Genomic DNA, 107033 nt, shown 5'->3' on the forward strand with positions numbered 1-107033 from the left:
CTGCTAATTTTTTTTTTCCTTTTCATGGCACATGTATACCTAGCCCTGCTAATTTTTAAATTATTTTTGTAGAGATGGGGTCTCACTATGTTGCCCAGGCTGGTCACAAGTGATCCTCCCGCCTCTGCCTCCCAAAGTGCTGGAATTACAGATGTGAGCCACCATGCGAGCATATATGTATTTTTTTATCTTAATATTTAGAGAAATAATAGATTGCCCTTGAGTAGATGAGTTAAAGTTTCCCGGGGGAAAAGACATTCCAGAGAAGCCCTGAAATGTGGGTGCTAGGATTTGGACGTTTGAAATCAGAACCTGGAGAGGCCCTCCACTCGAAAAACCTGGCACTGTGCCCTCAGAACTGTGCTGGCTACCTATTACGGGAGGAAGTAATTATGCAGAATCTTGGACCTCACCTTCCATCTTTGGAGGAAGGAAAGACCCCTGGGCCTTTGCACTCTCTGTTCCCATTGCCAGCAATGCTCTTCTCTCACCTCTTCTCATGACCATACTGTATACAGGCCTTTCTCAAATATCATCTTAGAAAGGACTACGCCATTAAAATAGTCTCACCCACACTTATTCCATGCCCTACTTTATGCTTTATTTTCCTTCAGAACATTTACCATTGCCTGACTTTATATTGATTATTTGTTTGTTCATTTAATGTCTTTCTCTTTTTTTTTTTTTTTTTTTTTGAGACGGAGTTTCACTCTTGTTACCCAGGCTGGAGTGCAATGGCGCGATCTGGGCTCACCGCAACCTCCGCCTCCTGGGTTCAAGCAATTCTCCTGCCTCAGCCTCCTGAGTAGCTGGGATTACAGGCACGCGCCACCATGCCCAGCTAATTTTTTGTATTTTTAGTAGAGACGGGGTTTCACCATGTTGACCAGGATGGTCTCGATCTCTTGACCTCGTGATCCACCCGCCTTGGCCTCCCAAAGTGCTGGGATTACAGGCGTGAGCCACCGCGCCCGGCCCTCTTTTTTTTTTTTTTTTTTTAGTTGGAGTCTCGCTTTGTTGCCCAGGCTGGAGTACAATGGTGCAATCTTGGCTCACTGGAACCTCTACCTCCTGGGTTCAAGTGATTCTCCTGCCTCAGTCCCCTGAGTAGCTGGGATACAGGCGCCTGCCACCATGCCCAGCTAATTTTTGTATTTTTAGTAGAAATGGGGTTTCACCATGTTGGCCAGGCTAATGTCAAACTCATGACCTCAGGTGATCTGCCCGCCTCGGCCTCCCTAAGTGCTGGGATTACAGGCATAAACCACCACTCCTGGCCTTGTTTTATGTCTCTTATTCTGGACAATGTAAGCTCTGTGAAGGCAGAGATGTATGTCTATCTTGTTCTTTGAGGTGCTGGGTTCTGTGCCAACCCAGCACCTCAAACTGTGCTTGGCCTCATTATAGGTCTCCAGTAAGTGTTTTCTGAATGAATGAAGACTAGATAACGCTGCCAAATATCCAAAACAGTAGATGATTGGCTGGTAACGCAGATGTGATCGCCTGGAAATTCTCTTTTCCCACGATTTGCAAATTTTTGGTTTTGCATATTTTTCTAAGAAAGGATATATAGGGGATGAGTGCAGTGGCTCATGCCTGTAATCCCAGCACTTTTGGAGGCTGAGGTGGGTGGATCACGAGGTCAGGAGTTTGAGACCAGCCTGACTGACAAGGTGAAACCCCATCTCTAAAAAAGAAATACAAAAATTAGCTGGATCCAGTGGTGCGCACCTGTAGTCCCAGCTACTTGGGAGGCTGAGGCAGGAGAATCACTTGAACTCGGGAATCGGAGGTTGAAGTGAGCCAAGATCGCACCACTGCACTCCAGCCTGGGTGACAGAGTGAGACTCTGTCTCAAAAAAAAAAAAAAAAAAATGGATCTGTAACTTTTATTATGTATTCCAGGGAGTTGATAAACCTCTCAATAAGTTAAGAACCATATTCCTCAAGTGGAATATGGTTGAAAGTATTGAAAGTAAGTGAACACAGATCACATAGTAAAGAAAACTGAATATGGGTTGTGTAGTGTGTCTCCTCATTTCCCACGGAATATCAGGAAGCTAATCCTTGCTTTTGTAGAAGCCCACAGAGGGCCCATCTGTGTCCTTTCCAATCGTGTCCATCCTCCGAAGCCACCAACGATGTCTTTCTGGATTATGCAATAGGAAGGGACAAAGAGGAGAAACAGACTGGAATGAGCAGTCAACTGGACTGGCTGAACATTCCCTGTGTAAAGTGGAAGAAGAATGGATCCAAGATGATTCCAGATGTCAAGTCTTGATGGCTGTGAGCAGAGTGGGACCAGTCCCCAACAGTGAGACTCACTTAGTGGGACCAGGGAAGGTCTCACAAAGCTGAGACCAGAAAAGAAACCAACATTTTGGGTGGAATAGAGGGGAGAGACAGGTTTAGGTTGAGCGAACAACTTACACAAAAGCTTTTTTTTTTTTTTGAGACGGAGTCTCGCTCTATCATCCAGGCTGGAGTGCAATGGCGCAATCTCGGCTGCTCACTGACCTCCGCCTTCCAAGTTCAAATGATTCTCCTGCCTAAGCCTCCTGAGTAGCTGAGATTACAAGTGCATGTCACCACGCCTGGCCAATTTTTGTATTTTTAGTAGAGATGGTGTTTTGCCATGTTGGTCAGGCTGGTCTCGAATTCCTGACCTTGTGATCCACCCGCCTTGGCCTCTCAAAGTCCTGGGATTACAGGCGTCAGCCACCACAGCCAGCTACAAAAACTTTAACGTGGTGGAAATCACTTACCATATACTGGAGTAGGGCGGATAGTATGGAGGAGAGCGGCAGGAGATGAGGAGAGTCAGAGCCAGGTCATGATGGGCTTCGTAAGCCTTGGAGGTGATAACATGGAGTTAAGACACAGGACATATGTGGAGATTAAATATAGTAGGTGGTGCTGTGTGCCTGTAGTCCTAGCTACCCTGGGAGAAGGAGGCTGAAGTGGGAGGATTCCTTGGGCCCAGGAGGTCAAGGTGGCCATGAGCTATAATCGTGCTGTGCACTCCAGCCTGGGTGACAGAATGGACTCCTTGTCTCTTGAGATTTTTACACAAAGTGACATAATTTGATTTATATTTTGAAAAGGTTACTCTGGCTGCCCTGGGTGGAGTGGTTTAGAGAGTGGCAAAACTGCAGGCAAGTCTAGCGAGGAAGCTATTGCAGTATTGCAGTCAAGAAATCACGTGATAGAGGGTGGTGGCAGTGGAGATGGAGAGACAGAAAGAGTCCAGATGTATTTTGAAATTGGAAATGATGACTGAACTTGCTGATGGATTGATTGAGAGAGAGGAAGACACTTCAGGTGATGTTTTGATGACTAGCTTGACAGTGGTGCCATTTCATAAGACAGGGAAGACTGAAAGAGGAGCAGGTTTGGGGAGTCTGATGAGGGTGGAAATGAATACTTCCGACTGGGAGTTGTTGAATTTGAGATGGCTCTGAGACACTCCAGTGGAGCTACAAAATGAGGCAGCAGCCTGGGCAACATAACATAGTGAGTGAGGCCTTGTCTCTACAAAAAGTAAATAAAATTAGTTAGGCTGGTGATGAGCACCTGTGATCCCAATTACTAAGGAGGCTGAGATAGGAGGATCATTTGAGCCCTGGAGGCTGAGGCTGCAGCGAGCTGTGATTGTGCCATTGCACTCCAGCCTGAGTATCAGAGTGAGACTCCATCTCCAAAAAAAAAAAAAAAAAAAAACCAAAAAGCAAAAGGCAGGTACTTGGAGAGGTGTGTTTGGAGAGTAGAGGGTGGGTTAGGTATAGAAAAAAAGAGAAAGGACCTAGAAGCTGGTCCCAGGGAATTCCAACACTTAGAGATCAGATGGAGGAGGATAACCTTCAGCAAGGGCCTCCCAGGAGTGGCAGTGAGAAAGGTAGAAGGAAAACATACGATGAAGTAAGAGAGGCCATGTCACGAGGTGTTCATAACTTAAGAGTTCAGTGCTAGCAAGTTAAAAACTATCATTTCCAAAAATACAAACTTGAAATACCAGCAAATAACTTACATTGGCCTACATAAAAGTGCTTTTTAATTTTATTTATTTATTTATTTTTAAGACGGATTCTCGCTTAGTTACCTAGGCTGGAGTGCAGTGGTGCAATCTTGGCTCACTGTAACCTCCACCTCCCAGGTTCAAGTGAATCTCCTGCCTCAGCCTCCCGAATAATTGGGATTACAGGTACCCAAAACAATGCCCAGCTAATTTTTATATTTTTAGTAGAGATGGAGTCTGGCCATGTTGGCCAGACTGGTCTGAAACTCCTGACCTCAAGTGATCCACCCACCTCAGCTTCCACAAAGTACTGGGCTTACAGGCATGAGCCACTGTGCCTGGCTACAAGGGCTTTAAATTCATGCTAGTAAAATGACAAAACAGACAAAATTCTAGAACTTTGGAATTGGCATCAAATGGCTTCAGTTTAAAAGGTGATTGCCTTTTCTTCTGTAACTGCCCAGAAAAAAAATTCGTTCTTCATATCAATCAAAGAGCAAAGACTCCAGAGCAATCTCATGACCAAACCATTAGGGACATCTTCCTAAACACTTAAACAATTATTGTGACTATCATTTTACAAACAGAAGTAACCGAGGCACAGAGAGGTTAAGTAACTTGTTCCAAGTCACGCAAGTTACTGTGCTTTGAACCCAGGAACTACTATTGCTAGTGCTCGTGAACTTAACCACTGTCCTGGCTGAGCCGTGCGTCTTTCAAAATAGAAAATATAGATTAGACTAGGTGCTGTGGAGTGCACCCGGAATCCCAGCTACTCAAGAGACTGACCAGGAAGGACTAACTGAGCCCATGAGTTCAAAACCAGCCTGAGCAACAGAGCAAGATCCAATATCAACAACAAATAAAACAGATCTTTTAAAAATGAATGCAGATTTAAAAAACAAAACCCAAGAGATAATCACTGCTAACATTTTGATGTATAACCTTTCAATTTACATTTCTTCTCTTTTTTTTTCTTTGAGACAGGGTCTTGCTATAGTGCCCAGGTTGGTCTCCAACTGCTGGCCTCAAGCAGTCCTTCTGTCTCATCCTCCTAAGTAACTGGGATTACAGGCTTGAGCCGCAGTACCCAGCTCTCTTCTTATAGCTGTATTATGATAATAGCTAACCTTTATTGAGCACATTATGTGTACTATTCTAAAGTTCTGTGGCAAATAAATGGTGGAGCTGAGATATGAACCAGATAGCCTGATTCTCCTTCAAGCTCCCCTCCTTTCACACAAACACATTACGTTTTCTCCTATGATTGTTAATATGCATATATAAATAAACATATACATGTATGCACCTATTTTTTCCTATGAACACCCTAAATATTGCCAGAGTAGAACCACAAGCCTCCTAGAGATCATCAGGACTTAAAGGGTTATTTCAATTATTGAAGATCTTTACACTGGGTATGGTAGCTCATGACTGTAATCCAGCACTATCAGAGGCCAAGGCAGGAAGATCTCTTGAGCCCAGGAGTTTGAGACCAGCCTGGGCCACACAGTGAGACCCCAACAGTATAAAAAATTTTAAATTATGTATTTTAAAAATGAAGTCTGGGCATGGTGGCTCACACCTGTAATCCCAGCACTTTGGGAGGCCAAGACAGGAGAATTACTTGAGCCCAGGAGTTCGAGACCAGCCTAGGTGACATAGTGAGGCCCCAGTTTCTACAAAAAATATAAACAATAGCCACATGTGGTGGCATATGCTTCTAGTCCCACCTACTCAGGAGACTGAGGTGGGAGGATCACTTGAGCCCAGAAGGTTGAGGCTGCAGTGAGCCATGATTGCACCACTGCACTCCACTCCAGCTTGGGCAACATAGTGAAACCCTGTCTCTGAAAAAAGAAAAGGAGAGAGAAATCCTTACAATATAGCTTTCATCTTTTTTTTTTTTTTTGAAATGGGATCTTGTTGTTTTGCCTAGGTTGGATTCAAACTCCTGGGCTCAAGCGATTCTCTTTCCTCAGCCTCCCAAGATGATTGTTTTCATTTTAAAGTTAATTCATTATTAGGTGCTTTCCTGAAACTCCTAGATTTTTAATTTATTCTAATTCATTTACTTTTCTAATAAATATTTATTGAGGACCTATTATATGTACCAGACATCAGAGCAGCAGTTGTCTTCACAGATTATATAGTCAGGGTGACAGATATTAAATATATAATAATGGGATTATTTTATGACAATAATGTTGAGTGTGTTAGAGGAAAGGGATGGCATGGAGCACATACCAGGAACATCTGACTAGTGTACTCATGACAGGAAAGGCTTTCCAGAGGAAGTGAATTTAAGCAGAAATGTGAAGGAAGAGGAGAAGATGCAGATGAAGAGGGCCTGAGGTAGCAGCCCATGTGAAGGCGCTAACATAGGAAATAGTATGATTCTTCCAAGAAACAAAAGAGCTGGTGTGGTGACTCAGCTTAGAATCCCAGCAACTGGTGGTAGGGGTGGGGGCATGGTGAGGCAAGAGGATTGCTTGAAGTCAGGAGTTTGAGACAAGCCTGGGCAGCATAGCTAGGCTCACAGGAAGGGGAGAGGAAGGGAGGGGAGGGGGGAGGGGAGAGAAGGGCTGTGTGACTAAATAAATAAATAAATAAGGCCTGTGTGACTAGAATAAGCAACGAGGCTGATGGCAAAGGCAGATTTATGTTATGTTATTCCTGACAGCTAACACTTAAAAACCAGCTGATTCAAGTGCGGTGGTATTTACAAATCATTGATCACAACCAGTTACAGATTTCTTTGTTCCTTCTCCACTCCTGCTGCTTCACCTGACTGGCCTAAAAAAAAATTAATAAATAAAGCTTTCTAGGACACTACATCATTTCAAACTTAATCAAAAATCAAGACCCTGTTTTTCTAGTAAGTATTGTGTTCTCTTTAAGAAGTGCTTGGTTTGCCTTGTTAAGATAAATGATATACCTTAAATCATAGGGGTAAATGTTCCCACCAGAAACTGAGAAATCTACAGCAGAAACTACAAGCTATCCCTAACAGATGTTCCTCCCCTTCCTCTGTATTAACAGAACCCCTAATTCAGGGGTATATGGTTACCCACAATTACAAAATTCACACTTTATTTCATTTTTTATTTTTTACAAAAAATTAGCCTGGCATGGTGGCACACACCTGTAATCCCAGCTACTCAAGAGGCTGAAGCATGAGAACCGCTTGAACCTGTGAGGCAGAGGTAGCAGTGAGCCGAGATCATGCCACTGCACTCCAGCCCAGGTGACAGACCGAGACTCTGCCTCAAATAAATAAATAAATAAATTTACATTTTTCAGCTTCCCTTGCAACCCAAAGTGTGGTCATGTGACTTCCTTAAAGACAACCGGTATGCACCCTTTGCTCCCTATTTCATCCCTCCTCTTGGAGTATGGATTTAATGGTCATTATCTTAGAATCCTAGGATGACCCTGACCTTGGAATGATGGAGCAGTCAGCTGGAAAGCGTCTGGATTTTTGACAACTTTTTTTGTGGGCAAGGTTCCTGAGACTTCCTTCACAGATTTTTACAAAAGAGAGAAGTAAACTTTTATTTTGTTTAAGCTGCTGTTACGGTAATTGCAGTTTTTGCCATTAACAGTAATGGCAAAAGTTAGTGCAAAAGTAATTGCACCAACTTTTGCCAGACACCAGAACAGCAGCTTGTTTTCACAGATTATATAGTCAGAGGGTGACAGATATTAAATACATAATGATGGGATTAATTATTTTATGACAATTATGTTGAGTGTCTCAGAGGAAAGGGATGTCATGGAGCATGTACCAGGAACATCTGACTAGTGTACTCACAACAGGAAAGGCTTTCCTGAGGAAGTGAATTTAATTTGCCAAATAATCTATGAAGACAAACTGCTGCTCTGTTGGTAAAAGACAAAGTATTAGGTTGCTGCAAAATTGCACCAACCTAATACTTTGTCTTTTACTAACAGAGGAAACTAATCCTAACTGAAATGACAGAATCAAAATAATTCAAATCAGAAATGATTCAAGAAAATATCTATAAAGGATTAGCATTGATGAAAATGCAACTGTACTGTATACTACTGAGTACAATACAGATCACAAGTTAGAAACTACTTTTCCTTCAAATGTTTTCTTATGAACACTCCAAACGAGTTTTACACTTAATGTCTTCTTTATCCTTAAGATCTTAAAGGGTTTCCCATGTATGGGACCATCTTCTTTCTTTCTTTTTAAATATAAATTTATTTCTTTTTCTTTTTATTATTATTATTTTTAACATTTTCAAGACAGGGTCCTGGGTCCTGTGCTGTCACCCAGTCTGGAATGCATTGGTGCGATCTCAGCTCATTGCAACCTCTGCTTCCCAGGTTCAAGCAATCCTCCCACCTCAGCCTCCCTAGTGGCTGGGACTACAGGCACAAGCCATCATGCCCGGCTAATTTTTTGTGTTTTTTTGTAAAGACTGGGTTTCATCATGTTGCCCAGGCTGGTCTCGAACTCCTGACCTCAAGTGATCCACCCACCTTCAGCCTCTCAAAGTGCTTGGATTATAGGTGTGAGCCGCTGTGCCCAGTCAAAACCATCTTAATTCTTATCTTTGTAGCTCTTGGAGGCCCAGCATAATGTTAGGTAGGCAGTAGAGTATAGAGGTTAAGAAATGGAGTCTAGCGGGGTGCGATGGCACATGCCTGTAGTCCCAGCTACTCAGGAGGCTGAGGTGGGAGGATTGCATGAGCCCAGGAGTTCTGGGCTGTAGTGCCCTATGCTGATTCGGTGTCCACACTAATTTTGGCATCAATATGGTGACCTCCTGGGAGCGGGGACCACCAGGTTGCCTAATGAGGGGTGAACCGGCCCAGGTCGGAAATGGAGTAGGTCAAAACTCCCGTGCTGATCAGTAGTGGGATCGCACCTGTGAATAGCCACTGCACTCCAGCCTGGCAACATAGTGAGACCCCGTCTCTAAAAAAATTAAACAAATTAAAAAAATTAAAAAAAAAAAAAAAAAGCCGGGCGCGGTGACTCAAGCCTGTAATCCCAGCACTTTGGGAGGCCGAGGTGGGTGGATCACGAGGTCAAGACATCGAGACCATCCTGGTCAACATGGTGAAACCCCATCTCTACTAAAAATACAAAAAGTTAGCTGGGCATGGTGGCGCGTGCCTGTAATCCCAGTTACTCAGGAGGCTGAGGCAGGAGACTTGCCTGAACCCAGGAGGCGGAGGTTGCGGTGAGCCGAGATCGCGCCATTGCACTCCAGCCTGGGTAACAAGAACGAAACTCCGTCTCAAAAAAAAAAAAAAAAAAAAAAAAGAAATGGAGTCTGAGAATCTAGCTGCCTAAATTTGAATCTCCCCTTCCTTCTTAACTATGTTATTGGGGTAATTTAATTATTTAATATTTTTGAGTCTCAGTTTATCCTTTATAAAAGTAAGATAATAATAATGTTTTCTGGCTGGGCGTGGTGGCTCACATGTGTAATCCACTTTATAGAATTGTTGGGTGGAATAACAGAAAGTGAGCAAAAAGCTTAGCAAAGTACCTAGCAGGTAGTAAGCACTCGATCAATGCTAACCATGATCATACCTTATAGATGCTTAACAAAATCTCGACTAATAAACTTTTGTGAAAATCTATCCTAAGGAGATGACTTGTTTCTTAAGCATTAAAATAAAAGCCTTCCCTTTTGACTACCAGGAGGCTGAGGCAGGAGAATCACTTGAATCCAGGAGTTGGAGGTTGCAGTGAGCTGAGGTCGTGCTACTACATTCCAGCCTGGGCAGCAGAGGAGACTCTGTCTTAAAAAAAAATGTTGGAAAGGTTGGTATATCTGTTGGAGTCCCAGAAGAAAACAGATGACTTACTCAAATCGGGATGATTTCAGGAGGGTTTGTAGTAGTGGTGGTAGTAGCAGCAGCAGCAGTAGTACTAGTAGTAATAGAAGAAGAATTTGGGCTTAGTAAAACTGGCTGTTGCTTCGTGTCCCTCCAGGCCTGAAGGCACAAAGTTGGGGAGCAGTTATCAGAGCCCAGAAGAAGAGAGTTCTGCAGCGGCTACCTTGAGAGGAGCAGTAACCTTCAATTGAAGGGCATAGCCAGCCTGAGGTGACCTTAAAGGAGTAACTCAGAGTAAAAATTACCCTGACCTCTCCATCTTCCCATCTCCCATGGGTTAAGGGCCCAGTCTCAAAAGACACAAGACTGCCCCCCCACCCTACTGCAGATGCCAATCTGTGATATAGACATTCGTGTGAGTGTGTGCATGTATACTGGAAAATAGCACTGTAGGTGGATCTGATTTATTTCATTAACAGATATATACGTGTGTATCTATGTCTGTGTGTGTATATGTATACACATCACATATAATATATGGTGTGTACATATATACATACCATATATTATTATATGTATGATTTCTGTGTATGTATTCTATGTGTAAGTCCTTAGGATGTATTAGATTCACTTTGTGGCCTATTAGGTTTCTTTGTAATTCTAACTTTTCTTTTACATGGGGTCTCTCACTCTGTCACCCAGGCTGGAGGGCAGTGGTACTATCATGGCTCACTGCAGCCTTGACATCCGGACTCAAGTGATCCTCCCATCTCAGCTTCCCAAGTAGCTGGAACCACAGGTGTGCCACCATGCCCAGCTAATTTTTTTTTTTAATGTAGAGATAGGGTCTCACCATATTGCTCAGGCTTGCCTCAAACTCCTGGGCTTAAGCTATCCCCCCACCTTATTCTCCCCAAATGCTGAGAGAACAGGTGTGAGCCACTATGCCTGGCCTATTATTCTAATTTTTAAAGACTTCTTATTACAGAAAATTTCAAACATACACAAAATTAGAAATAATAGTATAATAAACTACCGGATACCTCCCATTCAGCTTCAACAATGATAACTCATGGCCAATTTTATTTAATCTGTACTTCCACCTTGTGCCTTCTCCTACATTATTTTGAAGCGAATCACACGTAGCCTGTAATTTCATCTATAACTATCTCACTAAGAATCACTAATAGGTAAGAACTCCTTTCTTCTAACTTAACCATCTGTCATTATACAATTTTTAAAAATTGACAAGGATTATTTAACATTCTCAAACATCTGGTGAATATACAACTTTTTACAAATGGTTCATAAATGTCATCTTTTAAATTTGCTTTGCTTGTTTGAATCAGGATCCAAATTAGATCCATTCATTTTAACTGTTTAATATCACTTTTAAGTTTCTTTAATTTACAAGTTTCTCCTCGATTCCTCTCTCTTTTTTTTTCCTGTATTTATTTGTCAAATAAACCAGGTTGTTTGCCCTGAAGAGGTTCCCACAGTCCAGAGGTTCTGGACTTTGCTGAGTGCATCCTTGGGACAAAATTTAACATGTTCCCAGGTCCTTCATATCTTCTGTAATTTGTGATCCCAATTTTTGTAAAAAATGATTTCCTTAGAAATCATTACATTAAAAAAGACAATTGCACTCATATGTTTATCACAGCACTAGTTACAATAGCAAAGTCATAAAACCAACCTAAGTGCCCATCAGCAGTTGACTGGATAAAGAAAATGTGATATAGATAGATAAATAGATAGATAGATAGATATCTCATGGGACACTCTGCAGCCATAAAAAAGAATGAAATCATGTCCTTTGCAGTAACATGGATGGGGCTGGAGGCCATTATTCTAAGTGAACTAACTCAGAAACAGGAAATCAAATACCACATATTCTTACTTATATGTGGTAGCTTGACAATGGGCATACATGGACATAAAGATGTAAATAATTGCCACCCAAAGGGAGGAAGTTTGCAGGGGGACTGGGGTTGAAAAATTACCTATCAGGTACAATGTTCACTATTTGGGTAAAGATACCCTAGAACCCCAATCCATTCCCACCAGTATGAAATACACTCTTGTAGCAGACACACACATGCACTCCTTGAATCTAAAACTAAATTAAATTTTAAATAAATTTTAAAAACTGTCTTTAGGTAGCTCATTTAGACTTATAAGTCAATGTTGGAAGGTGTAAAAAAAGTTTATTAAGTTTGGAAGCATTATCAGAATATTTAATAGGAGAGTTGCCATATTTAGATTGCTTTTTTAATTTATAAGAATTATTTCAGTACTTGAGAATATTTATCAGTCAGAAAAATGAAGGGCTGGAAAATAAAATTGTATATGCCAAATTTATGAATGCAACTTTAAATATTTAAATGGCCAGGCATGGTGACTCATGCCTGTAATACCAGCACTTTGGGAGGCTGACACAGGAGGATCGCTTGAGCCCAGGAGTTCACGACCAGCCTGGGCAACATGGTGAGACCCTGTTTAAAAAAAAAGAAACAAAATATTTAATCTTTAAATGTATTGAACTTACTCAAGTATTATTTTAGTTGCTAGTCTATAAATAGAATAGTAAGAACTATTGTAGTCATAAAAAAAAGAATGAGTTCATGTCCTTTGAAGGGAAACGGATGAAGCTGGAAGCTATCATTCTCAGCAAACTAACACAGGAACAGAAAACTAAACACCTCATGTTCTCACTTGTAAGTGGCAGCTGAACAATGAGAACACATGGACAGAGAGGGGAACATCACACACCGGGGCCTGTTGAGAGCCAGGGGGAAAGGGGAGGGAGAGCATTAGGACAAATACCTAATGCATGCAGAGTTTAAAACCTAGATGCTGGGTTGATAGGTGCAGCAAACCACCATGGCACATGTAGACCTATGTAACAAACCTGCACATTCTGCACATGTACCACAGAACTTAAAGTTAAAAAAAAAGAAGAAGAAGAAGAACTATAAATCAAACTTGAAAGCTTGAGGAAAAACTATACTTTACTGGCTGGGCGTGGTGGCTCACGCCTGTAATCCCAACACTTTGGGAGGCCGAGGTGGGTGGATCACGAGGTCAAGAGATCGAGATCATCCTGGCCAACATGGTGAAACCCCATCTCCACTAAAAATACAAAAAAATTAGCTGGGTGTGATGGCACGCACCTGTGGTCCCAGCTATTCGGGAGGCTGAGGCGGAAGAATCGCTTGAACCCAGGAGGCGGAGGTTGCAGTGAGCCGAGATTGCGCCACTGCACTCCAGCCTGGCGACACAGCAAGACTCCGTCTCAAAAAAAATAAAAAAATAAAAAACTACACTTTACTGTTACTTCAATCGATTTAATGTTATTTTTTAAAAAATCTGTGAATGGCCAGGCACGGTGGTTCATGCCTGTAATCCCAGCAGTTTGGAAGGCCAAGGCAGGTGGATTATTTGAGGTCAAGAGTTCCAGACCAGCCTGGCTAACACGGTGAAACCCCACCGCTACTAAAAAGTAGAGAAATTAGCTGGGCATGGTGAGAAAGTAGCTGGGTCTGTAATCCCACCTACTCAGGAGGCTGAGGCAGGAGAATCGCTTGAACCTGGGAGGCAGAGGTTGCAGTGAGCCAAGACTGTGCCACTGCACTCCCTACAGAGCAATACTCCATCTCAAAAGAAAAAACAATCTGAATAATCTTGTGTAGGAAAGCTGCCTCAAAGACAACAAAATGCATCAACTTAAAGATGTTTTTGCCTTCATCTCTCAAAAATCACACCCAAACAACAATGAGAACAAAAATGGAAGCCAACAGAAATAGGAATCGTACCTGACTTGGTAGAGCAAAGTCAAGCATGCAAGTTACACCAAGGCTGAGGAATTGGTGACATCAAGTATTTAGGAAGGCAGGAGGGATGAGGGAGCTGAAAAGTGAATGAATATTTGAAAATCGGCATAAAGCACAATTAGACCTCAGACTCCCATACCTAACAGCCTACCTCATTTGGAAATGGAAATACAAATCCCAAAGGCTCTGGATGTGGGAATGTTATACCTAGAAGAGGGCAGAGGAGAAGAGTCCAGTGGAAAACTGGGGAGGTTGCTAGGATAGTTGTTCATGCCTGTAATACCAGCACTTTGGGAGGCCAAGCGGAAAAACTGCTTAAGGCCAGGAGTTCAAGACCAGCCTGGGTAACATAGCGAGATGCCATCTGTACAAAAAAGAAAAATTAGCTGGCTGTGGTGGTGCATCTGTAGTCCCAGCTACTCAGGAGGCTGAGGCTGAGGTTGCAGGATTGCTTGAACCAGGAGTTTGAGGTGCAGTAAGCTATGATCTTACCATTGCACTCCAGCCTGGGTGACAGAGCAAGATCCTGTCTCCAGAAAAAGGAAAACTTGGGAGGAGAAATGCCAGGTCTGTTTTTTGAGCCTGGTCTGTAGCCTTTCCTGTGATCATGTGAACCACCCGATGTCCTCCCAGTTAATTCCTTTTCTGTTTAAGTCAGCCTGAGTCAGTTTCTATGCCTATAACCAAGAACCCTAACATGATATTTTTCACTTACTTTGTGATAATTCTATTAATGTTATGTCCCCATCCCCCATAAGCCCATAAGGGTAGTTCTTTTCTTTTGAGACAGAGTTTCACTTTGTCACCCAGGCTAGAGTGCAGTGGCACGATGTTAGCTCTCTGAAACCTCTGCCTCCCAGGTTCAAGCAATTCTCATGCCTCAACCTCCTGAGTAGCTGGGAATACAGGCACACACCCAGCTTGTTTTTTGTATTTTTAGTAGAGATGGGGTTTCATCGTGTTAGCCAGGCTGGTCTTGAACTCCTGACTTCAAGTAATCCACCTGTCTTGGCATCCCAAAGTGCTGGGATTACAGGCATGAGCCACTGTGCCTGGATCCATAAGGGTAGTTCTATGTCTGATTTTGCCCATAATTTTACTTGCAGAATCTAGTATAGTGCCTGGCACTTAGTGGACACTAAGGAAATAAATGTTTTTTGGTTTTTATTTTTTTTTGAGATGGAGTTTCACTCTTGTTACCCAGGCTGGAGCGCAAGGGCGCGATCTCGGCTCACCACAACCTCCGCCTCCTGGGTTCAGGCAATTCTCCTGCCTCAGCCTCCTGTCTAGCTGGGATTACAGGCACGCACCACCATGCCCAGCTAATTTTTTGTATTTTTAGTAGAGACGGGGTTTCACCATGTTGACCGGGATGGTCTCGATCTCTTGACCTCGTGATCCACCCGTCTCGGCCTCCCAAAGTGTTGGGATTACAGGCGTGAGCCACCGTGCCCTGCCTGTTTTTTGGTTTTTTTTTGAGATGGAGTCTCGCTCTGTTGCTCAAGCTAGAGTGCAATGGCATGATCTTGGCTTGCTGCAGCCTCCGCCTCCTGAAGTCAAGCAATTCTCTTGCCTCAGCTTCACAAGTAGCTGGGATTACAGGCATCCACCATTATGCCCTCCTAATTTTTGTATTTTTAGTAGAGACAGGGTTTCATTATGTTGGTCAGGCTGGTCTTGAACTCCTGACCTCAGGTGATCCCCCTGCCTCAGCCTCCCAAAGTGCTGGGATTACAGGTGTAAGCCACTGAGCCCAGCATAAATGTTTATTGAATAATTGAATGGATGAAGAAGCCTTCTCTGTGTCTTGTATATATTCATCATTGCGTCTTCTATATCTCAGTTTAACAACTTGTCACATCAAACTGTATTAGTTTTTAATGTCTGTTTCTTCTATTAGAATGTAAGTTCAAGCCAGGCATGGTGGCTCACACCTGTAATCCCAGCACTTTGGGAGGCTGAGGCTGGTAGATGACCTGGGGTCAGGCATTTGAGACCAGCCTGACCAACATGGTGCAAACTCATGTCTACTAAAAACACAAAATTAGCTGGGCGTGGTGGCAGGCGCCTATAATCCCAGCTACTTGGGAAGCTGAAGCAGGAGAACTGCTTGACCCCAGGAGGCAGGTTACAGTGAGCCAAGATCACGCCATTGCACTCCAGCTTGGGCAGCAAGAGTGAAACTCCATCTCAAAAAAAAAAACAAAAACAAAAATGTAAATTCAAGATCAGAGATCCTACCTTGTTCATCAAAAAAAAAAAAAAAAAAAATACTTCCTAGGCCAGGCACGGTGGCTCATGCCTGTAATCCCAGCACTTTGGGAGGCCAAGGCAGGACGATCCCTTGAGCTTAGAAATTCGAGACCAGCCTGGGCAACACAGCAAGACCTCATCTCTATCTTAAAAAAAAAAAACTTAAAATTAGTTCCTTAACCAGGTGTTGTGGCTGGTGGCTCAAAAAAATACAAAAATTAGCCAGTCATGTTGGTATGTGCCTACGGTTTCAATGGTTTCAGCCACTCAAGAGGCTGAGGTGAGAGGATAGCTTGAACCCAGGAGGTCGGGGTTGCAGTGAACCATGATGGCACTACTGCACTCCAGCCTAGGCAGCAGAGTGAGACCCTATCTCAAAAAAAAAAAAAAAAAATTCCTATAGGTGGTCTAGTATAATACATCTTAGGCACAGAATGAATGAAGGCAAGAAGGAGGGAATATATGCAGCCATTATGTTACTGCTGAACACATAATAAAGAAGAATATGGTGCTCCCTGCCTTAAAGGGGTGCACAGTGTGGTGAGAAATACAGGTAAACGGATTATTACAAGTGACCATCGTTAGAACATGATCAACAAGGTGTTTTGGAGAGCATGGAGAAAACTTCATGGAGGAGGACAAGAAACCATCAGGCAGATGGGGTGGAGAAGCACTTGTGAAAAGGCAACCAGATGTGAAAATTACAGTGTTAGAGGGAGTGCAAGTATGATCCATTATAGGACATTCAAAGCAACGATGAGATTGTCCAGATTGTGATCTAGGGTTGCTTTCAGGGGCCTGGCATGGTGGCTCATGTCTGTAATTCCAGCCTTTGGGTGGCTGAGGCAGGAGGATCACTTAAGGTCAGGAGTTCAAGCCCATGTTAATAGAGAACAAGTTGCCTAGCCTGGTCTTGAACACATAACATCTTTCTTACGCTTCTGCTTACTTTTTGTGTTGTTGTTAACAGAGATGTTACAACAGCATCTCTGTTAACAACAACAAAAAGTAAGCAGAAGCGTAAGAAAAAGTCAAGTGGTTTCGTGATTAGAAGAGGAATAAGTGTTCTGACTGGTGAATTTAAAACTAATGAGCTGAGTCTGCTCAGCTTTTTATCTTTCCCGCTTCCCCTTTTTTTAATCTTATTTATTTATTTATTTATTTATTTATTTATTTATTTATTTATTATTTCTGTGCCTCCCTCTGGCCTCATGCATTCCCATTTGCTGTCTTGGGTTAAGGAGCTTGCAGTTGACCAGCTGTGCTAAGTGACTATGTAGCTATAATTGCAACTATGGGGCTGGGGCTGGTGGGGGAACATTAGTAAGCCCAACTACTGCTGATTGAGAGCTATATTTTTCAATCAGATTTATTAATAATGAAACCAATATTTTAATTTTCATCCGTTGTGTTTTTCAACTGGTTATAATCTCAGGAGTGGAAGGCCAGGTGCTGTGGTCACGCTTGTAATCCCGGCACTTTGGGAGGCCGAGGCAGGCAGATCATGAGATCAGGAGATCAAGTCCATCCTGGCCAACATGGTGAAATCTGAAAATACAAAAATTATCTGGGTGTGGCGGTGGACACCCATAGTATCAGCTACTCTGGAGGCTGAGGCAGGAGAATTACTTGAACCGGGGAGGCAGAGGCTGTAGTGAGCCAAGATCGTGCCACTGCACTCCAGCCTGGGCGACAGAGTGAGACTCCGTCTCAAAAAAAAAAAAAAAAAAAATTCAAGAGTGGAAAGAAGTGAACAAAACTTAACACTCAAAATCCAACAATCTGGAATACTGAACACCTGGCGGTCAACTTAAACTCCAACAGTCTGAAATATCTCACACTTGGACCAAAGGAATTTGAATAGGCAGGAGTAAAGATACAGGTTTTGGGTCAGAAGAATTTAGAAAAACAGGAGTAAGTAAATTATAAGTCAAGGTTCCTGTTGCAACTGTTTTGCTTTTCTTGAAAAGATCAGATAATATGATTGACTCTCAAGCTTTAGACCCTTCAGTGGTCCCTAGGGAGCTTGTTAAAAACACAGATACATGGGGACTGTGTCTTGAACACAGAAGACCTTGGGTGGAGTCCCTGCACCGGTATGTTCAACTAGCCTCTCAGGTGAGCAAGCAGTCCAAAGTTTCAAAACATCTGTTTCAGGGTATATCTGATCCCAAATCACTGTACTGAGAAGAAAAACAGATTTCAAAAACATTTCTAATCATACTAGAACCAGGTGAGCAGTTTTTTGCAGACAGCAAGTGACATAATCGAGAAACATAGGAGAAACCAATCAGACTTGAGACAGACAGGTGATGGTGAGGGAGGAAGAAAGGTGATGGGAGTGAACTGGAAAGAAACTTGTATGGGGCACCCCAGGTGGGAGGAAATGGGAGAACAGTTTAGGCTGGGTAGGGGCTGAGTAGGCAGTCACTGGCAGAGTTAAGAAGCAACTGAAGCCCAAGGATGTGGAAAGCAAACAGTTCTCCTGGGAACCTGAAAGGGTGGCTGGCACACAGGTGGAGGAGTCAGCTCTACTTTGCAGAGTTCTTGTTCCAGCCAGGCTTCTGGCCAAATGTCTTGAGTCACTAACCTCTGGAATCCTGTTTCCACTAAGAACTGGCCCAGAGAAAGGAGACAAATATATGTGTGGGACACCCCCTCCATCTACTTTCATTTTATTTATTTATCTATTATTATTATTTTTTGAGGCAGAGTCTTGGATCTGTCACCTAGGCTGGAGTGCAGTTGTGCAATCTCGACTCACTGTAACCTCCACCTCCTGGGTTTGAGGGATTCTCCTGCCTCCCAGGTTCAAGCGGTTCTCATGCCTCAGCCTCCTGAGTAGCTGGGATTACAGGTGTATGTCACCATGCTGAGCTAATTTTCTTTGTATTTTTAGTAGAGATGGGAGTTTCATCATGTTGGCCAAGCTGGTCTCAAACCCGTGACCTCAAGTGATCTGCCTACCTTGGCCTCCCAAAGTGCTGGGGTTACAGGCTTGAGCCACCATGCCTGGCTCCATCTACTTTTAGAGAAACGTTGCAGAATCAATGATGGGTCCTGTAGAATTGTTGTAGTGGTAGATGCACTTAAAGGTACTTAAAGGCTGTCCCTGGGTGAGATAACATTCAGAAACACTTTTTTTTTTTTTTTGGAGACAGAGTCTTACTCTGTCACCAGGCTGGAGTGCAGTGGTGCAATTCACTGCAACCTCTGCCTCACGGGTTCAAGGGATTCTCCTGCCTCAGCCTCCCGAGTAGCAGGGACCACAGGTGCATGCCACCACACCCAGCTAATTTTTGTATTTTTAGTAGAGACGGGGTTTCACCATGTTGGCCAGGATGGTCTCGATCTCTTGACCTAGTCATCCGCCTGCCTCGGAGTCCCAAAGTGCTGGGATTACAGGCATGAGCCATCGCGCCTGGCCCAGAAACGCTTTGTAAAGCATAAAACACGAAACAAAGCTAAACTGTATTACTCTGATTCTCCTGGGTCTCACGTTTCCCAGGGTCTTCCACATGAGAAAACACTTCTTAGGGACTGCCTACAATCCTGGAAGATCCCACACAGGTCCTTCTTACAGGCTGGTATTCTATTGGTGAACAGTTTGTAAGTGCTCAATGACTTATGTTGAAGGCATGAATATAAGCTACCAGGCAATTTTTCTTTCTTTTTAAAAATCAGTGTGCAGTCTTTTCTTCCCACACCCGCACCCACCCACTGCCTGTTTCAGTCAGTGTTCATGAACCCTCTCCTCTCACAGATTTCTTCTGTCTTGATCGCCCACGAAACAGTTTCCCTAGGCTGCAAGAAACAATAAGGGAACTTACAAATACTTCTGCCTGATGACAATTGCATATAAATTGAAATAGGACCTCTATTAAAGGTGACTAAGACACCGTTTTCCAAACTGAACTACTCTATTCTTTTTCTGAAAAGCATTAGATAGTTTGTAGAAAAGCTCTGTTGCCCTCCAGGAAGTCAAGTTGAAAGGTTTAGAGATAAACATAAACATCCTGTGCTTTCTGCAGGTGTTCACTTAAGGATCATGAATCTATGGCAACCATTCTCAAACAGGTGTTTATATTCAGCCTGCATTGATTGATTTATTCCCTTGTCAAGTATTTTTTGAGAGTGTGCAGGTAGCAGTCCCTGCACTTGGGCCCAGGATACAGTGGTGACCAAGATAGAGAAGATTGCTGACTCTCAGAAGATCAGGCATATATGTCCTAAGTTATTGCCTATAGGGTAAATAGTACTTAGGCCTCTGCCATTACAGGACCAAAGTAGAAAACCCGGAATATTTGGAGGTGGGTAATGAGGAAGCAGCAAGGGGCAGTAAAATATTGTTTAGGGGAGTAAGAGTTTCTCATAGAATAGGATTCCTCTAATGCCTCCAACATAGCATTCATTCTTGCTTGCTTGTGCTCTATAAGATAATGCAAAGGCACTGGCACTTTGAGTCCCAGAAGGAGCAGAGGCTAGAAAGAAACAAGGAGGAGAGTGTGGCCTAACAAAGAACCAAAAAAAAAAAAAAAGACTAATTAGCTAAGAGTTATGGGCTGGGCATGATGGCTCACGCGTGTAACTCCAGCACTTTGGGAGGCCGAGGACAGATTACTTGAGGTCATGAGTTTGAGACCAGCCTGACCAACATGGATAAACTCCATGTCTACTAAAAAATACAAAACTTAGCTGGGCATGGTGGTATATGCCTATAGTCCCAGCTACTTGGGAGGCTGAGGCAGGAGAATTGCTTGAACCCGGGAGGCAGACGTTGCTGTGAGCCGAGCACTCCAGCCTGGGTGACAGAGCGAGACTGTCTCAAAAAAAAAAAAAAAAGAGTTCTGGGCCAGAAGTGGTGGCTCACACCTGTTAAGTCCAACATTTTGGGAGGAAGAGGCAGGAGAATTTCTTGAGACCAGGAGCTTGAGACCAGCCTGCACAACATAGCCAGACCCAGTTTCTACAAAAATTAGAGTCTCTACAAAAACTGCACAGGCATGGTGGAGGCTTAGTGGGGAGGAGCTGGAGACTACAGTGACTATGATTGAGCCACTGCACTCCAGCCTGGGGCAGCAGAGCAAGACCCTGTCTCTTAAAAAAATAAAAAATAAGAGTTCTGTTCCAATGCAAGACACTCAAAAAAAAAAAAAAAAAGAGTTCTGGCTAGCACTGTTCAGCTTAGTGAAGCTATCTGGCCACTGTTATCATTTATTCAGTCCCATGGACCTGGAACAGCATCTTTTTGCTGAGTTTTGAGTGTATTATATAATTCCTGATCAGCACTGTAAGAGCTTTGAATACCTCTTGAGCAGTCTATTGAAATTAGTGAACTGAATACGTATTTCACATTTTGAATAGGTAAAACATTCACATGTTCATAATTCAAAAGGTATGAGAGTACAGAGTAAAAAGCTTCCCTTTTACCTTTGTTCTCTAACTGTTCAACATCCTACCTCTGAAGAAATTCAAGTAGTTTTTTAAAAAAAATGTTTTGTAGGCCGGGCGCGGTGGCTCATGCCTATAATCCCAGCACTTTGGGAGGCCAAGGCGGGTGGATCACGAGGTCAAGAGATCGAGACCATCCTGGTCAACATGGTGAAACCCTGTCTCTACTAAAAATACAAAAATTAGCTGGACATGGTGGCACGTGCCTGTAGTCCCAGCTAGTTGGGAGGCTAAGGCAGGAGAATTGTTTGAACCCAGGAGGCGGAGGTTGCGGTGAGCCGAGATCGTGCCGTTGCATTCCAGTCTGGGTAACAACAGCAAAACTCCATCTCAAAAAAAAAAAAAAAAAATGTTTTGTGGGTATATAGTAGGTATATATGAGGTACATGATCAATTAGTTTTTTAGATATCCTATTTTATCCATATTTTATGAGTATAGTAAACAGGATTTTTAAAAATAAGTTTTGTCCAGGAAAGGTGGCTCACAGCACTTTAGGAGGCTGAGGCAGGAGGGGTTGCTTAAGCCCAGGAGTTCAAGACCATCTTAGGCAACATGGTGAACCCGTTTCTAAAAAAATTTAAAAATTAGCCAGGCATGGTGGTGGTGTGTACCTGTAGTCCCAGCTTCTCAGGAGGCTGAGGCTCACTTGAGCCCAGGTGGTGGAGGCTGAGGCTGCAGTCAGCCATGTTTATACCACTGTACTCCAGCCTGGGCAACAAGTGAGATGACTCTGTCTCTTTTTTTTTTTTTTTTTGAGACAGAGTTTAGCTCTTGTTGTCCAGGCTGGAGTGCAATGGTGTCATCTTGGCTCACTGTAAACTCCGCCTCCTGGGTTCAAGCGATTTTCCTGTCTCAGTCTCCCAAGTAGCTGGGATTACAGGCATGCGCCACCTGGCTAATTTTGTACTTTTTGTAGAGACCTCGAGTGATCCACCCGCCTCAGCCTTCCAAAGTGCTGGGGTCATAGGGGTGAGCCACTGTGCCTGGCCCCCAAAAATTATTGTGTATATTGAAGGTCTACAACATGATGGTATGGAATACATTGTGTATCAGTAGTAAATAGGTTACTATTTGGAAGCAAATTAACATATCCATCATCTCACACAGTTACCTATTTTTTTGTTTTTGTGACAAGAGTACTTATTTAGCATGAATCTCACATATAGTGTAAACTTACTACCTATAGCTTTCATGTACATTAGCTCTCTAGACTTGTTCATCCTAAGTGTCTGCTACTTCGTATCCTCTTAACTACATCTCTGATTCTCCATCACTCCATCCCACAACCTACTCGGGTAGCCACTGTTTTGTGGTCTATCTCTGTATTAGATATAGTAAATAGGATTCTTAACTAGCCTTCTAATTCGAGAAACTTATCTCAGCTCTGTGCAACCTGTTCTTCCAGAAAATATCCTGTTCCACAGGATTTATATGAATCAGAAGTTCAGATTTTAGTTTCCAGATGAGTGTAGTCTGAGCTGTCCTCAAGAGGTAAAGAACAGAAAAAACAATTTGGAGAGACAGGGAAAATGTATATTTTAAATAATACTCTCAGAGAATTTCATGCCATCAAACCAATCTCTATCAAACAAGGTTATACTATTAAGTTTTAAAAATCTGGTTTCCTAAAGAAAACTATACATGGTTCTATCAAATTATAAAAAATAATAGTGATTGCCAAGTGCTGCATATTGTTGTAAATGCCTTATACAAATTATATCATTTAAACTTCATGACAACCACCTATATTCACTATTAAATATAGGTGAAGAAAATGAAGGACAGAGAAACTAAGCAAAGTATGTTTTCAAACCCAGGCTGGGGGCTCCAGAACTCTCACTCTTAACCTGAATGATACTTATGGTCTGTTCTGATAGAAAATAGTCAAAAGGAGGCTTGGCGTAGTGGCTCAGTCTGTAATCCCAGAACTTTGGGAGGCTGAGGCAGGTGGATCACTTGAGGCCAGGAGTTCGAGATCAGCCTGGCCAACATGGTGAAACTCCATCTCTACTAAAAATACAAAAATTAGCCAGGGGTGGTGATGCATGCCTGTAATCTCAGCTACTCTGGAGGCTGAGGCAGGAGAACTGCTTGAATCCTGAAAGCAGAGGTTGCAGTAAGCCGAGATCATACTACTGCTCTTCAGTTTGGGCGACAGAGTGAGTCTCCGTCTCAGAAAAAAAGAAAGAAAAGCACTTGGCACCTTTTTTTGTTTTGCTTATCATTTTTTTTGTTCTCATTTGTTCAGAATTTTTTTGTCTTTAAATGTTAGTATCCATCAAAATTACCCCGATGTATAAATGCAGATTCCCAGGTCTCAGCACTGACCTAGAGAATTAGAATCCCTGGGAGAAGGGCTCTAGCGCCAGGATTTTTTTTTTAAACCAGCACCCCAGGTGATTCCAAGGCAGGTGGCTGGTAAGCATACTCTGATGGGAAGTTTGTTTTCCAAAGTTGGCCACAACCATACTTTCCATCACATATATTCTGCTAGTTTCCAGAGTCTTGCAGCTCCCTGTTCAAGAGGTTATATCCGGATGGGCGCGGTGGCTCACACCTTTACAGCACTTTGGGAGGCTGAGGTGGGCAGATCACGAGGTCAGGAGATCAAGACCATCCTGGCTAACATGGTGAAACCCCATCTCTACTAAAAAACAAACAAAGAAAAACAAAAAAGAGGTGGTGTCCATGTCCCCTGCCCCTGAGACAGGGTGGGTTTTGTGGCTGGTTGACTGCTGGATTATGGTTATTGTGATGCCATCTGACTTCCATGAGGCCATGTAATTTGCATGGCTAGGTCAAAAAAGGCTATTTAGCATCCATTTTAGCTTGCTGCAACACTTACTCTTGGAGCCCAGCCACCATGCAGTGGGGAAGCCCAAGATGCCCCAGGAAGAGGCTCACTTGGAGTGAAACTAACAGCCAGTACCAACTTGCCCACCTTGTGAACCATCACGGAAGTCAATCTTCTGTCTGCGCAGGCTGATGCAACACAAGGAGAGTGTGCTTTGCTGCCAAGCCCTGTCCAGACGGCAGACCTATGCACTTCCAACACAATAGTGCTCTGCTATTCTGCCTACCAGCATGAATTATCCTGGGTCCTTTAAAAAATATTCTGAAAAGTACCTTTGTCCAGTCTCATTTACATTTACAGATTCTTCTAGTCACAGAACCACCTATTTCAGACTTCTGGTTATTTGAAATTCTCATTATTACCCTCTGAGCCTTGGCTTCTCATCTAATACGTTCTATCAATAATAGAGCCTACCTCATCTGCCTTATAATTAAATGATATACTATTCTATGTAATCATTTAGCATCGTGCCAGCACAAAGTATTTCTCATTGTTCTTAGCAGGTTTCTTGCATTCAGAGTTCCAGTTTCTTTAGTGCACTATTTTGTCTCTCTCATAATGTCATTTCATGGGCCATTTCCTATGCTTGGCATCCTCTTCCCTACCATGTCTGATAGGTTCTTATTCATCATTTAGTACTCCACTTCTTCAAGAAGGCTTCCCTGAGTTCTCAAGCAGGTAATGCCTCTCTGCTAAAATAGCACCTTGGAGGAACCTCTATTACAGCATTTAACGCATTGGATTGTAACTAATCGTTTACTTGTCTTTCTTTTTTTTTTTTTTTTAGACAGAGTTTCGCTCTTGTTACCCAGGCTGGAGTGCAATGGCGCGATCTCGGCTCACCGCAACCTCCGCCTCCTGGGTTCAGGCAATTCTCCTGCCTCAGCCTCCTGAGTAGCTGGGATTACAGGCACGCGCCACCATGTCCAGCTAATTTTTTGTATTTTTAGTAGAGACGGGGTTTCACCATGTTGACCAGGATGGTCTCGATCTCTTGACCTCGTGATCCACCCGCCTTGGCCTCCCAAAGTGCTGGGATTACAGGCGTGAGCCACCGCTCCTGGCCCCTTACTTGTCTTTCTACTCCATTGGAATCTAAGTTCTCGGAGGGCATGGTCAGCCCTGTCTACATTTATTCACCATCTACTGTCTGTTACCGTGCTAGGAAGCACTGTGGTTAAGTAGCTAAGGGCCAGGTCTTGGCAGACCTGCCTGGGGACAAAACAGCTCCACTTTCTCCTCCCACAACCTCGGAAAAAGTTAACTCTCTAAGCCTCATTTGTAAAATGGAAATAACACCTCCTCCTTACGACTGCTGTGAAGATGAAGTAAAATGCTTGCAAAACAGTCCATCACACAGCAAGCCATCCAGCATCAAGACAAAATGCTTCCCCAGCAATTCAATTTTCGGGCACCCCCACTCTAATTCTCTCATAAGACCTCGCACTCCATGGGTAATCTCTCGTTTACGGATTACTCTGGGTTCTTTAAACCTTTCCTTGGTCATTCGTCCTGTTAGCAATTCTGTCTTGGCCGCTAGGTCCAGGCGTTCACAACCGTTTTTCCCGCCTCCGACTCGCTCCAAATCCTTTTCCTTCAGACTACCTGAGGCCCAAGGGGCGTGTAAGAGGTCCGATTTATACAATTTAAACATCAAAATTCCCTCAACAGGGTGTGGGTAACTGAAAAGACCCCCAGTCAGAGCTTTGCCACCGAGTTTCGGTCTTACCCTCCCTTTGAGCTTTGAGGAAAGACTAAGCGGATCAGCCCCACCGCAGTCGTTCACTGCAGTGCCAGCCGAGAACGCGCGCAATGCAGGCAGAGCTGAATGAACGAACGCGCGAAAGAATGAATGGCCTATGTAGGAGGCCGGGCCTATGTTCCTCTGTTACGTCGCCCACCGGCGCGGGCGTGGCTACGGTTAAGAGGCTTGCGCGCGCACCCGCGCGCCGCGCATTACCACCGTCGTGGGCAGGCTCGGCCACGAGCGCCATAGCTCCGCGCCGCCTCTCTTAAGTCCCTGCCTCGCCGCGGCGCGTCACTTCCGCCACCCCCGGCCGAGGTTGGGGCGGGGCTCGCGGGGGAGGGGGCCAGGTCGGAGGGAAGCCCGCCCGTGCCCAAGCCCGCGCCCGAGCAGGGACTACATTTCCCGAGGGGCCTCGGCGGCGGCTTCGGCGACGGGCGCGGTAACGTCCCCCGGAAGTGGAGCTCGGGACTTCCACTCGTGCGTGAGGCGAGCGGAGCCGGAGACGAGACCAGAGGCCAAACTCGGGTTCTGACAAGATGGCCGGGCTGCCCCGCAGGATCATCAAGGTAACCGCCCAGGCCGGCCTCCAGCCCTCCGCTCTGCTCTTGTCGGCTCGGCTGGGCGGGCAGCACGGCCTCTCGCCTCCTTCGGCTCGCGGCCCGCGCTGGGAGGCCTGAGCCGGCGCTGAGAGGGTCTGGACGCGGCGGAGAGGGAAGTCGGGTGCTGGGGAGGGGGCGCCGGGGAGACTTCCGGCCGCGGCGGGGCAGCCGGGCAGCGGGGACCGGGGGCTTCCAGGCGGCCGCCCGTCGCGCTAGGGAGTCCTGGCCCGAGCCCCGGCGGAGGGTGGAGCAGCAAGGCTGCGGGGCTCTGGGCTTGGGTGCGGGCCTCCGTAGTTTCTCAGACCACCCCACGGCGGAGGCCTTGGGCGCGCGGGAATCGCGGTGGGGGCTCGGACTCCGGGCGGGGGTTGTGGCCCGACAGGGTCCCTCGGCCACCGGGCCCCTCTTCTCGGCCCCGACAGGGGCGCGGAGGTGCGGCAGCCGCGGGTGCAGAATGAATGAACCGGGAGGGTCAAGCCGGGCGGGGCCCTGCGCCCCGGGAGGTGGCTCTGGAGGCCCGCGCTTCTTGCCGCGATCAGCACATGCTCGCCCCTGGCTGCCGCTGCTATCTGGGTCCGGGAACGTGGGGGCTCCGCGTCCCGCTCCCCTTGCTTCCGCGTTCTCCTCTAAATACGTTTCCGCTCGTTTATCTCTGCGAAGTGATTTTACTCTGGTTGGCAAACTCTTTCAGAGCTGTTCGGAGGAAATAGTTTTAACAGCAAGGCTGGGGGAGGGCCGCAGTTATGGGGGATTCTCTCCCTCTCCTCTCTTCTCTCTCTCTCTTCTCTCTCTTCTCTCTCTCTCTCTCTCTCTCTCTCTCTCTTCTCCGCGCTCTCTTTTTTGTAGAGATGGGGCCTCGCTATAGTGCCCAGGCTGATCTCAAAACTCCTGACCTCAGAGATCTTCCTGCCTTGGCCTCTGTGGGGGATCTCGTGAAATCTTTTGCCCCTCGATTTGGTGCGCTTTAATTATTAATTGGCTGTTTATTAATACTGTGCTTTGACAGATACATGTGGATCCATAACATTTTCTATTCTTTGATTTTGTAAAGTCTTCACCAAATATTAACAAGTCTTCAGATGTGAGATACTTCTTGCCATCCACAACAACTAAATCTTAAATTTTTGTGTCAGTTTTTATGAGGGAAATTAGTTGAACATTTGTGTGGCTAAATGCGTCAGTTAAGGTGACTAAATTGCAGCATCATTTTGCTTGATATAACCTGGCAAACGTGTATGTTAATCTTGTTCATTCTTGTAAAATCTATAGGGAGATGCATATACTGTATAGTGCTTCATGCAATTTCATTTAAATGTATCTGAGATGAGGGAGGTGTCCTTGACCTAAGGATGCTTGATGTAGAAAAATAAGACGTTTTTCTATGGTAGAAATTCTTAGAAATAAGAGAAGTAGAACAGATTGTCAGTGAGCACCAGAGTGTAATAACGTGAACCTTCATAGTGCGAAATCTGTTGTGTGTGGATTTATCTAGGACTCTATCCAAGGAGTTTTAATTGTCATATGTATTGGCAGGTCCTTACAATGTGATTTTAGTTATAATGCAGTCACATGGTCCCCAAAGATCATGTTTATTGAGGCCCCAGTTGAAAAATGAATAGGAAGTGATATATAGCCATACACCAGATATCCTTGAGTTTTTGTTACTTAGGTTATTGACTAAGTACATAATGCAAGTTGACATTCATGATAATTCTCTAAAATACATAGTGAACTAAACATTTAACAAGCATTTTTTCCATTTTTGATTATGAAGATATGCACAGCAATAAGAAAGCCTTGTATGAAAAAATAAATTCTGTGGAACCTTGTTTATAAATTTACAGAAATGGTTTAAGGCAATAAGTTGAAGTCCTCATGATTTAATTCATTTGGTATATAGTAATTTAATTTACACTGGGCATTACATTTTGCCGTTTAAACTAAGACAATAGGAACATACTGTAATATATAATCTTAATTTTACGGTATCTTGTTGAGAACATCTATCTAATGAATGGTACCTTGATTTAGGTTTTATCTTATTTAATGTCATTTATAGCTTAAAAGGATGGTTTTCTCCGATCCTTACAGAGGATTAAAATATTAGATTTTTTTAAGTGCCCGTGTTTGTGTTATGTAGGTTGTTCCATAATCAGTGAAAATGCTTTAAAAAAAAAAAATCAGAATTTATTTAAAAAATTTGCCTCTTTTCTGTCAACTACTATACAAAGTTCTGTGTGGTAGTTGGGGGTAGTGGTATTGTCCTGAGGCAAAAGGGACATACCTTTGTTGCTTGGACTGTTAATTTGTTTTATTTCTGGGTGATGTTCGCCTTTTTTTTTTTTCTTTCTTTTTTTGAGACAGTCTCACTGCCTCCCAGGCTGGAGTGCAGTGACAGGATCATGGCTCACCACAGTCTCCATCTCCTGGTCTTAGACGATCCTCCCACCTCAGCCTCCTGAGTAGCTGGAACTGCAAGGTGCATGTCATGACACCCAGCTAATTTTTGCCCTGTTGAGACAGGCTGGTTTCAAACTCTTGACCTCAAACAGTCCACCTACCTCAACCTCCCAAAGTGCTGGGATTACAGGCACGAACCACTGTGCCCTGCCTGACCTTTGACTTTCAAAGGATGAAATTTAGTGTAGATTATAACATCAGTGTTACCATTCTAATCTAATGAAAATAATAAAATTAAGTGGCTTGATATGCATGACTGTTAATATTATGCTTTCTAATGTATAATGTTAATTTACATTTGTAGATTTCATTCTTTTTTCTTTCCTTTCTTTTTCCTTTCCTTCTCCTGTCTCCTTCCTTCCTTCCTCTTTCTTTCTCTTTTTCTTTCTTTCTTTCTCTCTCTTTCTCTCCTCTCTTTCTTCTTTCAACGGAGTATCCCTCTGTCGCCCAGGCTGGAGTTCAGTAGCACAATCTTGGCCTACTGCAACCTCTGCCTCCCAGGTTCAGGCGATTCTCCTGCCTCAGCCTCTTGAATAGCTGGGATTACAGGCATATGCCACCACACTTGGCTAATTTTGTATTTTTAGTAGAGATGGGGTTTCACCATATTAGCCAGGCTGCTCTCGAACTCCTAACCTTGTGATTCTCCCCACCTTGGCCTCCCAAAGAGCTGGGATTACAGGTGTGAGCCACTGCACAGGCCTTAAAGAACTAGCTGTAGATTTCTTAACCATTTGATTCTTAGAGGCATTTTTGTGAACCAGACAATATGTTTTGCAGTCTGGAAACTAATTTAGATGACTTTCCTAAGGTAAAGCTGTCAAGAGGCGGAATTTGGATCTTGATTAGTGTAACCTTTCCCTGTTGTTACTGTAAAATGACTAACTATATAAATATAAGATAATTTTCTGGACTACTGTTCACCTAGTTGCTATCTCATTTAGATGCTTGTATCTAATCCAGTAGCAAATTCTGTAGGTTCCGCTTTGAATATATATATACTCAATCAGACACTTTCCCTCTGTTTCTTTCAAACCTCTGTTCACTTCCATCACTTACTCCCTGGCCTGCGTATTAGCCTACTTTGGAGCAGCAGCTAGTGTTATCTTCTTAAAATATAGAACATGTTACTCCCCTGCTAAAAACTCTGTAGAGGTTCTCCATCACACTTAAATTAGAATCTTGCCTTTTCCCCCCACTAGCTATAAGGCCCTACATTCATCTGGGATCTGCCTACCTCTGAGCTCATCTGCACTTCTCTCCTTGAGTCACTCCACTGTAGCCACACTGTTGTTTTGCCGTACCCTGAACAATAAGTGGTTGAGCTGATTCCAGTCACCAGGCTTTCCTCCTGTTTATTGCATTGCTTGTTTTGTCCAGTTGTTCCGTTCGTAGCTCATATGTTGTATCCTCTACCTAACCTGTACCATATAAACCAGTTTCCCTTTTTCCTCTCCTGCAATTTGATCCTCCTATCTCCCTTTCTTCTGTGTAGTGCTTATTACTTTTCAAAGTTATGTTATTTACTGTTCATGTCTCTCTATTCCCCATTAAACCTTCATGAAATTAGGGACTCTTGGGTGTTCTGGGCATTGCTCATTCATGCCTGGACCAATCCTTGGTGCATAGTAGATACTGAAATATTAATTGACTAACTGAATAGATGAGCCTTAATCTCTTTGGAAGAAAGTTTTAGGAGAGTTGTTATTCTATATCATAATTTGAAATTGTTACTGTTTACTGTATTCTGTCTGAACCAATGTCTGAGCTAAGTTAAAATTAGTCTCAGTTTCCACTCATAAGCTCATTTAAAAACAAGACATATAAATCTTTTACATTATTTTTGTGTGTGTGTGTGCCTATTCTGTTATGTATCTTTTATGTTATTAACTAGGAAAGCACACATAGAGCACATTTGAAAGGCTCTGAAGGATACATAGAGAATCCCTCATCTGTCCTTCAGCATTCCAGTTCCCCTGCTTAGACAACCACTATTTGTGTTTGTTTTTTGAGATGTAGTCTCCCTCTGTCTTCCAGGCTGGAGTACAGTGGTATGATCTTGGGTCATTGCAGTCTCCATCTCCCAAGTTCAAGCAATTCTGCCTCAGTCTCCCAGGTAGCTGGGACTACAGGCATGCACCACCATGCCCAGCTAATTTTTGTATATTTAGGAGAGATGGGGATTCACCATGTTGGCCATGCTGGTCTCAAATTCCTCAAGTGATCCACCCGCCTTAGCCTCCCAAAGTGTTAGGATTACAGGTATGAGCAACTGTGCCTGGCTTCAACCACTATTTTTATTGTGTATCCTTACAGAAAGACTAGAGCAACTTTGTGCTATAAGTTAGGCGTCTTCTCCTTCTCCTGCAAATACCCTGATACTCTTCTCGCCTCCTCTAACCACCTATGTAGCTTCAAGTTGACTTTTTTTTTTTTAAAGAGACAGACTGCCACTTTTGCCCAGCTTAGAGTGCAGTTACTTTTCACTTTTCACAGGCGTGTTCATAGTACACCATATACTACCTCAAACTCCTTTTATCAGGTGATCCTCTACCTTCAGCCTCCAGTAGCTGGGATTACAGGCATGCACCATAGTGGCCAGCTTTGGCTCATTTTTTCAGAGGGCTGTTTAATGAAATCTTGTGGTTAGACTTTATTTTATTTTTTTAATCTTGGAAATTTTAATACTTTTTCAATAGAGATGGGGTCTTGTCATGTTGCCTAGGCTGTTCTTGAGCTCCTAGGCTCAAATGATTCTTCCACCTTGGCCTCCCAAAGTGCTAGAGTTACAGGCATGAGCCACTGTGCCTGGCCTAGACTTTGCTGTAACTAATTGCTTATTCATAACTTTTAGATCATTTCCTAAATTGTGTTATATAAACGATGCTGTAATGAAGTTTTTTATGTATGGTATTTTGCACAGGTGTGAGTCTTGGTAGTTGTGTTTTTAGCTAGAACGTTAAGTTTTGTTTTTCTGCCTTATTTCCTGAAACAAAGCTCTTTTAGCCAATAAAAGTGACTGAAGCTGGGCTCAGTGGCTCACACCTATAATAACAGCTCTTTGGGAGACTGAAGCCCAAGGATTGCTTGAAGCCAGGAGTTTGGGACCAGCCTGAGGAACATAGCAAGACCTCTGTCTCCACCAAAAAAAAGTGAACAGTTAAAGCTTAAAGTCATAAAGGTTAAGAGGTACCTAAAATATCCCTCAAATGAGAAGTTTTCCATAATTCTGTCATAAAGAAGAATCACTTTCAGGAACCGATAAATGAGAGGTATAGTTATGTCCTTGGTCAAAACCAAATCTGTTTCAGCTTTACATGTTATATTGGTATAGTGATGGACATTCCTTTAATCGTCTTTTCAAAATAAATCATGAGGGCTGGGTGCTGTGGCTCATGCCTATAATCTCAGTAGTTTAGGAGGCTGAGGCAGGAGGATCCCTTGAGCCCAAGAATTTGAGACTGGCTTGCACAACATAGTGAGACCTTGTCTCTACAAAAAATAAAACAAAAATTAGCCAGGTTGTGACACACATCTTTAGTCCTAGCTACTCAGGAGACTGAGGTGGGAGGATCAGTTTGGTCCACAAAGTTGAGCCTGCAGTGAGCCTAGATCGCGCCACTGCACTCCAGCCTGGGTGACAGAGCGAGACCTTGTCTCAAAATAATAATAATAATAATGAAAATGATAAAATATTGCCTTGGGGAAAAGTAGTTACCTTACCTTAGGGGTTGACTTATTTGATTAAAACCTAGTGAGCCAGCCTGCTGAAATTAGAATTGTACCAGTCATTCCCAAAATTTACTTTTCGTCTTCCTCTCCCACTGGCCCCTTTTCTATGGTGCTGAAAAATTTACTTAAAACAAATACGGCCGGACGAGGTGACTCACGCCTGTAATCTCAGCACTTTGGGAGGCTGAGGTGGGTGGATCATGAGGCCAGGAGTTCGAGACCAGCCTGGCCAGCATGATGAAACCCCATCTCTACTAAAAAATTAGCTGAGCGTGGTGGCACACGCCCGTAATCCCAGCTACTCGGGAGGCTGAGGCAGGAGAATCACTTGAACCTGGGAAGTGGAGGTTGCAGTGAGCTGAGATTGTGCCATTGCACTCCAGCCTGGGCAACAAGAGCAAGACTCTGTCTCAAAAAAAAAAAAAACAACAACAAAAACCATGTAATTGTAATCCCAGCACTTTGGGAGGCTGAGGCAGGCAGATTACAAGATTAGGAGTTTGAGACCAGCCTGGCCGACATTGTGAAACCCCGTCTCTACTAAAAAAAAAATTTGCTGGGCATGGTGGCAGGTGCCTGTAATCGCGGTTACTCAGAAAGCTGAGGCAGGAGAATCGTTTGAACTCAGGTGGCGGAGGTTGCAGTGAGCCGAGATTGTGCCATTGTACTCCAGCCTGGGCAACAGGATGAGACTCTGTTTTAAAACAAAAAAAAAACCTTTAATTAATTAATTTTTTGAGACAAGGTCTCTGTCACCCAGGCTGAACTGCACTGGAAAAACGGACTTTTCTATTTGGTGTGATTTAGCTTCAGATTCTTAAAAATTGGATACAGTCTGATTTTACGTTGAGACTTGAGTTTACTTTTTTAATAGGATTTTAAAAAGTACATGCATTATTTTTTCCTATTACTATTTAAAAGCCACTCATTTAATAGATATTCTAGTGCATAAGTTATTATTATTATTATTATTGAGTAAGAAAAGTGATTTAGAAAACTCACCTGTTGTTTTTAAGTCCTGAAAATCCTTGGCTGATAGTAGTTTTTTCCAACTAAAAGCATGAAAAACTTACCATGATGTTTTAAAAATTATCTACCTCTGGGTGGGGGGAGGGGAAGTTAGCCAGGCATGGTGGTTCATGCTGTAATCCTAACAGGAGACCGAGGCAAGAGGTTCACTTGAAGCCAGAAGGCTGAGGCTGCAGTGAACTATGCACCACTGCACCCCAGCCTGGGTAATAGAGGCAAGACCCTGTCTCTAAAAAATAAATAAATAAAAAATCTTACTATGATGAAGATGGATTTGTTATTAATTGTAATTAAGATCACCTTTGGAATTAAAAAAAAAACAAACCAGAAAACTTGTAAAAATTTGGCCAGAAACAGTGTGGTTCTTTAGTTCTTTCAGTTGACTCACTTAAGAATTTTCTGACCTCTTCCTAGGAAAAGAATCTATTTTTTTAACTTATGACTCTGGGGATTCAGATGCTTGCCAAGTTTATTTGTAGATTCCCTAGGTCTCCATGTGTTCCACGTTAAGAATCCCTGGACTGCCTTTGGTAGTGATTAAACTTTCAGGCTCTAAAGATACTGTTTTAATATACTATCTAATGTTTTGATTATGAAATGTGAACATAACTGAAAGTAAGTTAAAAATAGCATTGAGTTCAGTATTATTTTTCAAGTTCCTCTGTGTCAAGCAGTTCCTTTAGTCCAGATTGATCAACTCATGCACAGTTGAAGTTGAGTTTTGCCAAATTATCAAACACTTTAGTATTCACTGTGCTAAAGACTATGACCAGAAATGTTATGCATTTGCTTTGCTGAAGTTTGGAGTTTTTTCCACACATGTTAATGACCATTCTTAAAACCAGAGTTTTACATATTAGAGAACATCTGTTCTGTCCTTTTCTTTCTCTGGTGAGGAATTTGTAGGCCAAAGAAGTTGGATGACCAGATTCCTGATGTGCAGTTCAGTACTTCTTTTTTCCCTATACCTTATAGGATAGTTTACCTTTGTATAAATGGATTTAAGAAGAAAATATGCTACAGATTCAAGTTGTATGGATTCTGAACACATATTTTCTGTTATAATGAATTATGGATGCCTATGTGCTATAGAAAAATACTAGAAACAAGGAAATGAGGACAGAAGCATTCAGCAGAGGCTTTTGACATTACAATTGTAGTTATCATTGTTCTGATGTAGGTGCCTTATTTGTATCTTATACAGTGTTACTATTTTTTGTTTTTGAGACAGAGTCTTCACTTTGTTGCCTGGGCTGGAGTGTGGTGGCGCGATCTTGGCTCACTGCAACCTTTGCCTCCCAGGTTCAAGCAATTCTCCTGTCTCAGCCTCCCTGAGTAGCTGGACCACAGGCATTGTGCTACCACACCCGGCAAATTTTTGTATTTTTTGTAGAGACAGGGTTTCACCGTGTTAGGATGGTCTCAGTCTCCTGACCGCCTGCCTTGGCCTCCCAATGTACTGGGATTACAGGTGTAAGTCACCACGCCCAGCTCACAGTATTACTTTCTAAAAACAAAATAAATCTGAGAGGCATAGTGTATGTAGTAATGCTATATCAAGAAAAAATTCTTATGTGTGTATGTGAAAAATGAGTTGGACTGTTGTTTCATTATAAAGTTGAAAATTTCTTTGCAAATGTAGTATATGAAGGAATTACCGTGGATATACCATTTATCAAATAATAGGGAATCTTATAACTTCAGCTAAAATCTTAGCAGCTTTTAAAATTTCTTCCCAAGTTAAGTGATTGGTGGCCCCAGGGTCTTTGGTGGCAGAAACATGACTGTATGGTTAGAGGAACTGGATAATTGGTTAAGAGCCCTCAGAATCAGCAGAAATAATTATTATTCATTCTTTCAAGGGCTACATGACACCATTGGGGGCATTTTATATTCTTTAAAAATCCTGAATGAAGCTATTCTGAAATTTCTTGAGTACAGTTCTGAATTGACCAGTAACTGAGATGCTTCTGAATAATTAGGATTTTACTGTAATTTAAAGTAATTTTAGACACTGGTTTCAGAATCTAAGGCTGACATATTTTGCATTACAAAAAATTGGCGGCTCGGCCTGTAATCCCAGCACTTTGGGAGGCCAAGGCAGGCAGATCGCCTAAGATCAGGAGTTCGAGACCAGTCTGGCCAACATGGTGAAACCCCATCTCTACTAAAAATACAAAAAAATTAGCTGGGTGTGGTGGCGTGTGCCTGTAATCACAGCTACTCGGGAGGCTGAGGCAGGAGAATCACTTAACTCGGGAGGGAGAAGTTGCAGTGAGCAATTGAGCCACTGCACTCCAGCCTGGGTGACAGTGAGACTCCCTCTCAAAAAAAAAAAAAAAAAAAGACTATGTTTTTAGATTTTCAGTTTTTTTTTAGTTTTCAATACCTTCACATTATGTCTCTGTCAGTTTGGTTAGTTTGGGCAAATAAATTTGTATTTTCAAAGTCTTTACAGTTCTAGGGATTGAAGGCATTGTAGTTAAGGAAACACTAGAAAGAAATTTAAGAAATTTATGTCATGAGACCATTGGTGATTTTTTTGTTGCTCTACAACTTTCTTCAGATTCCTTTATAATTTATACTCAGGAAAATGTTAGTAAGTAGTTGGTTTTTTTGTGACTCTTAAAGACAACTGGATTACCATGTTACTATGTATGAGGCAGGGACAAAGTGGTTTTAGTAACCTAGGGAGAGCCCATTGCCAAATTTCAGTTTTCTGTAACCTTGTGATTTGTCATTCATAAGATGTGTTTTAGTTCAATTACTTGGACATTCACTGAATGCATAATATGTGTTTAGCAGTAATCCAAGTGAACAAGAAAGGCATCCCTGTGTAATCGAAGACATAGTCCTGAAACAAGAAATTACGGTAAGATGTGTTATAAAAGAGGAATGCAAAGGATTTACCATAGTCTAAGGATGAAGGAAAAGTATCTGTTGAGAAAGTGTTTTTAAACTCAAAGAATAAGAGTTGGCCTGACCAAGAGAAGGAGGGAGTGTGAGTGAGTTTTGGGCACATGGGGCAGCAGATATGGAAGCTGGAAGGAGAGACAGAAAGCATGGCATAGTCTAGAATTATAGTATGTGTTGGATAATACAATCAGTCTTGTCAAGCAGAATTATAACTGTTTAATGACTGTGTTCAAAGAGATCGCATCAAAAACTGTTAGGCAAACAAAGTATTTCTAATTGTGAAATTCATATTTAGTCTGTGAATTATTCACCAGCATGCACTGTGGGAACTGTTCCTGAAGTGAGGTTGGTCATATAGTTTTTATTATGTAAAAATAGACATCTTCTATTCTAAGCACTGTTCTAAGCATGTCACATGCATTAATTTACTTAATTCTAATAGCAGTTTTATGATGTATGGATAGTAGTATTATCTCTATTTTACAGCTATGGAAACCTGCACAGAGGGATTTAGTAGTTTGTAGATCTGTGCTTTAAACCCAGGTGGTCTAGTTCTGTAAACTGGGTACTTAGGATAGAATACGCCAGAACATATCTGTCCCTAGATAATAACTGGCAATGCATGTATTTTTATTTTGACACATGAAGTGGAAACATGTTTAAGAACAGGATCTAAGTGCTTAGCTTTCTTGTTTTGGAGTTGTGGTTTTTTTTGTTGTTGTTGTTTGTTTGTTTGTTTGTTTGTTTTAAGACAGGGTCTCAGTGTGTTGCCTAGGCTGGAAGTGCAGTGGCATGATCATGGCTCACTGCAGCCTCACCTTCCCATCTCAGCCTACCAAGTAGCTCGGACCACAGGCATGCACTACCATACTTAAGTAATATTAAAAGTATATGCATAATGTAGAGACAGGGTCTCCCTGTGTTGCCCAGGCTGGTTTTGAACTCCTGGGCTCAAGTGATCCTCAGCCTCCCAAAGTGCTGGGATTATAGGTGTGAACCGCTGAGCCTGCCACTTTCTTGTTTTTTTTTAATCAGAAGTTTACTGTAATTTAATTAGAGGCTTTCTTACAAACATGAGACCCTGTTTAATAATACAGTTCACCTTAAGATAGAATGCATCTGGTCTGGATAGCATATTCTTTTCCTCTGCCTCCCCACCCACCCAGTCCTGGATTTGAGGAAGTTTGTGGTTCTGGTGAGGAGGGACTCTTTACTACTCTTTCTTACCAGTAAAATATACAGTCTTGAATCACTGAATGATGGAGATACTTGCAGAGAAATGTGCCATAGGCAATTTCATTATTGTGCAAACATCATAGAGTGTATTTATGCAAACCTAGATATTGTAGCCTACTACACACTTAGGCTGTATGGTATAGTCAGTTGATCCTAGGCTACGAACCTATATAGCATGTTATTGTACTGAATACTTTAGGCATTTGTAATACAGTGGTATTGGTGTATCACAATAGGAAAGGTACAGTAAAAATATGATATAAAAGATAAAAAATGGGCCAGGCGTGGTGGCTCACACCTGCAGTCCCAGCACTTTGGGAGGCTGAGGTGGGCGGATCACGAGGTCAAGAGATCGAGACCACCCTAGCCAACATTGTGAAACCCCATCTCTACTAAAAACACAAAACTTGGCTGGGTGTGGTGATGTGTGCCTATAGTCTCAGCTACTTGGAGTCTGAGGCAAGAAAATCTCTTGGAGGCGGAGGTTGCATTGAGCGAGATCGCCACTGCATTCTAGCTTGGCAACAGGGTGGGACTGCGTCTCCAAAAAAAAAAAAAAGATAAAAAATGGTATACCTGTATAGGGCACTTACCATGAAGGGAGCTTGCAGAACTGGAGGTCAGTGAGTGAGTGGATTTGAAGGCCTGTGACATTACTGTACACTACGATAGACTATGTAAGCATTGTACACTTAGGCTACACCAAAACATTAATTTTTTTAAATGTTTCTTCAGTAGTAAACTTTGGCTTACTGTAACTGTCACTTTTTTATTTTATAAATTTTAATGTTTTTAACTTTTGTATTAACATTTAGCTTAAAACACACATTATACAGCTGTGCAAAAATATTTTTTCTTTATATCCTGTAAGCTTTTTTTCCCTATTATAATCTTTTTTTAAATAACTTTTTTGTGAAAAACTAAGAGACAGACACACACACACTAGGCTTATTCAGGATCATCAGTATTACTGTCTTCCAACTCCTCTTGTCCCACTTGAAGGTCTTCAGGTGGCAGTAAACATACATGGATCTATCATCTCCTATGACAACAATACCTTCTGGAATACCCCCTGAAGGACCTGCCTGAACCTGCTTTACAGTTAACCTTTTTTTTTTTTAAATAAGCAGAAGGAGTATACTCTAAAATATAATGATTAAAGGTATAATATAGTAAATACTAGGCAATAGGAATATTTCAGCTCCATTATATCTTGCATTCATTTATATATCAAGTCAAGTTTTGTGTTTTCAATTGAAGGAGGAGATTTGTATCTGACTGAGTAAGGAATAATACAGCACATAAAATTCTTGCTTTTAACCCTAATAAAAAAAATCATTTCTTTTCACAGTTGGAGGCACAGAGATTTACAGCTATAAATCTTGATGTTTCTTACCTTTAGCTGTAAAAGCTACTCATACTAACACTTTTTCTTTTCTTCTTTTTTTTCCCGAGATGAAGTCTCGCTCTGTCACCCAGGCTGGAGTGCAGTGTTAGGATCTCAACTCACTGCAACCTCTACTTCCCAGGTTCAAGCAATTCTCCTCCCTCAGCCTCCCGAGTAGCTGGGATTACGGGTGCCCACCACCACACCCAGCTAATTTTTGCTATTTTTAGTAGAGACAGGGTTTCATCATGTTGGCCAGGCTGGTCTCGAACTTCTAACCTTGTAATCCTCCTGCTTCGGCCTCACAAAGTACTGGGATTGTAGGCATGAGCCACGGTTCCCAGGCTACACTTGCTAATAAAGCACCTTGTTTTTATTGTTGTGGTTTGGGTTAAACTACAGGTGCTGCAAGCTCTATTCAGGGGCCTGCACTGACTGTGATTAGAGAAGTACTTGGCCAAACCTTGCCTATTTCTTCTCCCAGTTTAATTGGCAGGGCTGCTGATGTATTGACAACAATGCCAAGACAAGAATCTACAGGATATTTTCTCTGAACACTTGTTTCTAGTCTGAGTACTTAGTTCATGGTTATGCATTGGAATTATCTGGGAATAGTTGTAAATTTAACTTTGCCAGCCCAACATATTTTTGTTGTTTTAAGAGCTCCAGATGATTTTAGTGTACACTTTGCAGAGACACTGGTCATGTGTGTGCTTGGCTTCAATGCAAAGAAAGATAGGTAGAATGGGTGACAAAAGTAAAATGATACAACTAGCGCAGCTTTGTATATGGAATACAAAGGCATCACTGGGAACACCAAAGAAGTGACAGCCTGGCCTGGAAAACCCTCAAGATTGGTTTAGGGAAAGGTTTTTAGAGGGTGATATTTAAGCTGAATATTGACGCATAAGTAGAAAAGTAGGGTAGGGGAGTAGAATGTCATCTAGGTTAGACATACCAAACCCAGGGAGATATTTGAGTAGTGCTAAGACTGTGTAACGTGAGTCAGCATGTCTGTGCTTGGATCGCAGATACTTAGCTTCAAAAGCAATCTTTTAATTTGAAGTTTCCTTTCTTTAGAAGTGTAGTTCATGAATATATATTCATTACTAAAATTCTGCTGGTTGGGTGTGGTGGCTCATGCCTGTGATCCCAGCACTTTGGGAGGCTGAGTCACATAGGTTGCTTGAGTCCAGGGGTTCGAGAACAGCCTGGGCAGCATGGAAAAACCCCATCTCTACAAAAAAAAATACAAAATTAGCCAGGCGTAGTGGCACATATCTGTAGTCCCAGCTACTGGTTGGGAGGCTGAAATGGGAGGATCACTTGAGCCTGGGAGGTTGAGGCTGCAGTGAGCCAAGATTGTGCCACTGTACTCCAGCCTGTGCAATACAGCAACACCCTGTCTCAAAAAACTAAATAAAACTTTGTTAACATGCTGAATATGTTGTATACTAAATAGTTAAATAATAGATAGTACTAAATTATTTCCCCTTCACTTTTACTATTCTGATCTCTAATTCATAGGTAAGATGCCAAAATCTCTTTGAAAATAGAAGGAAAACTCAAATGCTTTTTTTTTGAGGTGTAATTCTCATACCATAAAATTCACCCAAAGTGTACAGTTTAGTGATTTTTTAAAAATATATTCACGAAGTAGTGCAAGCAACATCATCACTTGCTAATTCCAGAAGATTTTTGTCACCCCAAAAAGAAAGACTCTGTACCCATTAGCACTCTACCCTCACTTCCCTAGCCCCTGGTAACCATTTATCTGCTCTCTGATTCTATGGATTTTCCTATTCTACACACTTCATGTAAATGGAATCATACTGTCTGTGGCCTTTTCTGTCTGGCTTCTTTCATTTAGCATGTTTTCCAGGTTCACGTATATCGTAGCATATATTAGTACTTCATTCCTTTGTAAATATTTTAGCTGAAGCATTTTCTAAATAAAATCTCTTATTAAGTGACAGTGCTGAAGGGAAGCAAGGTAGAATTTTTAGGAGATAGGTAATCTGTATTGACTCTCATAAAACTAGTCACATTTGAAGCCTGCATTGCTTTAGAACAGGGTTTCCAACCTTTTGGCTTCCCTTGGCCACATTGGAATAAGAATTGTCTTGTGGCTGGACACAGTGGCTAATGCCTGTAATTCCAGCCCTTTGGGAGGCCAAGGCAGGCCGATCTCTTGAGGTCAGGAGTTAGAGACCAGCCTGGCCTATGTGGTGAAACCTTGTCTCTACTAAAAATACAAAAAATTAGCCAGGTGTGGTGGCACACACTTGTAATCCCAGCTACTTGGGAGGCTGAGGTGGGAGAATTGCTTCCACCCTGGGATTACAGGAGTGAGCCACCGCGCCCGGCGATAATCTGTGAAATAGTAAAGTCTCTAACCAAGCTGTTTCAGATTCTTCCCAAAACCTTGAGGTAGGTGGAAGAATCTTTTAATGTGTCAACTTGTAAGTATTGAGGGAATGATCATTTTTTAAATTGAGGAAAGTGCTTATTAGATTTTTTTTTTAAGGGGAAGGGGAAGGACCTTATTAGATTGTTGAAGCTGCCTAGAGGGGCAAAAGAAAGATAAGGCTTGTATCTCTGGTGCTTCATATTTGGTTCATTTAAGTGTCTGATCTGTAGGGATAGTGTCAAAGCTAAGGCTTTTGGACAGAAGTGTGAAATAGTTTGTAAAGATTGGGTTTGGAGACTTACAAGTTTTTTTTCTGCATACTCCTGCCCTTTACAGCCACTACCTGGTTAGGCTTATCATTTTTGGAAGTTCATGAATTTCCTTTTTACCCAGTCAGTAATTTTCTTTCCTCTGTGGGGTTGGTCTCAGTTGTTCTGCAGTTGATCTGTTCTTTAACCGGTAAGGAATGTGAGACACACTGTGGTGTCCAGCATTGGGGCTGCAAACATTAGACCCAGGCCTTGACCTCTAGGAACTGGTTTAGTTAGAGAGACAGTAAGGTAACAAAGTATGTAAGGGATGGCTTACAGAAGGTTCACTCCTACTCTAGTCTGTTGCTGACCTCTTAACTGACAGTTGACTTTCAAGATGGTAGAAATACTGCTTTTTATGACTAAAATAATGTTTTATGGCTCAGCCAGCCTTACTTCGTAATTCTCTAGAGCACAACACTGATTTAGGGAATATGAAATGTGTGGTTATATATGGCAGGAACTAAGAATATGAAGCCAGGCTGCGCACGGTGGCTCACACCTATAACCTCGGCACAGTTATTTAGTCCAGCTGGATCTCTTAAGACTGGAGCCCGGGCAGATCACAAGGTCAGGAGTTCAAGACCAGCCTGGCCAACATGGTGAAACCCTGTCTTTACTAAAGATACAAAAAATTAGCTGGGTATGGTAGAGTGCACCTGTAATCTCAGCTACTCGGGAGGCTGAGGGAGGAGACTCGCTTGGACCTGGGAGGCAATGGTGAGCTGAGATCATGCCATTGCACTCCAACCTGGGTGACAGGGCGAGACTCCATCTCAAAAAAAAAAAAAAAAAAAAAAAAAGAAGCAAGAATCTGAGACCAGACTCTGAGTCTCTGAGTTTGATTTCTAGCTCTGCCAAATAGTAGCTTGGGCAACCTCATTTGACCTCTCTGCTTCTTTATCTGCTTAATATACTAATCTAGCCCTATGGTAATTGGAAGGATGAGAGTGTAAAGAACAGACCCTAACATAATACTGAGCCTTATATAGCATTAGTTATTACTGTTTTCTGACTTTGCAAAGATGCTACTTCGCCATAAACATAAAAAGATTGAATGACTTCCCTAGTATGTGGGAAAATGGTTTGTTCATTTATGTATTTGTTTCACAAAATAGATAACATTAAATATAGCTCTCTGAAGTGAGGCATAGATTTTGCTATCCATCAACAGTGGATAGCAAAATGGGATGTTTTTGGTAAATGACATTCTGATTTTATTAGAATTATATATGTAATCCATTTTCGATGGGTTAGGTAATAATAAAGTTGATTTTTGCAACTGCTAAATTGAAGGTTTATTCTTTACTCCAAAGTATTTAGGCCCTTTCACTGTGTAACTTCAAGGGGCGCCATTTATGCAGACTATCATGAATGGTCCTCTCCTGAAGCTTTGGGGTATGGTTAGCCCTGCCAGAGGATGCTTACTGAGAGGGAGACGACCATCTAATATCAGCAGGCTTCCATGCTTCCTAATTTATCTCAGAGTTAGTATGCAGAGTGTGAAGGACTATTTTAATTTTTCTTTCCTGATGGTTTGGATTTTGTACAAAATTGTGTTAGTAGCACAGTTGGATTGAAAATGCAAATCTGAGTGAAATGTAACTTGTTTACTTCACTGAGAAGTTCAACTGCTCTGCTTTCATCTGTTCTTGTCTTGCCTTACCTATTATGGAGTCCTCAGGCATTAAATTTTGTTGTGATTGCTGCATTTGAAACCAGAAGTAACCTGAAGTAGAAGAGTTGAATAAGTAGTACATGTTAGCTATACTAGTATAGTCACTAGCTCGTAGGTCAGGAAAAGTATCTGTTTATGCCATATGGTTTTTAAAGAATATTCATTTGTCTGTAAATCAACCAGCCTTGAAGAAAGCAGGCTACAGTGACACATGAGTGAAGAAATGTAAACATATTAAACCGTTTTTAAGGGCTTTGTCTTTATCAGAACAAAAAAATAAACATTCTAGAATGTTAACTGGATTTTGGTTATTAGGAGAAGGGCTAATTTTATTTAATGTTTTTCTTTAACCAGTAAGTGAAAAAAAAGAACTTGAGAAAAAAGCAGGTGCCTTTAGCAACAAATTTCTTCTTTATTTAGATATTGAACGTTGGCATAAATACCAGTGTTACAGTTCATGATATCCTTCTTCAGCAAGGAACACTAGAACAGTAATTACAGGCCTAAAGAATATTGTTACAAAAGGGGACCTTCCAGTAGAAAGAAGCATATAGCAATTAGATTTAGCTCATTCTGATAATGATAAAGTGTTCAATATTAGTGCTAGAAAGAAACTTTAAATGTTCAAGGGACATTTTAGAAGGCTGGAGAGGTAAATGATCTGTGTATGGTCGCTTATCAAATTGATGCAATGAAAATTGGAATTAAATTCAGATGTGCTAACTCTTGAGCTTCTTCCTCCCACCCCTGCTCCAGGTACACCAGGCTGCTTAGTTGAATTTAACTTTCTAGTGTGAAATTAGCTTCTCCTTGAAAAGCTTTTAAGTAGAAGTTCTTTGATAAAGAGATTAGTTGACTTGTACCCTCTCCTCTTTTGACCTCATTTAATCCCAAAGAGATACTTAGCTTCTTAACTTCTTTACCAGCCCTTAACTCCCTCCTGCCCTGGTCTGTTAACGCTTACCTTTTCTTCACTTCCTTTCCTATTGAGTTTAGACTTTATTTTTAGCAACCAACAGAAGCCAACTTCGGCTAGTTAAGCAGAAATCATATTAAGAATTATTAGGTACCTCATACATTCTTCAGGAGGGCCAAAGAAAAGAGGAGCCAGGAACAAACTTCAGAATCACATCACGGTGATTTCACTGCTCACACTGTGTGCAACACACTCTATATAGTGTGTGCGGTGTGACTGTTGATGTCAAGCACAGAATGCTACCACTAGAACTTTGTTGCTATCTTATTGGTAACTACTGCATTTCTCTCCAGACTGGATTATTTCTTAGCTTATGATGCACAGGGAGTGCTGCACGCATACTACAAATCTCATTTTGTTCTAAATGCTTTCAGGCAGTCCTTTTGTGTGACTACAGGTAAGTTTTTCTATTTTCTACAAGTTATTTAAAATTTTTACAATTTTTTTAAGCTCCCAGCTCCAACATTATACTAAGGAGTGGGAGCTAAAGGAACGTACGAGTAGAGGATTTACCATTGTTTAATAGTCAAAAATAGACAGATGTCTAAAATTACACATAAGGACCTGAAATGAATTACCAATATGAAAAACCAAGTAAAATTTTATAAAAGAAAAAACCCCACAATCTACATCATTTTTGACATAAAAGCTGGATTAAAGAAAAAACCAAGTTCACTAGTTTTTGCTAATAAATCTCATGATTTAGAAACAGGCTTTTAAAAAATTTCCCTAATTTTCATTCAAGACGAATACAGAAGAACATTTCCTACCTCACCTACTAAGTTACATACCCACTCCCAGAATCTTAAAATGTGCAGTGGGTTTGTTAATAGTGCCTTTAGAACCATGGCACACAGCAATCCCAGTGAACTGTGTTACTGAGCTCTAGGTCCTTCCTTTTCATTCAGCGTTCTGAGACATCACTGTCAAACCATTCCTCAGATGCAGAGTTCATTAAGACAGAAAGACAGCTACATTATTTAAATCACAAAAGTCTTATTTTTATTTTTTGAGCTGGTGCTAAAAAAATTTCAGGCAATGAAGTGTTATGTCATTCATCAAATCAGGAACCATAGAAAACGAAGAAGCTTAGCTGCCATGGGTCTACTAATTACAGTGTTGGATATTCAAAGGACATTTTTACCACCAAGAACTTCATTAGTGTTTTATGAAGGAATAGTTGACACCATCTTTAATTGTGATGCCAATATTTGGAAATCTTTCAAAAAACAGAGGAAAAAAGATGGAGATGAGGTTTTTAATCTTTCCAGAAAACTTAAAAAATGTCTTTAGAAATAAACACAACATAATAGCCCTGTAATCTGGTTCTGCTCTTCATATAATAATAGTATCCTAACTCATACCTCCTGTACCCTCTAAGACCTTGACTACTCACCATGAAATAAACTGTTGGAAGCCAGGAAGTTTTACTCTTCCGTCTAGTTAGTTAATACCACAGTGCTGGCCGGGCGCGGTGGCTCAAGCCTGTAATCCCAGCACTTTGGGAGGCCGAGGTGGGTGGATCATGAGGTCAAGAGATCGAGACCATCCTGGTCAACATAGTGAAACCCCATCTCTACTAAAAATACAAAAAAAAAAAAAAAAAAATTAGCTGGGCATAGTGGCGTGTGCCTGTAATCCCAGCTACTCAGGAGGCTGAGGCAGAATTGCCTGAACCCAGGAGGCGGAGGTTGCGGTGAGCTGAGATCGCGCCATTGCACTCCAGCCTGGGTACAAGAGTGAAACTCCGTCTCAGAAAAAAAAAAAAAATACCACAATGCCATGAACAAAATAAGCAATGAACAAACATTTGTAAGTAAATTCATATTTCAGTCACGAAACATTTTAATGCATATTGATTTCATGCAATATCGAAGACAGGCAACATGGTTTACCATCTAATAGATAATTCCAGGTCAAAATAGTATATGACAATTTTTCAATCAAATAAAGCAGTTTTTTTTTTCTATTTCATCTTTAATAAGACCATACTTTTCTATTTGCCAGTCCAAAAACAAGAAAATTCATGACATTATGGCTTAAATTTACGTTTTTCATGAAACACCATTTCATGATTATAAAGAGTTGAAAATAGCCTTTTTAACTCCTGTGCTGTTTACTGTCCCTGCCAAACATTTGACATTTACTGCTTATATAGTTAATTATCTCTAGTGTATACCATCAACATTAAGAAACAGACTCTGAAGCCAGACTGAGTAGAGCCCAATAGCTTGGATTTGAATCTTGTCTCTGTCATTTGCTAGCTTTGATTGATTACTTTTTGTTCCTCATTTGTAAAATGAGTATGAGGATTAAATGAGTTAATACATGTATAGCATTTAAGTCAGTATTTGGCATAGTTTGTTTTTAATTGTTACCCAAGGTTTTCTTTTATTAATTCTCTGCATATCTGGGAGCAGTGCTTGATAATTACATGTAGTCCCTGCTTTTATGGAGCTTACAGACTGGTGAGGAAAATATACACAAACTACAGTACAACCTGATGTGTTTAGTGGGGCAAAAGAATTGGGGAGGGAGGTAGTAGCTAAGAAAGGAATTCAGCTTAACAGTTTTTCTTCTTGGCGGGACAATTTGTTAGTACATTATTCTGATTTTTGTCCGTTGTCAGTGATTGAAATAATCTTAAATGCTATTCCTGAGATGGCATTTACCAAGTAACACAGCAGTTACAGTAATCCTCATCAGCTGTGTGTGACATCTAAGCATTGTAGACATTTGTTCACTGAACAAGCATTTATTTAGAATTTACCACCATTTACTAGCTGGGGATCCCCTCTTCAAATAATTTAGGGTCTGAGAAATAAACCGGCAGTTATTGTGCATAGTTACAGTAAATGGAGAGGTGGTAATGAACAGGAAACTGAAAGTTCACGGGAGAAACTTCCAGACTAATTCAGACCTGAGATACAACCTGATCATATATACTTTACTTTGTTTTTCCGAAGTTCTGGCTCCCAAGTCTCCATTCCCTTTTCAGTGAACTTCACAGAAATATTGATCTGGTCTTGGGTTGAGGGAAAAAATTAGAATGTAGAGATTTCTAGCCCAAGTCACCTGGCCCCATCTCTTTGTTACTACTTCAAGTGGAATAGAGAGTACTTTCCTACCTGTTACCTGTCAACCCATAAATAAAGCTTTTCCCCAAAAAAGGAATACCCTGGTCTAAAGTACTCTGAGATTTAATCTTTGATACCCAGAGTCTTAGAAATAGCTTCTTCCATTTTTCCTTCTCTGAATCTGCCACCTAAGAAATTGTGAGATTTAAGTATGTGGGAGTAGAGGGGAAAAGAAAACAAGGGAAGGGCATGTCTTCAGATTCATTATTCTCCATTTGACTTTAGGTTAGGCATTTTCAGGAAGTTCTCATGGTCCCAGTTAGCCTATCTGGGGGACTCTAAATGGTTAGGAACAAGATAGGCACAAGAGGTGAAAGCTGAAAGGAAATACAAAATCATCATAATTTTGCGTGATTCGCCTTTATTAGTTTTCTTAAGCTATTTTGTTTTATTTGCTTTTGGAATAACTATAGGTCTTTTTCAGGGACATGTTTTGGTGGATGCTAACCTTGCTTTGGTTTTGCAGGAGTGATCATATAATAAAAGTTTAAAAACTTTAGCAAACTTGGGTACAATCACTTTTAGGAGCATCAGTTTTTTCATTTACAAAAGAAAGGTGGTGAAGTAAGTAGATGATGTCTTTCATCCACTAGGGGGTAGTGTGTACTGTAAAAATTAAAATAGTTCCTCAGTGGTGAACTTTTTGTCATGCACTTAGCTTGTTTGAATTAATTTTTGTTCATTTAATGTTTTTTGAAATTGCCACAAATTTTTTTCAAACACAATCTTGTGACTGTAACAAACAGTAACTCTTGTTACATGCATTCCTGTTATTAGTGATGTGAAACGTTCTGACGTTACTTTTTGTATAGAATTTTTTGAAGGGAAAATAGTGATGCTTTAGTTTCTGTACAAAATTTTTTACCCATTATATAAAATAAGTTAAATCATTCTCAGCGACCAGGCAGTAACATTATAACATTATTGTCTTGTGTTTCACTGTCCAGACTGCTATGGGAGTTACTAATCCCATGTGGCTTTTGAGTAGTTGAAATATGACTAGTTCAAATTAATATGTGCTACAAATCACACAGTGGGCGTTGAAGGTCGTGAAAAAAGATAAAATACATCATTAATAATTTTCATACTGATTTCATGTTGAAATAATATTTTGAATACATTTGGTTAGATAAAATATATTAAAATTAATTTTACCTTTTTCTTTTTAATTTTTTTATGTGGCTACTAGAAAATTTTAAAATACTTATGTGGTTTGCATCATATTTCTGTTGGACAGCAGTGCTGTAGAGAAAAGAACTCATCAGCCATTTTGATGTTAGTGTATCTCTAGGAGGCCTTACGATTTGTAAGGAAGGTAGTGTAATGGAGAGATAGAGCAAAACTTTGGTTCTGTTTCTAATCCCAGCTAGAAAATAGGCAGTCAGTTTTACTATGATGAGACATTATATGTTCCTAAGAATGTTATATGTTACATAAAATCATGTAGCAAAATACACAGGGCTTGCAGATAAAATGAAGCAAGGCATATGCACTCGAAAATGTCTATTGATGGTAATTAACTTTTTTAAGAGACAAGGTCTCAGTGTCACCCAGTCTGAGGTGCAGTGGTATGATCACAGCTAACTGTAACCTCGAACTCCTGGGCTCAGGCAATTCTCCCACATCAACCTCCCACGTATGCTAGGACAACAGGTGTATGCCAACAGGCCCAGCTAATTTTTTGTTTTTTGGAGAGACAGGGTCTTGCTATGTTGCCAAGGCTGGTGGTAACAGTTTTTAAATGCTCATTTATGGGCCAAGTGTGGTGGCTCACACCTGTCATCCCATTGCTTTGGGAGGCTGAGACAGGAAGATTGCTTGAGGCCAGGAGTTTGAGACCAACCTGGGCAACCCATCTCTACAAAAAAAGTAATAAAAATATCCACTTACATATAGAGGGTGAACTTGCAGCTTTTTGTAAGTAATTTACAATTGTGTAGATGATGAAGAATTGACTTGCTTTATTAGTGATCCCCAAAAAGGAGACCCTGTTTATTTTATAAATTTTTAGTATATTTTTTCTTTATTTAATTTTTTTTGTGCATAACATGCAACTTTCCTGAGAAACCTGTATGTTAATATTTTAGAATCACTTAAGTATGTAGTGACAGCTTGGAGTATACAGAGTAGGTATCAATGATGATATCCTCCTGCTAAATATCCCAGGAGGCAGAGGTTGCAGTGAGCTGAGATTGTGCCACTGCACTATAGCCTGGGCAACGGAGCGAGACTTGTCTCAAAAAAAAAAAAAAAAGATAAACAGTAGGAATTTTAGCCCTTTACTTCTCAATTTTTAACACGTATTTTTCAATAATGAACTTGGCAGTTACTGAGTTATCAGACAGCTCTTGTTTAAGATGAGCTAAAAAATATCTACAGTTGATATTACTGGTCATACATTGCAGTTTTGTCTCAGAGAATATTCTAAATGGCGAAACCTAATCACTGTAGACAGGATGCACTGGTATATAGATAGTTACTAACTGGACCAACTTTTCTCACACACAAATTAACACTCTTTTAAATAATACTATTTAATTTATTACCCCATAATTTTACTGTATATAATTTAATCATTGCTTTACAGAAAACATCTAAGACCTGACATTGCTTTATACTAAGCACAAATTATTTTTAAACTCAAAAAAAATAGAGTCCTGGTTAATAGAGATTGGTTGACAGAGTGTCAGTTGTTACAATTTTGGGGTTTGTTCTTCAAGTCCTAGTAGATCTATTGATAATACTAGGTATTTTATTACCTAATATTTTATTCCTTTTAAAAATATCTGTATCATTGACTATTGTATGCATTCTATAAGATGAGATAACCTTCCTTTAGTCTTAATCTTGTCACCGTTTAAATCCATACCCTACTCCTTTACCATCTTGTCTATTTTAGTAACTAATTTGCTGAACATGACTACAGTACTTTCTGTTATGCATGGCCCTAAACTCCTCAGTTGTATTTGGGATTCAATCCTTGGACTGCTTTTAAACATAATAGGATCACAAAATGCGTCTAAAAGTTACTCTGTTTTTTGTAAACAACTATGGCCTTCCTATGTGATGTCATTTGTCAACTCCTTTTTTTTTTCTCAGAGATGGGGTCTCACTATGCTTGCCCAGGCTGGTCTTGAACTCCTGGCGTCAAGTGATTCCCCTGTCTGCCTCAGCCTCCCAAAGTGCAGATATTAACAGGCATGAACCACGGCGTCGTGTGCAGAAAGACAAATAAGGCTGGATGTAGTGACTCATGCTTGTAATCCCAGCACTTTGAGAAGCCGAGGCGGGTGGATCACTTGAGGTCAGGAGTTCGAGACCAGCCTGGCCAACATGGGGAAACCCCGTCTCTACTAAAAATGCAAAATTAGCTGGATGTACTTGCTTCAACCCAGGAGGCAGAGGTTGCAGTGAGCAGAGATCATGCCACTGCACTGCAGCCTGGGCAACGAAGTGAGACTTGTTTCAAAAAAAAAAAAAGATAAATGAAACAGTAGGAATTTTAGCCCTTTACTTCTTCACTTAAATAAATCATACTGTACTTCTCTTTCTACCAAAGAGTAGTGTAAAACCAGAAGGTATTTTAGTTAGTCATGCGTTGAATAGTAGCTGGAAAGATTTTATTTCCTAGCCAGTTTTTGCCTTTTTAGGAAAAAAAGTTGACATCAGTTTCTGTGGTTAAGACTTTTTCAGATGCTGCCATTTGAGGCTTGTTTCATTTAGGTTGGATTTTATTCCTTTTTTCCCTCCCACAATTTATGTTGTGGGTTTGTTGGGGAAACCAACACAATTTAGTGAAATAATTATGAATGTTTTTGAGAGCATACATTATAAGAACTATTTCATAATGTTTCCTACACCCAAAAGCTTATTTTAGAATGTGTTCCGATTAAATCTAGGCTTGATCTGGTCACATGATGTGCTTAATATGTACGTTCTTTACAAAGAATAATTTCTGATTTTGACGGTGAACCGAAGATGAGAAAGTAAATGCCATATCTATCTCTGCCACTGTGTACTGTGAGTGATTTTGAAGCTATTTTGGGATATGCTCTTGGAGGCCCTTCTGTAGCTTTTTATAGTATATATAGAGCTGCTACTACTTTGTGTAACTGGGGAGTGGTGGGTTAGGACTCTTGAGCCCTGGCTCTCTCTTTTTTTTCAATCTCCCAATTTATGGCTTTCTAAAAACATGAAGACCTGGGGTAAAATTAAAGGATGGAGGTGAGTAGAGGCCAGAATTCAAGGCATTTTACCATCTAGTTATTTTCTCATTCTTCTACTCTTGTGATTCATCCCTAATATCTTAACTTTTTTCCTAGAAAAGGAAGACCAACCTCTTTTGTTCTGGTCACATGTTAACGGACTTCCCAAAGTGGGAGGCCTCATTATTTATTTATTTATTTTTTTGAGACGGAGTTTCGCTCTTGTTACCCAGGCTGGAGTGCAATGGCTCGATCTTGGCTCACCGCAACCTCCGCCTCCTGGGTTCAGGCAATTCTCCTGCCTCAGCCTCCTGAGTAGCTGGGATTACAGGCACACTCCACCATGCCCAGCTAATTTTTTGTATTTTTAGTAGAGACGGGGTTTCACTATGTTGACCAGGATGGTCTCGATCTCTTGACCTCGTGATCCACCCACCTCGGCCTCCCAAAGTGTTGGGATTACAGGCGTGAGCCACCATGCCCCGCAGGAGACTTCATTATTGCCTCTTGAGCTTTTTAATGCTCTAAAAATGTTTTACTTTGAACCTAAAGAACGTGTCAGTTTCTTACTTGCTCTTACATCGCCATGATCAAAACAAAACAAAAAACTGGTCTTAAATTAAAATACTAGAGACATTACCTAAAATGGTCATGGGTTTAACACATTTTGGGGAAGGATTTGATTGTATTTACATCTTATGACTATTTCAGCATAATCCTGTGCTGAGAGTGAAGTTGTTGTTTTTAACATATGCCCTGTAGCTTGTGGAATGAAACAGTTTAAGATATATTATTTTTCTTAGGTGAAGGCAGTCTAAATAAAATATTCTCATTTATTATTTTTTATACCTAAAAGCTTATTTAAATACGAACATTTTTCTGGTTAAAAATAAATATAAGTAGAAGTTAGTCTATTTTTCCCCATACCTGAGTGGATCGTTTTGTTTTCCTTCCATAATGTGCACATCCTGCCTTAAAAATAACCCTGCTTTAATGATGTTAATGATGAAATTCTGATAGTTTATTTTCTTCTCTTTATAACGTCAAATAGATTGAGAATTCAATAAATTTAAATTGAACATCTCTTGTGCCAGGCAGTGTTCCAAATGCTGAGGATATATAGCAGTCCTTAAAACAGACTCAAATCTATTCTCTCATGGAGCTTAAATTCTGAACAAAATAAGTGAGAAATGAGATTTGTTAGTAGTGCTGTGGAGATAAAGCAGGGGAGTGGGGATAGGGAGTGTGCAGGGTAGGGTGGAATGAGTTTGCAATTTCAGTTATGAGGGCTTCACTGAGAAAACATGAAGATCTTCGGAGGCAAGGGAGCAAGCCATATGGATATTTTGGGGAAGAAGAGCAAGTGCAAAGCCCTTGAGGTGTGAGGATGCCTGGCAGGTTGAAGAACTATTACAAGGAAACTGATTTTTGTCTGGAACAGAGAAGGGTAGGGGATGGAGGAAGACTAGCTGAAGATGAGTCAGAGAGGTAGGTGGAGTTAGGGCATCATCTAGAGCCTCTTTTGGGGGCCCATTATAAGGACTATGACTTTTTTTTTTTTTAAGGTGGAGTTTTGCTCTGGTTGCCCAAGCTGGAGTGCAATGGCATGATCTCGGCTCACCGCAACCTCCACCTCCTGAGTTCAAGCGATTTTCCTGCCTCAGCCTCCCGAGTAGCTGGGATTACAGGCATTTGCCACCACGCCCCACTAGTTTTGTATTTTTACTAGAGATGGGGGTTTCTCCATGTTGGTCAGGCTGGTCTTGAACTCCTGATTACAGGCGTGAGCCATTGCATCTGGGCTCCGGACTATGACTTTTAAAGGGTCTGTGAATAATAGACCTTCGAGGGAGGTAGTGAGGTCAGAAGCAGGAAGAACAGGTTGAGAGGCTATTGTAGTTTGCCAGGTGAGAGCTGATGATTGCTTGGATCAGAGGTGTAGCAGTGGAAGGGTGAAAAACAGTCCAATCATGGGTAGATTTTGAAGTTTTTTTAAAAACCAATTTGCCAATCAGGTTAGATGTGTGTGGCATGTGAAGGAAAAGGTGGATCCTTTGGAAGGATGGGTTTGCCAGTAACTGACATGGGGAAGACTTTATGAGAGGAGCAAAGGTTGGAGATAGGGACGTCATGTTAAGTTTGGGATGCTTATTAGACATTCAAGAACATGTATCAAGCAGGCAGTTACAGAGGTAAGAGACACAATGAGGGGAGAGATTGGGGCTGGATATGAATTAGGGGAGGCTTCAGCTTATAGAGTGTATTTAGTATTTAAATTCATTGCATTACATGAGATCACTGTGGAAATGTATAAACAGAGAGGAAGCTCTAGGACAGAGCCCCAGTGCACTTCAATATTGATGTTGGGAGATAGGCAGGAACCAACAAGGAAACTAAGGGAAGCTGCTGCCAGACAAAGAGGAAGAGAGCCATGAGAATGTGGTGATAGGAAGTTAGATAAAGCTTTGCAAAGAGGAAGGCAGATCAGCTGGATAAGATGTTGCATTTAGGTCAAGTAAGATAAGATTAAGACATTTGATTTAACCTTGTGGAAATCACTAGTGACCTTAACAAACAAGTTAATGATAACTACAGCTTGATTGGAGGGTGTGTTCAAGCCAGAAGAGGAGAGAAATTGGAGACTGGCAATTACAGATCTCTTTCAAAGAGAAGCAAAGCAAGGGGCAGTAGCTGTTTGGGCGATTGGGTGTAAGGTAGTTTTCTCCCTTTATGCAGACATAACAGCATGTATGGATGGTTTGGGGAAAGATCCAATAAAGAAGGGAGAACTGATAATTCAGGAGAGGAAGGAGATGCTATTCGGTGTCCTTGAATAGGTGAGAAGGAGATAAGTAAGATCTAATCTATTGGCTTTAGCCAAAAGTACGTGACATTTTACCTATACAGGAAAAAAGCCAGAGCATATGGGCACAGATGCAGGGAAATGTACAAATGCTACAGTGGGAACTGATGGAAGTATCTAACTTGTCATGAAATAGACAGTGGGACATCAGCCACAAGTGAGGATGGGGGTGGAGATGCTAGAGGTTTGAAGAGAGAAGAGAAAGAATAATATAATTAGGAGAGAAGGAGAATGGTGAAAAAGAGAACTAATGATATGATTGTTGGGAGCATTAAGGGTTCCTCTGAAGTTAATTGTCAATTTCAGATTAATCAGCATTATTGAATATATTTCTTTAGCCCTGTTCGGGTACCTAGGCTGCTTCTTATCTCCTTCCTTCAGTCCATTACATTTTTCAGAGGAAAGGTTTTCAGTGGATTTAAAAACTAATTTTAGGCCCATACCTGTAATCCCAGCACTTTGGGAAGCCGAGGCGGGAGGATCACTTGAGGCTAGGAGTTCAAGACCAGCCTGGCCAACAGGGCAAAACCCTGTCTCTACTCAAAATACAAAAATTAACCAGGCATGGTGGGGCACACCTGTAATCCCAACTACTCAGGAGGTGGAGGTGGGAGGCTCACCTGGGCCCAGGAAGGTTGAGGCTGCAGTGAGCCAAGATCTCGCCACTGCACTCCAGCCTGAGTGACAGAGTGAGACCCTGTCTCAACAAACAACAACAAAACCCAAAAAACTAATTTTACTTTTTTTTTTCTCTGAGACAGAGTTTCACTCTTGTTGCCCAGGCTGGAGTGCAATGGTGTGATCTTGGCTCACTGCAACCTCCGCCTCTTGTGTTCAAGCGATTTTCCTGCCTCAGCCTCTCGAGTAGCTGGGATTACAGGCATGCACCACTATGCCCATCTAATTTGATATTTTTAGTAGAGATGGGGTTTCTCCATGTTGGTCAGGCTGGTCTTGAACTCCCGATCTCAGGTGATCTGCCTGGCATTATAAGCGTGAGCTACTGCCCAGTAGCTATTTACTTTTTTTTATTTTTATTTTTATTTTTTATTGCATTTTAGGTTTTGGGGTACATGTGAAATACATGCAAGGTTGTTGCATAGGTGCATACGTGGCAGTATGATTTGCTGCCTCCCTCCCCTTCACCTATATCTGGCATTTCTCCCCATGCTATCCCTCCCCAACTCCCCACCCCCCCAACAGACCCCCATGTAGCTATTTACTTTTTAAATAGCTTGGTTTTGGTGAAGTTTAGAGCAAGTTGCCTTACTTATGTAATCCTAGTATTACTTTCTTTTACTTGAGTAAAAAATCAGTTTTATTAACCTAATTTTATTATCAACATGTTTGTAGACATTTGTAGCCAAAATATATGATAACATCATTGGTGTTCGCTTGCAGTTGCATTCAGCTGGTTGTAATTATTTAAATGGTATTTTTTTGAATTTTGCATTTTATAAGCTAAATAAATCCTGTTGGGAGATTGGAGAGGTTCTGTTATGCCTAGTTCCAAGAGATGAACTTTCTAATTTTCCTTTGATGTCTAGCAAAATGACATTTGTTTCATAAATGTCTTTGTTTTTCTGTCATAGGAAACCCAGCGTTTGCTGGCAGAACCAGTTCCTGGCATCAAAGCAGAACCAGATGAGAGCAACGCCCGTTATTTTCATGTGGTCATTGCTGGCCCTCAGGATTCCCCCTTTGAGGGAGGGACTTTTAAACTTGAACTTTTCCTTCCAGAAGAATACCCAATGGCAGCCCCTAAAGTACGTTTCATGACCAAAATTTATCATCCTAATGTAGACAAGTTGGGAAGAATATGTTTAGATATTTTGAAAGGTAAGTGTTATCTTTATCAGCATATGCTATTTGTAAAATTTCTTCTTTTACTGCTATGCATTCTATGTTTAGAATGTAAACATTATACAAAGACCAAAGAGGTCTGTGGGAGGGAAATGAAGCAGTTCTGGGCCTGTTTTTTCATGCTTTATCATACTGGGCCTGTTGCCTTCGTAGATAAGTGGTCCCCAGCACTGCAGATCCGCACAGTTCTGCTATCGATCCAGGCCTTGTTAAGTGCTCCTAATCCAGATGATCCATTAGCAAATGATGTAGCGGAGCAGTGGAAGACCAACGAAGCCCAAGCCATAGAAACAGGTATCTAATACTCATTCTCCTTCACACCACTTCCACTTTTAAAAACAAATTTGTATTAGCATTTAAACTTTTCTAAAGCTCTTGGCAAGGAAAAGAAATAGAAAAAAATACAATAAATGAGATCCTGCTTATAGTATGTAAATACCTCTTAACAAAATGGTCTGCTATGGGACCCCCAAAATATAAAGACAACCTGTAATTGGGAGATCTTGGAGTCTCTTACAACTGCACCTGGTTTAACAAATACTGAGTGTGTACCATTTGTCTAGTGATATATAAAGAATACTGGAAAACTTTTGAACTGTTGTGGTAATCCATTTGATCAAAGGATTCGGCTGTTTATGGCTAGAGAATTTGGAGTCAAGAAGCTTCTTCTGCTACAGATTTTAAATTAGTGGGGAGAACTGTGTATCCAGAAATGGACAACTTGACTCATCCTCCTGAATTTGCTAGAACTTCTGAATTTTATTGTAGTGTTTCGGTAATTGGACATACACAAAATCTTTCAGCCCTGATTCAATTTATAGAAAAAGACATGAATTTAAGAGATTACAGTGTGACATTTCCATAATTAACTTAATAGTTTTTGTTTGCTGTTTATAGTTTGGAAAGTAACATATTGAACTAAGTAAAATAATAATCGTATGTTTGTTTTTATCTACAGCTAGAGCATGGACTAGGCTATATGCCATGAATAATATTTAAATTGATCCGATCATCAAGTGTGCATCACTTCTCCTGTTCTGCCAAGACTTCTTCCTTTTTGTTTGCATTTAATGGACACAGTCTTAGAAACATTACAGAATAAAAAAGCCCCGACATCTTCAGTCCTTTGGTGATTAAATGCACATTAGCAAATCTATGTCTTGTCCTGATTCACTGTCATAAAGCATGAGCAGAGGCTAGAAGTATCATCTGGATTGTTGTGAAAGGTTTAAAAGCAGCGGCCCCTTCCTGCTTTTACTCATTTTCCCCATCCTGGTTTAAGTATAAAGCACTGTGAATGAAGGTAGTTTTCAGGTTAGCTGCAGGGGTGTGGGTGTTTTTCTTTATTTTTTTGAGGGGGGAGGTAGTTTTATTTTAATTTTATGGGCTCCTTTCCCCCTTTTATGGTGATCTAATTGCATTGGTTAAAAGCAGCTAACCAGTTATTTAGAATATGCTCTCTAGCCAAGTCTAACTTTATTTAGACGCTGTAGATGGACAAGCTTGATTGTTTGAACCAAAATGGGAACATTAAACAAACATCACAGCCCTCACTAATAACATTGTGACTTTGCTGTCAAGTGTAGATTCCCCCCTTCAAAAAAAGCTTGTGACCATTTTGTATGGCTTGTCTGGAAACTTCTGTAAATCTTATGTTTTAGTAAAATATTTTTTGTTATTCTACTTTGCCTTTGTACAGTTTATTTTACTGTGTTTATTTCATTTTCCCAATGTGACAATCGTATTTTAAAATTAAAACTGATGAAACATTCTGTCCTGGTCTTCACCATCTGACAAGTTGAAGAGCAAGGGGTAGATTTTGCCAGGTTCTTTTCACTGATGCAGATTTGTGTTAAGATGGTGTTGAATGGAGTATTTATAAACTGGCCCTGAGCATGCATAAAGCATCAATATCTGACCTTTTTTAACCTTCTAGGAATTTGAAATAAATGTGTTTGTGTTGTCTGATTAGACGATCATTGGTGTCTTGCCACAATGTTTAAATATTACTGTACAGGAAAGTCACAGCAAAGAAAGCAGTTGTAACTGACATGTAGGACTTTCACAGTTGTGCCACATTTTTGCCTAAAATTTGGGTTATGACCTTTTTCTTGGTTCTTGTCTGAAAATTTCATCTGTAACCTTTGGTGTGTTATTAAGAAACACTAATCTGATATAATCATTTGGGATTTGCTGAGGCATTTGTGAATCTTCCTTATAAACCTGCAGATCTCAAGCATCCAGCTTGTGTGTCATCAGAAAGGTTTATTCCTTTGAGAGCATCAAATCCTCAATCAATGATTCTTGTTTTCATCCCTCTAGTATTTGCTATGGGAGCTCCTTTTATTCTTTAATTTGAAATTCAGTAATTTTTCTTCTTCATTGACAGAGTTCCTCCCCTTACAAAATTGTTCTTTAAGTCATAAATGTAACCAGTCATAAATACATTATCTTTCGGGTTGGAACTTTGTCTCTTGCAGTTTAAGGTAATGGATATTGTAGCCCATTTGAATTTTCTTCACTCTTATTCTCGTAATTCTGGAGTTTCTTCAGATTGTGGTGTATTTTATTGTGCTCCTATGTAAGATGAAGAATTAACTATTAAAATTACATTTTCAACATACAAAAGCTTTTGATGACTGGTAACTGGTATCCTTCCAAATAAATGCATTGCTTGGTAACAAATGTTAGCTTAATTCAGAATAAAATTGTTAACCCTAATATTGTAAAACTGGAAAACTAATAGCAGTTGTCATTTATAATAGTTCTTGGGCTGTTTAAAGGGTACATTTGACTACAGCTAGGAAAACTGAATCTCACTTTAAAAATGAACCACACAAAACTTAAAGAAATGAAATAGAGATCAACATTTACTGCCCGTAGTATTGCTTGTGGTTATAGCTAGTATCACATAGTGATATACAAGCCATGAAATTCCAGATTTAAATCTGTTGCACTACAAAGATGTCTAAATGATGTCTGCTGAATTTGTGAGTTACACAAGTACAGAAATAAGTCATTTTTATTTCAAATGCAGTGAATTTCTAATTTCATGGTATTATATATTCTTCCTTTGCAGTTTTGATAAGAGTCCCCCATTGCTTTGATAAGACTTGCTTTCTCAACCAGTGGGATGAAACAAGTGCCAGTGTGTTGACTGAGCCTTCTTAGGACTTAAGGGCCTCTGGGAGAGGCCAAGGCAGCAGTTGAAAACTGCAGCTTCACCTGGCCTTTGGGCCTGTTTTCTCTGGCCCACACAGTGTGGCTGGTTAAAACATTCTGAATTTGATGCCAACATTTTTAAAAATTGAGAGTTTCACATGAATATCCAGAATTCTGGTAACTTTTGAATGATCTGAAGATCTGGCAACAGTAGACCTGACCCACCTTTGTGCATGGGACTTACTGAGAGCATCTGAGTAGCAGACACCCTGAGAACATGTCATTGTCTTCTTACCCAGTTACTCTCCAGTTGGCTAGAGTCCCCTCTGAGCACACCTGCTAGTCCTTCGCCCTTGTTAAGCCTTTGACTTTGTAACCCCTGAGCTAAAGGAAACAAATTATTCAACAGAAGTGTTTCATGTTTGCCTACTAGTTGGGGATGATTAGGTGGTAAGTGAATGGCATGGAGCTTTCCTTTGGGGACCTTATACTCTAATGGGGAAGGGGTATAGACAAATAGGTGCAACTCTGCCATGGAAAAGGGAAGTACTTGGACAGGCTGTTTTGGATTCAGGCCAGATGGACATCTCCAGGCAGAGGGAACAGCAGCATCTGCAAAGTCCTGGGAGAGAAGAAAAGAATCTGAACATTAATAAGTGGCTTCCTGAAAATCAGCTGCCCAGGACGGGCACAGTGGCTCACACCTGTAATCCCAGCACTTTGGGAGACTGAGGCAGGAGGATCACTTGAGTCCAGGAGTTTATGACCAGTCTAGGTAACATAGTGGGACCTGGTGTCTTAAGAGAAAATTGCCCATTAAGAGGCTTTTCTGAAATCTTGAGGTGTTGTTAGGAGCTTTATTTTTTTTTTACTTTTTTGATTTGTTGTCTACTTTGCTGTAATTTACTTCTGCTCTAGTTATCCTTTGTCTTCTCAAGGGCTGTCTAGCAAGACGTTAGGTCTGAAATACAGTCTTCTCGGTATTTGTTGTGAACTGGTTCTAGGACCTCCTTTGGGTATCCAAATCCACAGATGCTCAAGTGTCTGGAATATAATGTAGTATTTGCATACAATCTATACAAATCCTCCCACATGCTTTAATCTTTAGATTACATATAATACCTATTATAATGTAAGTGCTATGTAAATAGTTACACTGTTGTTTAAGGAATAACAAAAATATACATGTTCATTACAGACACAATGTTTTTTAGAATATTTTCTATCTGTGGTTGTTTGAACTCAGAACCCGTGGATGTGGAGGACCGATTGTATATAGAACTTTAGACCAAGAATGTACTTCACAATTTCAAAGAAGCACTTAAAAATAAGATTAAATACAAACCAATAGATAAAAGTCACAGGTGCTATAGTTGTTTTATGGAGAATGGGAAAGGAAATCTGCTGTCCTACAAGACATTATAAACACAGTGACCTAAGTGGAACTAAATGGGATCATGGAAATGACAGGAATTGGCTTTTATTTTTCTATTGAATGATTCAGGAACCTTTTTTTTGACTACTCTAGCCACATCTTTTTTGTTAGTTGCAGTAGCAATACGACCTTATCTAGAAAAGCTGGCCAAAAAAAAGAAAATGTCATAATAGGGTACCTAATTTTTTGCTTTAAGAAAAATGTAATATTTCATTTGAATAAGTACTTTTGGGCTGGGGTGATATTTCATTTAGCTACTTGGCATGTCACTCATCTTAGGGAATTATATGAGGGTTTATGTTTTAAATAACAAAAAGCAAAACATGCTAACTGTAATAATTTGAGAGAAGTGTAAATAATAAAAATCTGTAATCTACCACCTGGACTGGAAATACGTTGTTTTCTTAACTGTACACTCGCCCCTGCACAAGTCTCCATTTTATCATGGAAATTAGGTCTATTCCAAGAGTTGGCTTTGTGGTACTAATTGGGTAACTTCCCATTAGCTGCCATACTGGGAGCTGGACTAGAATTTTTCCTGTCAAGTGTGGAACCCAGCATTGAGAGTTTGGGTTTCCCCGCGCCTTCCCAGTTTCATCTTTGCCACCCTCAAGCTGATCTCATTTCATGTGTCTTGTGTGGCACGGTTGTGTAGCACTGGTAAGTGTATGAATGTAGATTTGATACTAAGCTGAGCCTCTACTACTGAATTGATCACGTGATTCCCCCCCCCATTTCTGGTGGATTGTAGAAGCATATAGTAACTGCCTGAATGTTTAGACCTTACTTAAGTTTCTTGTAGCAGAGCATTTTATAGTGCTCATTATTAACATTTTCTTTCTGCCAATCACCTGTATCTATGGGACAGAATGTTTTAGAAATTAGAAAATATTAACCCCGTTACCACTTAGAATAGCATGTTTCCTTTAAAAAAAAAAAAAAAAAAAGACTCCTGATCCATTCTTACCATATGACTGCTTTTGAAATAGCTCCATGATCTAGATTAGTGGATATTGATAGTTCTTAAGTTTTATTATAACCTAATGCCTTTACAGAGTCTTTGGGCTTAAGGTCAAGAGTACATATCAGATCTGGCAAAAGCAGCTTAGATGTGATAGGTTGGTTGCTCTGGATTGAACTTGGTGCTGTTTCTCTTAGGTTTTAGCAGGACGGATTAGGAACGAGCAACCAAGTAGGGCCAAGTTTTTGCAATTCATGGTTTTTTTTTTTTTTTCTTCTAAAACAGTAAATATTTTGGACTTTGTGGGCCATAGGTCTGTCCCAGCTACTCAGTTCTGCCATGGTAGTGAGAAAGCACACATAGACGATTTGTAAACAAATGGTCATAGTATTTTTTTAAAAACCACCTAAAACATTAAAACGATTTTAAACTTGTAGGCCATACAAACAGGCAGTGGGGTGGGATTTGGCCTGTAGGTTGTAGTTCTCTGCCCTGCTCTTTTGGCACTGATTACTCACTGCTCATGTCAATTTCCCAAAACATTTTTTAAACCCTACAGGCTTTTAAAAACAAAATCTACAATCTGTACAAGCTCATGTTAAGTGATTAAGCTTTTTCAGTGTATGCAAACGTGCATGAGACTGGTTAATTCTGTCTAATGTTCTGCCTTTTCCAGTCACTTGAAAGGACTCTCCCTGTGGCATTGTATCTCTTTGGTAACCACAAAGTATCCATTAAATAGATTGCCACCACGTAATTCCATTTGAATATTAAATTGGTACCAGTTTCATAAATCCTACAACACACATATCTGACCATATTTTGGTTGTGCAACGTGTATTTGTTGACTTAGATTCCCAGAAGCAGAATTGTTAGGTGAAAGGGTATGTATGCAAATGTTATAACTACTACTCAATAGCTCTCCGACAGGCTGTATCAGTTCCCACACTCAGATCCTTACCAGAATGTCATTTCTAAGGACTATAATATTCCACTATATGGATATATTACAAGTTAACCATGATCTCTTTGCTACTGAGCATTTTATTTCCATGGCTTTTCACTCTATTGCCTTGTCTAGGTATATAAATCTTTGTTCACATTCCTGTAGATAAGTTGAATTCCTAGTAGATTCACTTGGTCAATAGGCATGTTTCTTAAGGTTGATAAATAATGATGGCCAAAAGAAAGAATTTCACTAAGAAATGAATTTGAGGAAAAGTTGAGAAAAGCAGGAAAATTTACTTTCATTTTCTGATACTGATTAGCATCAGGAGAGTGGTGTCTACATATTTGGAGATGTTAAGTGTTACAAAAATGCATTAATATTAGATATAATAGTTTGTTGAAATCAAGGTGGAAGAATGAAAGAATATTTCCTGGCTAGAAGACATTGAACCTTTGAGTAAAGTTTAGGTATTTGCTATAATGTCTTATGAAGATAGACCTTATTCAGCCAGTGTCACCAGTCAGGAAGGTATTAAAGTAGCACCAGATACATAACTAACTTTTCATCCTTTGCCCTAGAGCTCCATAAAATGTTGTGCTTTTGGCGGGGGAAATCACATCTTTATTTTTCGAGACATAGTCTTGCACTGTTGCCCAGGCTGGAGTGCAGTGGCGCGATCTCGGCTCGCTGCAACCTTCACCTCCTGGGTTCTAGCAATTCTCCTGCCTCCGCCTCCCAAGTAGCTGGGATTACAGGCCACGTGCCCCCACACCCGGTTAGTTTTTGTATTTTTATAGAAATGGGGTTTCACCATGTTGGCCAGGCTGGTCTCGAACTCCTGACCCGGTGATCCACCCACCTCGGCCTCCCAAAGTGCTGGGATTAGAGGCGTGAGCCACCATGCCCAGCTAGAAAGCTCATGTTTAAATAAAATTGCATTGCTTTTGAGATGGTACAAGCCTATACATAAAAAGCTGTAAAACCTTGAACAATACTGAAGGGTGTAAAAACACCAAGACAGGCCAGGCACAGTGGCTCACGCCTCTAATCCCAGCACTTTGGGAGGCCGAGGTGGGTGGATCACTGGGTCAGGAGTTCGAGACCAGCCTGACCAATATGGTGAAACCCTATCTCCACTAAAAATACAAAAAAATTAGCCAAGCGTGGTGGCAGGCACCTGTAATCCCAGCTACTCAGGAGGCTAAGGCCGGAGAATCACTTGAACCCAGGAGGCGGAGTTTGCACTGAGATTGCACCACTGCACTCCAGCCCGGGTGACAATGTGAGACTCCATCTTAAAAAAAAAAACCACAACAAGATAAATCACTTATCTCTACCCCACTATAATATAAGCTCGTTGAGATTAGAAGCTTGTGCTCTTATCACAAATACTAGGCATAAAGAAGATGCTTGTTATTAAACAGCAAATGCTTAAGAGCTGTAAGCCAGACGAGGTTGCTCATGCCAGCAATTCTAGCACTTTGAGAAGGCTAAGGTTGGAGCATTGCTTAAGCCTGGAAGTTTGACACCAGCCTGGGCAACAGAGCAAGACCCCATCTCTACCCCCCAAAATTAAAGAGTCCTGTAGAGAATTCTTTATACTCCAATGTGAAAACAACATTAGAAAGGGCCAACTTTCTCATTCCCTCCAACTAACAAATGAAATGACACTTGAACAGGGCTTTTACATAAGGAATCTATAGTTGGGTACTGGCTAACAGTATGTTTTAGGAAATGGCAGGATGGGGCAGGGGGTGCCTTAGCCAGTTATGCTTTTAAATGGAACTGCAATAATAAAAACTCATTGAAATAATGACACAACTCCATAGGGGTGTGGAAAACAGCAATAAAGCCACCACATACTATACACCTTTAGACTGGCAACTGTAAGACGGAAAATATCCATCAGGAGAATACTGACATCTTAGTGGTAAGCAGTTCCTTTTAACCCAGTAATTCCACTAGTAAAGCTCATACAAATGTACTGCTAGGAAGAGATAATGTATATGATCATCAATGGGAGAACAGTAAAGGTGTTACTGTGGAATTCCAGACAGGATTTCACTTGGAGGGGGAATATGGTTAGGTTGAGTATTTGAACACAGTTTAAACCACCCATGGTGAGCACGTAATGTACTATGCACTGAAAGGTGTAAGTTTCCCCTGGGTGTTTATATACATTTCAAAGTTAAAAGCATACACCTTACCTAAAGTTTCAGAAAGCTGGTTTGCAAATCTGTTTCAGTTTTTTTTTTTTTTTTAAAAAGCCATGACCATTTTTTCCATTTTTATTTGATGTTTCCAAATATAAAAAAGTCAAGATTCTTACACCAAGTATCTCAAATGAGACCATGCAAAGCAATTCAGTGTATACAACAATCATTTTTCCCCTTCAGTTCTGCTGCATCATATATATAACAGTGTGATTGACAGAAAATTGGATGGCATGTGCCTAGTTGGAAAATGTCATCTGTTTAGAAAATAACACCATGCAGGACAGTTTGTCTGCAAGTCAATTCACGAAAACTACTTTTCTGTTTTTTGTTTGGGAGGCACATGGAACTGAAAAATTGAGCTGCCCAATTGTATTCAACTACCCCACCAAAAAAAAAAAAAAAAAAAAAAATCACAAATGACAGTCCCAACACTGCAAACTTTGGAGGATTGAGATAGTAGACACTATTTGTTACATTCAGTAGAGTTAACTATTTAACAGAAATAAATGTTCCTAGGGCCTTCCCTCTAATTTTGCTAGACTGGGTTCCAGAAGAATCGTGAAGAACCCCTCGTGTAAAATTTAAAGTGAAAATTGTATGGTTACATTATGCAGATTTTTGCTAGTTGCATAGACTAAAGGTGGTTTGCTTAATGGCACTGAAAATCCTGACTGTCACTATTTAGTCCAAATGTTTCTGACCAAAGAAAATTATACAACAATATTTATAGGCTAACTTTAAAGAGATGGCTGACATTAATACTGTACATATTTTACATGTCAAATACATAGTCCAAGAGTTTATAAAATAAGTTCATGCATTATTACCTTATTACCTCTAAGAATATCATGTACAAGATATGCACGCCCCCACCCCTCATTACTGATGACAGCATTTCAGGTGGAAGCAGTCTTATATACAAAAACAATCCAGTTTCTCTGCTATGTTAAGTATATAATTTAAGGAAATTTCAGAGATTACTGACCAAAAAAATCTTAGTCCATTGAAGATAGAAAGTGTCAATTTGTGGGATTTAGAATGTTTCCCTTATAAAAGAACACCCAGAATATGTAACCTCTATACAAAGAAAAAATATAAAAATTCTGGACGATTATGTTTGATCACACTACGTACTTTAGAATGAAATGTCGCTGGTTAAAAGTTTTTCTGCTTTACTCATTCCTTTGACAGCATTAATTTGTGAACATTTATATTTAGTTTAGCTGCATTTATGGCACAAGATCTCATTTTCAGAACGGCACCAATTTTCCTGAAGTGTAACGGTGCTCTAATTTTTAGCAGTAATTATATTTTTAAAGGGTAATTTGTACAACAAATGTTTTAACTATACTTTTTTCTACTCTATATTCAGTTACAATATTTACAAAGGACTGAAGTCTATATAAAAAATGATCTTTTACTTTTCCTCCACCCCTCATCTTAGTCAATCTTCTCCCACCTCATTTCTGCCCTGGTTGGGGAAGTGCAGAGTTTCAGGTAAGTTACCTATGTGTTTTAGATGGGATTCTTGATTTTAAGTGAGTATAAAGTAAAAGAGTTAATTCTTAGTTCAGATATATTCTAGTGCCTCGAGGTTATGTGACAAATAGTACCTGTTGACAACCTAGAAAAGATGAGACATTCTAAGCTGCCCTAACAATCTTCAGTCTCTAACAGCTGAACAGGAAGGCCATTTTACTCAATGGTGATGCAATCATCACTGACTGGCATTTAAAGTTAGATTTCAAGACTCCTCCTCCTATGGAGGGCCACTAGATTAAATAACTGAGAATACATTTTAAGAGCAATTAACATTGAAGGAAATATGGTTCTAAGATACTCTGTGTAAAAAGAGAGTATCAATAATGGGAACTGGCAACTGAGCATGCTAAATCAAATTCCATGAATATAATTTTCATGATGTCTTTACTACATGCATCTTGCTAATATTTCCCTAAAATATTCACCAACTCTACAGAGTTATACTTTGTGTTAAGGTACTATTGAGTTACAAGGGAAATAGCCATATCAGATAGCTAGTGACATAATACCAGTTGTGAAAATTCAGACAAATGAAGTCGACAAATCCCCAAAAATGGCAAATTAACCCCTTTGACAAAATAATTATTGGATCATACAGAAGTAGGCCAAATCTGGAAAATCTGAATTAAAACTGTAATCCTATAAAACAAGTTTTGGGGTGAATGGATTTCTTTAATACCAATAGTATTTTTCATTGCCACGACAGATGGATTTGCTGAATATGCTAATGCTGTGAATGAGAAAACAATTTTGGGGGAAGTATACCCACAAGTAATCTGATGACAAAACAAACCACAGACTGATGTCAAATGGACAAAAACCTGAAAATATGCTGTGAGAAATAGACAACCAAAATAATATAGGGGGTTGTGGGGTGTGGCACAGTTAAGGCATCTAAAAAAAATTCCACATGGCTTTGGCTTATTAAAATATTTTACACTATTTTTTTAAAAAAGATTTGAAAGCATCTGAAAAGCATGCAAATTGTTTGAAAACCTTGCATAGCAAATTCAGACAGTTTGCAAGCGTCATTCAGATGTTTGATAAGGAAAAGAAAGAAGCCTCTCCCTATGAGACTGCACAGGGCGGGAGAGGCTTTCCCAGTTCTCTCTATCTTACACTAGATGGCAACCCAGAGGTCTGTGCCGTGGTTACAAACAAGGCATTATTATCTGGAAGGGAAGGGACCGTGGAATTTCCATTGGCTGGGGAACAACCCAGCTTTAGCTTTTCCAGATACTCTGCATGTACAGGTTTATGACACTGAAGAACTTTGATTGCATCTTCTACTTTGAACCACTCTCTCTTCCTTCCTGGAGAAAAAAATGATACTGGTTACTATACAATAGTCCATTTTAAAAAGTAAGCCATATCCTATAAGTAACGTCCACTTACTCCCTGACAAATGGCTTAGACAACAATATGTTGGGGAAGAATTAAGATGAATATGCATCTCTACATCTGAATTACCTTCCCTGCTCTAAATGAAAAGTGACCAGAAATAATCGAAGATAGAAACTGGACACAGGAATACAGCATCTGACTTAAGAGTATTCAGATAAAAAAATGGAACTTACCTATATTAACAGAATCCTCCCAATCTTCCAATATTTCAGTGACTGTCAGAACATAAACATATGTTCTGTGCTTTCGGTCTTGGTTCTGCTTGAATATAAAAAGAAATGCATTTTAATCTATAGGAACTAGCCCTGGACACATTTTCCAAGGGAAAAAAATTAGTCTGGCATACTGCTGATTAGCGTTAACAATTTCCCAGCATAGACAAGTATATTCAGTTGTATAGTCCAGCACAAAAGTGATTTTATATATAAGACAAAAAATTTAAAAATTAAAAAGATACAAGACCAGAAGTAGAGCTTCATCACTACTGGTGGTGAAACTGGCTTTCAATACTACCTTTTTTTTGTAGAAGTGTAGAGGTGTGGCCCGGACTGGTCTCAAACTCCTGCTTTGGCCTTCCCAAAAACTGAGCTTACAGGCATGAGTACCCAGCCTCCAGTACTAAACTTTTCTGATTTCTGTATATCTGATGTTATTTTCATAAAGAAAATCTTGAGTTGAATAGAATCTTATCAAATAATAGACCTGCATTCCCATAGTTTTTATCCTATCCCCTCTTCCCTGGGGCCAATCCTGACAACCTTTCAATGCCATGGAAAACTGCTTCCTTTAGGACCTGTGTAAGAGCAAAAAAAGAACCAGTTCCTTTAAGCACTCCTCCTGCAGGCTTATCAAGTTGAGCATAAAGAACAGCCCAAGGCCCAGCGTGGCAGCTCCCGCCTATAATCCTAGTCCTATAATCCTAGTGTTTGGGAGGCTAAGGCGGGCAGATCACTTGAGGTCAGGAGTTTGAGCCCAGCCTGGCCAACATGGTGAAACCCTGTCTCTACTAAAAATACAAAAGTATTAGCCAGGCATGGTGGCACATGCCAGCTACTTGGGAGGCTGAAGTGGAAGGATCGCTTGAGCCCAGGAGGCAGATGTGGCAGTGAGTCCAGATCATGCCACTGCACTCCAGCCTGGATGATAGAGCGATACCACATCTCAAAATAATAATAATAACTAAAAAACAGGCCCCTGAGCTTGTATCTAGGTTAAAAATTAAACAAGTTGGCCTTCCTTCGTCCTAATTAAAGTCAGCCTTTTTGCCATAATCTACGTAATTGTCCTGATATCATGGCCACAAGCTAAATAATCCACTCAAAACAGTGGATTTTTATATCTGGGACAGATTATATTTTTCTATCTGAGAAGGAATAAGAACAATAAATTAGAGGCAACTGTCACTTAACACATCTTTCATTATTATTTTTTGAAATGGAGTCCAGGCTGGACTGCAGTGGTGTGCTCTCTGCTCACTGCATCCTCCGTCCCCCCTGGGTTCAAGTGATCCTCCTGCCTCAGCCTCCCAAGTAGCTGGGATTATAGGTGTGCACCATCACACCCAGTTAATTTTTGTATTTTTAATAGAGATGGGGTTTCACCACATTGGCCAGGCTGGTCTTGAACTCCTGACCTCAGGTGATCCACCCACCTTGGCCTCCCAAAGTGCTAGGTTTACAGCCGTGAGCCACCACGCCCAGCCTGGTTGTCTTAGTTCTATGTCTGATAAGTAAATACATTTATTATGCTATATTCACAAATTCATTAAAATCACTAGGATAAATGGGCAGGGCAATCCAATTTTCCCTTATATTTTCTAAGGGGACAGGTATTTTTTGATTGACATTTCCTGTTAAACAGTATTTGTAAAGCACTTAATACTGTTACCTTCCCATATTATTTAAGCTTTAATTTATAATGTGAGATGTTTTCTTCAAAAACCTTGTCAGCACTGCAGGGTGTGGTGGCTCATGCCTGTAATCTCAGCATTTTTGGAGGCCAAGGTGGGCGGATCACCTGAGATCAGGAGTTCAAGACGAGCCTGGCCAACATGGTGAAATCCCATCTCTACTAAAAATATGAAATTAGCTGGGCGTGGTAGTGCATGCCCGTAATCCCAGCTACTTGGGAGGCTGAGGCAGGAGAATCACTTGAACCCGGGAGGCAGAGGTTGCAGTGAGCTGAGATCACACCATTGCACTCCAGCATAGGTAGTAAGAGTGAAACTCCGTAGCAAAAAAAACCAAAAAACAAAAAACCTTGTCAGTGTACTGACAAAGTCTTATTTGTAAAAACCTCAATATGTTTTACAGTTTAACCAGGAGATGGTGCTATTTAATCGACTGAAGCAACTGCTGAATTCTGGAAAATACTTAATTCTACCTGAATGACTGACTTTACTCTTAATAATTACTGTATTCCAGTAAAAGTCATCATCAATTCTACCAAGTGAAATCCCGATTTCAGCAAAATCAGGATTTTTTTCTGAATTCCTAAGGCTTAAAAATAAAATTTATATGGTTCTACTATAAAGACGGAACTAACCTATAAATAGTTCCCTGAAAGAGGGAAAGTGACCATGGTTTCTGGTATACTATGTATCTAGTTCTGAATCTTGGAAGAAAATACATCTGACCCCCTCTCTCCCTGCCTTCTAGAGAGTGCCTATCCCTGAAAATTCTATTCTGCTCCCGTTAATAAGAGAATATGTGAAAGAGAATTCTATTCTTTCAGCATGCTCTATGTACCTGGGATATACATCCTTTAAGTCATTACGTATATCATATAATATTATTTGCTAAGGAGGATGGGGACGTTTCCAGATAAAATACATGAGACCTAAGCACTTAAGTCATACTAAAATTACCATACCTCCTAAAAGATCTTCACCCTAAACAGTCTACAGTGGACAAAGAGAAACATTTCAGTATTGGCTGCACTGTATTATCAAACAGAAGTAATCACTACCATAATAATGCTGTATAAAAGTGATGGCAGCCAGGCGCTTTGGCTCACGCCTGCAATCCCAGCACTTTGGGAGGTGGGTGGATCATGAGGTCAAGAGATTGAGACCATCCTGACCAACATGGTGATACCCCTGTCTACTAATAATACAAAAATCAGCTGGGTATGGTGGTGTGCACCTTAAGTCCCAGCTACTTGGGAGGCTGAGGCAGGAGAACTGCTTGAACCCAGGAGGCAGAGGTTGCAGTGAGCCAAGATCGCGCCACTGCACTCCAGCCTGGGTGATAAAGTGAGACTCTATTTCAAAAAAAAAAATAAATAGATAAAAGTGATGGCATATGAAAAAGTGGCTTTTACTTCCCTCCCTACCTAATCTTGGACTTACTACCTACTGCTAGTCTGATCAGGTTGTTGCCAGATTATTTAGCTGATTAGGAAATCATTAATTCTATTATCAGCAACTCACCTCAAATATGCCCAGAAGTCTGCCTAGTTTTCCTTTGACTCCAGCCTATTAAAAAAAGATGAAATATAAAATATTGAACTTTTTATAACAAAATATATATAATACATACATGTTATACTCTGGCTATTTACTTAAATCTAAATACAATATCCCTCCCCATACCAACTCACTATCTTCCTGCTTCTGTGAAGTTTTTATTGTCATTTATTTCATAAGTAGCAAGAACTGATTAAAAATTAGAATTTCTGGCTGGGTGCTATGGCTCATGCCTGTAATCCCAGCACTTTGGGAGGCCAAAATGGGTGGATCACTTGAGGTCAGGAGTTCGAGACCAGCCTGGCCAACATGATGAAATCCTGTTCCTATTAAAAATGCAAAAATTAAGGCTGGGCGTGGTGGCTTACACCTGTAATCCCAGCACTTTGGGAGGCCCAGGCGGGCGTATCACCTGAGGTCAGGAGTTCAAGACCAGTCTGGCCAACATGGTGAAACCTCGTGTCTGCTAAAAATACAAAAATCAGCCAGATGCGGTGGCATGCCCCTGTAATCCCACTGCACTCCAGCCTGGGTGGCAGAGTGAGACTCCATCTCAAAAAAAAAAAAAAAAGTTACAAATAAAGTTGCATCAGGCAACAAAAAGGACTCCTGGATCTGTCTCCTTGTCTTAATGTTACATAGCAAAGGGCCTTGTTTCTAAAACTCCAAAACAGAATTTGTGTGAAAGAACATCTCACCTCCTCATAAACTTCCCTCACAGCAGCACCGCCAGGTTCCTCCTCAGGCTCCATTCCTCCTCCTGGGACAATCCACTGGTCTGGGTACCGGCTGCTACTCACCAGCAGCACCTGTAAGGTGAACCGTTAACTGTATACTTTCAGCCTGAGAAGCACTCTGTACATGAACAACATTCTCAAACCTTTGCAAGGTTGTAACTCAATTCTAGAATAATCCATTTTAAAATTTCATTATAATTATTAGGGGTATGCATTATTCCACAAAAATGCAACTGACAACCTTTGTTAAACACCATCTTTCTGAAATCAGAATTCAATATTAACATGGTCACGCTGGGCGTGGTGGTGCGTGCCTGTAGTCCCAGCTACTCGGGAGGCTGAGGTGGGAGGATTGCTTGAGCCCAGGAGTTCTGGGCTGTAGTGCACTATGCCGATCGGGTATCTGCACTAAGTTCGGCATCATTATGGTGACCTCCCGGGAGCGGGGACCATCAGGTTGCCTAAGGAGAGGTGAACCGACTCAGGTCGGAAACGGAGCAGGTCAAAACTCCCATGCTGATCAGTAGTGGGATCTCGCCTGTGAACAGTCACTGCAATCCAGCCTGGGCAACATAGTGAGACCCTGTCTCTAAAAAAAAAAATTAAAAAATGGTCACACTACCAAATCACTCTGTATCTAATAAAATCATTTAAACTACCAGATTCAATTGGTAACTCTTGAATTGTTGGATACTAACAAAGGATAAAAACAGAAACTTGGCTTGTTAGCCATAGAGTTGTATGCACTGAGGTCTGTGGTAATAAGTTCCTTTAGTGATGGAATCTTCCAAATTTAAGGACATGACCATAGGTAGGTTACTTTGTTTCCTCACCTAAAAAAAAAAAAAAAAAAAAAAAAAAAACTAAGAAGATAACAGATATGTGAGAAAGAAATAGGGAAATGCACATAAAGCCGAATCTTGATATAGAATGCCTGTTACAGTTTTGATTAGGTGGCAAGAAGCATCCTTCATATTTTAAACCTACATACATGGGCAAAAGTCACTTCATTCTGCTAACAGGCAGCTGTCACTTATGATCTAGAACAGGACTGGCAATCTGCAGCCCACCACCTGTTTTTAGGAAGTCTGTGAGCCAAAAATATTTTCACATTTTAGTTACATGAAATTCAAATTTCAGCATCCACAGATGAAATTATTAGAATCTAGTCACACTTACTCATTTTTACATATTGTCTATGGTTGCTTCAGTGAATCAACAGCAGAGTCAAAGTAGTTGTGACAGAGACTGTGTGGCCCTCAAAACTTAAAATGGTTATCTGGCCCTTAATTTGGAAAAGTCACTATGGACCCCTGACCAAGAACAGTATAAGACTGAAATGTGGCCAGGCGAGGTGGCTCACACCTGTAATTCCAACACTTTGGGAGGCTGAAGTAGGCAGATCACCTGAGGTCAGGAGTTTGAGACCAGCCTGGCCAACATGGTGAAACCCCATCTCTACTAAAAATACAGAAAATTAGCTGGGTATGGTGGCGGGCACCAGTAATCCCAGCTACTCAGGAGGCTGAGACAGGAGAATCACTTGAACCTGGGAGGCAGAGGTTGCAGTGAGCTGAGATTGCACCACTACACTCCAGTCTGGGCAACAAAGCTAGACTCTATCTCAAAAAAAAAAAACAAACCCTGTGGGCTAGCTTAGGCTGAATTTCACTAAGTTAAAATCAGCTTGAGATGGGCGTGGTGGCTCACACCTATAATCTCAGCACTTTGGGAGGATGAAGCAGGCAGATCTAGGGTAGGGGTTCAAGACCAGCCTGGCCAACATGGTGAAACCCCATCTCTACTAAAAATACAACAATCAGCTGGGTATGGTGGCACATTCCTGTAGTCTCAGCTACTCAGGAGGCTGAGGCATGAGAATCACTTGAACTCAGGACGTGAAGATTGCAGTGAGCCAAGATTGTGCTGCCACACTCCAACCTGGGTTACAGAGTGGCTCAAAAATATAAAAAATAAAAATAAACCAATTTGAACAAAAGTGTCCACAAAATTATCTTAGTATACTGCCTTCAAGGAAATTTTTTTTTTTTTTTTTAAGAGATGGGGTTTCTCCACGTTGGCCAGGATGGTCTCGAACTCCTGACCTCAGGTGATCCGTCTGCCTTGGCCTCCCAAAGTGCTGGGATTACGGGCGTGAGCCACCGCGCCCGGCATGCCTTCAAGGAAATTTAAACAGTTCTCCCTGGAAAACACATAGGATTTATCATGAAGTTTAATTCCCAGTGTGGAAAGAGAAGATGATGAAGATGATGATGATGATGATGATGATGATGATTGAGACAGGGTCTCACTTGGACATCCAGGTTGGAGTGCAATGGTACAATCTCTGCTGACTGCAGCTTTCACTTCCCAGGCTCAAGTGATCCTCTCACTCCAGCATCCCAAGCAGCTGGGACTATAGGCACCCACCACCATGCCTGGCTAATTTTTGTACTTTTTGTTGTTGCTGTTTTTTTGAGATGAAGTTTCGCCCTGTCACCCAGGCAAGAGCCATGACCTTTTCTTTTTTTTAACGCACGCCAGCACCCTTATCTGCCCTGCTCCCTCCCTGCTGGCAGGGGCAGCTGGTCTTTAACAGTTCACAGCCAGCACAGGAGTCCTCTCCTATTTGCCATAAGTTGCCAGGAACTCAACTTTTCCTAACTGGAAAGTTTCAAGCTGACAATAGTTTAGCAATTCCCACGTTTCTCTCAAGCCCCCAAAATGCTGAGTTTAAAGAGAATATCTATTTAGGCATAGAACCCCCTCATTAGAAAAGCAGCACTCTAGGCCGGGCATGGTGGCTCACGCCTATAATCCCAGCACTTTGGGAGGCCAAGATGGGCAGATTGCTTGAACTAAGGGGAGTTTGAGGCCATCCAGCCTGGGCAACATGGCAAAACCCCCTCTGCAAAAAATAGAAAAATTAGCCATGCATGGTGACTTGTGCCTGTAATCCTAGCTACTCAGAAGACTGTGGTGGAAAGTATCACCTGAGCCCAGGAGGTCCAGGCTGCAGTCACCTGTGATCACGCCACTGCACTCCAGCCTGGGCAACAGAGTAAGACTGTCTTAAAAAAAAAAAAAAAAAAAAAGTGGGCTAATAGATTATCAAATTACACGCAGATGAGACTATTATAGAAAATTAGAAAAGGAAAATTAAAAATGCAAAAGAGCATGCAAGGATCTCTAAGTTCAAAGTCTACTTTAAACAGAGAAACTACAAATCAGATTCTAAAACCTTTGTATTTTATTCAAAATTGGAGGCATACTGAGGATCTATGGCAATCAAAGGCATTGACCCTCTATCAAGACTGGCAAGTGTATGGAAGTTTTTAAGTTCAATAAAAATGTTAACGGTTTGTCTTGCATCACTGGAAAAGTAAACAGCAACTACTGGTCTGGACTGGAGAGTTAGAGGCCTCTTTTACTGGTCACTAGGTATGGGTTAGGGATAAACTGGTTTTATTGCTTAGATGAAATTCTTGTTACACAATTCTATGCTCTCTAAGCAACTTCCTGGATTACCTTAATAATGGGACATAATGCAGGTGGCTAGCCACCTGAAAAGTACATCATCACTTAGTAAATAGGGAGTTTCAAAATCATCCATATTCAAAATGTTACAGTCCCGAATAAATAAAATGCAAAGTCTCGTGTATCTAGGTCAATGACTATGATGTTTCCAGTTCTCCAAGACAGAGCTAAATCATAGGAGATTAAGAATGTTGAAAACCCATTAGTACTAGTAAGCTGTGTCTGCTTTTCTGAACAAATATTTTATGCTTCAGATTTTTTTTTTTTGAGACAGAGTTTCGCTGTCGCCCAGGCTGGAGTGCAGTGGCGCAATCTCTGCTCACTGCAACCTCCACCTCCCGAGTTCAAGCAATTCTCTGCCTCAGCCTCCCGAGTAGCTGGGATTACAGGCGCCCACCACCACCCCTGGCTAATTTTTGTACTTTTAGTAGAGATGGGGTTTCACCATCTTTACCAGGCTGGTCTTGAACTCCTGACATCTACCCGCCTCAGCCTCCCAAAGTGTTGGGATTACAGATGTGAGCCACCATGCTCGGCCTATGCTTCAGATTTAAAAGCAAACCTGCATCTACAAGACATCAGCATGACTAAACTTTTCTTCCAAAAGTCAGTAACATGGAACCCTTGTGTCTCAACATCTCTTATAAATTACTTTTTAGAAAGCCTCATGAAAACAGTATATAAATTTGACAAGTGATTTAGCATAATCCAAGAATTTATGGTGCAAGAATCCCTTGATAATCCAACAAGAAAATATTTGATCAAACCATTAACTTCAAATGTATTTTTCATTTTTTTTTTTCCAGGCTGGAGTGCAATGGCACAATCTTGGCTCACAGCAACCTCCACTTCCCAGGTTCAAGCGATCCACCTGCTTCAGCCTCCTAAATAACTGGGATTACAGGTGTACACCACTATGCCTGGATAATTTTTGTATTTTTAGTAGAAAAAAGGTTTCTCCATGTTGGTCATTCTGGTCTCGAACTCTTGACCTCAGGTGATCCAACCACCTTGGCCTCCCAAAGTGCTGGGATTCTAGGCATGAGCCACCAAGCCCAACCAAATAGATCTTTCTAAAGAACAAAAAAACCAAACCAAACCAAACGGTCAGTTTAAATAAGTAATTATCTATGGTCCAGAAATGATTCACATCTAAACTACTAGCTTAAGGCAGATTTGCTAATATCCAACTTTTGGTGATGGTAGTTTTGAAATCTAGTATGTTTCATTAAGCACTTGTCTTCTCAACTAAATTGACAAACCTGCAGATATAACTGTCCTTGATCTGCCAATTAATTCCAGTCTATCCTAAACTCTGCTACTTTTGAACTTTTCATGCTTTTGAAGCTCTAAAGCTGCATTATCTAACACAGTCACCACTAGCATCATATGGCTTTTTAAGATTAAATAAAATGTAAAATTCAATTCCTTAGTCCAGTCATATTTCAAGTACTCATCTCAAGGGCCACGTATTAGACATCTACAGCCAATTAATGGTATATCTTTTCAGACCAGGTAAAATATGTAACTCTTAGTTATTTATCCACTTTTAATTTTCATGCCAAACCTTACCACTTTAAAACGCTTTTCAAAAGAAAATCCGAATCATGAAAATGGGCTAGCAGGAAAGAAGCATCATGTACATGGTATCCAGACTAAATCCATTCACTTTTGTCTTTACCATCTTCAATCTCTAGGAGACAGAACAGACTGACTCCTGTCAAAAGGTAACAATTCAGCACAAGCTCTCCACCTTAAGGAGAAGCACTGTGGAGAAAGAAGTTGCTGATTTTGTTCCTTATCTACTAATTGTGTGATACTGAACAGGAATTATAAGCGTTGAAAAGATAATGAGGCTGGGAATGGTGGCTCACGCCTGTAATCCAAGCACTTTGGAGGCCAAGGCAGGCGGATCACCTGAGGTCAGGAGTTAAAGACCAGCCTGACCAACATGGTGTGAAACCCCGTCTTTAATAAAAAAAAAAAAAAAAAGAAAGAAAGAAAAGATACTGAATATACATCTTTCTCTCAAAGAGCTTATATTCTTGGCGGTAGGGTTGAAGTCAAGTCACATAGCATGCTCAATATTTTGTGGCTAAAAACTGCAAGAACACATACATCTATATAAATCTATATCAATACAAATTTTGGACAAACTATTTAGCCTAATCCAACAATTTATCATCCAAGAGTCCCTTGACATCCCAGAAAGACTAAATTCAGTCAAACCATTAACTTCAAATATCTTTTCATAAAATGATCACTTTAAATGAGTACTTAATATCTGTGGCACAGAAATGACTGGCCATCTATACAACTAGTTTATGAAAAGAGGTCTCATACAGATGTGATGGTGATAGACTTGAAAGTCTGTATGTTTCATTAAGTACCTGCCTACTCATCTTGAATAGTTCATTTGGGAGTTCAAATGAGGGCAAGACCACATTTGGGGGATGACGGTGGGGAGAAGGCAGTGACTAAGAGTGAGCAAGAACTGAGCGATACACTCCAGACAAGAGAACAGACTGGATGATGGCATATGTTTGCCAGGGTGGAAAAATATGAACAGCATTAGTAGAGAGAAGGACAGTTAAAACAGTCCCCTTCCTGCCACCCACCCCAATAATAGTGACTGAACAGGTTTTTAACTTAAGGCCAACTTAAGCAAGGCCATCCTGTGATTACCTGGGGTCTGTCATGCACTTGGAAGCAGTTCCTAGCACTAGATCTAGACCACTATAGATGAAAAAATGTTGGTATCACACTGGAGCATGTTTATATTTTAATTAGGCCAACAACAGAGGACACTAACAACTGTTTTTAGGCAGGGGGTTGAGATTAAGATGAAAACCCAGTGTTTCCTAAGATCCACCACACCTGCTCTATTGTTCAGTGCTTTATGACCATTTCTGTTTCCAGAACATTTCAACAAGGTAAAAAGCCTGGGATTGTAAAAGAAAAATTGGGGGTGGTGGTGGGGAGTTGCATCGTAGTGGCACGTTGTCACTCCAGAACTTTCAAGAACTCAAGAATTACAGCTTTTCTCCTGAAGTCACTTGGAATCGGCTGAAGATGAAAATCATCAATGTAGATTTTTCTGGACTACGTTTTTATAGAAAGACTAAAGTAATTCAGCTTGAAAAAACAGTTGTATAAAGAGCATGCAAATGAAACAATCAAGAGTCCAGCTGGGTGCAGTGGCTCACACTTGTATTCCCAGCATTTTGGGAGGCCAAGGTGGGAGATCACTTGAGGTCAGGAGTTCGAGACTAGCCTGGCCAACATGGTAAAACCCCGTTCTCTACTAAAAATACAAAAATTAGCTAGGAAAGGTGGTGCATGCCTGTAATCCCAGCTACTCAGAAGGCTGAGGCAGAACTGCTTGAATCCAGGAGGTGAAGGTTGCAGTGAGCTGAGATTGCACCACTGCACTCCAGCCTGGGTAACACAGTGAGACTCTGTCTCAAAATAATAATAAAAAACAATCAGAGTCCATTCAGTATTATTTTCAGAGGCCAAAATTAATAAGAAGGCATACTTTTTTCTTTTTTTTTTTTTTTGGAGACAGAGTTTCGCTCTTGTTGTCCAGACTGGAGTGCAGTGGTGCAATCTTGGCTCATTGCAACCTCTGCCTCCCGGGTTCAAGCGATTCTCCTGCCTCAGTCTCCCTAGTACCTGGGCTTACAGGGATGACAGGCATGCACCACCACACCTGGCTAATTTTTAGTATTTTTAGTATTTTTAGTAGAGATGGGGTTTTGCCATGTTGGTCAGGCTGGTTTCCAACTCCTGCCCTCTGGTGATCTGCCAGCCTTGGCCTCCAAAAGTCCTGGGATTACAGGCATGAGCCACCGCACCCACCTAAGAAGGCATACTTTCATTATCCAAGAAGAGTTTTCTAACCTAGAGAAAAGATTTGACGAATCTGTTAATACAAATTTTAAGTGTTCCACAAAAATTTTTTTGAGACTGATGAAAGTATCTAGTATAGCTAATATTGGAAATTTTGTTTCTTACATAAATTTGAAATACTAGTTCTCAGCAGTCAGAGTTTTTACTAGTTATATACTCACATTTTTCAGCTTCATTATGTCTTTTCTACTAAAACTGTGAGAAAATTGAACTATTAATAGCTTCTTTTTTTTTCCCCCCAAGACAGGGTCTCCCTCTGTCACCCGGGTTGGAATGCAATGGGTGTGATCTCGACTCACTGCAATCTTTGCAGCCTGGGTTAAAGCGATTCTCCTGCCTCAGCCTCCTGAGTAGCTGGGATTACAGGTGCACGCCACCATGTTCAACTCATCTTTTTGTATTTTTAGTAGAAATGGGGTTTCACCATGTTGGCCAGGCTGGTTTTGAACTCCTGACCTCAAATGATCCACCCACCTCAGCCTCCCAAAGTGCTGAGATTACAGATGTGAGCCACTGCACCAAGCCTGAACTATTAATATCTTCTATAGGCCAGGCACAATGGCTGACACCTGTAATCCCAGTGCTTGGGGAAGCCAAGGCAGACAGATTGAGTCCAGGAGTTCAAGACCAGCCTAGACAACACAGGGCGACCCTGTCTCTACAAAAAAAATAAAAATAAATAATAAAAAAATAATAATAAATTAGCTAGCTAGGCATGGTGGCATGTGCCTGTAGTCCAAAATACTTGGGAGGCTGAGGTGGGAGAACCACCTGAACCTGGGAAGTTGAGGCTGCAGTGAGCCATGATTTTGCCACTGCACTCTATATTGAGTGAGATTCTATCTCAAAAAGAAAAAAAAAAAAGGCTGAGCAAGGTGGCTCACGCCTGTAATCCCAACACTTTGGGAAGCCAAGGTGGGTGGATCACCTGAGGTCAGGAGTTTGAGACCAGCCTGACCAACACGGAGAACTCCATCTCTACTAAAAATATAAAATTAGCTGAGTGTAGTGGTGTGCACCTGTAATCCCAGCTACTTGGGAGGCTGAGACAGGAGAATCACTTGAACCCAGGAGGCAGAGGTTGCCGTAAGTCAAAATCGTGCCATCGCACTCCAGCCTGGGCAACAAGAGTGAAATTCCATCTCAAAAAAATATATATATATATATATATATGTATGTATGTATACACATAAAATCTTCTATACATGCAGAAATCTAAAATTAAATTTCAGCACAATTTATCGTAAAGGTTTTTTTTGGTTTGTTTTGGGGAAGTCATTTACAGAGTCACAGCAACATAAACATAATGGTTGCTTTTCTTGCAATAGCATTGATTTCAAATAATGGGCAGCTGCTCCTAAGCCCCTTCTACAAACAGTGAAAGAATCTAAATCTCTAGAACCCTATCACAATGCATTACTATTCAATACTCCCTCTAAAAGCACACAACAGCCATCTATACATTTTGATAACACCCCCAAATCTACTAGTATAGTTAGCATGCTAACTAATGCTCTAAAGATGGGTTATAAAAGTTCATTCCACAAAGACACACCAACAACTGATAGCCATACATGGTCATTCACAGGTTTAAGATTCCTTTCTCTGAGTATATTAGATTTTCTGTATCTATCAATATGCCAGTCTGTTACATTAGTGATGACAGAAATGGAAGAATTCCAGCCTTCCAGAAAAATCAGAGACCATAGGAAAGATTTATGAAAAGGAGGCTACTCATTCCACCAGGTCGCAGAGCCAGACTTGGAGCACACTCAGACCCCAAAGCCAACACTATTAGTGTGGTGAAAAGTGAAGACATCTCTTCCTACTCTATTCAACCTATCTTCACCTAAGCATTCTTCGTACTACACTACTGAGTCTTACTCCCTCTTTCCATGTATTAGACAATTACTAGAATAAAACACCACTCACCTGGCACTGTTGAAGAGTTATTTTCTCTTTTTCTAGATACCTAAGGTTTTAAGCATTTGGAGAGAAGCATTCATCACTTTAAAAACAGTGTATTGTTTGGTTCAATTCATTCACTTCAGAGGGCAAAAGAAAAAAGAAAAATAAGAAAAACAAAAGAAAATTAAAAGTAAAAAATATTAAAAAAAAAAAGTGAAAATAGTGTATTGGCCAGGTGCAGTGGCTGACACCTGTAATGCCAGCACTTTGGTAGGCTGAGATGGATGGATCACCTGAGGTCAGGAGTTCGAGGCCAGCTTGGCCAACATGGTGAGACCACCATCTCTACTAAAAATACAAAAATTAGCCGGATGTGGTGGTGTGTACCTGTAATCCCAGGTACCTGGAAGGCTGAGGCAGGAGAATCGCTAGAACCTGGGAGGCGGAGGTTGCAGTTAACCGAGGTCATGCCACTGCACTCCAGCCTGGGGGACAGAGTGAGACTCTTAAAAAAAAAAACATATTGACAGGAGTCAACATGGAACCAGCCCTAACTCTTACTGGACAAGTTTGTCTGTGAATTAGAATGACCTATCACAAGCTTGCCCAATCTGTGGCCTGTGGACTGCATGCAGCCCAGGATGGCTCGGAATGTAGCCAAACACAAATTTGTAAACTTCCTTAAAACATTATGTAATACTTTTGCAATTATTACTTTTTTAGCTCATCAGCTATCATTAATGTTAGTGTATTTTATGTATGACGCAAGACAATTTTTCCAATGAGGCCCAGCTAGAAGATTGGGCACCCCTGGTCTATTGTATAGAAGCTATTCCCTTTATCACCCAAAGGGCCCTCTTCACTGGGTATGTATAAGAGGGTGATAACTAAAAAATGCTGTTCAAGGGTTATGTGATGCAGTTATGCCTTCAGAGGCTGTAGGTCCCTGGGCCCTGAATTCCCATTTGCATTTCAGCTTTTACCCTTAAAGCTGCTATTGTCATGGCTTGGCCCTAGGAACTCCGACCACTACAGACACCACTTCTGTTCTACGGTAGAGGAGGAAAGGAGCCATCCAGAGAACTTCAAGTGATCCCTAAGACTGAAGAGTTTTATTTTGAAAATTGTAGCTATTTAGCAACTGTTTGTAGTTTCTGAGACGGAGTCTTGCTCTGTCGCCCAAGCTGGAGTGCAGTGGCATAATCTCAGCTCACTGAACCTCCACCTCCTGGGTTCAAACAATTCTCCTGCCTCACCCTCCAGAGTAGCTGGGACTACAGGCATGCACCACCACACCTGGCTAGTTTTTGTATTTTTAGTAGAGAAGGGGTTTTGCCATGTTGCCCAGGCTGGTCTTGAACCCCTGACTTCAGGTGATCCACCCACCTTGGCCTCCCAAAGTGCTGGGATTATAGGCGTGAGCCACTGCACCTGGCCTATTTAGAAACTGTTTTGAGGATGCTGTTCCTTCTTCCCAAATTATCATGAATCAGGACATCATGAATGATTAAAACTACATATTAACCTACTTCTACTATGCTTAACTGTTTCATAGAAATTTAGCCAGAATTAGGCCAGCAGCGTTATTAGGAACACCCACAATGCACAAACATAGACATTTTAAAAGAACATAGGTTATGAAAATGTTTTGATACATGCGAAACAGCTACCTACTATTATTAAGCAAATTAGTACTACTTTTTGGACTACAGAGGCACAGCAGACCAGAAATAACACTTCCTTTTGCTAAACTATGTTTAGCTCTAACTTATATGGGATTGGCAGATAAGTATTATCAATAATGTCAGGTTGACCATGACATTTTTAGCAAGCAGGTCAGTGTTTTAAAGTGAGGGGAATAAGCCTTTTTTCAATTAAAGAAATGCTTGAGTTCTACCAAGACCCTAAGAAAAAAAAAAAACAATCCAATGCAAATTCTACATTAGTGCCTGGTTTAATGACTGAGGAAGCCCTTCTTTAGGTCTGGGAGAGCTGGAGGCACAGATGAACAGGTTGGTGACACTTTCCTATGTTCAAAAAAGGCTACCTTTGGTAATACATAACTTTGATGAAAGTGGTCTCCATTTCAAACAAATACCTTCAAGGACTTAACGCTGAAGAACTATGAGCCCCAGAGTACATGTATGAAAAGGGTGGACTGACTGTTGAGAAATGCTAGTGGAGATTTTTTTTTTTTGGGAAACGGGGTCTTGCCCTGCTGGCCAGGCTGGAGTACAATGGCATGATCTCACCTCACTGCAACCTCTGTCTCCCAGGTTCAAGCAGTTATCATCCCTCAGCCTTCTGAGTAGCTGGGATTATAGGCACACACCACCACGCCTGGTTAGTTTTTCTATTTTGTATTTTTTTTTTTTTTTTTTTTTTTTTTTTTTTTTTTTTTTTTTGAGACGGAGTCTCGCTCTTGTTACCCAGGCTGGAGTGCAATGGCGCCATCTCGGCTCACCGCAACCTCCGCCTCCTGGGTTCAGGCAATTCTCCTGCCTCAGCCTCCTGAGTAGCTGGGATTATAGGCACGCGCCACCGTGCCCAGCTAATTTTTTTTTTGTATTAGTAGAGACGGGGTTTCACAATGTTGACCAGGATGGTCTCGATCTCTCGACCTCGTGATCCACCCACCTCGGCCTCCCAAAGTGCTGGGATTACAGGCTTGAGCCACCGCGCCCGGCCTCTATTTTGTATTTTTAATAGAGACGGGGTTTTGCCAGGTTGGCCAGGCTGGTCTCAAACACTTGACCTTAGGTGATTCACCCGCCTTGACCTCCCAAAGTGCTGGGATTACAGGCGTGAGCCACTGTGCCCGGCCTGTAGTGGTTAGTTCTTAAGACTAATCCGTGAATGCCCCTCTTGCATCTACGTCTGGATTCCACCCAGGATAGAGTCATTCTACTTCTCCCCTTAGCAGTCTATCCCATTTTGCTGCCAGATCACTCTCAAGCTTGAATACATCTAAAATCTAAATGTTCTTTGTTCAAAACTAAGAGTTTCTTTCTTGCGTTGCAACTTCTTTACCTTGCATTTGAAGTGTTGCATATTTTTCTATTACCATTACTTATTCTATGCTATCCCTAAGCTGCAGCCAAATCTATCACAGGCCCAAGTCTTGCTCTATTTGGGATGCCTGGTCCCTCCTTTCCCAGTCATCCAAATCCAACTCCAAATGACTCACAGATCTTAATCCCAGAACACCTAACCACACTTTTCACTTACTTTATTTCCCTCTCCATCAATCACTTGTCCAATCTTCCCCTACAGAATGTTTCTTAGGAGCTGAGACTGCATCTCTTCATTCCCTGTTCAAACTATCATATATGCAAATACACTCAAAAGAATCCATTCTGATTACCTATTTGTAAAAACACTGTCATCTTTCACTGCATAATCACAGTAACCAGCTACTCTACAGGGGAATTAGTTGTGGGCCTGTCTAGAAGCCCAGCTGCTGAAACTGAGAGTGCTTCCCCACAGGAATAACTAACTGGGGAGGTAGGTCAAATAAACAAAACATTTAGAAACAAAGGATCTGAGCTTGAAAGGATCTGCCAGCTTCTGTGACCTTGGAATAGGTTACTTCTGCTACCTAATTTCTTCCTATACAAATGCTAATACTTATTTACCCTACAGAGCAGAAAAAGATAAAATGGGAAATATTTACTTTATAAAGCCACCTTAAAAGAATAACTCTGCTCTCTCTGCTCTTAGAACAACCTTCTTTCCTAGAACAATCTGTTCTAAAGTAGGGACTTACTGAGAACTTCAGTACAAGAACAGCCAGATGGGAGCGCCACATAGCTTTTTTGGGGTCGAACTGCAGTTACTCTTCTACTTCCATTTGTACTCTATATAAACATTTCATCCTCAAACAAAACATATATTTAAATCTCCTAACCAGGATGTAGGTGTTCTTCATCCAGTAGAGGGAAACAATTCTCACCTATTAACTAAGAGGTGGGTTCAAGCTGGTTTTCTAGCCTGTCCTTGGAAGTCCGGCAATGCAATTTCAACACAGTGAAGACAAATTCATAGAGAAGCAGTAGGATGTCCAGGAAAGCTAATAAGAGTTTATTCCATAGTCATCATGTAATAGAAAGAACCACACAACCACAGAAATGAAGATTCTGAAGAGCTAAACCAGATGTTAAAGTTGGCTGTGCATTTCACTTAAGAGAATTCTAGAGCCTTCCCTCAGATCATATCCTCTAATAAGATAACTCACTTCGATTCTCAACCTACAGGTTATCAGATTTACAAAGTTTTTCACAATGGATTTCTCTAATACATTCTCTGAAACTTGCTCCCTACTTCACCTTACGTAACGACACTGTCTCTTGACTCAACCAGAGGCTGTGAATTCAGCATTTATTACAGTAGAAACAATATCCAAGCATAAAAATCATTTATGGTTATTGCTCAAGTAATTCCTAAAGCTTCTATCAGACTTTGCTTTACCATAAGCACAATACAGATCATCATTTCAAATTCCTTTTTTTTTTTAAATTATTATTATTTTTTTAGAGACAGGGTTTCACCATATTGGTCAGGCTGGTCTCGAACTCTGAACCTCAGGTGATCCGCCCACCTCGGCCTCCCAAAGTGCTGGGATTACAGGTGTGAGCCACCGTGCCCGGCCTAGATCATCATTTCAATTTCCTTCTATCACTCACATTTTCCCCTACAGTCTAGTATTTTTACAAAGCCTGAATTCCAAGTTTACATTATGGCAATACTTCAGTCGCCACTTTCAGAAAAGCTTCCAAACTTAGCCTCACAAAAATCTCATTCAACAAGACCCTGAATCCTGACTCTCCCACTTCTTAATTGTGTCATTTGGGCAAGTACTTACACGCTGCAACTAACTCCTCACCTATAAAATGGGAATAACCTCGTTACCTCGCAGTGTTAAAAGAAGTAAAAGTATAAAATTTTCTCCTGGCAGTGCCTGGCACATTGTAAGCACTCAATTAAGAATATCATTATACAATACTGAGGGCGCCAGACAAGACCCTTGACCTATCTTGATTCCTTCTGGCTATCATTTCTTTTATATTTCAAGTTTACTACTTTGCCTCAACATGGCCTTTCGGCTAAGGCCTTATCTTTTTTTTTTTTTTTTTACAGAACACACTTAATGCTTGTTGTCTTGTTCATTTTGTAAAAGTTAATAACCTTTCCCTTTGCAGTTTCTAGCTCTCCTAAGCAGACCCATCTCAAAGGCTGGGACCATGTTTCTCTGGGCACTCCTTTGGGATTCAGGTCTAACACATAAAGGCTATGAGTGAGCACAGAGCAAACCATCTAAAGGGCTTGGTTTCTTTTTAAAAAAAATAAAGGCAAAACAAGGGTTTAAAGAGCAAATTTCGAGCACTTTCTGTTAACATTTTTCAAGAACTAAGCCACTGAGTGTATATTATACTCATCACAACTACACGGACTAGCAGTAAGGAAGCCATTAAACTCCCATCTCCAGCTTTAGCCTAGTATTTTATACACGGTTGGTTATGGAAACAGAACTCAGAATGTTAATTTTTTCCCTGTGTAATTATCTCAAGAATGGCAATACTAAAAGGCTACTATTGCCCTAAGCGAACTTAAACAGTGAGCCATTTTAAATAAATATGACTTAAATAAGTAAAAATCGCTCTCCAGGGAAAGGGTCTCATTCTCAGCCCAATGCAGATGGGTAAATTACACGAGGAGGACTGCTCTCACAACGAGAAAGGCTGCTCCTTTCCAGATGTCAAGCCAAAGAGCCAAGTAAAGGAGCCTTTACATACAAGCTGAGAGCTGGAGATTACTGTCTGAAAATGGCAGCTTTACCCATCTCTAGTCCATCGTCTCCCGTCTGGCATTCCATATTTTTCACTAACCATCTTTCTGCGGTCCGAAAACTTTAAGAAGGGGAGGGCGTTTTCAAAATGAAGCATAATTATGCCAACAGCTGGCGGGTTCATGGACCCCCAAGAATTGCCAAGACTACACTGAGGGGTCATTTCGAAGCACGAGGACTGTCTGCTACTCCACAAACATGCTCCGATCGAATTCGAGACCGCAAACGGCTGTAACATGGAAGGAAAATATGTAAAAGAGGCACGAGGGCTCTGCTGCAACACTCACGCCATTTCCACCCTCCTCTCGCTGAGCACTCGAGGTTTATCCGGCTTTCAACTCAATTCGCAGGTTAAGATGGTGACTCCCGCTAGGCGAGACTTACACGGCCCGGGACCTTCCCGGGGACCAGGCGCCTTCTCGAGTGCCCAGATGGAGAACATGGGGCTGGGCGAGCCCCTTTGTCTCCTCTATCAGCCCCGAGAAAGGAAAGAAGGAGCGAGGGAGGGAGGGCGGAAGGGGGCTAATCCCTCCCAGCCCCGTAGCCCGCGCCCGGGCGGGGACCCCGGGAGGGGAAGGACCCGGGCCCCAGACCCGGCGCCCCGGAGGGCAGCGTGCGCGCCGGGCGCCCTACCTCGTCCTCCTGCTCGCTCCGGAAGCACAGGCACGCCGCCCGCTTCTTGAAGCCCTCGCGGTCGTAGGTCCGCGTCTGGTTGGGCTTGAACTTCATCATAGAGGCGGGCTCCTGCTGCCGCTGCTGCTCCGGCCGCCGCCGCGAGGACCCGGGCGCCGCCACCCCGCCGGGAAGTGGGGGCGAGGGTGAGTCGGGCGCAGGGGAGCCGGGCGCGCTGGTCGGTGCAGGAGGCGCGGCGAGGCCGGTTAGTCCCGGGGCGGGCGGCCGCACTGACGCGGGCGGGACGGGGCGCGAGCCCGGGTCACTGGAGCCGAGCTGCCGAGATGAAGGCGCCGCCTCTGCAGGGGCGTCCGCCGCTCTCCATGGAGCTCGCCTCCCGCTCGCCTCCGCTCCCTCCGGCCGCAGCCGCCAGGCGAAGGGCGGCTCGAGGATGGCGCCACGCGGAGACAAGAAGACCCACTCTTACTGAGTAGCAGCGCCGCGGCGGCCGCGCGCCGCCCCCTCCGCTCGTATTTAAGTGGAACCCGCACGCGCCCCGCCCCCGCCCCCCCACGCGCGCCACCGCGCCTGCGTGCCGAGACCGTTGCGACGGGGCTGGCGGGGAAAGTAGGGGCGGGGCCGCGCGCTCTCCAGGGCTCGAGTTCCGCGAGGCCTCGGGTCTGGCGCTCGAGCCAGTGTGGGATGACTGTGCCCCGGAAACATGCCCGTGAATGGAAAGAAGCCAAGGTCTCCTCCCTCCCTCCCTGCATATACCCTCGACTTTGCCAATAAGGACCCTAAATACCAGCTCCACTACAGGGGATGTAACTACATACATCCTCACCAAAGTTGCTCCCTGCTCAGGAAAAGCCAGGGGACGTTGTGGCAATTGCAGAGACTCCGCGGTGACTGTGTAGATACGTCCAAAATTCGCCCGTGTAGCGCGGGGAATGGGGAGAGTGAAGGCCTAGAAAGGTTAAGACGTTATATGTGTGTGTTTTTTCTTTGTTTTCACAAATGAGGAGTAGGCAAATTTCCTTTTTTTTTTTTTTTTTGTATTTGGATTTTTAATCTTTGGTTGGGGATGGCTTGTATTTTTCAGAGTCAACTCAAGTTTAAACATTTCTTTGAAGCTGTCTATAACATCTCCACTTTGTCCCACCTTCCGGAAAGTATTTATTAATACTGGCAATGGCTAATACTTGCAAAGTGGTTTTCATGTGGATCTCATGCTAACTAACAGCACAGCTGGATGCTCTGCTATCTGAAGCTTACAGTCCCTTCGGGACTTGGAACAAACAACCTCTATACTTCAGAGTGTTAGAAGGGCTAAGATATGAGCCAGGAGGCTTGGTCTTAAGGTACCTCCAGAGAAACCCAAACCCAGGCCATCCGCGCCTTCCACAGAGGCCCAGGTTGCTTGGGTCCTGACTTGGTTGGTTGGTTTTTCACCCCTGGAGGGTCTGTTGTATACCAGGCGCTGGCATCTAACAAAACCAGCATCCCCTGTCTCTCCAGGAGCGTAGGCACCTGAGAACAAACCTTCAAATATTAAATGATCACACGTGTACATGTAAATCTACCAATGTAATGGTGTCTAAGGTAGTAGAGGGTTTCAGACAGAGATTTGACCAGATCTGCAGTCAGAAAAAGGTTCTTGGGGCAGCAAGGCAGGAGCTGAGGGCTGAAGGAAGTGGAGCTAAATTCACCAAGAGCTTTCAAGGCAAAGGGAACTGGGATTTCTGCAGAGCCCAGAGTGGGAGGGAGTGAGGTGAGTTCTCAGAAATCAAAGAAAAGGCCAGTGTGGCTGCAGAGCAGAGGGAAGCTGGTTTCGCCTTTGGCAGAGGGAGCTGGGGACCATTGGAGAGCTCAGAGCAGGCACTGGTCTTTCCTTTCTAGTCTCCAACCTCCTTTAGATTTGGGACTGCTGCATCTAACTCATCTTCTTACTCCCAGAGCCCAGCAGATGTAAGTTTGTAAAATGAGTTAGTGTTGAATAAATGACTTAAGGAATGAGGCTTCACCACAATTAGAAATCTTATCAAGACTCTGCAGAGATGTTTTCTAAGCCATTGATTTCTTATTGAAGGCACTTGAAATTTAACGATGTCCAGGATTTACAAACACATGCAGAACACATCTAGCTAGGAACTCCACCATGGCTAATATGTGATTATTATTTCTGGATAATTGGTTCACATTAATAAAGTTATTAATCGTGGCTCAGTTGCACAGTCTGGAGTGCAATGGCGCTGTCTCAGCTCACTGCACCCTCCACATCCCAGGCTCAAGGGATTCTCCTGCCTTAGCCTCCCAAGTAGCTGGAACCACCATAGGTGCATGTCACCATCCCTGGCTAATGTATGGATTTTTTAGTAGAGATGGGGTTTCACCATGTTGCCCAGACTGGTCTTGAGAGGCCACCTGCCCTCTCAGCTTCCCAAAGTGCTGGAATTATAGACATGAGCCACTGCACCGGCCTCACTATGGTCTTTTTAAATTACAAGAGATTCTATTTCCTCTGTTTAAAACCCGTCAAAGATTTGACTTCTAGTTTGCTCAATAAATACAAGTTGGCTGAATATTTGTTCACTCAAGTCTTTCCCATTTATTAATTACATAAGGGAATGCATGAATCAGAATTAACTGAGAAGAAAAAGGGAAGATGCTTGGAAGGAAATCACAGAAGGGAGGAAAACAGCCCCACCAAGGTAATATGAGCCACTTGCTTCAGCTTCCTGGCCACTGGACCTGGTTTAAAAATCTTGGCTTCAGCGGGGAACGGTGACTCACGCCTGTAATCCCAGCACTTTAGGAGGCCAAGGTGGGCGAATCATGAGGTCAAGAGATCAAGACCATCCTGGCCCTCATTGTGAAACCCCGTGTCTACTAAAAATACAAAAATTAGCTGGGCATGGTGGCGCATGGTGGTAGTCCCAGCTACTTGAAAGGCTAAAGCAGAAGAATGGCTTGAACCCAGGGGGTGGAGGTTGCAGTGAGCTGAGATCGTGACACTGCACTCCAGCCTAGTGATAGAGCGAGACTCCATCTCAGAACAAAACAAAACAAAACAAAAAAATCTTGGCTTCAGGTCTCACATGTACCAATTACTATATATGTGTGTGTGTGTGTATATATATATATATATAACTACTTACTAGTATTTATATTTGCTTCACCTCTAATCCATGGCTTTTCTCACCTCTTAGATGAGTATAGTATGATTTATGGCATCTTGCACAAGGCTTAACTGAGATACCAGAGTGAGTCTGAAAGTGCTTTGAAACTCTAAAACATTTAAAGAAACATAAGATGTTATTAACAAGGAAATTTCTATTGGAGATCTCTCTTCCCTCTCTTCCTTTTCCTCAAAGTGTGGAAGAGTAATTGAGAGGGCTATGGATTTTAACACTGTGGAGGGAAGGATCTTAGATTCTTCAATGAATTAAACTGAATAATATTTTCATAATATAAATAACCACCTCTCTCCCATACTTATTTATTTATTTGGTTGGTTTTTGCAATTATTGGGGAGAGATCTAACAGAAAAGGAAACTTGTCTGACTAAAATGAGAAAATAGGCCAGGTTGGGTGGCTCACACCTATAATCCCAACACTTTGGAAGGCCAAGGCAGGTGGATCACCTGAGGTCAGGAGTTTGAGACCAGCCTGGCCAACCTGGCAAAACCCCATCTCTACTAAAAATACAAAAATTAGCTGGGCATGGTGGTGTGCACCTGTAATCCCAGCAACCTGGGAGGCTGAGGGAGGAAAATTGCTCGAACTGGGAGCCAGAGGTTGCAGGGAGCCGAGATTGCACCATTGCACTGCAGCCTGGGCCACAGAGCAAGACGCTGTCTCAAAAATAAATAAATAAATAAATAAATAAATAAATAAATAAATAAAAGAATAGCAAAAGATCAAATTACAATGCTATGCATTTTCCTATGTCAATTCCTCAGTATCATGATGCACTGCCCCAGCTCAACGCTCCCTGCTTAGTATTTAACATATAATACGCATCTGAAATGCGCTTAGGCACTGTTCAAAGCTTAGATCATATCCAGCCAGATCACGGCTGAGATAGACACAGGTTTGTTTTTCCTCCTCGAGTCCAGTAAAGACCAGGCTACACCGGCTGGTTCACTTGGGGATCAGAGTCCAATTTCAGATTAATCTTTGTTTAGTTCACTTACCACAATATTGTCTTACCTAGAACTCATTATAAACAGAGCTATTTCTTATGCTGTTTTCATGTATTTCAAACTTTCTGAAAAGGAAACAGTTTAACATTGGCTTAATCGGATACTTCCCCCCCAACCATGCCTGCCCCTCCCACCCCCCCCCACCCCCCCCCCACCCCCGCCAAGGTATTTTAACAATGTAGCAGGGTATCTTGGAGGAGGTATGATCCTGAGCAATGCAGGACACTTGTTGCTTTCTCTTGTAACCACTCAGAATGTTAACATACAGTAACATTTTAAGATAAAACCGTGACAATGACAAAAGTCTCTTCCTATGTCTTTCTAATGATCATAATGGCTATTTATTCTTTATTGAGTGTTAGCCAGTGCTGGGTGCTTTGCATGATCTCATTTGACTGATCCCAGCATCAGCCTTATGAGGCATCTACTATTTATTGTCCATGTTTACAGACTAAGAAACGGGGCAGCCTTCTCTCTATCCTGCCCACGTTTTTACCTCCTGCACTGTATTACTGTGAGCTTGTTCTGTTGCTTCTATTACATGGTAATTATCAGTTTGTATGTGTTAGATACTAGCCCAGGAGTTTCTTTAATTTTAAAATGAAAAGGGAACTTGGTTTTTTAAGGGGAGATCCAGAAAATAAGCTCATAAAGTGAGATATGGAAGTAGAAGTCTTAATTACAATTTCATTTAATCTAAAGTGATTTTTTTTCTTTTACAAAAGAATGAAGTAAGCAAACTGAAAATTAAAAAGCATTAAATTAAAAAGCTTTACAACTCTAAAAAGGATTGATCAATCTGACCAGCATTTGCAGTACTTTAAAAGCAGACCTTTTGGTTTGACTGTTTTTAAACTTCTCTTTCATTGAAATAAAGAAATGATTTTCAGATTTACAATTTGTTACCGATTTTCTCAGTTCCCATTTACTGCAGAGCATCTGCTTCGCAAGCATCATGTTTACATGCAGTTCTCCATGGCTAATGAATATGTTTATTAGAAGTACATTTCTTCTTTCCTTCTTTATCATTCAGGGAGAGGTATATGCCAAGTAGTTATCTCCTCGCAAAGGCATGACTTGACATTTTCACAGACTTCTTCAGGACAGCATTTTCAACTCTTGCTTCATCTGGAAATGGTTTTTTTGCTACGTAACAATTTTTTATTTGAGGATAAAGGCTAAAAAAGGACAATGTTGCCCATAAGAGACATGCTAATTATTCCAATAAATGGACACTGGTTTTGGGGGGTTTTGTTTGTTTGTTTGTTTTGGAGACAGAGTCTCACTCTGTCACCCAGGCTGGATGGAGTGCAGTGGTCTTGATCATGGCTCACTGCAACATCTGCCTCCCAGGTTCAAGTGATCCTCCCATCTCAGTGTCTGGGTAGCTGGGACTACAGATATGCACCAGCATGCCTGGCTAATTTTTGTATTTTTGGTAGCGATGGAGTTTTAGCATGTTGCCCAGGCTGGTCTCAAACTTCTGGGCTCAAGTGATCCTCCTGCCTCAGCCTCCCAAAGTTCTGGGATTACAGCTGTGAGCCACTATGCCCAGCCAGGACCTTGTTTTGATGCAGATTCAAACAAACTTTTTTCTGGAGACAGAGTCTCACTCTGTTACCCAGGCTGGAGTGCAATGGCATGATCTTGGTTCACTGCAACCTTTGCCTCCGAGGCTCAAGCGATTCTCCTACCTCAGCCTCCCAACTAGCTGAGATCATGGGCACATGCCACCACGTCCAGCTAATTTTTGTATTTTTAGTGGAGACAGGATTTCACCATGTTGGCTAAGCTGGTCTCAAACTCCTGGCCTCAAGTGATCCACCTGCTTCAGTCTCCCAAAGTGCTGGGATTACAGGTATGAGCCACCACACCCAACCCCAAACAATAAAACTTTTATTTATTTATTAATTATTTTTGCGACGGAGTCTCGCTTTTTTGCCAGGCTGGAGTGCAGTGGTGTGATCTCAGCTCACTGCAACCTCCGCCTCCCATGTTCAAGCGATTCTCCTGCCTCAGTCTCCTGAGTAGCTGGGAATACAGGCACGCACCACCACGCCCAGCTAATTTTTGTATTTTTAGTAAAGACGGGGTTTCACCATGTTGGCCAGGATGGTTTCGATCTCTTGACCTCGTGATCCACCTGCCTCAGCCTCCCAAAATGCAGAGATTACAGGTGTGCACCATCGTGCCTGGCACCAACAAACTTTTAAACAAATTTTTGATATGACTAATTTTTCTCAATAGGCAGTAAATATTTTTAAGAGGACATTTATAAGGACTATTAGGGAATGTGAACACTGAATATGTGATGATATGAACCATCTATTGTTGCTTTTGGGGCAGTGTGATAATATTCAAAAAAAGGACTCCTTATCTTTTAAACATATATAGTAAAATATTTGCAGCTGCAGTACTATGATGGCTGGAATTTCCTTTAAAAAAAATCTAGGTAGGAGTGTGAAGGAAACTAGATTGGCCATTAGTTGATCTATTGTCAAAGTTGAGATATGGTTGCATTCTATATATTTTTTTATTTTTTTAAATTGTCTGTAAGTTTTAGAAATATTAAAATATTAAGTTGTAAGCCACTAGGAAAATTGAGGAGAGGAAGAATGAGAGGAGAAGAGGCTATTTCATATTTTTTTTAGATAATGGACATGAATCTCTGCTCTGCTGGAATACCAGTTGTGTACACTTGTTATATCAGAGCCTGGAATGGCTGTTTGGAAATTTGTTTGATCAGAAATAGAAAAGAACAATATAAGTTCATTAGTTTGGTTCTGGATATCTGAGTTGACCTCTTTCTCCCTTCTATCTAAAAGCTGAAAGGACAGCCAAGCGCCGTCCCTCACGCCTGTTATCCCAGCACTTTGGGAGGCAGAGGCGAGTGGATCACCTGAGGTTAGGAGTTCGAGATCAGCCTGGCCAACATGGTGAAAACCCATTGCTACTAAAAATACAAAAATTAGCTGGGTGTGGTGGTGGGCACCTGTAATCCCGCTACTCAGGAAGCTGAGACAGGAGAATTGTTTGAACCTGGTAGGCGGAGGTTGCAGTGAGCCAGTGTTGTGCCGCTGCACTCCAGCCTGGGTGACAGAGGGAGACTGTCTCTCAAAAAAAAAAAAAAAAGCTGAAAGGAACATCTTCACTGGCAGGTATAAAAAAATTGAACCTAGATTATACAGATGTGCTGTGTGTGTATACATATCTATGTTTGTTTGTTTGTTTTCTCATAGTTTCTGGTTCACTGGCTCAGAATAACCATAGCCCTTGTTACAGTCATTTTGTTACCACGTTGGGCCTGGCCAGCCTCAGGAAACAGAAACTCTTTGACTTTTTTTTTCCCTCCTTTCACCTGCCCCAAGGTAGGACTCTAATCTTTCCCCACTTTCCTGATTGTGGTTCTTGAGGCCCTCATTCCAGAGAGGGTCCAGCCCCATACCCTGGGGGAAGGAATGCTAATACCCTGAAGCTTCCATAAACACCCTGGGTTCAGAGAGCTTCCAGATAGCTGAACACATGGAGGTTCATAGAGGGTGGTGTACACAGAGAGGGCACGGAAGCTCGGTGCTCCTTCCCTGGCCACTGCTCCTGGCGTATCTCTTCATTTGTATCCCTTCTAATATCCTTCATAATAAACCAGTAAACGTGTTTCCCTGAGTTCTATGATCTGCTCCAGCAAATTAATCGAACCCAAAGAGAGGGTCGTGGAAACCCCACGCTGGTCAGTCAGAAGTTCCAGAGGCCTGACCTTGTGACTAGTGGGGGATGGGGTGCAGTCTTAGGGGCTGAACCCTCCACTGTGGGATCTGACACTATTTCTAGGTAGATAGTACCGGAATTGAATTCAAGGACACCTAGCTGGTGTCTGCTGCAGAATTGGGTGGTAAGGAGAAGCCCCCACTTTTGCTCATAGAAGTCTTCTGTATTTATGATTGTGTGACAGCAGAAGAAAAACACAATTTGAGGATTTTCTGAAACACATGTGCATTGTTTTTTGTAGTTTAAAAAAATACTATCACCAGGGCAGTGGCTCATGCCTGTAATCCCAGCACTTTGGGAGACCATGGTGAGTGGATCACCTGAGGTCAAGATTTTGAGACCAGCGTGGCCAACATGGTGAAATCCTGTCTCTACTAAAAAAATATAAAAATTAGCTGGGCGTGGTGGTGCACACCTGTAGTCCCAGCTACTTGGGAGGCTGAGGCAGGAGAATTGCTTGAACCTAGGAGGCAGAGGATGCAGTGAGCTAAGATGGCACCATCGCACTCCAGCCTGAGTGACAGAGTGAGACTCCATCTCAAAAAAAAAAAAAAGACACTGGCATATCCTAATTTTGTTTGCCATTTAAATCTCAACAGTTTTTCAAATATGTTACTTTATGTAAAGATTCATCTTAATTCCTCTTACATACTTGGAAAATGAATGCTAAAATTATTCCTACTTCTATGTAAGTTTTTTTTTTTTTTTTTTTTTAAATAGACCTGGTCTTGCTCTGTCACCCAGGCTGGAGTGCAGTGGCTTGATCTTGGCTCACTGAAGCCTCAACCTCCCAGGCTCAAGCAATCCTCCTGCCTCAGCACCCACCATCTCCCACCTGCCAAAAGCCCAGCTAATTTTCACATTTTTTGTAGAGACGAGATTTTGCCATGTTTCCCAGGCTGGTCCCAAACTCCTGAGCTCAGGCGATCTGCCTACCTTGGCTCCCAAAGTGTTGGGATTACAGGAGTGAGCCACCTCACCTGGCCTATGTAGGTTAATTAGATAATAAATTTTAAAAATCACCTGGGCATGGTGGTGGCGTGTACCTGTAACCCCAGCTAGTCAGGAGGCTGAGGCACAAGAATTGCTTGAACCTAGGAGGCAGAGGTTACAGTGAGCTGAGATTGCACCACTGCACTCCAGCCTGGGTGACAGATTGAGACTCTGTCTCAAAAAAAATAAAAAATAAAAAATAAATAAATAAATAAATAAAATAAAATAAATTTAAAAATTAAAAAATCCAAATCTGGAGAAAACTTGGAGATATTTTAAGATAGACTACTTTTGTCGGGCGCGGTGGCGCATACCTGTAGTCCCAGCTACTCGGGCGGCTGAGGTGGGAGGATCGCTTGAGCCCAGGATTTCTGGCCTGTAGTGTGCTATGCCGATCGGGTGTCCGCACTAAGTTCGGCAACAGTATGGTGACCTCCCGGGAGCGGGGGACCACCAGGTTGTCTAAGGAGCGGTGAACCGGCCCAGGTCAGAAATGGAGCAGGTCAAAACTCCTGTGCTGATCAGTAGTGGGATCGCACCTGTGAATAGCCACTGCACTCCAGCCTGGGCAACATAGCGAAACCCATCTCAAAAAAAAAAAAAAGAAAAAAGAAAAGACTACTTTGATATGTGCTTGAAGAAAATACTCAGGGTCTATGGTAGGTTTGAAAAACTGAAGTATAAAACGACTCTGAGATATCTAATAGCAGAGACACAACTCATGTCTCTGTGGACTCTCTACCAATGCCATCTGTCAAAGCCACAGGTAATCTGGTAGGAGAACACACCCTGGGCCAAAAAGATGAGACACCTGGGTTCTGGTGGCCGTGGCTTTCCTCTCTTCATTTGTTTTCTTCTTTGTGAAGAAAGTGGAAGTAGTAACATCTGCCCTACCCATCTCTCAGGGTGTTGTGAAGACAAACTGTGATAAATGATTGAAAACACACTGGGCAAAGCAGGAAGAATGAATCAAAATTTTAAGATAACTTTCTAAGAAAAGAATTGATTTAAGAGAAAACAAATGTAATATAGTAATGCAGCATTTTATCTTCCCCAGATTGCTCCAAAAGTGCAGGGACATGGCGTTTTGGGAAGACTCTTAATTCTACATCTCTTTAAAAGAATTCTTACAGCAGCCATTCCAGCCATGTGAATTCTGTGAAATGACATCTGGCTACCCACTCTATTGATGGCAAAGTCTAAATAGTATAGAAAAAGAGGAATGATTTGATGAAAAGACACTTAGAGTAGGCAGGAGATTACTGTTAGCAAATGGTTGTTTAAGGTCTTTGTTTAAAAAAAAGTTCTGCCTAGAATTTAAGGATTTGTGGTAAGCTTATCAGAGTCCAGTCACCATCAACCATCAAAGGCAATGATGGTGGGGAAACTCTGCCAAGCACCACCACATAAGAGCCTGAGTTCTTTTTTTTTTTTTTTTGAGATGGAGTCTCCCTCTGTTGCCCAGGCTGGAGTGCAGTGGTGCGATCTTGGTGCTCACTGCAACCTCTGCCTCCCAGGTTCAAGTGATTCTCCTGCCTCGGCCTCCTGAGTAGGTGGGATTACAGGCATGTGCCACCATTGCTAGGCTAATTTTTGTATTTTTAGTAGAGACAGGATTTCACCATGTTGTTCAGACTGGTCTTGAACTCCTGACCTCATGATCCATCTGCCCTGGCCTCCCAAAGTGCTGGGATTACAGGTGTGAGCCACCGCACCTGGCCTAAGAGCCTGAGTTCTTAACTTCAAAACACTTGCCGTGTTCTTTCTTTCCCCCAACTTCACATCTTTATACTACCTATTATATAGTCTCCTTTCTCTCCTAAAGACTTCCTAGAACAAGTCCAACCTTCACATCAGCATGTACTTAAGAAATATGTTATTGGCTGGGTGCAGTGGCTCACACCTGTAATCCCAGAACTTTGGGAGGCTGAGGTGGGTGGATCACCTGAGGTCAGTAGTTCAGGACCAGCCTGGTCAACATGGCGAAACCCTATCTCTACTAAAAATACAAAAAACTAGCTGGGCGTGGTGGTAGGTGCCTGTAATCCCAGCTACTCAGGAGGCTGAGGCAGGAGAAGCACTTGAACCTAGGAGACAGAGGTTGCAGTGAGGCGAGATCACATCATTGCACTCCAGCCTGGGTGACAGAGCAAAACTCCGTCTCAAAACAAACAAACAAAAAGATATATTATTGGTTGGGCACGGTGGCTCACGCCTGTAACTCCAGGACTTTGGGAGGTTGAGGCGGATGGATCATGAGGTCAGGAATTCAAGACCATCTCCTGGCTAACACAGTGAATCCCTGTCTCTACTAAAAATACAGAAAATTAGCCGGGCGTAGTGGCACGCACTTGTAATCCCATCTACTCGGGAGGCTGAGGAGGGAGAATCGCTTGAACCCAGGAGGCGGACGTTGCAGTGAGCTGAGATCACACCACTGCACTCCAGCCTGGGTGACAGAGTAAGACTCTGTCTCAAAAAAAAAAAAAGAAAGAAAGAAAAAGAAATATATTATTCTTGGGAAAACTTCAGGGTATTTCCTGCTTTTGTCTATAATTCAGTGATATTGTGCCTGTTTTTCTTGGAAAGGAAAACCAGTGACTAAAATACTTTTGAACTACTGCTGCCTGTACCTTCTTTAAAGAGGTCTTATTCTTTCATTGCTGGTAGTGAGAGCCTTTAAAAGGTTGAAATCCATATTATTGTTCCAAAATATGTTTAGCTAAAAACTAAATGCCTACTAGTAGAAAAATTGTCATATAAATTACGATATATATACTTCAAGGAGTTCTATGTAGCTATAAATAACAATGCTTACATAGTTTCTAAAAGCAAGGCAAGAGCTTGTTACAAAGTTAGATTTCTAAGTATTAAAAGTTATATCAGCTGGATCAACATGGCCAAACCCAAATGCCATCTCTTAAAAAACGTACAGAAATTATCTGGGCATGGTGGCATATGCCTGTAGTCAGTCTTAGTTACTCTGGAGGCTGAGGTGGCAGGATCCCTTGAACCCAGGAGGCAGTGAGCCTGATCGTGGCACTGCACTCTTGCACTCCAGCCTGGGTGACAGAGTGAGTGAGGCTCTGTCTCAAAAAAAAAATAAATAAATAAATAAATTGTGAATAGAATACAGTCCCAGCTATATAAAGAACTTAATAGCAGAATTGACGAAATAGTTAATACTTTTTATTTTTGGGTTAGCTATAGTTTTTTTCTTTACACTTTCCTGTATTTCTCAAAATTTCATCATTTGCATGTTCATTTCTATTAGAATATAGTCTTTGTGTGTGCGTGTGTAAGTGTGTTTTTCAGCCAGATATTAAGTAAATTGCTTTCAGATTGGTTAATAAGAATAAGAATAGCTGGGCGCAGTGGCTCACGCCTGTAATCCCAGCACTTTGGGAGGCCAAGCCGGGCAGATCACAAGGTCAAGAGATCAAGACCATCCTGGCCAACATGGTGAAACCCCGTCTTAAAAAAAAAAAAAAAGGGAATAAAAACAGTCAGGTGTGGTGGCTTGTGCCAGTAATCCCAGAACTTTGGGAGGCCAAGGTGGGCAGATCGTTTGAGCTCAGGAGTTCGAAACCAGCCTGGGAATCATGGCAAAACCCCTCATCTCTCAAAAAAAAAAAAAAAAAAAAAAAAGCTAGGTGTTTTGGTGTGTGCCTATAGTCCCAAATGCTTGGGAGGCTGAGGCGGGAGGACTGCTTGAACCTGGCAGGTCAAGGCTACAGTGTGCGATGATGCTATGATCATGCCACTGCACTCTAGCATGGGTAACTGAGCAGGACTTTGTCTCAAAAAAAAAAAAAAGAAAAGAAAAAAAGAAAGGAAAGAATAGAAACACTTAAATTCTCAAAAATAATAATAAAAAATATATAATATTCTGTGAGGAACTGGTGTAGAACCAATGAGTTCACTCCAGACCATACAAGTTTAAGTTAAACCAGAGCTCAGCCTATTAGTCTACAAATTAGGAAGTGGTGAAGTGACTAGCTTTGTGGTTAACTTCATTTAACCTCAGCCACTATAGACAGAGATCCCTTGAAAGCCCGCTGCGATTGGCCTACCCCTTCATCCTTCACTATCTCTTCCCTTTCCAACTTCCTATTTTACTGCTATACTTCCTTGATGGCCCAAATCAATGGACAGAAAGGGAGGGGAAAAAAAATGAAGCAGGTCAAACTTAAAGGCATAGGAAAGATTCTCTTTTCCTTACTTCTATCTCTGCAGGCAGGAGAGGTCTTTTGGACAAGTTCTGAGAAATAGAACTATTTCATGTGGTTGGGAACTCAACTACTTCAGCCAATGGAGCTTGTGACCCAGTTGTGGGAGTGGAGTTGAGTTCCCTTTTATTTCTTAAAGTGATTTTTAAAAAGGCACTGGAGCATGTAACCATTTCTTTTTTCTTTCTTTTTTTGAACAACTAAAATTTTATGATCATGATTAATATCACCTGTAATATTTTGGGAACCTGATCAAGGCCTGAAGCAGCTTTCGGGGCCTATGATTGTAGTACTATCATCTTCAATACAGGTTTATTGGGGGAAGGCTAGCTAGGGACACAGGGAATATTTGGAGGCCCTCATAAAATCTCTATTAGCTCCCAAAGGACACCCGAAATATTTTTAAAAATAAAAATAGCATTTTGTGATGTAAACAATAATTTCTCAATCTCATTTGAAATGTTGGGGAGGAAAACTGTCTCTAGACTTTGCTGTTTGTTTTGTAACATACAATTTGTGCCATTATAAGACAAGCCCCCTAAGTACTACTTGCGGAAAAGGAAAATAAATATTTGCTAGCTGGGAAAGAACAATAACAGATGCGTGTCCAGGATATAACTCTCCCTAGGGCTCCGCAAAGGCTGGCAGACGAGGTCTTGACATAAGTTTCAAGGCAAGGTAGGGAAAGAAGGAGATGGACCCAACCAGAAGAGATCATGTTCAAAGGCATCACCGTGTGAAAGAGAACCTTCAGGAGAATGCAGGCTGCTTAACTGAACATAGCTGAAGACAAGGCTAGAGAAACAGGCTTCCGCTACATCACAGGCTCAGGAATTTGACTCTATTGTAGACCAAGAGTATTAAAGTGACCTCAGAAAGAGTTTTCCCATGCCAGTGCAGCTATTTTAAAAATATTTTTTGATTTGAATAACTTTGGTAGGACAGATCTTCTGCAGGTCCATACAACCTCCTCCTTGGCCATAGTAAACCCTATTGCTTCACACATTTGAGTGCCTAGCAGTGAAGGCATTTGAGATCTTCTCAAGAACTCGCTGGGTAGATAATGGAGAACCATGGAAAGACTGGCATAGGCCAGAGGCATGATCAGATTTGCAATGTAGAGAGATCATTCAGGCAGTGAGGCAGAAAATAGACTTTGTGACAGTTGGCAGCACAACAAGAAGGAAGGGCTAGTCAGAAACGTATTAGGATGATAGTGTCCTAACTAGGACCTGGAACTGATCATATGTGGAAGATGAAGAAGGAGGATGTCTAAAGGGCTTCTAAGTTCTTGCTCTTGTAAAAGGAGTCACTGGTTGGATTTCACCAAGTTGGGGGCTTTGCAAAAGACATAGGTTGGAGGCAAGGAAGAGATGTTGAGTTCAGTTTAGCGATGTTAGACCAGGTAATTCTGATGGCCCTGTGGGACATTTTTGTCTAGCTATCCGGCGGGTTAGAGATGCAGATCCATGGACATTTGTCTTCTCCTCTGGACCAGATCCAAGCCAGGTTGTTGGAGGTGTTTCTCTTAGCACTGTTTGTCCACTAGTTTCTTTGGCTATATCCCAGGGAAAAACTAGACTTCTGTTCTCACTTATTCCTACCTACTTCAGTTCTCAATTTGTATCCATCCTGCAGGAGTTTATTATTATTATTATTATTATTTTGAGACGGAGTCTCACTCTGTCACCCAAGTTGGAGTGCGGTGGCACGATCTTGGCTTACCTCAACCTCCGCCTCCTGGGTTCAAACTATTCTCTTGCCTCAGACTCCCAAGTAGCTGGGATTACAGGCACGCACCACCACGACTGGCTAAATTTTGTATTTTTAGTAAAGACAGGTTTTGCCATATTGCCCAGGCTGATCTCAAACTCCTGACCTCAAGTGATCCTCCCACCTTGGCCTCTCAAAGTGCTGGGATTACAGACATGAGCCACCACGCTGGGCTGCATCTTGCAGGAGTTTAGAGAAGTGTAACGATGTTTTATCTGCTTGTTAACTTTCTCTTCCCATCCTTCAACCAACTGCCCATGATTGTTTGCACTATTATTGTTAGGAGATAATTGTGCCTGCATGGTTTGCCACCCAGCAGCGTGTGCTATCTGTGGGCTGCATGTGAACATGAGCTGCCATCAGCATGAGGTGGCAGACACCCAATCTTGGCTGTGAGCACACCTGGCACAGAAAGCTTCCCTGTCACATGAAGACCAGCTGACTTCTCTGTAATAAGCCTGCTGGAGGTGGTGGAACTCAGACCGTGCTGCCTGTAGGTTTGGAACTAATGGCAAAACCATTCTTAGAAACTTGGCAGAAAACATGCAAAGAAACAGCTCCTTCTCAGTCCATAAAGCATTTGCATTGCCTTCAGGAATTTGAAGTTTTCTACTCTGGACCTGAGAGGGGTTTGGGCACCAGAAATAAAATCTACTTCAAGCATGCCTCTGAACGATAAAATTCTTGGTTTAACTTTGGCATTTTGAGCTGACCAGGAAGTGCATATGGAGGGGCGGGCGGATCATGAGGTCAAGAGATGGAGACCATCCTGGCCAACATGGTGAAACTCCATCTCTACTAAAAAATACAAAAATTAGCTGGGTGTCATGGTGCACACCTGTGGTTCCAGCTACTCGGGAGGCTGAGGCAGGAGAATTGCTTGAACCCTGGAGGCGGAGGTGCCACTGCACTACAGCAAGACTCTGTCTCAAAAAAAAAAAAAAAAAGGAGCCCGGGCGTGGTGGCTCATGCCTGTAATCCCAGCACTCTGGGAGGCCGAGGCGGGCAGATCACCTGAGGTCGGGAGTTCAAGACTGGCCTGACCAACATGGTGAAACCCTGTCTTTATTTAAAAAAAAAAAAAAAGGAAATATTCAGATTAAGAGCAAGAGAAACTCACGGAAACACATTTGCATAAATTTGCATTTTGTGTTTAATTGTTATTAAATTATTACAACATTTGTTGAGACAAGTCAGAAAAAAAAAAAAGAGTTTAAAAATGCCCATAATCCCACTATCCCTAAATCCTCTCTGCTATCGTTTGAATGTGTTCCCCAAAGTCCATGGGTTAGAAACTTGATGGTGATGGGGCCTAATGGGAGGAGTTTGGTCATGGGGGTGGATCCATCACAAATAGATTAATGCCATTATTGCATTATTGCAGGAGTGGGTTCCTTATAAAAGGATGAGTTTAGCCTTCTCTTGCTCTCTTTCTCATTCTCCCTCTCTCTTCCAACCCCCACTCCTCTCTCTGTTGCCTTTCTGCCGTGTGATGCCTTTTGCATGTTATGATACAGCAAGAAGGTCCTTGCCAGATACCGGCAAACTGTGAGCCAATACATTTCTGCTTATTGTAAATTACCCAGTCTGTGATATTCTGTTATAGTAACACAGAATGGACTAAGACAGTCTCAAAATCCTTTTCTGCCTGTACAAATAGAAACCGTTGTTTTTATTATAAACTTAAGATGATGTTGTACATTTGAGGATTTTGTTTCTCATTTAAATTGAGGTATAACTTATGTGAAATAAAATGTACAGATGCTAAGTGACCATTTTGATGAATTCTGATAAATGTCCACCTACTCTGTACCTCCCACCCCCCACAAGCCATATGGCAAGAATATCATCTTAGAGCATTTCCATCACTCCAGAAAGTTCCCTTTCTTCTTTCCAAATCAGCCTCTGCTCTACCCACTTTCTCTCCACCCTCCCAGGCAACCATTGTTTGGATTTCTATCACTGCAGATTGGCTTTGCTGGATCTTGAGCATCATATAAATAGAAACATACAGTTACATAGAGTTTTGTAATCTGTTTTTTAAACCTAGTAACATATGTGAATAATTTCCATTTCAATAGTATTTATCCACAGCATCACTTTCAATGGAAAAATAATACTGCTTTTGACACATGCACTGAACCACATTTGTTTATTTAACCAGTTCCTATTGATGGAAATTCTGATTTCCTTTATTCTCTCCCTCCCTCTCTAACCTTCCTTCCTTCCATCTTATTACAAATAACCCTGTCATTAATATATAATATAATGTAATAATTATAGGTAAGGCTTTGCACATAAAGCTTGTTTTAGTAGTTTACATTCCTAGAAGTGAAATTGCTGTGTCAAAAATATGCACTTTTGTTTTGAGATGGAATCTCACTGTGTCACCCAAGCTGGTGTGCAGTGGCGAAATCTTGGCTCACTGCAACCTCCATGTCCCAGGTTTAAGTAGTCCTTGTGCCTCAGCCTCCCGAGTAGCTGGGATATAGGCACATGCCACCAGGCCTGGCTAATTTTTTTGCATTTTTAGTAGAGATGGGGTTTCACCATGTTGCCTAGGCTGGTCTCGAACTCATGACCTCATGTGATCCACCCACCTTGGCCTCCCAAAGTGCTGGGATTACAGGCGTGAGCGGCTGTGTCTGGCCAAAAATGCACTTTTAAAGGGATTTTGCCAAATGACCTCTAGAAAGACTGTTTTAGTTTATTTCTTAATACTATCAAAACACCATTTAGACTTGTTTTCACACACCATACCAACATTGAGAATTGGGGTGGGGTGGGGGAGTCTTTGATCTTAGTCAATTTCATTGTTTATAACCTGCTATCTGATTTTAATCTGTATTTCTCAGGTTATTAATGAGGTTAAACATTTTTTCTTCTGAGGAAAATTTTATTTTCTCACTTTACAGTGGAAATAAACGGCCTTTTAATAAAAAAAAAAGAAAAAAAAACTTACCAAATGATCAATAAACTGTTCATGGAAAAAACTGATCCTATTAAGAATAGGAGGATAAAAATAAACAATGTAAAAAACCACAAGCTGAACTTTCTGTCTCTGTTATTTTTAGCCAATGGCCTTATTGTATAATCATGATTTTTGAGTACTGTTTGTTTTTTAGGCAATGCTTTTATTTTCAATTACTTCTAGAAAGGTTTTTCTTCTGCTTTAGGGGAAAAATAAATTCAGTTTTAGATGACCAGGTTTTTAAATAAAAATGTATCCACTGAGGACATCTTTAAAATAAACATACCTTTGATATTTTAAGAAAGATTAAAGGAGAGCTGAATTGCCAGTGTCCAGGCAGCCGCTTGCTTTTGGCCTTGTAATCCAGCAACAAAGTTACTAAGTGAGGTTTGAAAGCATTCCAGTCTTTTGTGTTAAATCCTTGGCTAGGCTGATATCATCTTCTTAGTACATGGTCATTTAATTTCACACTGTAGTTATCATCAACAGCAACATGTATATGTACAATGAGGTCTATATTGTCTAACTTTTTTTTTTTAAGACAGGGTCTCACTCCTGTTGCCCCGGCTGGAGTGCAGTGCCACGATCACAGCTCACTGCAGCCTTGGCTACCCAGGCTGGGGTGATTCTCC

The 107033-nt window shown here is 41.5% G+C and overlaps 2 protein-coding genes across 4 annotated transcripts; one reads left to right on the forward strand and one right to left on the reverse strand.

Annotated features, from left to right (window-relative positions):
- The first annotated feature begins 26417 nt into the window (after positions 1-26417).
- On the forward strand, positions 26418-61761 carry UBE2N (ubiquitin conjugating enzyme E2 N). Its single transcript, XM_012469335.3, has 4 exons — positions 26418-26543; positions 56509-56755; positions 56933-57073; positions 57738-61761. Exons 1-4 carry the CDS (start codon positions 26514-26516, stop codon positions 57776-57778), a joined length of 459 nt encoding a protein of 152 aa, XP_012324758.1. The 5' UTR covers positions 26418-26513; the 3' UTR covers positions 57779-61761.
- A 3799-nt stretch (positions 61762-65560) lies between these two features.
- NUDT4 (nudix hydrolase 4) lies at positions 65561-88633 on the reverse strand. 3 transcript variants are annotated; one of them, XM_012469337.3, is made up of 5 exons: positions 88487-88633; positions 72613-72723; positions 71879-71923; positions 68622-68706; positions 65561-68357 (listed from the first exon to the last, which is right to left on the reverse strand). In XM_012469337.3, the coding sequence occupies exons 1-5, from the start codon at positions 88583-88585 to the stop codon at positions 68155-68157; spliced, it is 543 nt and encodes a 180-aa protein (XP_012324760.1). In that variant the 5' UTR covers positions 88586-88633; the 3' UTR covers positions 65561-68154. The 3 variants fall into 3 exon arrangements, with proteins under 3 accessions (XP_012324760.1, XP_012324759.1, XP_012324761.1); XM_012469336.3 differs by having other exon boundaries at positions 68622-68709; XM_012469338.3 differs by lacking the exon at positions 88487-88633 and adding an exon at positions 82033-82057 and having other exon boundaries at positions 68622-68709.
- Positions 88634-107033: the final 18400 nt, after the last annotated feature.

This window comes from Aotus nancymaae, unplaced genomic scaffold, assembly GCF_030222135.1.
Source record: "Aotus nancymaae isolate 86718 unplaced genomic scaffold, 86718_ANA_hifiasm-v0.15.2.pri h1tg000016l, whole genome shotgun sequence".
Classification (NCBI taxonomy): domain Eukaryota; kingdom Metazoa; phylum Chordata; class Mammalia; order Primates; family Aotidae; genus Aotus; species Aotus nancymaae.

Excerpts from the sequence above, each read along its gene's own strand:
- UBE2N (XM_012469335.3), top strand. The coding sequence starts at position 26,514 with ATGGCCGGGCTGCCCCGCAGGATCATCAAG. Across the intron at positions 56,756-56,932 it reads ATGTTTAGATATTTTGAAAG|ATAAGTGGTCCCCAGCACTG; the intron begins GTAAGTGTTATC and ends TTGCCTTCGTAG. Across the intron at positions 57,074-57,737 it reads AGCCCAAGCCATAGAAACAG|CTAGAGCATGGACTAGGCTA; the intron begins GTATCTAATACT and ends TTTTATCTACAG.
- NUDT4 (XM_012469336.3), bottom strand. The coding sequence starts at position 88,585 with ATGATGAAGTTCAAGCCCAACCAGACGCGGACCTACGACCGCGAGGGC. Across the intron at positions 72,724-88,486 it reads GGAGCGAGCAGGAGGACGAG|GTGCTGCTGGTGAGTAGCAG; the intron begins GTAGGGCGCCCG and ends TTCACCTTACAG. Across the intron at positions 71,924-72,612 it reads TGAGGGAAGTTTATGAGGAG|GCTGGAGTCAAAGGAAAACT; the intron begins GTGAGATGTTCT and ends TTTTTTTAATAG.